Source organism: Nycticebus coucang, chromosome 2, assembly GCF_027406575.1.
Source record: "Nycticebus coucang isolate mNycCou1 chromosome 2, mNycCou1.pri, whole genome shotgun sequence".
Lineage (NCBI taxonomy): Eukaryota > Metazoa > Chordata > Mammalia > Primates > Lorisidae > Nycticebus > Nycticebus coucang.
Genome location: NC_069781.1, coordinates 118,446,868 through 118,585,947, shown reverse-complemented (window position 1 = coordinate 118,585,947; position 139,080 = coordinate 118,446,868). Strand labels below are relative to the sequence as shown.

The window sequence follows — 139,080 nt, the reverse complement described above, 5'->3', positions numbered from 1 at the left end:
CAAAAGTGCCCCTTTCCTGGGAGGATGCCATGTCCCTGTCCCAGAAGCATGTGGTACTCCTATCTCGAGAGGCTGTGGATTTCCCTGCTCTAAGAAGGATGCAGTGTCCCTACCCCAGAAGGATGTGGTGCCCCTGCCCTGGGAGGACATGATGCCCCTGCCCTCAGAGGCCAAGGGTGACGTTACTGGAGAGCGGCCGGGCCCCAGGGTGGGGCAGGCTGCACCTACCAGGTATAGTGATGGCCAGCGTGGTGTCCTTGAGGAATCGCTCTGTCCAGTACACGGAGGGCCTGGAACAAGTGGTGGCTCAGGGCAAGAGAGAACAGGGGCCCTGTGCCCTGCCTGAATCAGGAGGAGACTCTCCCAGAGCAAGTGCGACAGGACGGCCAGGAAGGACAGTGTGGGAGGCCTGTCTGGGCATCTCTGGGAAGTGGAGACTGTTTTGAGCAAGGTTGCTGTACAGAGAAGGGGGTGGCTGGAAGACAGGCATAACTAAGGAGAGGGCCTAGTGCCCTCTTCCCAGAGCAGGCCCATTTCACAGCTGCTGGGACTGGCATCCATAGGACATGGGTGGTGTTAGGAATGGTCCTTGGGTGGGAGAGCCCCTGTCTGAGAGCCCTTCCCCCATCCTTGCCCTGGACAGAAGAGGGTGGCTCCAGTGAAGGGGTCCCCCTGGAACCTCAGCAGATGGAGGTGACCCCCGGACTTACCAACAGAGATAGAACTGCAAGCTCATCTTGCAAGGGGAAATCCAGGCATAGCCCTTACAACGGCATCCTATCCTGTGATGAGACAGGGTCCCAGCCCGCACTGCCTTTGGCTCTTGGGCATTTACTCCCAAACTCCTCACTCTCCTTTGGCTACCACCCAGAGGGCCACCAATAGCCACATTTCCCCAGTGAGTCCCCACCTCTGGCATCCTGACTTCTCACCTCCCTCCAAAGGTGGGAGCCCCACCTGCCCTAAGTTTATGAATGTGGTGTCCACTGGGAGAGGGGAGTCCCAGGAAGAACATGGAGGGAACCACCAGGAGCTCTTCTCCTCCTGGACCCCCAGCCCACAACAAAGCCCTGGTCTGGCCCTCACCTGTCCTTCAAAACTTGCCAGCTGGCCTTGGGTTTTGCCAGCTCAAGGAGCCTTCTCCTCCTCCTCCCTTTGGCAGAGATGCTGGGGAGCTTCTGAGTGATGGACAGCCGGCTTCAGGAGAATTGGGTGTTGAGGTTGGAACTGCCTTTCCACCCCACGTGCTTGGGAGCCCAGAGAAACATCAGGCTTGCCCTGCTCTAACCCTGCCATGTGAATCTCCTCCCCTCTCAGGTATCTCTGGGGGAGAGTTTTGGCAACACGAAGGCCTGCACGGAAACCCCAGCTCCATGGTTTGCTAGATTTCAGACCCGGGCCAGGGTGTCTGACTTCCTAAGCCTCGGGGCCCTCCTCTATAAAATGGAGATGAGATTAGCCCCCACCTCGGGGGATGGTTGTCTCAATTAAATAACGTTTACTCATCTCACAAACATTTATCAAGTATCTACCGTATGCCAGGCCCCAGAGGGAAACTAGGCTATAAAGAAAGCACTCTTGTCTCCCAGAAAGGTAATAGACTATGAGGGAAAAGGGACAGCTGACAAAAACAAGAACAGGATATTAAATGCCAAAACATTTGCCTGTCTCCTCACTTAACTTGGCTCTTGGCTCAAATGTCCTTCCTGAAGCCCCCTCATATTCCTGCTCTGTTTTTTCCACAGGTTAGGGTTAGGGCTGGGGTTAGGGTTAGGGTTAGCAGAGCCAGTGAGAGCAGGGACATCGTTTTGTTCATGGTGGTACACATCCTTTTGCAGCATGAGAGACGACACTGAAAAGGGGCAGGGAACAAGCCCACAGGCCCACACCTGCCTCACTGCCTTAGCTCCAGCAGGCAGGGTGGGTGCCCTGCACTGCAACTGGAAAGCTGACCAGGCAGGAAGGAGGGAACAGCCCAGGCACAGTCCCAGAGGTGTCCCCTCTGATCACCCTAGACTAACCCTACAGGGATCTTAGGGAGCAGCCAGCCCAGGCCAGCAGGTCAACGGACCAGTCAATATCCCTTTTCATGGCCTAGGGACCTGCACAAGTAAACAGGCCGGGTATGGAAACTGCTGTCTCCCCTTTGTCATGGTCTGAGCTCCCACCTCGCCCCTGCTGGCCAGGCCCCACTCCCTCAACTGTGCTATGGTCCAGACCCCTCACCCACCCCTCCTGGGAAGGCCCCAGTCTCCTCTGCCTACCTCATTTCAGAAACATTCTCCTCTAAGTCTTGGTGCAGAACTCTCTGCAGCTCGGAAAGTGCCTCTCCTGGATTCTGGGTCTCCAGGAACTCTTCCCCAGCCACCTCCTCAGAGGGAATCTCCTCCTGTGGCTCATAAAGTCCCAATCCCGTTTCGTCTGAGTCCTGATATTTGGGATTCTTGAATGGCTGGCTCTCATACACAGCGCTTTGTGGGTCAAGGGGGTCATCATCCTGCTCCCTTTCTGACCCATACCCAGCCTCGGGGATAAGGTGGTTGTTGAGGGAATTTCGCCAGCTGTCCCCCATGTGTGGGATCCCCTCTACAGACTCTGTAACCTCACTCTCTCAACATCCAAGTGTATCTGTGGTCACCATGGCAACAGAAGAATGTCCTGCTCATGTGCTCTGCCATCCACATTCTAATCCCAGCACCATCTACAAGTGCCCACCACCCCAGACAGCATGGGGGTGGGCACGGTGCTGGCAGCATACCTGACTCCAGCTTCCATTTCTTCTTAGTAAAAGGACCCCTTGTGCTGGGATCAGGAGTGAATCTAAGTAGTCAACAGTTCACCAGGAGTCCCGCCCCCTTCCAGGATTACTCTGGGAATGAGCCCTGAAGGGAAACTGCAGGAGCACCTAGGTGTGACTTCTCCTTTCTTACAAGGAGGCACAAGAGACCACACATCTTCTTCCTGGTTACTGTTGGGCCTGTCATAATGTCAGGAGCCCAGCAGCCATCTTGTGAGCATGAGGCCTGCTGATAAGAGGACAGGTGGGCTGGAAGATAGGTCTTTGACGGCATTGTTGGGCCTCTGAACTTAGCATCCCAGAGTCTGCTCTGTGTCTGGTACTTGAAACAATTAACTTCCTTAGTGCTAAGTCTTTTTGACTGGATCGTCAGTCCCTTGCTTCCAATTTCGTCTGGCCATAACCTCTGTCAGGAAAGAAGGTCTCTTGGAGAATTCCAGGCAGAGAAGGTCCTTCATGAGTATCTGGTCAATCCAGGAGACCCTTGGAAAAGCCTCTCTTTTGGCCCAAAGTCTTCTGAATCCTCACCTTTCACTCAATGCTTTATTTTTTCTTTTTCCCTCAAGTTAAATCCAACCAAGGCATGCAGGTGCTTTTCACAAGGAGACAAATTACATGTTATTGCAACCAGAAGGAACTTTCACTATTGTAATGTTTCAATAAGAAATTTATGTTTAAAACAAAGGCATTGTGCTCATTAAACCTACCTCAAATGAGGCAAAGTTAGTATCTGGTGATGTCTAGCACACACCATGTGCTGAGCACACAAGAAGTGACAGGCATCACTCTGAGCTATTTGGTCCGCATGAAAGTTCATTACAGAGATAGAATTGCTGAGCTCTGCCTTGGAGAAACCCCCCGGATCCCCAAGGGATCCCCCCTGGATCCCTTGGAGAAACTCCTCCCCGGGTGGAGGACTCTACCCTGCACCTTTGCACCACACAGAGTGATGGTTAGGTGTCCTCACAGTAGGATTCAGAGGTGACCAAGGAAAAAGCACCAAGAGCAGAGCTCTGCTAACCCTTGGAGGGAGAGTTGGGGGGTCACCTTCTGCTCAGACATGTGGAAAAGCAAAAACTTCACAGGCAAGGGGCCAAAGCCTGTATGATGGTCGGTGAGTATTATATGAGTTATTTGGAGTAGAAAATAAAGGGGAACCAGGGCTGTGGAGAGTGTGGAGCTCTGACAGCCAATTACATGGTGCTGGGGCACGGGCATCAATGGGGTCAGGAAACAGAATCAGGTACCCACTTTCTGTTGCTGTCATAACACATTAACACAAACTAAGAGGCTTAAGAGACCCTAATTTATTATCTGACAGCGCTGGGGTCAGAAGCCCAAAGTGGATCTCACTGGGCTCGAACAAAGGTGTGGATAGAACTGGTTCCTCTACATCCCCCCAACCCACCCAATGCAAGGCTGTGTTCTTGTTGAGGCCTGTCCCACCCCCCACAGGCCTCTATCTTTATAGCCAGCAGCAGCCAGTCCAGTCCCTCTCACACTTTTTTTTGAGACAGGGTCTTTCTCTGTCACCAGTGCTAGAGTACAGTGGCATCATCATACCTCACATCAATCCTTCAAACTGCTGGATTCAAGTAATCCTTCTCCCTCAGCCTCCTGAGTAGCTGGGACTGTAGGAACTCTCTATAATACCTGATTAACTTTTCTAGACAAGGTCTGGCTCTTGCTTAGGCTGGTCTTAAATTCCTGGCCTCATGTAATCCTCCTGCCTCAGCCTCCCAGAGTGCTGGGATTGCAGGTATAAGCCACTGACCCCAGCTTCTGTATTGCATTTTTAACAGATTTGTTGTCTTTTGGCTCAGCACCTATAGCTCAAGCGACTAGGGCACCAGCCACATACACTGGAGCGTGAGAGTTCGAACCCAGCCCAGGCCTGCCAAACAACAGTGACAACTGCAAAAAAAAAAAAAAAAGCCAAGCATTGTGGCAGGCACCTGTAGTCCCAGCTACTTGGGAGGCTGAGGCAAGAGAATCACTTGAGCCCAAGAGTTTGAGGTTGCTGTGAGCTGTGATGCCACAGCACTCTACTGAGGGTGACAGTGAGATTCTGTCTCAAAAAAACCCAGATTTGTTGTCTTTTTGTCTCATTAAAATATAGGCTTATTTTTATATATAGTGCACAGTGGCTTATGCCTGTAATCCTAGCACTCTGGGAGGCCAAAGTGAAAAGATCACTTGCGCCCAGAAATTTGATGCTACAATGAAGTATGATGAAACCACCACACTCCATCCTGGATGACCGAGTGTGGCCCTACTTCAGTTTAAAAAAAAAAAAGGAATATGGGCTCCAATAAGGTAGAGACTCTGCCTATCTTGTTTATGCTGGGACCTGGCACCCAGAACCAAATTTTGATAAACACCTTGACTGAATGTGTGGAGAAAAACCGCAATACCAAAATATGACCACAAGATGCTGCCCCACTCCAGTTGGTGCTACATTTGCAAAAATCCGTGGCGCAGACAGACTTTGGTCATTGCTAAGAAAGCAGTCTGGACGGGAAATGCATTGAACGCAGATCACGAATGAGGCAGGGCCTTCCGTGAGGAAAGTCCAGGCACAAATATGCCCTCCCTTTACTCAATAACGTTCTGTGGCTCCCACCTTCTACAGAATGTTTCCCAAAGGAGGGAAACAAATTGGTGCATTCAGAGTGATTTCAAGTGGACTACCAGGCCCACAGTTAAATTAAAAACTGGAATATAATGCCCAGAGTTAAATATCATCAAATAATGTTGTGAGAAATTACTTCTCTTTTCTCTCTTTTTCTTTCTTTCTTTTCTGTTTTTGTTTTTTTTTTTTTAGATAGGGTCTCCCTGTGTGTCCCAGGTTAGTAGAGTGCAGAGCTCAAGCAATCCTCCCGTCTTGGCCTCTCAGAGCTTTAGGATTACAGGAGTGAGTCGCCATACCCGAGCCCTGTTCTTTTAATTCCAATCCTTCTGTGTACCTCAAGGAGAAAGTCTCACTCAGTGCTAACAAAAATTTAACTTTCCACAGAATTATTAATTCTTTTTTTCTTTTTCTTTTTTTTTTTTTAACAGAGTCTCACTATATCACCCTCAGTAGAGTGCAGTGGTGTCACAGCTCACAGCAACCTCAAACTCTTGTGCTCAAGTGATTCTCTTGCCTCAGCCTCCCAAGTAGCTGGGACTACAGGCACCGGGCACAACGCCTGGCTATTTTTTGTTTGTTTGTTTCACAGGTCCAGGCCAGGTTCAAACCCACCAGCCCAGGAGCATGTGGCCGGCACCCTAACCACTGAGCTACAGGCACCACCCTGTTAATTCTTTTTAACAAAGAAAGAGCAGGTTCAAGCCTGAGGTAGGTCAGAGAGCTAGAATTTAAATAATGTTGTTAAAACTTCACTGGTGCTTGTTTGGCCATTTTACTAACTTTGTTGTGTTGTTGTTGTTGTTTTGAAATAATTATAAATTTTCCAGAAAAGTTGTGAGTGTACACTAAGAACTCCCATATGCCCTTCACCTAGAGTCACCGGCTAACATCTGCTACCTTGCTTTATCATTCTGTCTCTGTTTTCCTCCTGAACATCTGAAGTTAAGTTGCAGGCATTGTGCCCCTCTACCCCCGTACTTCACTGAACAAGAATGTTTTCTTTCACAGCCACAACATGATCCACATGATTATCAAAACCAGGAAAAAAATGGCACAATTAAATACTATTATCTAATCAAGAATTCTTAAATAAATTTCACTAATGGACTCAATAACGTCCTTTACAACTATTTTTTTTCTGGTTCAGGAGCTAATTCACATTAATTTTTTATCTTTATGTGTCTGTTTGATCTCTTTAATCTAGAACAACTCTTCACTCTGTTTTTCATTGCTCAAAGAATTTTCAAGAGTACTAACCACTTATTTCATGGACGATCCTTCCATTTGGGTTTCTTCTTCTTCTTTCTTCTTTCTTCTTCTCCTTTTTTTTTGAGACAGAGTTTCACTCTGTTGTCTAGGCTAGAGTGTTGTGGCTTCAGCCTAGCTCACAGCAACCTCGAACTCCTGGGCTCAAGTGATCCTCCTGCCTCAGCCTCCCAAGTAGCTGGGACTTCAGGTGCCTGCTACAATGCCTGGCTAATTTTTCTATTTTTAGTAGAGACTGGGGTCTCGCTCTTTTTCAGGCTGGTCTCGAATCTAGCTTTAAGCGATCCTCTCACCTTGAACCACTGTGCCCAGTCTCATTTGGGTTTTCTGATATTGTCTCATGGTTACTTTGAACTTGTGCAGCTAGCAGGACTGACTTCTGCACATGTGTCACATTGTGTGTGTCTGACCTATCTCATTGCTAGTAATGTTCGATCTCCACCCTTTGATTCAAGTGGTCTCTCCAGATTTCCCCACAGCAAAGTACCATGCTTCCCTTTGAAATTAATAACTAATTTGTGGATACTTTGAGACTATGCAAATGCCTTGTTTTCCCTCATCAAACTTCTGCCCACTAATTTTATACTTTTCTTTTTATGGCAAGTTGAGCTGGTTCTCATATACAGGGTCCATTCACCCCATTTTTTTTTTGAGACAGAGTCTCAAACTGTTGCCCTGAGTAGAGTGCCATGGCTCACAGCAACCTCAAACTCTTGGGCTTAAGTGATTCTCTTGCCTCATCCTCCCAAGCAGCTGGGACTACAGGCGCCCACCAGAATGCTCGGCTATTTTTTTGTTGCAGCTGTCATTGTTGATTTTTTAGCTGGCCCAGGCCTGGTTCAAACCCACCAGCCTCGGGGTACATGGCCAGAACCCTACCCACTGAGCTACGGGTGCTGCAATACACCCCTTTTTGTGCAAGTTTATGTTGATAAAAGTAATGGACTGACATAATGAAATATATTAGGCTATAAGAATACAGATGAATCTGCCAAAATCATGACAGCCTAATAAGAACAAAGGAAGCTGGGGGTACATTGCTACATGTGCTTCCCTGACAGGGATTTCCGGGCACCTGCTCCCATACTCCTCCTGCTCACATGGCATTGTCATTCCCCAAGCCATGGGCTTCCCAATGGCAATTTAAAGTTACATGCTGGCTCTGGAAACTCATGGATCTCCTGAGTCTGAGCTCCACAAGGTGTGACATTGCTGGACTGGGCCTGGCTTCCCCTACACAGCCTGGCACCTGACAGGTACCTGTGCTGGCTTCCTCCTGCTGCTACAACAAGTCACCACCAAGGTGGGGCTTAAGACGACATCATTCATCCCCTCACAGTTCTGATGTCAGAGTCCAGAGTCAGTCTTGCTGGGCTAAGGTCAAGGTGTGGGTACAAGGCCAGTTCCCAGGAGGCTCCAGGGGAGAGTCTGTTGCCATGGGTTGGAGTAGCTACGCTATTTTTTTTCTTTTTTTTTTGGAGACAGAGTCTCACTAAGTCACCCTTGGTAGAGTGCTATGGCATCACAGCTCACAGCAACTTCAGACCGTTGGGCTTAAGAGATTCTTTTGCCTCAGCCTCCCAGGTAGCTGGGACTATAAGGCACCCACCACGATGCCTGGCTATTTTTGTTGTTGTTGCAGCTGTCATTGTTGTTTAGCAGACCAGGGCCGAGTTCAAACCCACAAGCCTCCGTGTGTGTGGCCAGCACCCTACCCACTGAGCTACGGACACTGAGCCTGTTTTTTTTTTTTCCTTATGAGATAGAGTCTCACTTTGTTGCCCCTTGGTAGAGTGCCGTGGATAAGATGAAAAACAGCTTGGAGATTAGCAACAAGGGGCCACTGCCAGCCTGAGCGGTGGTAGGAGAGGTTTGTGCAGAGGCCACTTAAAGAAGGCAGCCCATGGGCAATTCAGGCAGAAGAAAAGGGAGGACCCAGAGAAGAGCTGGCGCTTCCACCAGAGAGCCAGGGCTTCAGGAAGCGGAGTTTCCACAATGTGGACAGGATGGGGCCTAATGGGGCTGGGCCCAAAGAGGTAGCAATCAACACACCTGCCAGAAGTTTCAGTTTTGTCCCCTGAAGGGACATCTGAGCACAATTTTACATCCTGAATCCTTTTGTGTAGCAAGATTGTATTTAGTTATAATAATTAATGTGCCCCCATCATGCCATATTTTCCAAAACTGTGACCAAGAGAGACTGCAAGATGGATCCATTTCTTCACTCCTCCTTGGGTCTACAACTTTTGCTCTAAGACTATAGAGTTCATTCCCTGAAGCATCCACCCCTAGGCCCTTGCTTTCACAAACAGTGAGGAGGGAGAGATGGCTGTGCCCCTGTCAGCTCTTAGGCTTCCGCTGGGCCCTGATGCCTCTGGCCTCTCAAGAGAAAGGCCAGCCTGCCAAAGGAAAGTCATCTGATGTGCCAGCCCCAGATGGAGAGTGAGCCCAGCCTAGATAACAGTGTCTCACAAGGAGTGGGCACCAAGCTGTCCTGCCCTGGGCAGCACCCGTCATCTTGGGGAAGCAGAAAGAAGCCTTCTGAGTAACAAAATCCCCCACTTCTGAGTTTCAAAATCACAGTCCAGTTCCTATGGAGATGCAAGGAGTGAAAATTATATGATGAATAAAGCTTCCCTACTATACCCTCATCTTGAGTTCTCCTCAGTGGGAGAAGGTGGCAGGAGCGAGTCAGGAAACACACTGGGGTCCCTGAGAAAGGCTGACCACAGCCCATCCCACTGAGGTCTGAGTTCAGCTGGTGAAATCGAGGGCCTGGATACTTGGAGACTCAGAGGGCAGGATTGATGGCACCTCAGTTCTTAGAAGAGCCCTGGGAGAGGTAACATGGGGCACTGTCTGTCTGCTGTGTCTTTTGTTGTATTGTATAGCAGGGTTTCTGAACGCTAGCACTATTGTTATTTAGCTCATTCTCTGGGTGGGACCACCCTGGGCACTACAGGGTTTTGAGCAGCATCCTGGCCCCATCCACTCCATGCCAGGAGCATGCACAGATGTTCCCAGACATTACCCACTGTTTCCTGTGAGCAGGATCACCCCTAAGTGCAAAAGACTGATGTGCAGCTGAGGCCTGGTGTGGAACGTCCAGCTAGCTGGACTGCAGGATGAAATACATGCCATCTGCTCTTTTCTAAAATAGCAAAACACACTTTACTAACATTCAAGATACTTTGAAAAGGCCAAACCCTGGATCTGAGTTCTCTGGCCCTAATGAGTCTATTTCTCTCCCATTGTGGCAAGACCCCCAAAGTGAGGAATGGCTGAGGGTCCAGGCACAAAGATTTCCTGTGCACCAGCAGGAAAGGTGAGGTGACTATTTCCTCCTGCGTGGGGGAAAAGGGCCCTGGTGTTGGCAAAGAGATCCAGACCTCAACAGCCTAGAGCACTTGAGATTTTGGTTTCACAGCTACAGCAAAACCCCAGAAGAGGTCTGCTTACTAAAACAGAAGTATATTTCTTTCTCGAAGAAGTCTGGGTGTGTGCAGTCCACACCCGGAGGAACTTAGAAGCAGGAGTGGGGCGAGGCTGTGCCCCCGCTCCTTAGAGGCCTTTTTTAACTTTAAAGCATCAAATTGCACCTGCTCAGTGTGCAGCTTAATGGGTTTTTACAGCAGACCCCCTTCCTGTACTTCCAGCCCCACCCTTCGTGAGAATAACCCCTATCTGACTGCTGACAGCATAGATTAGTCTTGCCTGGGTTTGAACTTTATATAAATGGATTTTTTTGATATTTATATTGTTTTCTATCTACTTTCTTCAGCTCAAAATTAAACTTTTGGGATCCATCCATGTTTACTCTCACTGCTAGGTAGTATTCTACGGATGTTGTGCCATGACTGGTTTGTCTGACCAACTGTTCATAGGAGTGTGGTAGGGTCCAGGTGACCAGCTGCTCACAGGAGTGTGGTAGTGTCCAGGTCTTGTACTGCCTCACTTTCAAAATTGTACTCTGGAAGTGGCATAAAACACTGTTCACCTTCCTTGGCTGAAGGGAGGCATAGAAAAGTTGTCTTTGTAAAATGTGGACTCAGGGTAGCTGCAGAGACAACTTCTGAGCTGAGGGTCTGTTTTCTGCCTAAAGAGAGGGTATATTGGAAACAGCCCAAGGTGAGCTTGGAGAAGAGGCTGGGATGAGCCCCGGCACCCCCAGATACAGCACCCTAGTAGGGGGTCTCCCAACTCCAGGAACACACCCTGACCCTGGGATCCCAGTAGGGAGGACACCTGGGCAGAGTGAGACAGGGCCTGGTGAGGTGTCAGGGAGGGTCCCTGCCATGGGCTGGTCCTGCGTTGTGTCTCACTGGACTTCTGTGATCATATCACATCTGCATATCTCTGGGCTCTGTGCTCCTTCAACCTGTGTCTTCTCTGTCTCCCCCTATCTTAGCGGTTCTCAACCCGTGGGTCACGACCCCTTTGTAACAATGAAAATACATCCTGCATATCAGATATTTACATTATGATTCATAACAGTAGCAAAATTATAGTCATGAAATAGCAACAAAAATAATTTTATGGTTGGGGGTCACTGCAACGTGAGGAACTATATTAAAGGGTTGAAGCATTCGGAGGCATTAGGAAGGATGAGAACCACTGCTATCTCTATGTCTCTCTCTGTGTCCCTCTATCTCTGTCTCTTTTTGTCTCCACCTCTCTCCCTCTCTGTCTCTCTTTGTCTCTCCCTTTCTCTTTCTGTCTTTTTTTTTTTTTTTTGTAGAGACAGAGTCTCACTGTACCGTCCTCGGGTAGAGTGCCATGACTTCACACTGCTCGCAGCAACTGCTAACTCTTGAGCTTACGTAATTCTCCTGCCTCAGCCTCCCAAGCAGCTGGGACTACAGTCGCCCGCCACAACACCCGGCTATTTTTTTGTTGCAGTTTGGCCAGGGCTGGGTTTGAACCCGCCACCCTCGGCATATGGGGCTGGCACCCTACTCACTGAGCCACAGGCACCGCCCTCTCTTTCTGTCTTTCTCTGTCTCTCCCTGTCTTTTCTCTGCCTCTTTCTGTGTCTTTTCTCTGTGTATCTTCATCTCCCATCTGTCTATCCACTTGACCTCTTTGGACATTTGCCTGGCTGGTGGCTCCCGCTTTCCCCAGCAAGCTAGTTTCTGGAGGCCACGATCTGGCTTAGGCAAGCCCGTCCATCTCTCTCCTGAGTCCTGGGCTGGGCTGAGGTTCCAGAGAGGTCTAGGACAAGACCCCACAAAGAAAGGGAGACAGAAGTAGGTAAAGCATAGCCCGAGAGGCATAATTCTTAATAATAAGTACTAAAGGCTCTGATGGCCACAACCCACATAGCCCAGAAACAGGATCACTGTAAAGCCGAAGATCAGCAACAGCGAAACTGCTGGAAGAAACACCCTCTCATTGCTCCCATTTCACAGGTAGAAGACAGAGGTACAGTGGCATAGGCTTACTTTCCAGGGCAACACAGCTTCCAGGGGCACAGTCAGGCTGTGGCAGGAGCCTGGCAGGGCAGTCCCTTTTCCACAGTCACCTCTGGGCAGGTTGAGCGCTGGACCCAGAGCCAGCTCTCACCAACGCCATCTGTGGGAGGAGGGCTGCGCAGCAAATATGCAGCTCGGTGTAAGCCATCCAGGCCAGCCTGGGCAGGCACTGACTGTCAATGGACACACACTCCCTCTGAGCCTTGACAAGGGCTCAGAATCCTCCCCACCCTTTTCTGAGGTCCAGCAAGCTGAGCATTCCTGAAGAACTTCACTCTGGGAGGTCCCCATGGGTGTCTTTAAGGCCTGCCCAAGGCAGCACCATCTCCAAGCCTAGTGGAGGCTCCTCGTGCCCTTCCCACTCCCCCAGAACCCCTTACCCTAGATTGGATACTCAGGCCACCAGCATCTGTTCCCATGGTACCTGCTAAGGTGCCAAGGCCCCTGCCAGTGGGAGACATTGGAGGAGCTGGTGAGATTTAAATACAGACAGTGAATTTGGTCTGAGTGTTGACATGAAATTTTCCTATCTTGATAGCAGCACCAGGGTTATAAAAGAGAATCCTGGGTTTTAGAAAACATATGGTGATGTGTTTAGTAGTGACTTGACATCACACATGCAACGTGGTCTTGAACATAAACACACGGGCAGCATACATGTCAGAGATAGCTGCAGATATAGGGTTAGGTACAGACAGCAAATGTGACAGAATAAAAGCAGCAAAACCTAACCCATTGGTGGATCTGGGTAGAGACTGTGGAAGTTGCTGGTACTGATCTTGCCATCTTTCTATAAGGTGGAAATTGTGTCAATACTAGAGGCTTTGTGACAAGCTAAAAGTATAGGCCTAGGCCAGCCCTGCCTCCCCACCCCAAAGAGACTTCAACTCTGCAGGTGTAGACAGCCCAGAATTCACTTTAACCAGTGTCCATGGGCAGCTGGAGGGCGCAGTGGGTTGAATCATGTTCCTCCCTTAACATGTTTAAATCCCAAGCCCTGGTGTCTATGAATGGGAACTTCTTTGGGAATAGGGTCTTTGTGGATGTCATTAGTTAAGATTGAGGTCACAATGGAGTAGGGTGGGCATTAATGGAATGACTGGTGTCCTCATAAGAAGAGGAGAGACACAGATGCATAAGAGACATGGACCCAAGCAGAGACCAAGGCAACAATGCCGCCACAAGCCAAGGGGCTTGAGGGTTGTCTGCAACCACCAGCAACCAGGGGAAGGGCACAGAATGGAGTCTCCCTCACCTCTGGAAGGAGCCAGCCCTGCCATACATTTCTGTTGTTTAGCCCAGGTTTATGGTCATATGGAGACTCCTACCCAGATACCTGGATAGGGTGAAGGGGAGGTTCTTACGCAGCCTCTGGGTGGTGGCTGTGGGCCCACACACCCATCCACTCATTCTGCAGATCAGCAGACGCTGAGCACCACTGTGTGCTGTGCACTGGTAAAGGCCCTGGGTGCCCACCTGCGAAGAAAATTAACACAAATCTCTGCCCTCCAGGAGCCAGCATTATCATGGGGCAGATGAGAGGATCACAGAGCATGTTAGCGGGGAGGACACAGTGGAGAAAAGATGAGAGATGGTCAGGGGCAGTTAAATAAGGGAGGCTTCCCAAGAAAGGGTTTTTGAGCAAAAACAGATGTGAGGGAAAGGACTGTATGGTGATGGGAACTGTGAAAACCTGGGGGTGGGGTGGGCCAGAACGTGGAGGGCAGTGGGGAGGCCCTGAGCCTGGGATGCTAAGGATAGGGCCTGGGGGGGCGGGAGGAGATTAGCAGTGTCAACCCCAACTGTGGGGCCTGAAGCTCTGCAGGACCACTTGCCACCTGGTGTTTGAGTGGCCACATGAGGCTTTGGCGCACACGGGCTCTGGGCTTGGAGCACCCCCCTACCAGCTCTTCAGTACCCCCGCATGGTGAAGGTCCTCCTAGGCCTGCAGGGGTGTGTAGTGTTGGACATGTGAAGGGCCACGTGGTTCCCTGTTGCGTGTGCCATGTAATTTGACATTTGCTCACCCATCAGCCTGCCCTTATTACTGCACAATTAAAACACTAGAGGTGGAGGATGACTCAGTTAAAAATAGCCTTTCCTGTCAGCAGGAGAGAGCCTGTGAGAGTGAGTGGGTGTGAGGGCCCAGGATGGGGGTCTGTAGTTACCTCTGAAGGTGGGAAGCCTACCTCTAGCCCTCACCTTGTGACTTCTCACAAAAATGCAGCATCTTAGCTTCTAGATCATCATTCACTGAGTAATTTATTAAGCAAAAGCTTGTTGAATGACTGCTGTGGGCCAAGCATTGTTCTAGGCGTGGGAAGACAGAAGAAGGCAGAGTGGCCCCAGCAGTGCTGGGAAGGAACAGGGAAGGGGGAAAGAGCGAGTCATTCTGGATGGAGGCCAGGAGAGGGCTTCCTCAGGTGAGGGCCCCAGGTATGTCGAGGACATCTGCACACCAACTGCAGTACCTGCAAAGGCCTGGTGAGCAGGAGCAGCAGGAGGCTCATCTGGCTCAAGCACAGTGAGGAGCGGAGGGCAGGGAGGGGATGAGGCAGGGTCTGCAGGGCCTGTGTGAACAGAGACAATTACGGTTTTCACAAGGGGAATGGGAGCCACGAAGGACTGTAGGCAGAGCAGCACTGCACCTGATTTGGAGCTGACAAGCACCCACTAGTGGCTACAGGCAATGGGCAGCACCAGGGGACTGGATGGGGGCAAGGGGTGTGTGCAACAGGGCTGGTCTGGGACAGATGATGGAGGGGGCTGATGCGGATGATGGGAGGATGGGGGGAAGATGGTGGGAAGGGTGACAGGATGGGTGAAGGGAAAGGTGATGGAATGGGTGACGGGGAGAGTGATTTGTCTCACCCAGGTGGGAGCTGCCAATGTGGCGAGAAGTTTATGGATTCTAGGACATTTTTTTCATATTTTTCATTGAAGTGTAATTTTTTTTTTTTTTTTTGAGGCAGAGTCTCACTCTGTTGCTCCAGGCTAGAGTGCCTTTGTGTCAGCCTAGTTCACAGCAACCTCAAACTCCTGGGCTCAAGCGATCCTCCTGCTTCAGCCTCCCAAGTAGCTGGGACTATAGGCGCTCACCACTAGGCCAGGCTAATTTTTTCCTATTTTTAGTAGAGATGGGGTCTTGCACTTATTCAGACTGGTCTTAAACTGCTGAACTCAAGGGATCTTCCTGCCCTGCTCTCCCCATGTGCCAAGATTACAGGTGTGAGCCACCGTGCCCGTCCTGAAGTACAGTTTTTATACATAAAGTTCACAAATCATTAAATGTATGGAGATCGGTGATCGTTTTTCATTGTGTAAGTCACATAAAGTTATATTAATCATTTAAATGATCCGTGTTATTTAATACCTTCACAATGTTTAAAACTACTACTTTTTTCTACTTCCAAAATATTCTTATCACTCCAAAAGAAACCAGCCCCTGGCCACCACGAATTCACTTCCTATCCCTGAGGATCTGCCTGCTCTGGACATTTCTTATAAATTGAGTCTCACACTGTGTGTCCTTCTATGTCTGGCTTCTCTCACTGGCTCGATGTCCTCAAGGTCCATCCATGTTGTAGCCTGTGTCAGAGCCTAGTTCTTTTTCGTGGCTAAGTGATATTCCAGGTTATGAATATGCCACATTATGGTTTATGTAGCCATCCGTTGATGAACATTTGGACTGTTAATACCTTTTGGCTATTGTGAATAGTGCTGCTGTGAACATTAATACACAAGTGTTCATTTGAATAATGGTTTTCAACTGTCTTGGGTATATATGTGTAGAATTTCAGGGTCATATGACAATTCTGAGTTTAACTTTTATTTTTTTGAGACAGGGTCTTGCTGTGGCCATGTTGTGTGGCCCAGGCTGGAGTGCAGCACAACTCACTTCAGCCCCACATTTCTGGGCTCAAGCAATCTTGCTGCCTCAGTCTCCCAAGTAGCTGGTACTATCGGCACACTCCACCACACCTCTAATTTTTCTGTTTTGTTAGAAATATGTCCTTTGGCTTGGTGCCTGTGGCTCAAGCGGCTAAGGAACCAGCCACATACACCCGAGCTGGCAGGTTCGAATCCAGCCCAGGCTCACCAAACAACAATGATGGCTGCAACCAAAAAATAGCTGGGCGCGGGTGCCTGTAGTCCCAGCTACTTGGGAGGCAGAGGCAAGAGAATCGCTTGAGCCTAGGAGCTGGAGGTTGCTGTGAGCTGTGATGTCACAGCACTCTATCCAGGGTGACAGCATGAGGCTCTGTCTCAAAAAAATAAAAAATAAAAGAAAGAGATGTGTCCTTCATGTTGCTCAGGCTGTCTCAAGCTCCTGGCCTCCAGCTATCTTCCCACCTTGGCCTCCCCAAAAATGCTGAGATTACAGTCATGGGCCACCCTGCCTAGCCCGCGTTAACATTTTGAGAGCTGGCAGATTGTTTGCCACAGTGGCCATACCATGCCGTAGTCCCACCTGCAGGAAGCTGGACACAAAAGAACATACTTTTCTTTCTCCACAGCTTCACCAACATTCGTTCTTTTCCATGTTCTTTGTTATAGCTACCCTTGTGAGTGTGAAGGGGTATTTCATTGTAGTTTTGATCTGCATTTCCCTAATAAGTGGTGTCAAGCATGTTTTCATGCTTTTTTTTGCCATTTCTTTGTTTTCTGTGGAGAAAAGTCTGTTGCTCAGGTTTTTTTTTTTTCTTTCACTTGTTTTTTAATTGGGTTGTTTGTCATTTTGTTGCTAAATTGTAAGAACTTTTATGCATTCTGGATACTTGACCCTTATGAGTTCAACTAACATTTGTAAATAAACTCACCACAGCACCTACCACCCAGATGACAGTGTCGGCCTTGAAAGCACCAGCGGCCCTCTGTCACTGCCCGGGTGTCCACCGTCCCGACTTCATTGCTGTAGATTAATGTTGCCTGTTCTTGAACTTCTTATGAATGGGATTGTATTCATCAGCAAAAAATACGTTCTTTTGTGTCCACCTTCCTTGCTCAGCACTAAGAGGAGGTCTCTCGCATGGCCTCCTGCTGCATTTCCATCTCTTTCTTGGAAAGGTTCTGGGCATGTTTGGAAGGCAGAGACTTCTGGGTTTGCTGGAGACTGAGTGGGGCTGACAGAGGAGTCAGCAGGTTTCCCACCTCTCATCCCCACCCCCAATCCCAGCACACCCTAGAGGTGTTCCAGCTTCCAGTCTCTTCCTGACATGTCTCCCTTATCTCTGCCCACCCGGTGGGAGGCACCCCCCTCACTCACTGGACATAGCACCGGTCTCCTGCCAGCCTCCGTGCTGCCAAACAGTCCTGTCCTCCCAGACACTAGAGGGTCTTTCTAAAACTTTTATCAAAGCTCTTCATCCCCTAGTATAAAGTCTACACTCCTCACAGGGTCCCCCTCTGACCCACAGGCCTTCCTCATGTTCCCAGGGTAAGCTCTTCCCACCCTTTTCTGTCCTTTGCATCTTCCAGGAGCTCTCCAAGGGGAGGGCTTCCAGGACCCCTAGTAATGAGAAACAGCCATCTGTGTTCATGGGTTTGGTCGGTCTAGAATGTGAGCACAGGATGGCCATTCCCTGCTCCACGCTATCTGGGTGTCTACTGGAAGACAGGAAGGCCAGGGCTCCCTGGCCTACCTGGGGTCCCTGCCCCTCTGGGCCTGTGTTCTTTCCATGCCCTGGTCTTTTAAGTCGCACAGCACCAGCCTGCCCTTCTGCTGGGAACAAGCTCAAGCCTCAAGTGTCCACCTCTTTCTGGGGGAGAGTCAGGGCCCTGGAGAGAAAGAGACCAAGGAATATCATCTCAGGGACACCCATGGGGTCTTGGGACCAACTTGTAGCACAAGACTCAGAATATATCTGCCAAATGAAAGAGGAACAGCCAACATGTTGAGCACTGTGTGCTTCCAAAAGGTATTGAACGCTTACTGTGTACAGCCACTTTGCTAGGTACTTTATATGCCCTCCCTCATTTCACACCCAGCTATTGTAGAGACAGGTCTCAAGCTTGCTCAGGATTACAGGTGTGAGCCACAGCGTGCTACCTCATTGCACGCCCTTTCAGTATCTTAGACCATGGTCCCCTGAGGGCAGAATTGCTCAGAAGAGAACTTCTGTCCTGGAAGGCACATTGCGGACCTGCTGCTTATCTTGCCCTGCTCTGAGGGGGAGATGGTGACCTAGTGGGCTCTCTCCCAAGGCCGCAGCAGCTGGTCTTGCGCACCCGCACTTAGTATCTTCACTCAGCTCTCCTCTTCTCGCTGACTGTCAAGTCTGGTCATATCGCTCCTCGGCAAACACTTAGATAAATTTGTGCAGTGTGGCAATTTGATGTTTAAATGAGGCACATGTTGTGAATGTTTTGAAAACTCTATTTTACCATCACCCAAAGCTCAGAGAAGAGTACACACTTAGCACCTCATCTTATACATGAGGGAAACTGAGGCTGATGGGGGCCTGCCTAGGGTTCTTGGTGGGGAGTGTGAGGAGCCAGGACTGCAACCCTTGAGCCGAGTTATCTCTCTGACTTTGAGAAATGAAGAGGGAACTCTGTGGCTCAGCTGGGAGCCAGGCAGGAGGGAAAGTGGAGATAGAGAAGACTTCAGGGGCTGGGCCTCTGGCCACCCAGGCCACAGGCTAAGGATGACCCTATCAGGGGCTTTAGTGTGAGGGAGGCAAGAGAGAGTGGAACCTGGGGTGGGGAGGGGGGTTCCCACTGCAGCCTTGGGGGTGTGGAGTGAGCCACCCTGAAAGAAGCAGAGAACGCAGTTTCCACACAAAGTGTCCTCACTTCCGATGCCCACTGCAACATAGGGGTACCCAAGACCATTTTATGTTCTGATAATCTGCTAGGACTCACAGAACCCATTATGGTTTATTATAGCAAAAGGGTACAGATTTGCATTGGCCAGGAGTAGAAGCCCCAGGGAGTCAGAGACTGCACAACTTGCAGGGAGCACTTACAGCTGCTCTGATGGCCAGAGCTTGGGGTTCCCTCACACAGGCATGGTCAGTAAATAGATTTCTGCAGGCTTACTCTCAGTCAGGTTGGCTGACATCATGTGACCCGAGGCCTCCCCCAAATCACACATTGGTATTGCCAGGGTGGCTGATCCTCCCTAGACCAGGGTTCTCCTCCCAGGCACTAGAGAGTTGACTACCCAGAAGCCAGGGTCTGGTCAGACCTCTCTCTATGCAGGGTGGGATCCTTCACCCTGAACTCACATGCAGCCCTCCAGTCAGGCTCTCCCAGTGACCAGGAGGATGCAGGGTACTAGAGAGGAAACTCAGTCACAGAGAAGGCTGTGACCTATCAGGATCTGTACCCAGGGGTGGCAGAGTACAACACCACCCACACACAGAGACACAGGTGGCCCTGTGGCCCAAGGCCCTGCCTGGGCACCTAGGAGGTGGGTGTGGGTACCCACCCTCTAGGAAGGGCAGCACAGGTCCAGGCCTGCTTCCATTCCTGCCCTGACACTTGATGGCTAGGAAGTTTGGGACAGTTTTCTCATCTCTGAATGGAGTTTGGCAGAGCCTTGGTGAGAACTGAATACGTCATCCACACACCCACCCTGCAGGCTTAGCAAACAGGCCCACACCGCATGTGCGCTGTCATCCGTGACCCTCAGAGGACAACTTGCAACACCCCACTGCACAGTACGGTAAGCTGAGGCCCAGGGAGCCAGTTGGCAGCTTGTGAGCCTCTGAGCCCCTCCTAAGTAGGAGTGGAGGGATCCCCACCCTCTGGGGAGGGGACATGCATAGGTCTGCTCCCTCCTGCTCCTTTTATTGAAGTCATTTTTCTCCTCCTGTCAGAGGAACTGGCTGTGGGCAGCCCCTCCCTCCACTGCAAAGGAGCTGAGGAGAAAACAAAAGCTTAATTGAATCCCACATGGCGGGGGAATGGCTCAGAGAAGACTTTGTTCTAACTGGAAAGAAGGGGGTTGTAGGTGAGGGGAAGCAGGACAGGAGGTGGTGTGGGGCTGGGGAGCCCCACTCAGGGGTCTGAGGGCAATGTGATCGCAGCGCTTCTCCTCGCCACTCTGTCCATGCCTGTGGGTTCAGCTCTTCCACAAATGAGCCTTCCAAGCTTCATCACAGATGGAGTCTGACACCCAGAGAAGCCACACACCTTCCCTCGTGTGTGGAAGTTAGGATTTCAAGGCCCCCAGAATGGAGATGACAAAAGACAGGCACTGCACAAGCAAAGGGGTTGAGGTGGGGAGTCATGGGAAGGGTGGGTGGGCTGCAGTGTGGGCATCCTAGGGAGCCATGGAAGGTTTCAGAGCAAGGCAGCTAGTGAGTGCAGGGAACCTGGGTTTGGATAGGCAGGTATGCTGAGGCTATGGCAAAATGAGATGGTCAGGGCTAGACTCCAGAACCCCTTCCCTTCACTCTTGGAATATTCCTGCTGCCCCAATGCCCCATCCCTCCCTTCCTCATTTTAGACTGTGCTTCTGCCATAAAGCTCTCCTTGGTTAACTCCCTGATGGGTGGTTCACTCCCTTAGTCTGGCCACCTTCCCATCTCTGTGAGATGGACAAAGCCCAGGCCTCTGGGCTTCTTTCTCTGCTTCTCTTTCCCACAATAAACTGGGGCACCTAGACAGAGTTACTTTTCCTCCCTCAGACTGGGGTACACTGGGCAGAGCTATGCCTTCTCCCTCAGACTGAGGTACACTGGGCAGAGCTATTCCTCTTCCCTCAGATTGGGGCACATGGGCAGAGTTGTTCCTCCTCCCTCAGACAGGGGCCCCATGAGCAGAGCTATGCATCCTCCCTTAGACTAGGGTGCCCTGGAGCAGAGCTATTCCTCCTCCCTCTGACTGGAGACTCACTGCATGAGGGTTCTTTGGCTGCTGCTGTATATATTTTACAAAATCTAACAGACTTGAGCCAAAAAGGATCTTATTGGCCCACCCTCTGAACTAAAGTGCTGAGTGGCTATGGACTTCAAGCACAGCTGGATACAAGGGCCCTCAATGTCACCAGACATCTGACTCCTCATCTTTTGGCTCTGTTGTTTCCTGTGTTGGCTCCATTCTGAAGAGGCATTATTTTATAATTTTCACCAAGTCAGTGGCTTCTGCCTGTGGTGACCCCAGTACCCACGGTGCTCCTGAGGGTGGGGGACTCAGGATGGCAGCCAGGCTGGAAGGAGAGAATGCTGGCATGTGCCTGTGCCTCCTTCATCACACAAGAGCTACTGGGGCTGAGCACTCTGTGGCACCAGGGATACTGTGGGTGCAAATGACATAACGATCTCCTCAGAAGGGACAGCAGAGATAGCATATAATAGCAAGGAATGCAGAGAGTGTCTGGCTTGGTCTCGCTGAGGGCTGCCCTGAAGACAGGGCCAAGACCTGATGTGGACTGACACTGGCGAGGCATTCCCAGACAAGAAAGGGCTTGGAGGGTGGAGGGAAGAGGGAAAGTGGCCTTCGGGCATTCCAAAGACATGGGGCAGCCCAGCTGAACACGGGCACATGCATAGACAGTTATACATGTATGCACATCTCGTGTGGTTACATATGTACACATGTACTCATGTCCACAAGGACACACAGATACATATAAGTACATATACCTGGTAACACATTTGGCTACACTTGTGTACATTCAAGTGATCGCCTGGTTACACATGCACCATTACACACACATCACACTAACATGCACACAGACACTGCAAACTCATGCAGAGGCACATGGTTACATGTGCATACCTATATGGCACATGCATGCACACAGACACAAGCAAACATACATGCGGGCACACACCGGTGACCCAGTGATGAGTGGCTGGTGGGGAGAAGTGAGAAGGCACCCGGTTGCCTTGGCAACGCATCCTAGGACCCAACCAGGCCTTGTTAGTGTGGCTCATCTGGCAGGCTGTCAGCGGGCAGGGGGTTACTCAGACCCTAACTCTGCACAAAAGCTCCTGGAACCTTCATGACAGTCCTGACAGGCTGGACCCCATGGGGGACACAAGAAGAGAAAACAGCCCAGCCTGGGGTCACAGCAGGGGAAAGGCCCTGTCCTGGGGGCCCAAGGGAAAGATGGAGCCCTGGCTGTGGAAGTTCATGTGGATGGAAGTTAGGACAGCACTCCACACGCAGACCTGTGAATAAATGTGAGCCATCCTCACTATAGGGGTCTGGGTTCTTGCCTACTGCCCTGCCTCCATCCCAAGCAAGAGAGTCTGAAAGGGGTGAGAAAGGACTTTGCTGACCTTGAAGGCTCTGCATCATCCTCCCCAGAATTTACGGCAAAACTGCTCTTGTTATTAAACAGCCAAGCAAGCAGACCTCCACCCCCGTGTTCCTGAAACACCTTTAATGCACTAAAAACAGCATTTATAAACAAACACATGGGGAGATGTCTTAAAGATTTATCCACAGTCAACTTCAAACACAAAGATATCAAGCACTGCAGGGGCATATGAAATGTGGGACCCTGGGAGAACAGGGGCTGGGAGAGATGGGACTGTGGTGCCAAGTTCTAAGCATCTAACTTCATGCAGGGCCCGGCTGTCCCTGCCCCAGGCTTGACATACCATAGCCCTGGGTGCTCCTACGGTTCAGAGAAAAGGGAGAGCCTCTACAGCATCAGGCACAGACAGGGGAAGCCCTAAGAGCCCCTCATTCTACATGCAGGGTGTACAGGTGTGTCTTCAGTCCTCAGGGGACCGGCTCCTTCTCTCTTCCTGGTGGGAGGTGGATATCTACTCAGGAGGGACACAGCATGGCAAAGGGGGTGATGCTGCACAGGGAGGGATGTCCCAGGATGCCACAATGTGCCTGGTGCAACGGGCCTAGCAGGCAGCCAGGGAGAGGCACAGGCTCTGGTCTGGCTGAGCCCCTGCTTTGAATTGTGCCATTTCTGATTCATTCTGAGCCAGAAAACCCCCACAAAAATCATTCAAGGACCCACATAACAACACAATGGAGCCCACGCAGCTGCCCAGCAGCATGAAAAGCCACAACCAGGGTCTCCTCAGCTGTCCTTTTGTGATCCCACCTGCCAGTACCCAAACCTAGTTACACATGTGGGAGTCAGTGATGGGGGCACTCACAGCTACCAAGGGCTCTGAGCCGTAGGGTGGATGGGAGCAATGGGGAATTTAGGCTGGTCTCTGAGGACCTCAGAGCAAGACCTTCAGGCAAGGGTGGCTCCAGATGCTGCAGTGAGAGTAGCCAGGCAGGCCTGCATCCGAAATCAAGCAGAGACAGTGCTGGAGGAAAACAGTGGTAGGAGAGCTGCCTGGCTCCCCAGTGAGCCAGAGCAAGTTGCCCTCATTTTCTCTTCCAAGACTTCCTCTGCTGGGAGCCTGGGGGCAGCTCTCTTTCACCTTTGTCTGGGCAGGTATTCAGCCCTCCAGTTTGGGTGGACACCCTCATCTGATGCCTCTCAGCCAGACCCCAGGGCAGGAACCCCTCTCCCAGCCCTGGGACCCCTTAGGCAGAGCCTGGGCCTGGACTTGCTCTCTCCAAGCACCTGGCTGGAATAGAGCAGCAGCAAGGCCATGGAGAGAATAGCATTCACAACAAAGGGGAAGGAAGCCACAGCTCAGTTCCCCAACCTGCAGCCTCTCCATCCCTACCCTGCCTCAGGCACTTGCCCAGATTCCCAGATCCCTGAGAACCTCTCTCCAGAACTCTGAGTCAAGGGGTAAGACAGTGTCTAGGGACAAAGGTGGGTGTTCAGACCTGCAAACTGGCCTTTTTTCTGCCCCAGAAGCCCTTCTCCTCCTCTTCCTCTGAAAAATTCAATTCAGAAAAATTCATATTCCAATGACCCAGGAAACCCATGTTAGCTGCAGCATCAGGGCTCAGCCCAGCCCAGCCTGAGTTTGGACCCACCTCCCCAGTGGCTGACCAAGCCTACGGGACCTGCCCACCAGGAAGCAGTGTGGAGGGGCAGTAGTGGGAGGCCCTACAGGAATGGCAACAGGGAGGTCAGAGGCAGCTCCTCCTCCCCAAGCAGCGTGTCCCTTTTGAGGCTGCTGCCTTTGTTGACGACCTTGATCCTCAGGGCCAGTTTTCGGACACTGGCCGGCCCCAGGCCATCGAAGAAGAAGTCCTCGTTGAAGATGGGATGGCGGCTATTCTTGATGATGGTGCTGCGCTGCTTCTGCAGCTTGCCAGGGACCAGGCACAGGCCCACGCAGCAGTTAATGCTGCGGGCATCACAGAGACGGTCGTACAGGCCCTCAGCAGCCAGCAGGCGCACCCGTAGGCGGGCCTGGGCCGCCTCATACTCAGCCAGCAGCCGCAGGCTGCCCCTTGGGCCCATCCGAATGGTGTGCTCCCCACGAGGCACCTGACTAGACTCAGGGCCTGGTTCTGGGGTGGCCCGGCGGGTCAGGCGGCGCCGGATACCAGGGCTGGTGTCTGGCGTGCTATCATCAGCGGACAGGGAGCCATGGCGGCCAACAGAATGCTTGAGCTGGCTCACCTTGGCCTGGCTGTCCTGGGCAAAGCCTTTGAGCAGCGACACAGACCGGGAAAGCAAAGGGGACCCAAAGGGGGAGGACTCGGCGGAGGACCCGGTGTCACTCTCTCCCCCACTGAAGTAGCGGCTGGGGTTCATGAGGGCTCCACCAGCCTCCTTGGACCCCCCATCAGCCCCATTGGCCTTGGCCCCTGCCCCACGGCGCCCAGTGCCTGGGGAGCCCACCTGGGCCAGTGCCCCATGCTCACTGTGAAACAGAGACTCCTTGCGACGTGTGTGAGGGCTCTCAGCCAGCGTGGTGAAGCCATAGGATGTCTGGGCCTTGGGCACTGAGGGCAGGGACATGGCACCCTGGGCCTGTGGGTCAGCATTGGTGGCCTCCTCAGACGGCCAGTCCTCAGCACTCTCGATCTGAATCACATGCCGGGTAGCTGCCTTCAGCAGGCTCTTGCTCTCGGCTGCCAGCTTGGCAGGCAACCGAGGGCTCCGGGGAGCACGGCGGGGAACAGCTGAGGCCAGGTTCTGTTCCGATGTGGACGGGCCAAGTGTGGCCTGTCCCTCGGCCTCGGGGGGGCCTGAGGGTAGCTTGGGGGGGATGAAGAAATCAGGGATTTTGTCAGGTGTCAGCACGTTGCTGTACAGGGGCCCCTTGGAGGCCTTGTCCCCTGACTCACCCCCCACACCCCGAGCGGCTCCATTTTCCCCAGTCCCCCGAAGCCGCTCCAAGAACCACATGTTGGTTTTTCTCATGGGGGTGGCAAGCAAGAGGCCAGGAAGGGCTGCAGCGTCTGAGAAGAAAAGCAAGAGACGGGCGCTGGGGCCTGGCTGCTAGGTGGGTAGGGGAGGCTAGACAGTGCACTGGCTAGCAGGGGCCAGAAGGGTCCCTCTGGTCACCCAGCTGGGCTCAGGACAGGGGCGGGGCAGGTTCGTCTCTCCCCTTCCCAGAGAGATGGCACTTAACTTTTCAGCACCTAGGATAGGGAGGCGGGGGTGGTGCTCTGACTCCTAGGGGAGCTCCCAGGAAAAAGAAGCCCCACTCCCACCCCCGCCCCCGTTTTGAGGATCTCAATGTGCTTTTCAAAGGGTTCCATGCTCAGTCACAAAAGGGGACACCCCAGGGTGTGGGTGGACCCCCCAGGGCTTCCAGCTCCGCCCCCCAAGCTCCCACCCACCTGTGGCTTCTCCCTGGACTGGGGGACCAGGACTTCGGGTGGGGAATGAAGGGATGGTGAGTATGGGAGCTGGCAGCGCAGCGAGCTGACCCTCCACTCCCCCCCACACACACGGACTCGGTTTGGGATGGGGGTGGGGTCCCGCAGCCCCCGCAGCCCCCGCAGCCCCGGCGGAACGGGGCAGGTCCCCGAACTCACCCGCCCGGGCAATGGCCCGAGGCTGGGGGTGCTTCCGCGGGCGCAGGGGTCTGGACGCGCGGCTTGCCGGGCTGGCGCGGGGTGGCTGGGGCTCTGATGCGGGCGGCGGCAGCGCAGTCCGACTCATTCACCCGCCGCCGCGGGAAGCCGCCCAACACCACCACCGCCGCCGCCGTATTCCTCCTAGTACTGCCGCCTGCGCCCGCGCTCCGCCCCCCAGGCCCAGGCGGGGCGTCACCGAAAGGGCCCTTTCCAGGGCCAAGTCAAGGGGACAGAGGAGGGAAGCAGTGGTTGCGGTTTGTGTTGGCCATATCTGCCACTCGGCCCCCCGCAACCCAAGCCCCTACCTCAGTACATCTCAAGAGGGCCGCCGCCCCCCCGTTTGCATCTGGCCACTTTTCTGGCCAGCAGCTTTCCTGACCAATGATGGAAAAATAAAACAATCGCAGTAATAGTAAGCGCAGCTATGTTTGTTGTGAGCGCTTTCTCACTGTGGGTCTCCCCAGAGCTCCGGTCTCTGACCCTCATGACAAAGTAGACAAGACCCACTGACACCCCCAATTGTAGATAAGGAAGGTGAGGCCTTCCTTCTAGAAATGAGGACCAAACCGCTTGGACACTGCTGAATGCACATCCTCTCAACGGAGTCCTCAGGAGGTGGTAGGGGGTGCTCCTTCATTTCAAGGGCCAATATTTACAGAGCATCCACTGGATGCTGGGCAGCAACCTGGAGCTGAGGCCCCACAGAGAGGGAGGGACACAGCCCCCATCCCCGGTGATGCCTGCATAGAACACAGGTACATCATATAATTGTAATTTGGGGACTCTTGGGACAGAAATACAACAGGATGTGAGTGTGACAGCAGAGACAAAGGCAGAAGGCCGGACATGCAATCCACAGATGGGGAACCAAGAGGGCCCAGGACTGCTGCAGCTCCTTAGACCAAGTAAGCTCTCTCCTACCAGCTGTTGGTGGATCTGCAGCCCAACTCTCACCGAGTCCTGGATGTTAGCTTCCCTCTAGTCTCAGTCCTCTCTCCTGGAACCCAAGGCAGACCAGTTCCCAACCAGCCTTGGCTTGTGAGGGGCCAGCAAGATGACATATCACCAGAACAAACCCGGGGCTGACAGGCGCCTGGTGCTTTATTAAATTATCAATTGTCCAGGAGCCTCCCTCATTCCCGGAATGTCCCCAGGTCACTGAGATGGGGGCTGGGATGAGTGACAGCTGGTGTAGCTGCTAAGGAGGTAGGGGGCAAGGGAGAACCCAGCCATCCTTGGAGTAGGGTGTTAGGGTCCTATCATCCAGAAAGGAGTGAGTGTGGGTCAGAGGAGCTGTGTCTCCCCAAGGGGCCTGTCTCAGTTTTGTCCACCCAGCAAACTCCATGAGCCCTGGAGTGCTGGGCAACCACGATGCAGCTCCACAGTCCCAGAGGGGAGGCAGACACCAAGAAATCCATCACTTGACTGCCACCTTCAGGACGCCTGGGCAGGCGGCAGAACAGCCGAAAGGACCCTAAGCCCCAACTTGAGCTGTGTGAAGAATGCCCTCAGGAACCTGGTTGGCTGGGCTCCAAGCCATGAAGAGGAAGGGTTGTGGCAGTCTTGTCCCTGTGGTGTTCTGAAGGCCCAAGCCAGGCATACTGGGGGCGCCAGGAAACATTTACCAAATGGACAGAGAGCACCGAAGTAGGAATGGTGACTCCTAGAACAGTGCTCTTTCCTGCAGCAAGCAACATGAGGGCTGAGATGGAGGGAGGGCTTTGGACCACTGAGCCACGTTCCACCACTGCACAATCCAGGGATGGTGAGGCCCAGGAATGGAAAGGCGGCTCCAGCCTGTGGAGAGGAACTATGCCAGACCTACTGTCACTGAGGTGTTAAGATTCACTCCTCACCACCCTTGCCCTGGGCCAGCATTCTTGCTGTGTGACTGCAGGCAAGCATCCAAATCTTTCTGTGCCTCCATCTCCAGGCACATAGACAGTTCCTACATCACAGCACCAGTGTGAGGATTTAACATGTAAGTGTTGGTGAGGGGAGGGTCTCAGCAGGGGTAGGCACTTGCCAGGCCTTGAAGTAAATCCAGGAGCCTTGACTTACCACAGCCCCACCCCTGCCCCTACATTCAGGGGCTAGGGAAACTGAGACCCAGAGGATGGTCCCCACCAAGGCTGGGAGATAGGAGTACTTCTCACTCTGCAGCAGCCCTCACAGCAGGCCCCAGGACCACCCTTATACCCTGACCTGCAACCCCCCTAGAATCAGAGACTGGGGAGGCTGCAGCTTCAAGCTCAAGCTGGAGAGGCCAGTGGTATCGGTCACAGCCCCTCCCAGCCAAGTTGTGCAGCTTCATGCTGGCGGTCTCATTCTCTGTGCCCCAGGTGGGGTGTAGCAGGGTGTGCTTCCCAGGAGCCAGGCCTAGATTGTAGGTGGCCTCCAGGGTAACAGGCTTGCAGGAAGTGATTTCTGCTTCCAGGGAGAACACTGGGTGCCTGAGCAGCCTGGGGCATGTGCCTTAATCTGGGAACCCAGAAAAAGGAGGGAAAGTCAGTAGAACCATCCGAAGCGCGGGCCTGTCAGCAAGCTCCCAGAAGAACCTAGGCCGGTCTTGTGTCACAGGTTAACCAATGCAAGGGTGCTGGAGGAAACTGAGGCACAGGGAGTGGCTGATTTCTGGGGGAGCTCAAATATGTCACTCACATCCAGGTCTGCAGTAGGGTGGGTACCAGTGCCCAAACCCCAGTATCCTGACTTCTTGTCCAAATCCAGGGAGGTGCACAGGATGTGACTCGTGCAGCTTCCATAGCAAATTCCAAAATCATGCCTCCCACCTCAAGGCTCCCCAGGCAAGAAGTAATAATTGATAGAGTGATGAAAGAAAGTTAGGAAGGTAGGAAGGTACAGAAAACAGGCGTGAGGGACCCAGCTAGAGCCAGGCATGCCCTGCTCCCTGGCACCAATCATCACCAGGACACTCCAGCCTTTCCTGCTCAAGGAGCAGGATGAGAGGATGACGGGCTCCGATCACACCTCCACCTTAGGTGGAAGTGCTCTTGGACAGCACGTCCTTCATCCTCACCTGCACAACCAAGACATCAGCATCACCAGCTTATTCAAGAGGCAAATTTTCAAACCCACCCCAGACCTGCTGACTCAGAAATGTGGGGTTTTTTGCTTTTTCTTTTCTTTTTTTTTTTTAGAAATGTGTTTTAACAAGCTTTCCAGGTACTTCTGACAGACACCCAAGTCTGAGAACCACTGGATCACTGAATTCCAGAAGCATGGATGGACACAGGCTCAAAACTATTAAGATGGTTTTTTTTGTTTTTGTTTTTTTTTTTTTTGTAGAGACAGAGTCTCACTTTATGGCCCTCGGTAGAGTGCCGTGGCATCACACAGCTCACAGCAACCTCCAACTCCTGGGCTTAAGCTATTCTCTTGCCTCAGCCTCCCGAGTAGCTGGGACTACAGGCACCTGCCACAATGCCCGGCTATTTTTTGGTTGCAATTTGGCCGGGGCCGGGTTTGAACCCGCCACCCTCGGTATATGGGGCTGGCGCCTTACCGACTGAGCCACAGGCACCACCCAAGATGGTTTTTTGATAGTGGCAGTGGCAGTCTGTATGGTGGCCTCCAAAAAGATATGTCTAGGTCTTAATCCCCAGCACCTGTGAATGTGGTCTTATTTAGAATAGATGTCTTTGAATATGAGCTTCGGTTTTCTCGTCTGTAACATGGAGAGACTCTGTGCACCCTGAGTTCATGTGCTTCTCAGCACATATCCCAGCAGAGTGCCAGATAAATAGGGCTTCACAGAGGACAAGGGATTGGGAAGAGCCTAGGTCCTGGAGGACCCAGAGCTCTTGGGCCCACGAACAAATGAAGGGCATCAAGACATCTCTCTAGCCCAACTTCTCTGGAATAAGACTCTTTCTTCTTTCTCCACACTCCCCAGTCTAGGAGGTCCTCTCTGCCCACCCCCATTCCTGTCCTGTCCCCAGCAGCATTCTTCACACTGGAAAATCTTGTCTCATTGTGAACACATGCACATTACCCCTGTGGCCCTGGCAGCTCTCCCTGGCACCAAGCCTCACCCCCACTCTGCTCTGATCTCACCTGACCACACTTTAGGCCATTTATACTCCCTGAGTGTGCTGGCACCACATACCACAGGGCCTTTGCACATGCCATTTCCTCTACCCAGAACTCTCCCTTCTTCCCAGGGGCCCATTCTCTAATTATAGCCCCTGTGTTTCCTCTCCTGGGTTTCCTGGGATCTCAAAGCTCCAAGACTGGACTTTTCACAGTTGTCATACATTTAGTGGTGATTTGCTGATTCATGTCACTTGATTGTTAACTCCACAAGCGCAGATCTGTTATGATCACTATTGCATCTTGGCTGCCCACCAGAGGACAATGTAGGCATTTTAAAGGGTGTTGTGGGGGTGAGGGGTAGAGGGACAGATGGATGGAAGATGGATGGGTGGATAGATGGACGGATGGATGAGAAGGGTAATGATGGATGGATCAGTGAATGGAATGATGGATGGTTAGTCACGTGGATGGATGAATGGATGGATAGATGGGTGGATGGGCAGGTGAGAGGGTGGGTGAATGGGTAGACTAGTGAATGGAATGAAGTGAATGGATGGATGGATAGATGGACAGACTAGTGAATGGAATGAAGTGGATGGATGGATGTATGGGTGGGTGTGTTGACCATTAAGTAGGATGAATGATGGATAGTTAGTTGGTTGGATGGATATGTGGGTGCACAGATGGGAAATGAATGGATAGAATGATTGATAATTAGACAGAGGGATGGGTGGGCAGGTGGATAGATTGATGGATGGATGGGTGGTGGGTTAATGATAGTGGTAGATAGAGGGTTAATGATGAATGATAGATGGTTGGATGGATAGATGGCTCTCAGTCTCTATGTTACTGAAATGAGACGTGCCATCAAAGTCCCCTTCTGGCCCTGCCTTTTGAAGGCTCTGTCCTAGGTAAGGGCAGATGGGAGGAGTTTTATTCCCCACATCCTTCCCATACATGTTCTCCGGGGCATGGGTAGGGCCTCTCCAGAGAGCCAGACCCCAGGCCCCTCTGCCCTCAGCCCTTTGCAGGATGTGGCAGGCTTGGGCTGCCATGTTTGTGGGAGGAGTCAGGGGAGGTTCCTGGGGAGAACTGGAAGTCTGGGGGGGGCGGGTGCGGAGGCTCAGAAGTAACATGAGGGCAGTTCTAAGGATTAGGAGTTAGGGTGTTTGAGAGTGAAGTGGGCATGGGAGAGAAGTAGGGGTGTTGAGCAGATATCCAAAGAAATGGTATGAGACGCTGGGAGACTGAGGAGACAGAATGCACTCAAGGGCCAGTTAGAGGCATCTTGGGAAAGAAAAACAAGCTTTTGTCAGATACAGCTCTGGAAAAAGAGAGATTTATGCACTCAAGAGATAAACTAGGGTGTCTCCAAAATAAAAGCAGGGTGTGTTTTAGTAGAGAGCTTGACATGTGCTTTAGCTTGGGACCAAATGGAGGTATCTAAAGGAGATGCAGGGCTTCTGGGCAGAGGGTAACCATACCTGCACATGCATAGCCCCATCTTCTTCTCTCCATGTCCAGGCCCCTGGGGCAGCCAAATCAGGGTCCCACAAGCACCTCAAGGGAGTCTTATCCCAGCCCCAGCCCTGCAAGGGCCTCTAAGTGTACAAGTGGGCTCATGCTCCTGTGGTTATTCTCAGTTTTAATTACAAACAGATTTCAATGTCCAGTCCAGGTTGACAGCTATGGGATGGGGGACTGGTGGGCACAGCCCCAATTGGGCAGCTACATGCTTCTTCCTCCTGCTTATAATTGCCCCCATGTCAGCTGTCCTCAGCAGCCTGGCTGCCCCATTGTCCCGAGCTAGCCCAGAGCTGCCCCCAACCCCAGAACCGGCATCAGCACATACCTGGTCTGACAGCCCCAAAGCACCTTAATTCTCCCCCCAGAAAGACAACCATGCACCCAGTTTCTCGGGTGGGAAAAGTAAGCCCAGCTGGGATAGGAATTGGTTTCCACAGCAGGGATCTGGGAACCCTCAGGTTCCACAAGTGTAGACTGGGTCCAGCCTGAGGCAGACAGGGCCCAGAGGCCAGGGCTTCAGCCCGGTGGCTGCTCTCTGCTCTGAGCTCTGTGGCGGTGAGAGAAGGCTCTGTCTTTGGTATGTGCACCCAGGCAGAGGGTAGGCATCCTGGGCTCCGCTGGTGGAGGGCTCCTAGGTCCCAACCTCCCAGCCTGGTGCCCTGCCCAGCCCAAGGTCGGCTGGAGGAAGGAAGATTCCAGAGGCTCATGTGTAGGAAGGAGAGACAGCGGCAGTTCTGGCCTGAGCAGGGTCTGAGAGAAAGGCTGAGAGCTGTAAGGCCACGGGGCAGTAGGAGCCCGGATCAGAACCATCACCTGCAGGCAGAAAGGGGTGTGAGGTCAGAGCTGAGACAACAGCCAGGGTCCTGGGCTTGGGACCCACTCTTCTGCCTGCTTAGAACCACAGGCCTATAATCTCCAGGAGCTCCAAACCTCAGCTTTGGGCAGCACAGACTCAGGGCAGAGCAGTCAGGCCCCAGTCCAAGCCTCACTGTTCTTGCTGTGTGATCCTGGCAATATCCCAACCTCCCTGTACTATCTCCTCTTCTGCAAAGCCAGCATGCTAATCCCAGCACCTGTCTCAGAACCAACAGCAGGTGTCATTACTGCCTTCTGTGTTATTCTGAGGTCACAGAAACACAGACTCACCATGTTGCAAACCATTTTGGATAGCTCACAGGACCACAGCCTGTGGCCTGATTGTGGGCAGGAAGAGGCCACAGCTGGGTGGGGGAGATAGGAAGGAGACTGTTGCCACGGGGACCCAAGAGCATCCCCAACCTGCCCAGAAGCTCAGCCCTGGAAAGATTCCATGTCAACTCCCCCAATGGCTGCACCCTCTCCTGCCTGGACTTCCTGCTCCCACCTTGCCCCGGAACCCCACAGAGATCCTGAAGTCACTCAGACCTGCCTATCCCTCCCCAGCACCAAAAGTGTCTCTTCTGCCTCAGCTCACACTCCAGTCCTGCCTGCCCCAGGCCCACCTGCCCTCCTCCAGGCTCACCATGGAGCTGCTTCCTCTGGAAAGGAAGACTGGCCACCCAGCATATAGCAGCAGCCATAAAGATCAGGTGATTTTCATCTCCAGTTAATCAGTTACCCTCAGGGCCCAGCAGTTTCACTCTAGGTATGTGCCCCCAGAGCAGTAAGAACACATCCACATCAACATCTGCACGTGCACATCCACACAGCATTGTTCAAAATAGCCAGAAAGTGGACACAACCCTGTCCATTGACACATGAATGGACAAACACAATGTGGCTGAATATCACTCAGCCATGAAAAGGAAGGAGGCTCTGACACAGGCTACAACGTGGATGGCTCTTAAGGGCATCGTGTTCAGTGAGGGACGCAGACACAGAAGGACACACAGTGTGAGACTCCATTTATATGAAATGTCCAGAACAGACAGGTCCACAGAGACAGGAAGTGGATTTGGGGGTGCCAGGGGCTGGGGTTGGGATAAGGAGTGACTGCTGATGGGGACTGGACTTCCTTTTGGGGTGATGAGAATATTCCAGAATTAGAGGTGGTGATTGCATATTGTGAAGGTGCTAAATGCCACTGAATTGTGCACACTAAAAGAATGTACTTTATGGTATGTGAATTATATCTCAGTTTTTAAAATGAGGAAAGAACCTGACAAATGAGTGAAAGCCACCAGCCACACACCTTGCTCAGGGCTCCCGAGTGACCACGCCACGCAGGTGCAGCTCACTCTCGGCAGCCACAATGGGCTGCCCGTTCTGCAGGTGGTAGTCAATCAGGTGGCTGATGCTCTCGAACAGCACGTCCTTCGTCCTCACCTGCACAACCAAGACAGCAGCATCACCAGCTTGTCTAAGAGGCAAATTCTCAAACCTGCCTAAGACCTACTGACTCATAAATGTGGTTTGTTTTGTTTTGAGACAGAGTCTTACTCTGTTGCCTAGGCTAGAGTGCTATGGCCTCAGCTTAACTCACAGCAACCTCAAATTCCTAGGTTCAAGTGATCCTCCTGCCTCAGTCTCCTGAGTAGCTGGGACTACAGGCACCTACCACCATGCCCAGATAATTTTTTTCTAATTTTACTCTCACTCAGGCTGGTCTCAAACTCCTGAGCTCAAGAGATCATCCCACCTCAGCCTCCGAGAGTGCTAGGATTATAGGAGTGAGCCACTGAGCCCGGCCCAGAAATGTGTTTTTAACAAGCTCTCTGGGTGCTTCTGACAGATGCCCAAGTCCAAGAGCCACTAGATCAGAGAATTCCAGAAACATGGATGGACACAGGCTCCAAAACCACCAGAATAGAGTCAGACTTCCTGTGGCAGGTTGTATGGTGTCCTCCAAAAAGATATATCTAGGTCTTAACCCCCAGAAACTATGAATGTGATCTTATTTAGAATAAATGTCTTTGGGCGGCGCCTGTGGCTCAGTGAGTTGGGCACCGGCCCCATATGCCAAGGGTGGCGGGTTCAAACCCAGCCCTGGCCAAACTGCAACAAAAAAATAGCCGGGCGTTGTGGTGGGCGCCTGTAGTCCCAGCTACTCGGGAGGCTGAGGCAGGAGAATCACCTAAGCCCAGGAGTTGGAGGTTGCCGTGAGCTGTGTTAGGCCACGGCACTCTACCAAGGGTGGTACAGTGAGACTCTGTCTCTACAAAAAAAAATAAATAAATAAATGTCTTTGAAGGTGTAAGCAAGTTAAGGATCTCATGATGAGAGCGTCTTGGATTATCCAGGTGAGACCTAAGTCTGGTATCTTTATAAGAAGAGAAAAACTTAAACATGGAGACACATAGAGAGAAGGCTATGTGAAGATGGAGGCAGAGATTGGAGCAATGTAGTCACAAGCCAAAAAACACCAAGGACTACAGTCATCCACCAGAGCTGGAGAGAGGCCTGGGACAGACTCTCCCTCTTGGCCTTCAGAAGGAACCAGCCTTGCCAATGCCTTGATTTGGACTTCTCACCTCCAGAACTGTGGGAGAATAAATCTCTGCTGTTTTATGCCTCCTATTTTGTGGTCATTTGGTAGGGCAGCCCTGGGAAACAAATACACGCCTGAAATCTTGGAGATATATACCCCAAATCAGAATCACCAAATCCAAAAGTCATTGCATCTTGGAATAAAAACACCTTTGCATCTCTGAGTGCCAGAAATAGATGCAAAACAGAGAGACACCGTGTCCCACAGCTGCTGAGAATATCATGGACAGTGCTGGACCTGCTGGGCACGTAACACTTGGGGAACATATGAAAATGCACATTTCTGAGCCCTGAGGCAAAATCCTCTGTTTCTGTGACCCCAGAGGACCTGGGAATCTACATTTTTTTTTTTGGTTTTTGGCCGGGGCTAGGTTTGAACCTGCCGCCTCCAACATATGGGACTGGCGCCCTACTCCAATATTTTAGAGGAAGTTCTAAAGTTTCTCCAAGTGTAGGAGCCACTGATCTAATCCCAGGGATCCAGGCCAGGCCAGAGGTTAGGTGGGGAGCAGGGAGACCTGAAACAGGGCAGAGGATGGTGGCAACAGGGAGAACAGGCAGCTGGAGCCAGGACCTACCCCTCCCCATAGTGTCACCTAGGCCAGGGAGGGCCCCCGTGTGCTTCATACAGAGACAATACACAGGCACCTGAAAGTTGTCCTACAGATCCAGTTGTTCTCAGGCAAAAAACACTTTGTAAACTCTGAGAAAACTGCAGCCCCCAAGCACCTTCTTTCCTGGGAAATAACTCAGGAAGCCTAAGGCCCTTGAATGCTTGAAAATGTTTCATAAACCCTGGAACTCCTTCTAAATTGGAAAATGCTTCATAAACTAGTGATGACTAAATTTCATTGGCTCAAAGCAATGCCAAGATACATCACTGTTGTATGTACCAGGAGGAGAGAAGGGAGAAAAACCTCCTTACTAAATAATGATGTAGTTCAAAGATGCAATTGATGGTTAAAAAGAAATCCAGATTTCAGAGAGGAAGGCATATGTCTTAGAATTGAAGCAATTCAGTAATTTGAAGACCCTGAAATTCCTTTAAATTGAAACATGCTTTGTAAACCCTAAAAACTCAGAAACTGAAAACACTGTATTTATCACTCAAATACAAACACTGTTTGCAAGATGCATTAGTGATGATAAATGTGAGAAAGTGCATCTTATAATGGATGAAACATGGAATTTTGTAAACCCCGAAAGGCCTTGAAATTGGAAAAGGTTTTATAAACCTCAAAATGCTATAGGGCTCAGCGCCTGTAGCTCAGCGGCTAGGGTGCCAGCCACATACACCGGGGCTTGCGGGTTCGAACCCAGACCAGGCCTGCCAAACAACAATGACAACTACAACAAAAAAATAGCTGGGCATTGTGGCAGGTGCCTGTAGTCCCAGATACTTGGGAGGCTGAGGCAAGAGAATCTCTTAATCCCAAGAGTTTGAGGTTGTTGTGAGCTGTGATGCCACGGTACTCTACCAAGGGTGACATAATGAGACTCTGTCTCCAAAAAAAAAAAAATGCTGAATAGACTAGGAAATCCTTTGTAAACCTTAAAATTATTTTTAAACTGGAAAATACTTTATAATTCTATAGTAGCTGATCAAGGAGAACAGAATCTGTAAAAGTGCTTCGTAACCGTAAAGGTTTCCCCCACACCCCACCCTGCAACCTGTGCCCACCTTACCACGCCCTCAGGGTCCACAAGCAGCAGGTGCTTGGGCTGCCCAGCATGCATGCCCGTGAGGACATACTGCCCAGGGTTGGTGATGCTGTCACGTACAAGGAAGTCCCCGTCAGCTCGAAGCAGCCTCTCTGCCGCCCGACGGCTCATTCGGCCATGATACCAGGGTTCCTGCCGAAGCTGCTCCTCTGTGGGGGCAACAGGGGCCCGGCGGGTGGGGGGGCTAGGCCACTGGTCCTCCAATGGAAGGGGGGCTGCCATTGTGCCTGCTGCCACTGAGCATTCATGCAACTTTAGGGCGTCCTCAAAAGGTCCTACAGGCAAAGACAGGAGTGCTGGGAACAGGGGTTGGGACAAGAGCCTGGTGGGAAGGGAGGAGTAGGTGGGAAGAATGGACAATCCAGCCTATATTGAATGAGCACCTACTGTGCATCAGGCCTCACGATAAACTCAGCCATGGGACATGCTGAGCTCATGGTGCTCTCAACCTGGTACCTGACTTGCTTCATGGCCTTTTGGTTCATTAATTATTCAAGACAGTCTTGGATTTTATAAGTACATCCAAAGGATGACAGTGTTTCTTTCTTCCCAGTGATTACACATCTTTTTCTTGTCTTGCTACATTGGCTTCTTGTGCCCTTATCTTGCCTTATTGCATTGGCCAAGACCTCCAAGATAGCCTTAAATAACCATGGTGATGGCAGACATCCCTTTCGTGTCCTAACTTTAGAAGAGATGCAGTTAATGTTCTGCTATGGGCTTTCTAAGGTACCCAGAGTGCCTCTGTGACACTGGACAGGCCACCTCCCCTCTGAGCCTCAGTGGCCTCATTGTAAAATAGGGCGGGGAGTTTCTGGAGGCAGGAAGCAGCACAATTCAAACACTCTGGAGTGCCAGAGCCCTGGCCCTGGCCCCTTGATCTGTCCATGGTTTGGGTGCCTCCTTGCAATTCTGGGCCCTTTGGACCCTCACTCCCTGACACAGGCTGAACCCAGGCAATCAAGCCTGGCCAAGGAGCACACCCATCTCTCCCTCCTGAGCAGTGACTGCTTTAGGGATGACCACACGGCCCCAGTGGGTGAATCAGACCAAGAATTTTTAATGGACAGGTAAGAAGTAACTCTTCCTCCTCTGGGTTTGCCACTGGGGCTGCTGGGCCATTTTGCCATCTTGAGGGGGATAGCCTGCCACAGAAGTACACTCATACCCCTGAGGCCCACCTTTTCCATCTGAGGACCAATGTGAGGTATCAAGAGAGCCAAGCTCTTAGCCCAGTGCCTGGTACACAGTAGGCACTCAATAGGTACTAGCTCCTGTCGTTATGGCAATATGGAGAAGTTGCATTATCAGGTGTGAAGGAGAGGGAGCTTTGAAACTTAGTGAAGGAAACCGTTTGGGAGGCCCTTGGGGATCTCCACCAACGGAAGTGTCCTGAGGGAGGGCCTGTACCTGCAACACTCCAGAAAGCAGCAGAACTGGCCTGGTGTAGGCAATCAGGAAAGTATTGTAGACACTTCTGGGAGGAAGGACAGGCCAAGCCCTCCCTCAGATGGGAGCAACCCATGGAGACCCAAGAAATGACTTTACCAAGTTGTGGACTAAGCCTCCCTCATCCAGCTAGGGGCGGGGCCTCAGAGAATAAACTGTCTCCCCACCCACCTCCCCCACCCCCCCAGGTCAAGCCAGGATTCCCACAGGCCTGACTCCTGTCAGACCACAGGGTCACACAAGGAGGAAACTTAAATCCCCCCAGCAGACCAGGCGGTCTTTCAAGGCAGGCTTCAGCCACTCCAGCAGATGGAGAAGTCCCATAGGGAGTGGGTTTGGCTTCCCTGAGGGCTGAAGGGTACCACAGGGGAGGGGCCTCAGCCTCTCCATCAGTAAATACTCTTTCAAGGGATGGACAAGACCTCCCCAAGACTGAAGGCTCAAGTGGGCCACACAGATCAGACTCGGGAGCTCGGCAGGAAGGCCCCTTAGGAGGCTGGAGTCCCATACAAAGGAGCAGGGCTGGGCCTCCTGGATCAGACTGCATAAACACATTCACTGCAGGAGAAGGGGCCACCCCCATCAGACAAGGCCTCCCACCAGATTAGGCTGGGCTCCCCCCACCCGCACAGCATGGGATGTTTCAAGGAGAGAAGGGTATGCCTCTGCCCTCAGACTGGGATCCCACAGGGAGACCACAGGGTTGCATGGTGAGGTCCCCCACTGGTCTGCCCCACGTACTCATGTCGAACAGGTCCTTCTTGGGGCTGTCCTCAGGCTCCGGGGCGTCTAGACCCTGAGTGTTGACATACAGATGTCCCTCGTAGACCCGGGGACCCCTTGTATCTGCCTGCACGTAGCCATCCCCTGGTGTGGCTGCAAAGGATAAGGAGAGGTGTGGGGTCTATGAGGGACTGTGCTGGCTTTGTGGCAGCAGGGCCCCCTGCATACTGCATGTCTTATACCAGGTGGGAGGTGCCTCACGAATGCCCTAGCTAGGGACATAGTGTACAGTACATGCAATTAGGGGCCATAGCACCAGACCCCCACACACAGGCAGGAAGATGGCCCAGGGGCCAGAGCTTCCCACTGTTTATGTTAAATTTCCACATTTAAAAAATAATAATAGCTCTTCTCTATATATAATTATGTGATCAACATGATACATGATTGGGTCATTTGTTCCATCTCAGTTCTATTTTAGGATTTTTCTTTTTTTCTTTTTTAAATTTATTTTGGAATATGTAAAACATTTACATGGTTCAAAAGCCACAGCTGCATTAAAAGGTACCCTTGGAGGAGTCTTACTTGGGTCTACCCAGCACCCCATCTATATTCTGCTGGGTCCTAACCAAATAGCCTCTGCCCTTAAGAGCAATACCTGGCAAAGACTAGGATACCATATGAATGCCAAGGTTGCACCAGCCCTGGACGACTGACATGGGCCAGGGGTTTCAGTCCAGCCTTCCCAGTCTGCCAAAAAGGGGGGCACAGATTCGCTCAGCCTCTTTGTGGTCAGGACTATGTGAGAGGGAAGAAGCTGCAGGAGGCCTGTGTAGGCAAGAAGACACTTAATGGGGCAGATGGTTGGAGAGATTCTCGGACATCAGAGCTGGGGCATTGACATGTCCGTAGGAGTTCTTGGCCAGAGAATCAGGAAAGGCATGACAGTAAGTGGTAACAGCATGTGTAAAGGCACAGGAGTGGGAAATGTGGGTGTGAGCCCTGGAGTTGTGGAGAGCAGCTACTATCTCAGAACAGAAGCAGACTAGGACCAGACTGCAGCCTGGCACTGGCGGGCACTCAATGGTGTGGGCTTTCTTTAACCACTGAAAGCCAATGAAGGCTCTGAGGCTTGGCAGTGAGATGCCCAGAATATTTGGGCAGATCTAAAAAAAGCTCAACACAGATGTTGGTAAGGCTGTTAAGAAACAGGCAGCCGCAGGCGGAACTGGTGGGAGAATCAGCCAGCACACCACCTCAGAAAGCAAATTAGCAGCTTCTGCTCATGTGATCAAGGTTGGCTATGGGACCCAGCAGCTCCACTGCTGAGGGGTCTGCTGCTCTGTTGTACAGCAGCTGCCCTATATAGCGGGAAGCTGGAAGGACCCTAAATGCTCACTAAGAGGGGACCATGGAGATAAGTAAACTCCAGGGAGGGCGAACAGCACCCAATTGTTCAAAAGAAAGCACTGACACAGCTGAGAACTCCAAAGTGATCAGGGGAACAATACCCACTGCATGGTGCCTCATGTGTAAAATTCCTCTGGGCTCCTATTTGAAAAACATCTGAAAAGAGACACCAAAAGAGACCAGGAGTTCAAGATCAGCCTAAGAAAGAAAGAAAGAAGCCCCCATCTCTCAAAAAATAGAAAAATTATCCAGGCATGGTTGCGGGCACCTATAGTCTCACTGCCTGGGAGGCTGAAGCAGGAGGATCGCTTCAGCTTGGGAGTTTGAGGTTGCAGTGAGCTATGCTGATGCTACTGCACTCTAGCTTGGGATATAGAGACTCTGTCTCAAACATAAAATAATATAAAATGAGTACCTGGTGGGAAAGTCACTTGAGGATGCCACTACATGACAGCTATCAAAATGGGATGAGTGGCTACCTCCCTGTAGAGGTGCTCAATGAGGCCTTGCACGCAAGCTGAATGTTGACTTTCAAGCTTACTCACTGCACTGTTGTTTGCCATAGCAAATGCCTTGAATCTGCACAAATGTTCAGGATTAAGAGGTGAGTGAAATAAACTATGGTCCTTTACATAGTAGAGAACTACACAGTAGAGAAAAAGAATGAGGAAGACTGACATGCACAAATGGGGAAGGACATGGACACAGCAGGACGGAAGATATGTGTGCAATATGCTCCCATCTGTAAAAACAGGGAGAGTAACACACATTTGGACTGGTTGAATAGCTGAGGGAAATTCTGGGAAAATAACTGAGAAACCACTGGCTATAAACAGTAGTTCCCTGATTAGGGAGGTGAAGAAGGCAGATACAGGCAGGGAATACACTCACCCACTGAGTGGCTTTCTACACTCCTTGGTGTTTTGAACCATGTGAATTAATGCAGTGTCTACTCCCCCGGAAGGCAATGAAACTAGTATGTACAGGGAAACAACAAACTAATGATCAAAATTTTAGCAGAGTGTGGGGAGCACACACAACCTCTTAGATGGGTATGAAAGAAGTCAGAGAGGAAAGAGAGAGGGGAGGGCGCAGCAGATGAAGCAGAGGGTCCCCAAACCCATCTTACCTGTGCCTGAGGACCCCAGGTCCCACGGCAGGCTGTGGGCATCTCTTCGAGCAGGGGACATGCCCTGGAAAAACAGCAGTGTTATGAGGCCCCCTCAGTATATGCAAGCCTCTCTTCCTGGCCTGTTACCCCCCATTTCTGCAGCCCAGCCCTCCGGGAGACTTAAGACAGATGGGGGACTCAGCTCTAACCCTTCCCAGCTCTCAGCTATCTGGCTCTCAACCTGCCTGTGATTCCTATCAGGGACCTCCCTGGGCAGCCTCCTCTGCCTCCTGCTTTCTTCCACATGATGTTCCCTCTGTCCATATGCCCTTCCCTGCACTTCTCTCCTGGGAAACTCCTTCACCTGTCAGGCCCAGTCCCCCTGAGCACCCCACAGAGTCAGCCTCCCTGTTGACATTCTCATTACTTCCATGGTAGTCCCTCTCACGGCCATGATTAAAGCGCTGCAGTATTTATTCAATGTCTGAGGGTGGGAATCGTGTCTGAAATGCTGCGGCTGTCAAATGTGTCCAGAATAGGCCCAGCAGACAGATGGAGTGCCATCTGTGAGTTTTGGTGAGAAGTGAGGGTCAGAAGTAGAGACCCTGCACAAGGATAAGGGAGAACGGGAGCAGAAGGGAAACTGGGGGTAAGGTCCCAGAAACCAGCAGTTAGACACCCCCCACAAAGGGGGGCAAAGCTGACCTGTCCAAGAGCCCCGAGGGCCCCGAGGGTGCAGGGCTGTGACAGGGCCAGCCTGGAGTCCACCAGCCCGCCCAGGGGAGGCTCCTTCCCAGGGATGCTGTTGTAGTAATTGTGTTCTGACGCTTCATCCTCATCCCCCCAGGCGGACTCCTCTTGCCCGGTCAGCCTGGAGGACAGAGAGTAATGCTGGTAGCACAGGGAGAGGCCCTGGCAGGGAGAGGATAGAAAGAACAGCAGGGCTCTTAGAGCACAGGAGGCACTGAGGCCTTGCATGAGCTTCTGGGAGGAGAAGACTTGATTCAAATCTCGAACCCCCACCAGTCAGCTAAGTGTTCCCACCAGGAAGTGCTTCTTAAGTAACTGAGTCCTCTATTTCCTCGTCTATAAAATGGGACATTGCACACTTTTCAGAGCTTTGCACAAAACAGTAGGTTCTCAATTAAGCTAGTGTGCACTCCTTTCTGCCCACCTCTGCCCCAAGAGGCAGCCAAGGGCATGACATCTGGTTTACTCCCAGAACCAAGATGTCATGGGGTTGGTTGGGGGAACAACCTCCCCCTCTGGCCCTGCGATTGCACTTGCAGAAATTTATCCTACGGGTGCTCATTCAGGCAAATGTGGATCCTAAGAGCAAAACAGGGGAAGTATAAATCTGAAGTTTTTTTTTAAGATTAAAAAGAAAAAAACAGGGGAAGCAACCTGTCCACCCCTCAGGTGGGGATAGAACAGATAAATTATGCTGCACCCACACAGAGAATTCTGCAGCTGATAAAAGGCATAGGCAGGGGTGGCGCCTGTGACTCAGTCAGTAAGACGCCGGCCCCATATACCGAGGGTGGCGGGTTCAAGCCCGGCCCTGGCTGAACTGCAACCAAAAAATAGCTGGGCGTTGTGGCGGGCGCCTGTAGTCCCAGCTACTCGGGAGGCTGAGGCAGGAGAATCGCTTAAGCCCAGGAGTTGGAGGTTGCTGTGAGCTGTGTGACGCCACGGCACTCTACCAAGGGCCATAAAGTGAGACTCTGTCTCTACGAAAAAAAAAAAAGGCATAAGCAGTTCCAGAGACTGATGAAGAAAAGCGTCCCAGCTGTAGCAGGTGGACAGCACTGTGCACAAGGCAAGTGTGTGCCTGTGTAAGGGGCAGATGTATGCTTGTGTGCAGAGCACTGCTTGGCCTGGTGGGAAACAGAAACAAGGCTCGTGCTGCCCACACATGTTCTTACTGCTTCAATTTCTGATCAAGTGTATAACTTGGATTTCTAATACTTAACAGATAGGTAAATAGCATTTTCCCTACAGCAAAGGGGCCAAGTCCAGCCATGAGCTAAGAATGAGTCTTACAGTCTTTGTTGTTGTGGTGGTTTGAGTCTCACTCTATCGTCTTAGATAGAGTGCTGTAGTGTCATAGCTCACAGCAACTTCAAACTCTCGAGCTCAAGAGATCCTCTTACCTCAGCCTCCTGAATAGCTGGGACCACAGGTGCCCATCAGGCTAGTTCTTCTATTTTTTTAAGTAGAGACAGAGTCTCACTCTTGCTGAGGCTGGTGTTGAACTCCCGAGCTCAGGTGATTCACCTGCCTCAGCCTCCCAGAGTGCTAGGATTATAGGCATGAGCCACCACACCTAGTTGGTTCTTACAGTTTTAGATTGTAAATCCCAACTGGTTGAGAAAACATTCAAAGAATTATATTTTTTGTGACTTGTGAAAGTTACATGAAGTTCAAATTTCTGTGTTTATAAATAAAGTTTTATTGTCACCTAGCCACGTCGATCATTTACCTATCTTCTGTGGCCAGATGAAGATGTCTGCAACACAGTAGCAGCTGACAGCCTCAGACTCCAGAGGGGTCAGCTCACTCAGCTCTCCCCTAATCCTGAGAGGTGAGGGTCATATTTATCCCAGTTTCACAGATGAGGAAACAGATCCTCTGGTTGAGTGATGTTCTCAGGGACTCAGAGGGAGCAAGGGACTTTGAGACTTAAGACCCAGGCCTGGAGAAGCCAGCAGTGGGCTCTGCCCCAGGGGCCCAGGGGCCCAGGTCTCTCTCCAGGACACAGGGAGGGGCAGGACTGGTTACCTGTCCAGGGGCATGACCACTGTGGGGGGGCTGTGCAGGTACTGTTTGAAGCGCAGCTCAAAGGCTTGGCCCACGGTGCTGATGACGTTCTGGGCGAGGCCCTCGCAGCACTCCAAGATGTGGCAAGCTGGGGGTGGTCAAGCACCATTGTGTGGCTTGCTCCCCCCAGTCACAGGCCCCCACCCCAGCCTGCCCAAGTGGCCTCACCTCTTTGGTTGACAGGGTCCTTCGCAACGTAGGCCACGTAATCTGTCATGTCCTGAAGGGAGAAGGGCGGGGGCCAGCTGGACCCGCCTGGGCCACCCTGTTTGGGATGCCCAGCCACCCCCACCAGCAATGCAGAGGGATGGGGATCTTGGGTGTGGGGTCTAGGGGAGGTGAAGCTGGAGGGGGTAAGAGGCTGCAAATCTACCCATCCCGTCCCTGGCCTTACCGTGTCACCACCTGATGCAAAGGAGATGGATGGCATGTGATGGCTGGCGATGACCTATGCCAGGGGATGCACACTTGATCAAGGCCTGCCTTGAGGGCTGGGTCCCAGCGGTGGACCAGGGCCACAGGGAGGGGATGAGAGGGTGCAGGGATGTAGGGAGGAGACATCCCCTGAACGGTGCCCATGGCAGTGGGTCCTGTCAGCCCAGACAGCCAGGAGTCTGGCTGGACATGGAGGCTCCAGCAGGACAGGATAGGGGTCTGAGAAGTATGCAGACTCCATCTAAGGTCACACGGCCATGTGAGAGAGGAGAAACCACCCCAACTGTAGATACCCTCAATAGACAGACACCCAAACACTCACCCAGGGACACACAGCCTGCACCCTTGATCATGTACACAGACAGTCTTAGAGAGGGCACAGTCATGGGGGGGCCCACCACCCACCCCACACTCCTTACTCCCTTGTCCATCAGCCAGTGGCACCCATAAGCTGATCTGCATGCACATTGCCTACTTTTGCATGGTCTCCCACCTCATTTACTACCCCTCACTCAAGTCTCTCCAGGACCTGGTGCACTGTGGAGCCATGCACCAGGCACTCCAGCCGAGCCCCCATCCTTTCCACAGAATGTCCACTTCCCAGTCCCTTCTCTCCCTTTGTCTGACTCTTGTCCAGGGAGGAAAATCCTCTTGGAGCCTAAGTGTCCAGTCTGCAGGATGGTTGGCATGACCAGTCTATACCTAGCAGGCATGATGCAGAGACAGGAACCGCATGGACATGGCCCACAGCTGCTCATTGCCAACTCCATAAGTTTCCAGCTTCCTCTCTGGATCCCTGGCTTTCCCTTGCCACCTGTGTACCCCCACACCAGCCTCAGGGTGCTGCCTAGCATGCCCCAGACATGTGGCTTCCAGTCTCTGCCACAGAAGAATAGAGCACACTTCCAAAAGGATTAGATGGAGGAGTAGGTGCCTGGTACAGTTGGGCCTCAAGACACCTCTCGGAGTACTACCTTTGCCTTAAAGGAAGATGCTGGAGCTGGTGCTGCCCAGAAGAAGCATCAGGCACATGAGCAGAACAGTGCCACTTGCCAATTCCTACCTGGATCTGCTGACTCCAACCTACCCACAGACGCACAAGTAAATACTGATGAGGCGCTGCTGCAGATTTGGGATTGTTTTGTTACACAGTGTATGCCTTGCTAGTCAATAGAACCCCAGCCCAGGCCTCTGTTGAGTCCCAGACCAGAAAGCCAACTGCCTATGGATTGAAATGAGAAGTTTCAGTGTCCCATGGTCACCGGGGGCACTGACAGGTCCAGAGCATGTGGATGACCCTCCCACAACCTGGGCTCCTTCTGACCCTACCCTGGGTTCACACTACTCAGCCAGAAGCTTCCAACAGGAACCTGGCAGCATCCAGCACTCTCTCTTGCCCTCACAGAGAACATATCAGCAGAGTCTGACAGTTCCACCTCTTAAATTTATCAGGAGTCCAGCCATTTTTCCCTGCACCCCAGAACCACCATGGGTTCCTGGACACAGATACCACCCACCCAGACCACTGCTCCATTGACCCCTGTCAGTGTCAAGCACAGATCAGTGACATCACTTTACAGCCTAAAACTTTCTGGAATGACTGTGCCTGCTGGATAAACCCCAAATTCCTCACCATGGTCTATGCTAACTTCTCTCCCTGAAAGACACCTCCTCTGCCTCAGATTCCCTTACCACCTCCCAAAAGTCCATCTAGAACATGGTGCCCTACATGTGCTCAGAACAACCCTCACTGGGCCTCACAATGCTTCTTGGAATTTGTAATTATTGTCTCATCTCTGTAAGTACAGTTTTGTCATTTACTTCCACTTGAAGATTGGAAGCCAGTGTCTCTCCCTCTGGGCACTATGGATATCTGTGGCCAGGCCATTCTCTGGGGAGGGGTCATCCCTGGCACTGCAGGTGCTGAGCAGAATCAGTGCCTTCACCTACCCTATGCCAAGAGCACCCCAGCTATGACAACAGCAGTTGTGCTCTCTACTCCTGGCTCTCAGTGGGGCCTCAGCACACATTTCCAGATAAACCATTCACAATGATGCCACATGCTACACACTGCCCTGCGCCCCACCATCACTCTCCCAGCTTCACCTTGGAGTGACTCCAAAGATTCCTGGACCATCCTAGGAGGGGCTGGGGTCCTGTGGGCCTGGGGGAGCTGAGGGAGGAGCTGGGGGGCAGCACCCACCTGGCGTGTGGCAGGCACAGAGAGGTTGAGGCCGTCGATGGAGATGTTGATGGAGATGCTCATGCCTGCGAAGCGCAGGTTGCTCTTGCCCAGAATGGATGCCAGGGCCTTGTTGGGGGCCTGGAGTGAGGGGGAGCACAGAGAGGGCCAGCCACGTGGGGCGTGACCACAGAAGGCTCCCAGAATGGCCAAGGCACCCCCACAGCCTCTGACTGCACCCACCGGCCCCACTGGGGAACCACAGCAGCCCTTCACTCACCTTCTTCTTCCAGGAGCCCCGGACACCAGGCACAGCTTCATGGAGTCGGTTGATGGCTTCCCTGGAGTTGGAAGGTGCTGCACTTAGGAGCTTAGTAGGGAGTGGTCAGCGAGGGACTTGGGGAGAGGAGGAGCCTGAGACAGCAGGGGACTTGGGGGATTGGAACTGAGAGAGGAAGAGGATTCAGAGAGGCTTTGAGTGGACGTTAAGGAAGGGGGAGGAGGGAAAAGGCTGAGGAGGGAGCTGGGGTACCTAGAGAGGAGGAAGAGAACTAGGCACCAGCCCACTGCTTACATCCGCAGAGAGCCCTACCCTAGGCCCTGCCCCTGCACCCTGCAGCTAAGAGATGGACCCACGCCCTGCCCACTTTGCCCTAAGGAGATTCCCTTGTCCCCTACCACTATCTTGCTGATAGCCCCACACTCAGACTGTCTACTTAACCAAGTAAATAGATAGCTGACCCCGGTCCCACACCCTCTTTCTTTCCCAGTGACTAGGGTGTCCCTGGGCCTCACCCAGCATCAAAGACGCAGGGTCAGATCCAGGGATTGGACACAGTGAGCAGGAGGCCCGCGGCCTGACCCCTGTCCTGTGTTAGCCCTCCTGCAGTTCGGAAAGAATGAGATCTGAGGGCCTGAGTGGTGACAGGTACTGGACCCCAAACAGTGTAGGGGAGAATCTGAGAAACTGCTGGTCCCGAGAAGAGCATGAGTCATAATAAGCCCCCCAAAGTAGAAGCAACCCAAGTGTCCATCAATGGTTGGTTAATAGACACACATAATGTGGTCTATCCATGCACTAGAATATCACTCAGCCATGAACTAGAATATCACTCAGAGCTATGTTGTAGCTCTGACAGGCTACAACATAGATGGACCTTGAGGACATCGTGCTCAGTGAGAGAAGCAGACACAGAAAAACACACAGTGTGAGACCCCATTTATGTGAAATGTCTAGAACAGGCAGATCCACAGAGACAGGAAGTGGATTTATATTCACCAAGGGAAGACAGGACGGCTGCTAATGAGGACAGAATATCCTTTTAGGGGTGAGTGAATATTCTGGAACTAGATAGAGGTAGTGGTTGCACAACTTTGTGAAGATACTAAAAATGTATTGAATTATACACTTCGAATGGGTGAATTGTTTGATAGGTGAATTTATCTCACATATTCATATACAAACTGATTTTTAAACCTATAGTGAATGGAATAAACTAGTTTTTACATGAAAAAAAGATGCTAGTCTCCTCCCTGCTTAAGCCCTTGTCATATCCAGTATGCTTCACGACTGTTCTGGACAGCTCAGAGCACTGGGAGGTCACTGTCCTTTTTGCTGCTCTTCCCTGGTTCCAGAGGAACCTGCCAGTACTGGGGCCTTCCCAACAGCCCTGGAGAAACCAGCACATGTCTGAGAAAGACCTAGGTCTGGAGTGCACTGGTGATTGCGATACATGTAGCAGAGCCAAGGTGAAACCAAGGGCAGTGCTTGCCAGCCCCTCCTAACCCTCCAGCACTGCTCCCTAACCCCACAAGTGGGAAGTCCAAGTGTCCCCACACCAACTTCTGCTGCCCTTCATGGCATTGCATGAACATAGCCTCACCTGGTCACCTGGGTGCGGGTGTTAAAATCTAGGGAGCGCATGGAGCGAAGGACCTCGATGCAGCCCATGTACTAAAGGGAAAGAGAAAACAAACTGTCAGAGGCAGATCCAAAGTGCCACCCAGAAAAACCCAGCTGCAGCTAATGGCTGAGCCTAAGCCCCGTGCTGAGCCCAATCCCCGCCTTCCATGAGCCCTTCACCTCCCAGCCCAACCTGAGGCTGAGCCTTTCCTCTGTCCCCTGACAACTCCAGACAGCTGCCTTGGGGGCCTTTGCACCTGCCTCCTACCTTCCCACACCTATTCCTACTACTAGCTCCTCCTCCACCTCAAGGCTCAACTTCAACATTACCCTCCTCTGACTCTAAGTAAGTTTTTTCTCTTATGATTTCTCCAGAGCCTGGTTCTTTCCTCCTGAGGCTCTATTGTATGTGTTCATTGAACCATCTGGCCCTCTTTGACAGTCTCTTTCTATTCACTGCAACCTAAACCAAGGCACAAAGGAATGGTGGAAATTTTGTTCACTCCCATAACATCCATGCCCAGCTCAAGATCTGGCCCACAGGGACAGGCCATTGTCTACCTGGCCCTCTACAGGGAGTTTGCTGACTCCTGGCCCACAGGCCCATTTCCATGGAAAGGTGACTCACAGTCTCAAAGAGGCAGTACTGGGGACACAAGACATAGGGAATCAGCAAGGACCAGGAGGTAGCAGCCACGGTGTCCTTCCAACCCTAGCACCCTTCTGGGGGAAGGGAAGGGAATAAGCAGTGACTGTCCATGGGAATAGTTTTCCCGAGGTCATGAAAAAGCTCTGGAACTAGAAAGAGGTGGTGGTTGCATGATATTATGAATGTACTGAATGCCACTGAATTGTACACTACAAAATGATTAATAGTTAATTTTCTAACATGAATTTTATATCATATTTTTAAAAAATAATAAACACAAATATTTTTACTGTCCAACTCCATCTTTAGGACTTTATCTCACAGATATACCAGCCTGTGGGCTACAAGTGTGTGTACAAGTGACTGTGAATAGAATGAGTAAGGAGCCAAGAGAGATGCAAGAATATAGGCAAGGAGGCAAAAGCCATAGGACCCAAGGTCTGTCTGTGATAAGGGCTAGGGGTTCATCCTGAGCAAGTTGGGGAGCCATGAGAGAGTTTTAAGCAGGAGAATGAATTAAGCTTCCTCATCCTTTGTTGGATGGATGGATGGATGGAAGATGGATAAGTGGATGGATGGATGGATGGGTGGATGAAGGATGGATGGATGGAGGGGGGATAGAGGATGGAAGGGAGGGAAGATGGATGGGTGGATGGATGGATGGGAGGATGAATGTATAGATGTGGGAGGTGAAGGATGAATGGAGGGTGGATGGATGGATGGAAGATGAATGAAGGACAGATGATTGGGTAAATAGAGGATGGATAGAGGATGAATGGATGAAGGCTAGAAGATCATAAGGTAGAGAATGAATGGATGAGGAATGGAGAATGATAGGATGATGGGTGGATAGATGGAGGCTGGAAAATGGATGGAAGATGAAGGATGCATGGAGGATGAATGGGTGGAAGATAAGTGGATGGGGGATGAACAGGTGGAGGATGGATGAATAAAAAGATGAAAGGATCAGCATGTACTATATGTCAGGCATGCATCAGACATGTAGGACTGCAGAGGGAATTAGCCATGGTTGCTATCCAGCACTAGTTCTTCCACTGAGTAGCCAGCTTTGGAGGGACACCCGTTGCCCAGTGGCTGTTTTCCTTCATACAGAACATGTATCTCTAACATGAATATCTGAGCCAGTGTCTGGTGCTCTATGACCATAGAGTAGGGGTTCCTAATTCATGTTCCTGCCCCAGACTCCCCCCTAATTAATATCCACCCTCTTGGTGCAGACAGAATCCACCTGCAAGCCTTAGCCCTTCCCTGGATGAACTGTGAGGTGTGAGGGCCCCCTTTAAGGGGGCACAACCTAAGTGCCCAGGAGAGATAGGGAGTCTAATCCTCTCTGGCCCACAGCAGCTCATGAGAGTTGTGAGAACAGGAATTGCAAACTCAGTCTCTGCAGGATCAGGCAGGTAAGGTGGGGTCCAATGTGATGATGACTCTTTTTTTTTTTTTTAAAGAGACAGAGTCTCACTTTGTCACCCTCGGTAGAGTGCTGTGGCATCACAGCTCACAACAACCTCAAATTCTTGGCTCTTGCCCAAGCCCCCTAATCATCTGGGACTATAGGAGCCACCACAATGCCCAGCTATTTTTTTTGTTGTAGTTGTCATTGTTGTTTAGCAGGCCTGGGCCAAGTTCGAACCTTTCAGCCCCAGTGTATGTGGCCAGTGCCCTAACCACTGAGCTTTTCATATACCAGCTCACTTTTCATATACCAGCTCTGCTGTAAGTACACTGTGTACATCACCCTTTAATCCACTCCACCCAGTTCCACATACTACAGGCCAGTAATTGCCCCTCAGGAAGCAAACACCCAGGAGATTAAGTAACCTGCTAGAAGTCACACAGCTTATAGCCCAGAGCTAGGACTTGAGCCTCCATCCTTGGGCGCTGGAATCTGCCCTGCTCTCCATGGCACTACAGGAAGTGGCAGGACCTCAGCAAACCCCATGTCCCATGCCCTAGAAGGGTTCAGTTTTGCCAGACCATCTGATTGTTTTGTAGAGACCAGAAATTCAGAGATTTGTGTGGAAACTCCCCAACTTGTAAATGTTAGTGTTACAGTCTCAATGTTTGTGTCCCCCCAAAATTCTTCCTAATCCCTAATGTGAGGGTATTTAGAGATAGGGCCTTTGGGAGCTGAGGAGGTCATGAGGGCTCCACCCTCATGAACGTGATTAGTGCCCTCATAAAGTAGGATCAGGACCCAAAAGAGGGCCCTCAGTCTTCCACCATCCAAGGACACAGTGAGAAGTCAGCCCTCTGTAAGGAAGGCCCTCACCAGACATCACATCTCCCAGTATCTTGGACTTCCAGCCTCCAAAACTGTGAGAAATAAATTTCTATTGTTTATTAGCCACCCAGTCTATGATACTTTGTCATAGCAACCTAAATAGACTAAGACTGTTGGCAACAAAATGAGTTCTTACTTTTAAATAGAAAGTGGGGGACAAAAGGTCAAAAGTCAAATTCAGCCTTGGGCCTGCCAATGAATCTGACCTCTAACCTAGAATCACAAACTCTCTGAACACCAGCCATTGTGGTTTGAATAGTGTCCTTAAAAAAGAAATGTCCACATCTTGATGCCCAGAACCTGTGAATGAGACCTTCTTTAGAAAAAAGATCTTTCAGATCTCATTAAGTTAAGGATATTGAAATGAGGTCATCCTGGATTTGGGGTGAGCCTTAACCCAATAACTGCGGTCCTTATAAGACAAAGACAGAAGGATACTTAGGCATGGCGTGTGAATTATATCTCAATATTTAAAAATATATGAGAAAAAGAGGAAACCACATATTATTATTACAACCCCCTGGTTTGGTGCCTAACAGTGTTTTCCCAGTATCCATTAAAATAAATTATTAAAATGAAAGGTGTCCATTCACACAAAAATCTTAAGCTCTTGGCGGGTGAGGTGGCTCACGCCTGTAATCCCAGCACTCTGGGAGGCAGAGGCGGGTGGATTGCCTGAGCTCACAGGTTCGAGACCAGCCTGAGCCAGAGCAAGACCCCACCTCTAAAAATAGCCAGGCATTGTGGTGGGCACCTGTAGTCCCAGCTACTTGGGAGGCTGAGGCAAGAGAATCGCTTGAGTCCAAGAGTTAGAGGTTGCTGTGAACTATGACGCCATGGCACTCTACTGAGGGTGACGAAGTAAGACTCTATCTCAAAAAAAAAAACAAAAAAAAACTTAAGCTTTTGCCTAAAGCAAATGAGTGAAAGTTTATTGGAAACCAAGAAACCTGCACCATCTCAAAATCTCTCTGTCCTGACAGCATCCAAGAATAGACAAAACCAAACTATGGTGATAGGGACTGGGGTAGTGGTAACCTCTGCTGACCAGGAGTGCCATGGGGAGCCTTGGGCTGGAAACCAGCAGAGCTTGGCCTGGATATGGTCCACAGAGTGATAAAGCAAACCTTTGAGCTGCATACTTGCTTGAGATTGCTTTAGGCACTTCACTGCATGTGGGAGGTCTAACAATTAAGTTCTGAATTCATCCTAGAAAAAATGCCTTGAAGGGTGAACTAGGCACTGGGTCGGTGCATTGCTTCTCAAGGGGAGTACCTTGAAGGTGACAATAGTGATATTCAACAATGAGGTATGTAGCACTTTCCCTAGGATGAGTTCATGAACTTAACTGTCAAACCTCGTGTTATCTCAGTTTGTCAAGTCCCCACAGACGCTTTCTAATTTTAAAGGAAATAAATGATATCTCTACCAAGGAGAAATGTCACCTTAACCGAGTTAATTTGTTTCCTAGGGCTGCTGTAACAAATGACCACAATCCAGGGAGATGGGGCTTATAACAATGGGAATCTGTTCTCCACAGTTGCTCTGTTGCTCCACAGTCCTGGAGCCCAGAAGTCTGAAATCAGGTGTGGGTAGGGCTGTACTCCCAACCACCTCCAGGGTAGGATCCTCCTTCCTCCCCCAGCTCCTGGGGACTCCCAGGCATCCCTTGGCTTGTGGCCACATTGTTCCTGTCTCTGCCTCCATCTCCATACAGCCATGTCCTCTGTGTCTGTGTCCAAATTTCTCTCTTCCTGTAAGGACAGCAGCCATTGGATAAGGGCCCACCCTACTCTAGCACTTCTTTTTAACTAATTCTATCAGCAAAGGTAATTTTTCCAAATAAGGTCAAATTCTGAGGTTTAGGTAGACATGAGTTTTGGGGGATACTGTTCACCCCCAGGACACAAAGTGATCAAAGTTTCCAGCACCAGATACCCTCAGCCTCCTGACATGATGGCCAGGAAAGACACATCACCCTCTGTACCTCTTGCCAAAAATAGCCTCCTCCACACAGCTGTAAGTAAACACCAAACAGACACAGCTCAGGGGTTGGCCTGCCAATCAACTGGTGTGCACTCCTCACAAATATCAGCCTCACTACATCCACAGAAAGACTGAGCAATTGTCCAGTGTGAGACAATTAAAGAGCTTGGACAACCAAATGCAACACAGGATGGGAAAACAAAAGTTGCCCTGAAGAACATTATTGGTTATAGTTGCACATGGACTAAAAATTTGGTAGTAATATTATAATGCTAAATTTCATGATTTTGTTAACTACACTGTGGTTACATAGACGGGAATCTTTATCCTTAGAACATATATTCTGATATGTTTGAGGGTAAAGGGGGCTCATGGCTGCAACTTTTTCCTTTCTTTCTTTCTTTTTTTTTTGAGACAGAGTCTCACTCTGTTACCCTGTCTCACTCTGTTACCCTGGGTAGAGTGCTATGGTATCATACCCTGTTTCCCCGAAAATAAGACAGTGTGTTATTTTAAGGTGTGCTCCCAAAGATGCGTTAGGTCTTATTTTCAGGGGATGTCTTATCTTTCCTGTAAGTAGGTCTTATTTTCGGAGGATGTCTTATTTTCAGGAAAACAGGGTAGTTCACAGGAACCTCAAAGTATTGGCCTTGAGCAATCCTCTTGCCTCAGCCTCCTGAGTAGCTGAGACTACAGGCACTCACCACAACACCTGGCTAGTTTTTCTATTTTTAGTAAAGACAGAGTCTCACTCTTAGTCACACTGATCTCGAATTCTTGAGCTCAAGCAATCCACCTGCCTAGGCTTCCCAGAGTGCTAGGATTACAGGCCTGGCCTCAGCTGCAACTTACTTTTCAACTGTTCATTAAGAATAATAAAAATTTACACAGGGAGAGAATGACAGTAAATGTGGCACGATATCAGTAATGGTGATCTAGGTCACCAATACCTAGGAATTCTGTGTTCTAGTGGGTTTTCTGCTAACTTTTCATCTTTTTTTTTTCTTGAGATAAAGTCTCACTATGTTACCCTAGGTGGAGTGTTGCAACATCACAGCTCACAGCAACCTCAAACTCTTAGGCTTAAGCAATTCTCTTGCCTCGGCCTCCCGAGTAGCTGGGACTACAGGCTCCCGCCACAATACCTGGCTATTTTCTTATAGTTGTCATTGTTGTTTGGCAGGCCCGGGCCAGGTTCAAACCCACCAGCCCTGGTGTATGTGGCTGGCACCCTAGCCGCTGAGCTACAGGAGCCGAGCCTAACTTTTCATCTTGATAAAATTCCAAACTTACAAAAACACTACTTAGTCTACTGGGCTTTTGTTGTTTTTTTTCTGCCTAAGTTTGGAATCATTTTAAGACAATTTTTTTTGAAGTTCACTCAAGTTACAACATCACAGATACCCTCAATTGACATGCTGAGCTGACACCACCACCCCTCTCTGCCTCTCTGGAGGGATGTCTTCCCAATCACCAGCTGCAACTCCAGGGTGGGTTAATACTTTTCCTCAAAGTGCTGCCCTGGGGGGACCTGAAAAAACATGGAGCATGGTCATCACAAAGCTGAACACCCAGGCTGGGTGCAGTGGCTCACGCCTATAATCCTAGCACTTGGGAGGCCGAGGCGGGTAGATTGCCTGAGCTTCCCAGTTTGAGACCAGCCTGAGCCAGAGCGAGACCTTGTCTCTAAAAATAGCCAAGTGTTGTGGTAGGCGCCTGTAGTCCCAGCTACTCAGGAGGCAGAGGCAAGAGAATCACTTGAGCCTAAGAGTTTGAGGTTGCTGTGAGCTATGACACCACGGCACTTTACCAGGAGCGACAAAGTGAGACTCTGTCTCCAAAGAAAAAAGCAAAGCTGAACACCCTTGCCTCTAAATAGAGGGGAGCCTCACATTCCTTTCATGAATATCACACCTGGTATTTAACTCCATTTTTCCCCAACACAAGGTATTATGGCATATTTTGTTTACTTTTTTATTGTGGTAAAACACACATAACATAAAATTTACCATTTCACTATTGTTCAGTGCACAGCTCAGTGGCATTAAGTACATTCATATTGCTATGCAACCATCACCACCCTCCATCTCCACGGCTTTCTCTTCTTCTCCCACCAAAACTCTGTCCTCATGAAACACTAACTCCCTATCCCCCTCCCCAGCCCCTGGCATCCACTATTCTAATTCCTGACTCTGTGAATCTGACAATTCTAGGGACCTCCTATGAGTGGAATCACATGGTATTTGTCATCCTGTGTCTGGCTTCTCTCACTGAGCACGATGTCTTCAAGGTCCATCCACATGGTAGCGTGTGTCAGAGGCTCCTTCCTTTTCGTGGCTGATTGATATTCCAGCATATGGATAAACTGTGTTGTGTCGATCCATTCATCCATCGTGGACGCTTGCGTTGTTTGCACCTTTCGGCTGTTGTGAATAGTGCTGCTATGAACATGGGGGTGTAGGTATCTCTTTGAGTCTCTGCTTTCAATTCTTCGGGATATATACACAGAAGTTGCTGGCTTCCATGGTAATTCTATGTTTAACTTTTGGCATGGTTTTAATATACAGGAATTTAATAAAACTATTATATAAATCGACAGAAGACTTCATTTTGCTTACTATTTTCAGAAATCACTTCATATGCACTGACTCAGGTCATTGCTAGAATAACACCCTGACCTGCTCCATTTGCGGCTGTCATATGAACCAAAGCTTCATGAAGGTGCAAGCCTCTGTCTGTCTTTCTAGGAGAGCAAAGCCTGTACACTGACACATTGAAATAAGCTATCACTGTGCTTTGCTAATATGAATTGCTATCATTGCATTTCTCCTTTTTATTACAGCTGGGACATCATACTGATTTGGGGGGAATAAATGTGCAGGTAGCTTTTACAGACATATTTGGGCTTTATTTCAGGCATGGAGGGTTACAAAATGCTTGTTATAAATAAGTAGTAGTTAATCCAACAGGACTGCAAACGGTCTGCTTTGGCTGGAGGTTCTCAGCCCCCAGCATGTGTCAGAATCACCTGGTTGGCACGGATTTCTGGACCAAGAATCTGCATTTGTAAGAAGTTCCCAGATGTCACTGATGCTGCTGGTCTGGGAACCACACTCTGCTCATCACTGGTTTAAGCCAGTTTGGTTGCCCATCATGAGTAGAGTTTGCCATGTCTAGCTAATGAGGTGTGGGAATGAGGTAGAGAATACTTGTTTCCTATGGCTATTTAAACTTAATTTAAAATTAAATAATATTAAGAATTTATGTCTTCAGTTGCATAAGCCACATTTCAAGGCCCAGAACCCACAAGTGACTGGCAGCTACTCTGCTCAACAGTCTGATAGAGAAAGTTCTATGGGGCAGTTATGGCCAGTGAGACCTGAGGGAAGCCTGCTGGGCTTACTGGGAAAGGTGTCCTTACTCATTAAAGGAGATACATAAAAAGAGAGGGCTCTTTTCTGCAGGACCACAATCTTTTGGCCAGGAGAGAAGCTGATGCAACACAGAACAGAGGCATCAAGGATGGTGCGTGAGTCTACAGTGTGGCCCTAGCAAATTACCACAAACTGGGTGGCTTAAAATGGCAGTAATGTGCTCTCCCACAGGTCTGGTGGCCACAAGTCCAAGAACAAAGTATGCACAGGAACACGCTCTTTCTAGGAGCCTCTCCCAGGTACTGGTGGTGGCTGGCAGTCTTCTGCATCCCTTGGCATATGGCTGCACCGATCTCATCTCTGCCTGCATTGTCATTCAGCCGTGTCCTTGTGTGTCTTCACTCAGCCGCCTTCTTCTTGTTTTTCTTTTTTTTCACTCAGCCTTCTTATGAGGAGACTAGTCACTGGATCAGAGCCCACTTTATTCTGGAATGACCTCATCTCAACCAATGACATCTGCAGAGACACTATTTCTAAATAAGGTCTCATCCTGAGGTTCTGGGTAGGTATGAACATGGGGACACTGCTTACCCCAGGACAGATGGCAACAACCTATATCCATTAAGAAGTCACTGAGCTGCTGATCTGGGGGCTTTTGCCAAGAGACAATCAATATCCCTTCAGCTCTGAGCTGCTCTGAGCCAAGTTTGTGGTAACCTACAGCCAACGGCACTGCGAGGGCCATAACTGTCCCAGGAGAGGGTTCCTGGGCAAGTTCTCTAAATGCCTCAGCTTCCTCATCTACAGAATGGTTGGAAAACCTCAGGTAGATGAGGAGAATTTAGCCCAGATCCCCAGTCCCCTTCTACCATGTGGAGGCACATATCTCCAGCTTCTAGAGGATAGGACAGGGACATTTTGGGGTCATTATTCTGCTGGCCACACTGGTATGTAATTAGTGCTCCCAGGGGAAGAGTCTTAGTTCTGAGTTCTGGTCCTAGATTTTCACTGAGCAACCTCAGACACAACTCTGCCTCTCTGTGCCTCAGTTTCCCCACCTGCAAGCAAGGATGGCATGTTGGTTCTAGGGAGGAAGAGCCCCACTCAGACCTGGTAATCCACACATAACATTCTCTGTGTGACTGAGGTCCTACTGATCTTTGTAAACCAGGAGAGAATTCTGGCTCTCACTGTGCCTGCGATGAGTAGATGCCAGGAGACAGATGCTCCCAGGTGGAACCCAAGGCTGGTTCAGACTCCAGGGGCCCTTCCTTTCTGGCCAGCCAGGGCCAGAGTCCCTGGTCTATCAATCAGAAACTCCTCTGGGCTCCCTCTCCACACAGACACCACTGTTCTCTCCATCCCTAAGTCTCCCTGGACCAGGCCACAATCATCTCTCCTTTGCTCTTTGCTGCCCTTCCAGATCCCTCCCCTCTCTTGCTGCTGTTTTCACATGGGCCACTAGAAAGATCTTTCAAAACTCCAAACTCCAGCCAGCCACAGTGGCTAATGCCTATAATTCTAGCATAGCGCTTCAGGAGGCCCAGGCAGGTAGATTGCTTGAACTCAGGAGTTTGAGATCAGCCTGAGCAAGAGTAAGACCCCGTCTGCACTAAAAATAGAAAAAATTAAGCTCGGTGCCTGTAGCTCAGCGACTAGGGTGCCAGCCACATACACTGGGGCTGGCAGGTTCGAACCTGGCCAGCCAGGGCCTGCCAAACAACAGTGACAACTTCAACAAAAAAATAGCCAGAGGTGTTGTAGCGGACACCTGTAGTCCCAGCTACTTGGGAAGATGAGGCAAGAGAATCCCTTAAGTCCAAGAGTTTGAGGTTGTTGTGGGCTGTGATGCCACGGCACTCTACCCAGAGTGACATAGTGAGACTCTATCTCAAAAAAAAAAAAAAAAAAAAAATAGAGCGGCGCCCATGGCTCAGGGAGTAGGGCCCCAACCCCATATACTGAGGGTGGCAGGTTCAAAACCGGCCCCGGCCAAACTGCAACAACAACAACAAAAATAGCGGGGCATTGTGGCAAGCACCTGTAGTCCCAGGTACTCGGGAGGCTGAGGCAAGAGAATTGCCTAAGCCTAAGAGCTGGAGGTTGCTGTGAGCAGTGACACCATGGCACTCTACCGACAGCGACAAAATAAGACTGTCTCCAAAAAAAAAAAAGAAAGAAAGAAAAGAAAAAACTAGCTGGGCATCATGGCACATGCCTGTAGTCCCAGTTACTCAGGAGGCTGAGGCAAAAGGATTGCTTCAATCCAGGAGTTTGAGATTGCTGTGGGCTACAATGATGCCATGGCACTCTATTCAGGGTGACAGAATGAGACTCGGTCTCAAAAAAACAAACAAAAAAAGCCTCCAAACTCTGCCCCATCACCCCTGCTTAAAGCCATCCAAACCGAAGATTCTCACCACAGCCCACAAATCTCTCCTGCTTCTCTCTCATAACCTCCAGTCACACACACCTCCTCACTGTTATACAAACATGCCAAGTTCATTCCCTGCCAAGGACCCTTTGCACTTGCTGGTCCCTTACCTAGAATGCTTTCCCTAATCATTTCATGTCTGAGGATTCCATAGCTTCAGGGCTCAGCTCAAATATCACCTCCTGAGAGATGCCTACCCTGACCACTGCAGCTAAAGTAGCCACCCAGTCTCCTGCTCTGACATCACACCCTAATCCATACATAACATTCTCTCACCTTAGCCAAGCCCCTATTATCACCTGCTATCTCCCCGTTTATTCTCTTACTTATTTATTGCCTTTCTCTCCCACTAGAATTCAAGCTCCTTAAAAGTAGGGACCAAATCTTTCTCATTTTCTACTCCTCATCTGTACCCGCATGGGCATACATCAAATATTTGCTGCATTAATGAAAAAAATCACAATTATTGGCTCAGTGCCTGTGGCTCAAGTGGCTAAGGCGCCAGCCACATACACCTGAGCTGGCGGATTCGAATCTAGCTCAGGCCTGCCAAACAACAATGACGGCTGCAACCATCAATAGCCAGGCATTGTGGCAGGTGCCTGAAGTCCCAGCTGCTTGGGAGGGTGAGGCAAGAGAATCGCTTGAGCCCAGGAGTTGGAGGTTGCTGTAAGCTGTGATGCCACGGCACTCTACCCAGAGTGACAGCTTGAGCTCTGTCTCAAAAAAAAAGAAAGAAAAGAAAAAATCACAATTATTATAACCCACTATCCTGAACCCTAACAACTATAATATCTGAATTCTCAACCTTCCAAATCCTATAGCCATAGCTGATGGACAGACGTGACTTTTCCTGATGGGATGTGGTATGAAGGACGCCCACAGCATCCTCCGTGAAACATTCTTTCCAACTGTTCTCCAGTCAATCACACTCTAATCCATACATAACAAACTAAAGAACAAACTGCCAGAACACAGGGAAGAGGGAAGGACAGAAGAGCAAGCTAGATGACACTATAAGAAACAGCCAGACCCAGCATGAGGGCCATCTGCAATGGGAACACCCAGCCCTTAAAACCTACATAGACCCCCAGGAAATCAAGGCAGGTTCCATTTCCACAGGTCTGGAGTAGGGCCTGAGGTTTTGCATTCCTAACAGTATCCCAGACAATTTGATGCTGCCAGTCTGGACCACAAAGACAGGAGTGAGTGTCTGCAATCAGCTTCTTAGGTGTCCCTTGGCTTGTGGCTACACCACTTGAGTCTCTGCCTCTGCCTTCCTAGGCTTTCTCCTCTACATGTCTGTGTCCAAATTTCCCTCTTTTTTTTTTTGTAGAGACAGAGTCACACTTTATTGCCCTTGGTAGAGTGCTGTGGCATCACAGCTCATGGCAATCTCCAACTCCTGGGCTTAGGCAATTCTCTTGCCTCAGCCTCCCGAGTAGCTGGGACTACTGGCACCCACTACAACACCTGGCTATTTTTTTGTTGCAATTTGGCCAGGGCCAGGTTTGAACCCGCCACCCTTGGTATATGGGGCTGGCGCCCTACCCACTGAGCCATAGGCATGGCCCCAAATTTCCCTCTTCTTACAAGATCAATAGATTAGGACTCACGCAATCCAGCAAGACCTCACCATGACTTGATTATATCTAGTGATGCTATTTCCAAACAAGGTCACATCCATGGATTCCTAAAGTCCATGAATTTTGGAGGGACACTATTCAAACCAGGATAGAAGGAGGGGAACAAGCAGTGGGGAGAGGGGGTGGCCTTCAAGAAAATGCAAAGACCCATAACAACCAAATGCAAAAACGTGCACTTTCATGACTCTGGTCCTAGAGAGCCATCTGGGGAGATGGGAATACTGCCCAATGTCCAACAGGCATTTTGAAATCACTAATCATTTTCCTAGGTGCAATAATCAACTGTAATTGTGGGAAAACAGCTCAGAAGACCAGAGGTAGTACTCAGTAGTGAGTATCATACACCTGTAGTCTTCTTTCAAATGGTTTATCACAAACTATATATAGTGATAGATAATATTGAGTAGAGGTAAATATTAGCTGTCCTTGGTGGAGGTACACGGGCAACCCACTCACCTAACTTTTCAGTATGTTTGAAAAGGTTCATATAATACACGTATTATAAAAATCCGAGATAAATAAACAAAGGTCAGTTTCTTCAACCACATTCGAAGTCCCTGTAGCCTGACATGCAGAATCCTGGGGAATCCTGGGGTCTGTCCAAGTGCAGCCCCTTAAAATACCCCTTCCCATTCCCCCCATCTCAGGTCAAGATCTCTGCAGGGCCCCATTCCGTTGTCTGTGATGGAGCATTTCATGGGGGACGAAGGTAGCACAATGCCCCCACCACATCCTCACTCTACTCTCCCACCCTAGTGGATTGGGAAGCGTGTTCGACCTGCGCATGCGTATGCCTGTCCCACCTGCCGCCCACTCCCCGCCCCTCCCCACGTGATTCCGTGGGAACCTGGACCCCAGAGCCTCCCAGGTGGGGGCAGCAGCGAAGCGCAGGCTGGAGATGGGGTCCGGGGTGGTGGAGAGACAAGGAAAGATGGAGAGGGGACATCTGGTTCTCGGGATCCCCGGAATCCCAGATAAAAATTGGGGGAGGGGAGCCCCAGTGCCCGAGAGTTTGGAGAACGCGATACGCGGATCCCTGCCAGTGCACTCACCCGCACGATGTAGGAGACCCCAGGCCCCAAAACCCTAGCGTCGGGATGCAGCCAGCCGTGTGCCGGCTTGTGGATGAAGCTGCCCTTGCGAATCCACTCTGCGGCGGCTGCGTCTGGGGGCCCCGCCGGCCCCCGCGCGCCCCTTGGCCCCCGCCCTGCGGCGCGACAGCGGCTAAGAGCCGGTAGGGGACAGGGCACCGCGCAGCGTGTCTCACAAGCACCCAGGACCGCGGCCGCGAGCGCTGGGACGCTGGCAGCGCCTGCGGACTCCGGCTGGGGGTCGACGACCTCCGCAGCTTCAGCCGCCCGCGCCGCCGCCGGGCCGCGGCCCAGGAAGCCGCCCGGAGCCGCGAATTTCCACTGCGGCATGCGCGGCAGCAGTGCACAGAAGGTGGTGGGCGCCTCGGGCTCTGGGGGCGCTGGGGGCGCGCGCCCGCCCGGACCCTGCGTCATGGCCGCGGCCGCCGGACCGAGCCCAACCGGGCGCTGCGCCTGGAGCGGAGGAGGCCCTCCGGTTCCCTTTCTCTCCCTCCCCGCCCCCGGTCCGGTGATGTCATCCGCCCGACCCAGCGCGCAGCCGCGGGGGGCTGCGCCCCTGGGACCCCGACCCTCGGTATCTTGGCGTCTGAGCCGGAGGCTGTAGAAACTGAGGCCTTCCAACTGCATCGGGTGGTGGCCCAAAACCAGTAGCCAAGGAGAGAGGGAGGTTTCGAACTAGGACCTCGTCAGCGACCCTCCGCACTTCGCGCCCCTCCACACCCTCCCGCCACCCAAGTTCCTAGAAGGGCCGAACTGGGCAAAGCTTGGAAATCACCTCCTTTCCTTCCGTTTGACTGATGGGGAAACCTAAGGCCTGGCGGAGGCGCGGCCAGGGAAGGAGAGAACCCCAAACCCTAAGCTCAGCCCCCTTTCTCTCCACCGATCCAGCCAGGAAGTTCCTCAAGATCATGTCCTACTCTATTTCCAAATGAAACTGAGGCCTGGGAGGGGAAGGGGCTTGCCGACGGTGCACAGCGGAGACTCAGAGGCTGGAGTACCTCTGGGAGGGGGATTCAGAGCAGAGCCGGTTCCCTCCTGCTACTTGCTCCTGGTCTCAGCTTCTCAGGCTGTAGCCCAGTGCAGCGAGATGAATGAAATCCCCTAAATTTCTGGGGATCCCTTTCCGTCATTAGCTCGTCTGAGCACTTGGGCCTGAGCCACTCAGGCCAGTTGTTTCATCAATCTCTGACATGGGCCTAACCCGACCCGGGCCTCAAGGGTTGATTCCTTCTGCGCAGGGAAACGGGGAGTCACGCTCACCCCAGGACCTGCCTCCTGACTTTGGTCTTAGCCGGATACCCCCCTTCCCCTGCTCCGCCCCATCCCAAATGAGGCTGATTGCCGGGAAACAAAGGGAGGGGGCCGAGAGGCTCTGGCAGGTGGGGAAGAAGGGGTGAGGCTGCCTGGAGCCGATCGATAAATCAGAGAAATGAGATCACAGCCTAGAGCCGCCGGAGGAGTTGGGGAGGGGTGGGGGAGGGGATGCATGCACGGCGGCGATTGGCCCGCTGGGGGATGCAGCCAGCTAGTGTCTGGCAGTGATCCCTATTGTGTCCTCTTGAGAGAAGTGGGTGGAGGGCCATGGCCCTCTGGCCCTGGTATCTGAGCGAGGGTGTGACGTTTGCAGGGTCAGTAGCCCGCATGTGGATTTGTGTGCTGTCTTCATTTCAGTCTGTGCTCCTGTGGGTTGTGTGAAGTTTGGGTCTTGTGTGCAGGTGTGAAGAATGCGTGGAGAAGGTGTAGGTGTGGGCCCAGGTATGAGAGGGGGCATCCAGGTGCCTGTCCAGGTGTGTGTCCACCTGGCTGAGGAAAGGGGAGTGTATCATAGATATGGCAGCCTCAGGCTGAGGCAATGGGGTGAGGAAACAGCTGAGCCCACCACCAACCCCTGTGGCCCAGCAGTGCCCCCTCTATGGAGGTGCTATGGCAGCCTCTGTCCTCCCAAGTTTCTGGATTAAGGTCTCTCTAGATATGGGGTTGGTAAGGAGTGGGCCTAAGTGCCATACACTGCCTGGAATAAAGAGGGCTTGGTCACATGGTGCCATAAGTATGTTTCTTTCCTGTCCCAGGGAAAGAGTGGCAGGGACAGAGCCCAATGGCTAGGGGTCAAATCCTAGCACCAGATTGGCATGGGGACATGCCCTGTGACAAATGTCCAGTCTCCCTGAAGCTCCATTTCATCTTGGTAAACATCACCTGCCCCCTTAGTTGCTATGAAGCTTAGATGATCTTTATCAATATCTGGAACATAATATCAATATGAGGAACCTACTGATAACAGATATTAGAGTACATCAAACTCCTATATATCCTTCAAAACAGATATTAGAGTACATCAAACTCCTATATATCCTTCAAAACCTAGCTTCAATGTTTCCTCTTCCAGGAATTTTATCTGGCTACCCCCACTCAAAACCCTGGTTCCGTCTCTGGCCTGCCCCAGCCCTAGGTCTCTCCTCTGGTCCTGTCCAGACCCCCTAGGGGGTAGAGAGCTATAGGTCTGGCTTTGGGAGACAGTGTTCACGTCTCCTTTCTGTACCGTTAATAGACACATTAAGTGAACCAGCATGTGTGATGTTGACATGGGCTGAGGAGAGATTTATTGGCAAGCAACTCTAGGGTGTGGAGTTTGGAGGGCAAGGCCTCAGGGCTGCTTCCAGCCTGACTGCTTCCAGCTGGGATCAGTCCGGGCAGCCACACTTCCAGAGAAGCAGAGAAGAGGCCAAGTTTGGTAGAAACCTGAACAGTGATGAGGACCCAGGCCCTAATGGGGCTGGACGCCGAGTTCTAGAACACAGGAAGCTCCATCTCCAGGCAGCTACTGGGGAAGGCTGAAGAGTGTCCCTTTCCCTGACTGGCTTGGCCTGGTGTGACCGGGAGAAAAGAAACTGGGGCACTGGAAGGAGACTCGCCCTGCACCCTGCCCAGGGCCACAGGGTCACAGCCCCCGGGAATAGAAGAATCAGGTGACCCAGAAGGACCTCAGACCATTCAGAAAGCGTGCCCTGCTAACTTCTCTGAGGCCCTCCAGCCAAAGTCAGGACCCAGGAGAGGCCTGTCCCATACCCCCTTCACAGCACAGGAAATTGAGGCCTAGCCCAGGAGGGGCAGCTGGGCAGCCTGCACCCCACAGGCCATCAGGGTGTGGTGGCAGCAGCCATGGTAGAGGCCCGTTTCCAGTGGCGGATGCCCATGGTGTACGCTGGCGCCCTGGCTTTGTTCACTGTGACCTGCTCAGGGCTGTGGGTACCAGGGCCAGGTGTCTCCTGCAGGGGCCGTGGGGCACGTGGCCGCCCCAGCATGGTGAAGGCAGGCTGGCGCTGACGGTAGGTATCGGGGTCTGGGCTGTTGTACTGGCCTGGCCCGGGTATCTTAGCAGGATCCTGCGGGGGACGGGCAGGGGGCGTGCGGCCCACCACTGTGTAGCTGGGGCTGCTGGGCTTGGTGAAGATCTGAGAGCCCCAGAGAGGGGGCATGGTGTAGGCATTGGGGGCAGGGACTGAGGTGTCCAGGGGCTTCGGGCGGAGGCGGGAGCCCAGGGTGAAAGCTGGAGCAGTCCGATGATGCACAGGGGGCACCTTCTCTGGGCTGTAGGCCCCAGGGCCTGGTGTCACCTCCAGACCTAAGAGAGTAGGGAAGGAAGGTTGGTACTGAAGAGTCCTCACTTATTTACTGAGCCACAGGCTCCACCCAAGTCACTTATTTAAAGGCCTTGCATGGCTCCTGCTTACCCACAGGCATCCTGGAGCCCATGAGTCTTCTCAAGCAGCTCTGAGGCATTTCTCTCCCTTCCTCACCCTCCATAGACACAGATGGATTTCCAAGCCTCCAGCACTTTGCCCAAGCTCAACCCTCAGCCTTCCATTTCTTATTCAATGCCTTCCCCATGTTGTCCTTCTAGGCAGGGCCTCAAAGCCCTTCCTGGGATACCCTTGACCTAGGTCTTCCTCTCTCTCCAGACCTGATCCCACTAAGGTGGGAGGATCCACACCTAGGTCTGACTCCATCACTAGATCTCATAAAAAACAAGGAATGTTAAATTTATTCCCACTCCCCAGCAGGTGACTTAATACATATTTGTCTGAGTGGATGGGTGAGTGAATGGTTGGGTGAGGGAGTAGATGGAAAGATCCATGAATATATAGATAGTTGGGGTGATGGAAGGATCAGTTGGTAGGTGGAAGGAAGGATTCATGATTGGATGGACGGACGGATGGATAGATGAATGAATTGATGGATGGATGAGTGATGGGGTGGTTGGGCAGGTGGAGGATGGACGGATGGAGGGTGTATGGGTGGATTAGGATAGATGGATGAATAGATGAGTGGGTCAGTGGATGGATAACTGGATGGATGAGTAGATGGAGGATGGATAGATGGGAAGGTGGGCTAATGGGTGGATGAAACATTTATAGATGATTCATGAATGGACTATTGATGACAGGATGATATTAATAGATGAGCTGAAAGATGAATAAGTGGATGGATAAGTAAATAATAAATGGGCAACAGGTCAAAAGGTGAGGAAGAGATGGATGGGGGAATGAAATCAGTAGTGGAGTCATTGGGAGCCTGGAAGGGGATTGCTGCAATATGACATAGTCCCCACCACACATTCTTATCTCCTTATGCCAATGCCAGCTGCCCCTGTGGCACCACATGTACAGAGTCATTGTGATACTGGCTCACTTCACTTCTCCAGGTTCTCCCAGGGCCCCCGTGGGCACTGGAGTTGTGGCTGCTTATCTGAGTCCCGGGATTTTATTATTCCAAAGACTCCAGAGTTCTAAGAACTCCAAAGACAGAAAGGAATGGGATGACAGGGCAGAAGATCTGCTGAGACCCTGAAAGGCTGGTCCTCTTAGCTCAAATACTCACCCCGACTCTTGCCCCGGCCCTGCATGGAGTAGGCAGGGGTGCAGCTGCGGCCAAAGCGGGTAACCTTTGGGTCCAGGAAGTAGACCGGCCCCGGGCTGGCATCCTGCGGAGGGGCTGGGAGAGGAGAAGTCCTGAGAGCACTTCTGAAGATGGAGCCTGCCCTACCACTCAGCACCCCTTTTAGCCCTGAGACACTTCCCCAGGTCTAAATGTCATCCCAGCCCCCTCGGAAGGCAGTGACTCAGAAGCACTGAGGCATGAGTACCCTGGGTTTCTGTGATTCCTTTGCACTACTGCTCTGCTGAGGGCCACAGAACCAGCTCCTGGTTTGTTAGGAGTGCTTATAAAGCAAGAGCAATTAGGCTCTGAGTCAAGTCTGAGGAAAAGCTTCAGCTAGCATGTAACATGCTTACAAGAGAGACTCTAAATCCCAGCAGGGCCTCTTAAGAGCTTGTGTCCTTGGGCAAGTTATTTAACCTGTCTAAGCCTCTTTCTTCTCCTCAACAGTGGATTGAGAAAACTAGAAGGGAAGATGATCCATGAAAGAGGGTGGCCCCCGTGCCTGGCAATTAATAATCAGGACCAATCACCATAATAGTTGTTATTACTACGTTCAAGAACACTAGGATACATATGTATACATCTATGTACAGTAGGTTTGACAAATATTGATTCGTTTACATACAAATACTATGTGCACACACAATAAATACATACATGAGCAAGTAGCTGGTGACGGATAAGACATCACCCAATCTTGATCCTGGCCTTGCAGCATACTTACCACAATGAATACTGCACTCATGACATGGGCTCCTAATTGGCTTCCCCCAACAGTGGTCAACTTATTGGCATGGGGAAGGAGGTCTATTTTTAGCCCCTCCCCAAGTCCCAAGCAGCATTGGAAGTAGCTGGGGGAAGTCTTCATCAGAGTCTCATGGCAGCTTTACACACACCTGGGCCATAGTTAGGCAGACTGACTCACTTCTCTTTCGAAGCGAGAAGGGAGGCACTGTTTTTGCCCAGGTGGAAACAGTTTCAATGAGCTCACCCAGCAAGGACATGGCAATCGGGACTCAGTGTGCTGGAGTCTGATTCTTAATCTCTGCCCTGCACCATTGAATGTTCCAGCCTTTTCTTCAGCCTCCCCCACCCCTGCACCCCTAGTCCATACCCAATGAGAAATGAGCACATTCCAGCTCATGATGACATTTCCCACCTTGAGGCTAAGGCCGTAGCCTCAAGTTTTCTTCTCGTCCGGGCTTCGCCAAACTCTTACTCATCCCACAAAACCCAGATCCCATACTCCACTTTCAAGAAGTCTACCGTGGACTTTCACTAAGGTTTGCCCTCTCCCCTCTGCATCTGACTGCCCAGGCTGTCTCTGTCCCCCTGTCCCAGGAAGTGTCCCTGAGACTGAGATTTGAACCTGGATAGGCAGGTCTGTCTGGGCCACAGGCTAAGTTCTTAATCCATTCCCAGCAACAAAAGTGATGCCAATGCATTCATTTGCTTTCTAAGGCCTCTTGAGGTCTCCCGAGTCTTATTTCAGTCTGGTCTGGGATTTTTGCTGATTCTGAAGGCTGAGAAAAGGTTGCTGGCCCTACCTCTCCCCAGCCACCCTCTCCTAACAGGCTTATATCCATATGAAGGAAACTCCCTACACAGAACCCTTCTAGCCACATGCCCGAAACCACTCCAGACCTTGGAGTAGCTTGAGAAAATGAAACCATGGAATTTTCAATCATTGAGATGAAAGGCATTTGCCTTTTAGTGGAGGCTTAGGGAAGCCCCCCGCCACCACCCATTTGCCCACCCACCCTCAGCCTTACCCTCATTGGGCCTCCGAACAAGCGAGTAGGCAGGACTGGCCACCCTGGTGTAGTCGTGGTTGACATAACCCACAGTGGACGGCAGGATGTACAAGCCTGGCCCGGAGCCTGCAACCCCAAGCCTTTGGGTCACGGCCAGGGACCTGGCACCCTGAAGGGTTGAGAGAAGGAGCCCTAGGCCGAAATCCTGAGCCTGGGCCTAGGCTCCCACTCTCCATCCGTGGTGGGGGAGGGGGTAGCAAGAGGCTGCACCCTCAGAGGACAAAGTGTGACTCCTGCATTGTGAGTCAAACTTGAATCACAAGAGTGGGAGGAGGCTGGGCTATCTCCTGCTTTGGGGCACAGATGGAAAAAAGGCTAGGCATAGATCTGTGTCACAGATGAGGAAATTGAGGCCCTGGCACACAATTACATCTCACAGATGGGGAAACTGAGGCCTGAATCTCATAGAGATAGCTGTTACTGTTGCAGTGTTTGGTGGCTTCCATAAGAATGTCATTGCTGGCTCGGCCCCTGTAGCACAGTGGTTATGGCACCAGCTACAAACACCGAAGTTGGCGGGTTCAAACCTGGCCCGGGCCAGCTAACCAACAATGACAAAAAAATAGCTGGGTGTTGTAGCAGGCACCTGCAGTCCCAGCTACTTGAGAGGCTAAGGCAAGAGAATTGCTTAAGCCCAAGAGTTTGAGGTTGTTGTGAGCTGTGATACCACAGCACTCTACCCAGGGTGACAGTGAAACTCTGTCTCAAGAAAAAAAAAAAAAAAAGAATGTCATTGCCACAGGGCCAGGAGAGGTCACAAAACCAGCCACAAAATCTGGCCATAAAACCTTACTCCCACTGTTTTCTATAGATGGGGAAACTGAAGCACAGAGCAACACCCTGAGGCCTCATAGTTAATATATCTCCCTGGCAAAGTGCACACTCCCAGCCTCTCTGCTGCTTTTCATTTTTCATTATCACCAATTATTACACCATAAACATTGTTATTTGTTTTACTCCTCTGTCTCCCTGACAGGAACTTTCCTGCTTTGCCCAGGTCTGAAGGTAAATTACCCTCAGCACCTAGAAAGGGGCCTGGCCCTCAGAACACTCAGTTCGTGTTGAATGAATCCATCCATGGGGCCAATGAAAACCCTGTGTTCATATCCATTGTACCATACAGAAAACTGACGTTTGGGGAAAGGCAAGGACTTCTCTGAAACTCCTGCCTCCTGCTAGGCTCCCAGAAGGGCCAGAAGGGGGAAAGGGGACAGGACAGGGTCCCACAACCCATTGGCACCCACCCCCCAGCAAGCGCGCACCATTCTCCAGTGTAGATGTCCTGCAGGACTTCCTCAGGTCGGTCTCCAGAATCTGGCCCTCTGTCACTCGCCGGCCCAGAGGCACTGTGGTCAGCCGTGGAACAGGGTTGCAGCCAAGGGTCCCCATGGAGAGCACATACAGGACCACAGGTAGAGCCCAGGGCCCTGGTGCTGTCTCCTCAGCCACTGCAACTCTGGCAGCCACAGGCCCAGGCAGAGTCACCAACCTTCACAGCCTCTGCCTGTGATGGCAGAGCCCTGGCTTCACCACACCCTCCCACAGCCACAACCACACAGACGGCCTCTTGTCCGTCACCAGGAGTCTTGGGGCCCTGGCCTGAGCCAGGCAGGTTGGCCGGACACTGGCCTGGAAGTGGGGCCAGGATCAAGTGTCGGCCAGGTGGCTGGATGATCCAGGAAAGAATTCAGTGTCAGCAGAGCAGGTCCCCTAGGAGCCAGAACTGCAAACACAACACCCACAGCCTCACAGCAGGAGGGCCAGGAGGGGTCATAGGTACATGGCCCCATTTCTATATCTGGGGAAACTGAGGCACAGCCCATGGTCTCACAGCAAGTTGGCAATTCTGGGAGTTACACCCCTGGGCCAAGAGGCATTCATTCATTCATTCTATTATTAATTCATCTAAAAAGCACATATCGAGGACCCACTGTGTACCAGGCTCTGCTTGGGGTGGTGATGTTCTCACAAGGGGAGAGAGAAAATAAACAACAAATGTGATAAATTAACATTGTAGTGATTAGAAGGTGTTAAATGTGATGGAAAATATAGAGCAGGTTTGGGGCCCAGGATGGCAATGTGAGTGAGAAGGGAAGACTTGAGCAAAGTTCTGAAGGAAATGAATGAGGGAGCCATGACAACATCAGAAAGGAGAGCATTTTAGGACAAAAGAATGGCCTGTGCAAAGACCCTGGAGTAGTGGCAGGGATAGAGAGAAGGCAAAGATGGTCCTCCAGGACATCCCAGAAGCCTATGGAGATTTAAGCCATAAAGGAATTATTGCTTCTAACTTCACTGAAGATTACCATTGTATCAGGCTCCAAGAAGGGGGTCAGGGGCAATTTTGTTGAATGAAATTCAAATGCCATTCTCCTTCAGTGTTCTTGTTTGTTTTTATGCAAAAAGGCCCTTTGCAATATAACTTTTAACATGTTTATTGAGAAGTAATTTATATGCTAAACAACTTACCCTACAATGTAATTTTGACAAAATTGTTATAATCAGAATGTTATAGTCTATGTGAAAGGTCATAAAACAAAATTGTTATAATCAGAATGTTATAGTCTATGTGAAAGGTCATAAAACAAGTCCCAACAGCTATTGAAAATTTGAACCTTATAAAGTATATTATCTGATGACAAAGGAATAAAGTGAGAAATCAATAATAGTAAGATATCCTGTAATCCTAGGACTTTGGGAGGCTGAGGTGGGCAGATTGCTTGAGATCAAGAGTTTGAGACCAGCCTGAGCAAGAGCAAGACTCTGTCTCTACTAAAAATAGAAAAACTAGCCGGGTGTGATGGTGAGCACCTATAGTCCCAGCTTCTTGGGAGGCTGAGGGTAGAGGACCACTGGAACCCGGGAGTTTGAGGTTTCTGTGAGCTATGATGCCATGGCACTCTACCCAGGGTGACAGAGTGAAACTCTATCTCAAAAAAAAAAAAAAAAAAATCCAGAATCCTCCCAAAATATTTAAAAATTAAACAACACAATTCTGAATTAACTCATGCATCAAAGTAGTAATTACAAAGGAAATTGAAATCTTTCAAGCCAAATGATTATGAAAACTCAACCTATCAGCTAGGTGCCTGCGGCTCAAGCGGCTAAGGTGCTGGCCACATATACCTGAGCTGGCAGGTTTGAATCCAGCCTGGGCCCACTGAACAAAGATGGCTGCAACCAAAAAATAGCCAGGCATTGTGGCAGGCGCCTGTAATCCCAGCTACTTGGGAGGCAGAGGCAGGAGAGTCCCTTGAGTCCAGGAGTTGGAGGTTGCTGTGAGCTGTGATGTCACAGCACTCTACCCAGGGTGACAGCTTGAGGCTCTGTCTAAAAAAAAAAAATTCAACATATCAAAACGTATGTATCTAATATAGCTAAAGCAATGTTTAGAGGAGAAATGATAGCTTTAGGTGCTATATTAGAAAATAAAAAAGATCTTAACATCAATGACCTAAGTAAGGTTCCTAAGAAGCTAGAAAAACAAGAGTAAGTAAAAAGAAGTCATATAGGGCGGCGCCTGTGGCTCAAGGAGTAGGGCGCTGGTCCCATATGCCAGAGGTGGCGGGTTCAAACCCAGCCCCGGCCAAAAACCACACACAAAAAAAAAAAAAGAAGTCATATAGATAAAAAAAATCCACAGGCAGCGCCTGTGGCTCAAGTGGGTAGGGCGCCGGCCCCATATACCAAGCGTGGCGGGTTCAAACCCAGCACCAGCCAGCTACAACAGCAGTGACAACTGCAACAAAAAGTAGCCAGGCATTGTGGCAGGCGCCTGTAGTCCCAGCTACTCGAGAGGCTGAGGCAAGAGAATCGCTTAAGCCCAAGAGTTGGAGGTTGCTGTGAGCTGTGACGCCATAGTACTCTACCAAAGGCAACCAAGTGAAACTCTGTCTCAAAAAAAAATCCACAAAACAAAACTATAGAAATAATGATAACAAAGGTTTCCCCCCCTCCACCCAAGAAAAGCTGCTTCCTTAAGAGGTTGAACAAGGGCAGTGCCTGTGGCTCAGTGGGTAGGGCGCCAGCGGGTTCAAACCCAGTCCCGGCCAAATTGCACCAAAAAATATATATAGCCGGGCATTGTGGCAGGCACCTGTAGACCCAGCTTCAGGAGGCTGAAGCAAGAGAATTGCCTTAAGCCCAGGAGTTGGAGGTTGCTGTGAGCTGTGTGATGCCACAGCACTCTACCAGGGGCGATAAAGCGAGACTCTGTCTCTATAAAAAAAAAAAAAAAAAAAAAGGGTGGCGCCTGTGGCTCAAGGAGTAGGGCACCGGTCCCATATGCCAGAGGTGGTGGGTTCAAACCCAGCCCCGGCCAAAAACCAAAAAAAAAAAAAAAGAGGTTGAACAAATTTAGTAAATCTTTAGCTAAACTAATCAAGAAAAAACTGAGGAAGAACACTATCACCAGTATCAGGAATGAAAGAGAGAAATCACTACAGATCCCACACACATTAAAGGAATAATGGGGTCTATGTGAAGCTACAAAAAGAAAAATTCCCGGGGGCGGCACCTGTGGCACACAGGGTAGGGCGCCGGCCCCATATGCTTGGAGGTGGCGTGTTCAAACCCAGCCCTGGCCAAAGACTGCAAAAAAAAAAAAAATTCCCATTTCCCTTATGCAAATGAGATATCTTTTTCTGAGCACTTACTCTGTCCCATATACTGTATTTCAGTGCTCAAGCACTCATGTGCATCATTTTGTTTAATTATCACAGCATCTCATTGAGGAATATGTAACTGGAAATTCTCATCTGTTGTTACAGATGGGGAAACAAGAGTCGCAAAAAGGGAAGTGACATGGGATCCCTCAGTAACTTACCAACAGAGCCAGGACTCCAACCCAAGACTCTCTGGCTCAGATTTTAGAACAAAGCTTAGAGTTAAGCGCTTCTTGGTTCTAATCCCAGCTCAGCTTTATGGGAAGGCTTAAAATCCTCTTGCAGATGCCTGTAGCCCCTGGTATAAAATCCAAGTGCTCACCTCACTTCCTCTCTGCCTTCACCTCTACTCCTTACCCCTTGCTAACTCCCCTCAGGCCACATCGCTGACCTGCTTGCTATTCCTGAAAGCCCCTTACAGAGGTGCTCAACCTGTGGGTCATGACCCATTAGGAACTATATTAAAGGGTCATGGCATTAGAAAGGTTGAGAACTATTGCCCTAAGATATTTCCCACCTCAGGGCCTCCACCTGGGATGCCTTTGCCAGCAATCAACCCACGGCTGGCACCCTTCTTTGTTGGGGGATGGGGCGGACAACACTGGACAAGCCATTTGATTGTTTCCAGAAGCAGAACAAATTCCAAAGCTACAACAGAGATGTTGCCCCTGAAGAGGGAGGAAGAGAGATTAAATACCCCTTCCTTTCTTTCTCCCTTTGCAAATCAGTGCCACCTATTGGCCAAAACCTGCCAGAAGTCAGAAGCCCAGAGATACTGCTGAAGTCAGCCTTGGACACACAGGACCAGACTGGCAGAGAGGACAAGTGCCTAGAAGTCATTCCCTGAACCACACCCTACCCTTGCCCAGGTCACTAGGGCCAGCCCACAGACAATAACGAAGTGCAGACAGCCAGAGACACTAGTTCTAGCCAGGACTCAGCCCCAATTGATTTAGTTTCTCATCTATAATGTGGGCTACAACACCAGCCTCTCTCACAGGGACAGAAACTGACATCCAGGTTCTAGCCAGGAATTGCTGCCACCTGCCTCGGTTTTCCCATTGAGATGTGGGAAGGAAACAAAATCTAACACAAAGAAAGAAGACAGGACAGAATGGCCTCCCCCTCTGGCAGAGCACAGCTTTGGGGACATTAAGGACCAGCAACTTCACTGGACTGTTTGGCCCACTCCAGCCCACTAGTTCCCTTGCTAATTACACCAGATTCTATGGATTCTTTCAATTTTCAGCTCAGAGTTTTCCACCTTCTGCTAAGTAAAAGGCTTGTAAATTAGATGCAAATTAATTCAAGACACATGCAAATGAGCCATGTTTTCAATCCAGTCTGATTCATTGACAAAAAAGAGCAAATCAGATAAATGGAGAAAGGAAGCTGGGACCACAATGAGAGGCCAAAATCTCCATCCCCACTCTGCCTGTCCAGCTGCAGGACCTGGCCAGGGACATCCCCATCCAGGCCTCAGTATACTTGGAGGAAGCCGCAGACCTTGAGTGTGAAAACTTGATGTCGTCAGTGCTCCTGACATGATAGTTCTTATCATATTTATAATAAGAAATTCAACCTTGGCGGCGCCTGTGGCTCAGCGGGTAGGGAGCCGGTCCCATATGCTGGAGGTGGTGGGTTCAAACCCAGCCCCAGCCAAATTAAAAAAAAAAAAAAAAAAAAAAGAAATTCAACCAGAGCTCAGTGTCTGTAGCTCAGTAATTAGAGCGCCAGCCACATGCACGGGGGCTAAAGGGCTCGAACCCAGCCAGGGCCTGTTAAACAACGACAACTACAACAAAAAAAAATAGCAGGTGTTGTGGCAGGCACATGTAATCCCAGCTACTTGGGAGGCTGAGGCAAGAGAATCTCTCTCTCTTTTTTTTTAATAATGTGCTGTTTTAATAGTTTGACCAATTCTTTATTTTTTTATTTTATTTTTATTTTTTGCAGTTTTGGCTGGGGTCAGGCTTGAACCCGCCATCCCTGGTATATGAGGCTGGTGCCCTACCCATTGAACCATAGGCACCACCAAGAGAATCTCCTAAGCCCAAGACAAGAGTTTGGGGTTGGTGGGAGCTGTGACACCACAGCACCCTACCGAAGAACATAGTGAGACTCTGTCTCAAACAGAAAAAGAAAAAGAAATTCCTCCAGTGTTTATTTGGTGCCAAACACTCTTCAGGTGTTAGAAAAATAGGAGAGAGTGAACAAAACACATAAACTCCCTGTCCTCACTTTTTTCTCAAGACAAGTAGTCAAATAAGTGAACTGAAGAAAAAAAACAGAGCAGTTGGTCATGTGAGAGTCTGGATTTTGAAATAGGGCAGTTAGGGGAAGGCTCACTGAAAAGGTCACATTCCTGCAGAGACCTGAACAAGGTGAAGAAGGTGCTCTGGGAGATGGAGGGAGGATGCTCCAAATGTAAGTACAGAAAGCCCTGGGGTAGGACCATGCCTGGTGTGTGAAAGGAACAGTAAGGAGGTCTGCAACTGGAGTAGCATGGGCAAGGGGGAGAGAGAGAGGAGGGGCAGGTCATGCAGGGCCTAGTAGGCATCGGGGAGGACTCAAGCTTTTCCTCCAGGGAGGTAGAAGCCATGGAGGGCTATGGGCAGGATATGGATACATCTGACTAAGTGTTCACAGATGTCCTGTGGCAGCCACAGAGAGAACAGATCGAAGATGGCTGGGAAGGACAATGGGAACAGAGGCCAGGATAGATATTGGAAACGATGACAGGATGGATAATGACAAGAATGAAGAGATGGGTGATGGGATGGTTCATGGATAGAAGATGAGAAAGATGGGATGGGCAATGGGATGGATGTTGAGATGGATGATGGGGCCCGTCCTGACTGGTAGCATGGAATTGTGAGCAGTGGATGTTATGCTGGGTATGTTATTTGATACCAAGCTAGAATAGACAGGGTTTGCCAGCAGATCTGATGTGACACATGAGGGAGCTAGAGGAGTTGAGTTTGTGGGCAGGATTTTTAGACTGACAATCTGAAAAAATTGAGCTGGCCTTAACTGAGACGTTCAAGATATGTGAAGGGTAGGTTTTAGGGAAAGATCTACAAAAGTGTGGATTTGAGCCTCCCATGGGTGATGTACATGGAGACATCTAGTGGGCACTTGGATGTACAGGTCTGGGGGTGTTAGTTATCTACCTATGCTGCATAATGAATTCCCATACACTTAGTGGCTTAAACCAACACAATTTTTTTTTTTTTTTTTTTTTTTTGTAGAGACAGAGTCTCACTGTACCACCCTCGCGTAGAGTGCCGTGGCGTCACACAGCTCACAGCAACCTCTAACTCTTGGGCTTATGCGATTCTCCTGCCTCTGCCTCCCCAGCAGCTGGGACCACAGGCGCTCGCCACAACACCCGGCTATTTTTGTTGTTGTTGCAGTTTGGCCGGGACTGGGTTTGAACCCGCCACCCTTGGCATATGGGGCCGGCGCCCTACTCACTGAGCCACAGGGGCTGCCCAAACCAACACAATTTATTATCTCACAGCTTCTGTGGGTTTGTGCACAGCATATCTGTGTCCCCAATTGGCTGCAATGATGGTTTTAGTCAGGGCCAGGATCTCACCTGGAGGCTCAACTGGAGAACAATCTACTACCCAGATCTCTCAGTTTATTTCCTTATGGCCATGTACCTGGGTTCCTTCTGGGTGGGTGTTGGCTAGAAGCCACCCTTAGCTTCTTGCTACATGGGACTCCTAACATGAATGCTTCTCCCTTCAAAGCCAGCAAAAGAGAAAGTCTCTAGAGCAGTGATTTTCAACGGGTATGCTTTGGCACACTGGTGCACCATGAAAGGATCTTAGGTGTACTGTGAAAATTTTTAAAGATCACTAATTAAATTCTTTCCAAAAAAGTTCAAAGTACAGTAGGTATATTCTTTTTTTACTGTTTTTTATCAACATAATTTAAGTGTGCCACAGAAATTTAACTATAGGTTCAGTATGCTATGAGATGAGAAAAGGTTGAGAAACACTATTCTAGAGCAATGCACGAATCTAGCCCCGATCTTATTTATAAATAAGTATTATGATGGACAAGTGGTCCCACTTAAAGAGTCCCCAGACCCTGGGCGGCGCCTGTGGCTCAGTCAGTAAGGCGCCGGCCCCATATACCGAGGGTGGCGGGTTCAAACCCGGCCCTGGCCAAACTGCAACCAAAAAATAGCCGGGCGTTGTGGCGGGCGCCTGTAGTCCCAGCTACTCGGGAGGCTGAGGGAAGAGAATCGCTTAAGCCCAGGAGTTGGAGGTTGCTATGAGCTGTGTGAGGCCACGGCACTCTACCAAGGGCCATAAAGTGAGACTCTGTCTCTACAAAAAAAAAAAAAAAGAGTCCCAGACCCTTCTTCCTTGTCCCAGCTCACTTTGTCTTTCCCTGGATCCTTGTTTCCCCTTTCAGTCCATGGAAAGAGTATTATCATGCAGAGATCTCAGAAAAGGGCATGCCAGGCACATGGGGCATGAGGCACAGCCTCGCAAAGGCCTTGAGGAGGCCCATGTGGCTGGAGTTGCACAAGTGAAGGGAGGATTGGGGAATCATGGGGCAGGTAGTTCAGTGCCCCGTGGACACAGAGAAGACACTGGATTTTACTCTGAGCAAGGCAGGAGCCACAGGAGGGTATGGAACAAAGAAAGGAGCAATCTGGCTCAGGGTACTATAAGGAAAGGACCAAAGGTGGGAAGGGAAGGTGAAAGTTGCGATGCCCTCAGGGAGGCGACTTTCCTGGCCCAGGTGAGCACCCTAGGGCACAAGCTAAGGTGGTGCCCTGTGCTACTCAAAGGTGGGTAGATTCTAGACCTGTTTTGGATGCAAAAGTCACAAGACTTTCTCTGAGGGTGAGGGGGTGTTATGGAGAGAGGGGTCCAGAAGGGCACCAAGGTTTGACCTGAAACTCTGGAAGGACTAAATCAATCAACCTTCATTCAGGAGAGGAACACCTGCTGACCTACTTTACTGACCATCATGCTATGCCTCTCACACAACAGGTGCATACACATGTGCACACACATAGGCACACAGGTGCACACACCTGCCCCAAGGACAAGACATCTCAAAGCAGGGACTTACAGGATATAGGTGAGTTTTTCTTCCTATAGATACAGAAATGCACACATGCTCGCACATGCACATAGACAGAGGCAGGCACCATGCTTGCCCTATCCCTGTAGAATCCTGGGCGTCCAGAATATCAACTGCTCAGGAGAGGAACACAATGAGTATCTGCTAAAGAAATGAACAACATGGATGTCAGCGATAATTGGCATGACAATTGTCATTCCTGATGCGGTTGATCCAATTATTTCCTAAGTGCTCCAGTTGCACAATCGGTCAGCGCATGGTACTAATGACCAATTATTTCCTAAAACACAGCCTGGGCTGCAGGTGGGGACGCGGTGGCTTGGAGGCACCTCCCAGGAGGCTAGGTTTTTCGGATGACCTGTTGTTTTCTGTGTCCCTGGCACATAGAGGCACGAGGACCAGTGGAGGCCAGGTGTTCTTGATGATGCCTGCCCATCCAGTGTTGTTTCATGCTCTGCCCTCTGGCCAGCCTCCAAGATCTCTCACTTCCCACCTCCCTGAGGCACTTGGCTTTGTCCTTTGTGCAGTGGCCAGCCCCCTGACTCAGACTCACGTGCCTCTGCAGCCTGCCTGCCCCTTTGTTCTACCCAGCTCCAACAAGGAAACTTTGTTCTTCCTCTGAGGACGCAGAGAACCTGCCAGGCTCCCCTCCTTCCTCCATCCCAGAAAGAACCATTGTCCCCAAGGGACAGTGAGGACAGGATGAGCTCTCATGCTCTGCTGGGCACCTAGCCCATGCTTGGCAAGTCCCCATTTTACAGACGAGGACACTGAGACTCAGAAGAAGGAAGAGCTTGTACTCCAAGGTTTGGGGCTCTGGAGAAGGGTCCCAGCAGGCTCTGCTACAGTCCACAAAGTCCTATACAATCAAATCCTTTCTCCCTTCTCTGGCTTTATTGGTTTCTCTGGTGCAGACCCTCCCAACCTCATGCCTTTACACTCACTGTGCCTTCTACCTGGGACACCATTTCCCTTCCCTTCCTACAAATCTCTCCATCTTAATGCTCTACCACTGATTTAATTCTACAACTTCTTTAGCCCAATACCTCCAATCCTCCTCCCCAGTATTTTTCTTTTTCTCACAGTATTTTTCTCCGCTTACCTGTTACATGGTACTAGGTTGGAGCTGATTTGCACCAGCTTATGAGAGCTAACTGTGAAATTTTGGGGAATTTTGTGAGCTAACAATAGAAGAGAACCCAAACTCTAAAATAATTTAAAGAGGTTTATCTTGAGCCAAATATGTGCAGCCATGGTCCAGAAAGCCACACCCAAGAAGCCTTGAGCAAGCAGTCCCACTGTAGCTGGGTTACAGATTGGATTTATACATTTTAGGGAGAAAGGAATTTCACATAAAATTATAAACAATACATGAAAGGCGTACCATTGATTTGGCCCCAAGGGCAAGACATCTCAAAGCAGGGGCTTACAAGATATAAGTAAGTTTAAAGATTCTCTGATTTTTCATTTTTAAAGAAATGAACCTTTGTCTAGAGGCTTGGAAAGTTTTAAAGTAAAGATGTCTGTTGACTCAAGTGATATGTTAAGTAAATTCATAACTGGAGAGAGTGATTTAACCTTTGACTTGCATGACCTTAGGAAAGCTAATGATTTTGTATCTTGTTGCTACAAAGAATAACACCAAAAGACACTTTGGGATGCTGAAATGGGTTAATTGCTTGAGCTCAGAAGTTCATGAGCAGCCTGAGCAAGAGCAGACAGACTTATACTAAAAACAGAAAAACCAGGTGAGCATTGTGGTAGGTGCCTTTAGTGCCAGCTACTTGGGAGGCTGAGGCAAGAGGATCCCTTGAGTCCAAGAGTTTGAGGTTGCTGTGAGCCAAGACACCACAGCACTCTACTCTAGGGCTCCAAACTGAGACCCTGTCTTTAACAACATAAATAACTCGGGTGGTGCCTGTGGCTCAAGGAGTAAGGTGCTGGCCCCATATACCAGAGGTGGTGGGTTCAAACCCAGCCCTGGACAAAAACTGGAAAAAAAAAAAAAAGCCATAAATAACTCCAAAAGGAACAGGGCATAATGAGGCATGTCTGACCTCCCTTCTCAAGGCTGGCATCTCAACTTCAAGGTTTTTTGAGGGGTCTCCTTTGCCAAGAAAGGGTCCATTCAGTCAGCTGCGGGGCTAAATATTTGGTTTCTGTTTACGCGAATGATGTTATGATGGTAGTTTGAAATTGGCCATGATGGGGTGGCACCTGTGGCTCAAGGAGTAGGGTGCCGGTCCCATATGCCGGAGGTGGCAGGTTCAAACCTAGCCCCGGCCAAAAACCAAAAAAAAAAAAAAAGAAATTGGCCATGATGGGAGTATTTACACTACAGGAAACAGCATTTAGTACAAATCAGGGCCAGTCGTTCAACACTTATCAGTGCACCACTGCTTTTGTATTATACTTAGTATTTACCACCTCTCTTCTTCCCCTCTCCGTTAGAATATAAGCTCTTTGGGGAAAGGGCCTTCCACCTTGCACTCTGTTGTCTCCTTGGCACCTAGAACAATGCTTTGCAATACAGTAGGGTCTCGATAAATGTTCGTTGAACTAAGAATGACCTTCGTCTTCAGCAACTGCTCTCACACCCTATGACACCTGGGCACACCCCACAAAATACACCCCAGGACCCTGATTCCTGGCACCTTCCTGCCAGTCTCCGGAATGTCCTCCAAGCCCTTAAATAAAGCTTTCCGGTCCCCTACACCTGAATCCTGAGCCCAAGCTCCCGACCCCGCACGTCTTCATGCTTGTGACAAGACTTGGTCACCGTCTTCCCGGCTCTTGGGCAACCGGACACGACTCCCTAGCAACGCGGCTCCAGCCTTAGCAACGCCATGGCGGCTGCCGTGGCAACACTACGCAAGATCAGGTGGGTGAGATCACAGCTCCTACCCCAGTCTCCCTCAGCATCTTTGGAGATTTCCCAGAGATTATCTACGGAGCTGCTGTCCCCCGGACCGCGGCCGCGGGGCACTGGCCGAGAGACGCCCACTATGACGGCACCAGACCTGGCCCCACACGCAACGACAGCCAGAACTCCACGAGTGAGAAGAGGGAGGCCGCGGGGCATGAGATCCGCCGTGGACCCCCACCGCCCCCCAGAGCACTGCCACACTCCGCCACCTGCAGCGGCAGCGAGCTCGGCGGACTCGCCGCTGGAGAGGTCTCGCCCCCTGCGCACCGCGGCTCGGTGGGCGCGGGGCTCACAGGGAGATGTGGGTGGGGTGAATGTACGCGCAGCGAGGGTGTTGAGGGGCTGGCGCCCAATGGGTGAAGGAAACGAGGCCTGCACACAAAGACCTGAGGAAAGAAAAGGAAGCAGCTGAATCACACCCACTGCCATCCTAGAAAATCGTCACCAAGGAGTGCAGCGCCGCCGTGACTGCCCAGCGCAGCCCAACGGGGACCCCAGTCCAGGAGTCAACGCCGCGGTGCTCCTGCGCTGGCCGGCACACCAGGGCTCTGCCTCCCTGTAGAACCACGCACCGTGGCCCTCCCACCCTAAATCTACCATGGCTAGGCTCTGAAATTGGGCCCCTCATCTTCAGACTGGCTCCAGGCTCTGATCCTGCCCAAGCCCTGGGGCCCTACTATGCCCTAAACAAGCTTCTCCGGCAGAGAATTCCCCCGAAGCGGTCTAGTTTGGTCGCGGGGTGCCGGTGACCCCAAACCCCTTCCCTTGCCCCTTATAATCTGGCTGACTGACATGTCTCATTCCCTCCACCAACAGCATCCCGCAGTTTCCCAACGACTAGATTCCCAACACTTCAGATGATTATGGGTGTGGATGGGGGGGGGGGGTCGGAGCATTCAAAAACAAACCGTCCCTGAATTCCCCTTATTGGTATGCGACCCTTAAGAACAGCAACGATTGGGAGAATAAGCCATTGGGATTACAGAGTCATCTTTAGAGAGGTAAGAAACCTCCCATCCAAGATGTTGCCAGTGACTACTTGAACCCCAGGTTCCGGATGCTCCCTGCCTAACCAGAAAGAACATCTCTACTTTGTGATCAAAATGTATCTCAAACACTGTCCCATACAGGGTGCTGTTGAGAGGCCAGAGTCACTGTCCACTAGAAATAGACTATGAACCTCGTATCTAGTGGCCAAGTTACAAAAAGGAAAAGAAGTGGGTGATATAAATTAAATAAAATAAATCTTATATAAAACAAAGTGTATCATAGTCCAAAATGTTATAGTTTCAACACATAATATTGGATACATACTAATATTGTTTATATTCCTTCTTTACACTGTGTTCAAAACCCAATGAGTGTTTGATCCTTACATGTCCATTGGGATGCTTAATTTTCCCTGGAAATATTTCATCTGCACTTAAGGATTTCCTAAAATTCTAGTTGAAAAAGTAGTTTCACAAATCCAAGTTTTTCCTCACATTTTCCAATAACTGAGATGGGTTCCAGCAGGCTCATGGGTGCCAGCTGCCTCATCACCCCCATAAGATGGATACCACCTGCCACGGAGGTGCACCAGGGGGCTGTGTAGGATAAAAGATGAGACTACCATAACTCTGAATGATGACAGGCACCATTACCCATAGATTGGTCCGGATCCGTGGAACAGGACAAGATAAGAACGGATGGGCCAAGTACTGTCATGATAAGAGTTAATGAGCTAAGTGCTGTGACAAATTGTTTTACTTATCCATTAGTTGCTAGATCTGCATTATGTTACCTTATTGTTACCTAACTGCCCTTTATGTTACCTATTGACTAAACTGCTAAACTGCAAGGTTCGCTTCTGTAAAAGGGGTTATCGTGACCCCATGCTTGCTTTTTGCTTCTTTTGCCAACGTTCTTTTTGCTTCTAATTGCTAACTTTTGGCCCACCTGTTTGGCCTTTTGCCAACTTTCAGACTAGAAAAACCCCAGCTTTAGACCCCTCAATGCTCTCTCACTTAGTCTGCATCAGACTTTGCTGAGACAGCCCTGCAGTTAATAAAAGACTCCTTTTTGGGGCAGTGCCTGTGGCTCAAAGGGGTAGGGTGCTGGCCCCATATGTCAGAGGTGGCGGGTTCAAACCCAGCCCTGGCCAAAAACTGCAAAAAAAAAAAAAAGACTCCTTTTTGAAATTCTAATTTGAGTCAGTGGTCCTTATCTCACCCCATAACATAACAGAGTCAAGAATTCCATTCTGGCTTGGTGTGGTGACTCACCCCTGTAATCCTAGCAGTCTGGGAAGCCAAGGCAGGTGGATTGCCTGAGCTCAGAAATTCAAGACCAGCCTGAGCAAAAGCAAGACCTGGTCTCTAAAAATAGCCAGGCATTGTGTCTGGAGCTTGAGATCCAGCTACTTGGGAGGCTGAGGAAATCAGATGGCTTGAACCCAAGAGTTTGAGGTTGCTGTGAGCTATGACGCCAGGGCACTCTACCCACGGCAACAAAGTGAGACTCTGTCTCAAAAAAAAGAGTTCCATTCTGTTAAAATTTACAATAGGAATTACATTTCAGGCTTGGCACCTATAGCTCAGCAGCTAGGGCGCCTGCCACGTACAGTGGAGCTGGCAGGTTCGAATCCAGCCCAGGCCTGCCAAACAACAATGACAACTACAACCAAAAATAGCCGGACATTGTGGCATCCCAGCTACTTGGGAGGATGAGGCAAGAGAATCACTTAAACCCAAGAGTTTGAAGTTGCTGTGAGCTGTGACGCCACGGCATTCTACCAAGGGTGACAAAGTGAGACTCTGTCTCAAAAAAGAAAGAAAGAAAAGAAATTACATTTCAGGTGGTCAGTGGCCTTGTGTGGCTGGCAGCTCTGCCCCAGAGAGTGTGGGATAAATAAAGTGCACACTATTTCCTACTGAATCCCCTCTTGGTGGTTTACTTTGAAGGTCTAATCCCAGGAGGCCTGCTGCTGGGAATGGATAATGTTGTGATTACCAGGAGTGGATAGGCAGGGCCAGGCACTTGGCCCTCCCAGCCCTTGCTGTGTCATTTCACTCCAGAGTTCTTATTTAATGAAATGAAGCATTACCTCTGGGAAGTGGAGGCCCCTCTGGTGCCCCACCCTGGTGCCCTCCCTCTGCTGACTCAAAGTTGGGGTGCTTCTTCCTATTTTGTTTTTACATTTTAACTTGTGGAATATGACTTAGACCTCTACCCATAATTACTTTAGAGCAAAGGGACCCTGGTGGGGACAAATTATTTTTTAAGGGGACAATTCAGTGCTATTTAGCTTATTCACAATGCTGTGCAACCACCAGCTCTAGGTTCAGACCCAGAGGATTATCCATGGACAGTATTAGTGTCACACAATACACTCTGCGCTCAGAGCTGAGATGCAGCTACAGTGGTTTGTGCCTTGAGACCCCAGCATCTTGTGGCATCCCCTTGTGAGAGGCTTGTGAGGTTCTTAGCTGGGCCCCTCTTCATTGAAGCAGCTCTTAAGTAGCTCTTTGACCTGTGAGATAGGGCCCCTCAAAGTCAGGGTGAGCCTGGAGATGCCCTGGGAACATCAAGGAGTCAGAGTGGCCAGTCTAGGTTCCTGGCTTCAAGTCTTAGCCTGCCAGAACATGAAGAACCCTGAAAGAGGAAACACCCCCTGGCCAGAGGACACTGCATGCTGGAGCCCTGGCTGGTGCCCGGTCTGACATCAAAAAGAAGGGCCTTGTGAGAGAAGCCTCTCCAGGTTCTGGGTCTGACAGTGAGGTGCAAGGGATGCTTCAGAAGGGAGCCCCATGTGCCCTTGCAGGGAGCTTTGCTGCCCCAGGCTGGTCTTCGGACCTCGGGACTTGACCACAGGGACACACTCGGCTAGGCAAATGTGAGAGTACCTCTGAGGATGCCCCATTCTGTAGTTAAAGCCTGCCATGCCCAGCATGGCACAGAGGGGTCATCGTGACACAGAGACCCAAGGTCAAGTGCCTCCCACCTTGCCTCACTCTCCTGCTTGGGACACAGGGAGCCCCTATACATTGCCGGTAGGGGGTCAACACACCTCCCTGTCCTCTTGAGGCCCTGGGTACTGGAGCACAGCCCAGAATAAGAGGCAAGCAGGCTGGGTGGGAAGGTGCCCAGACTAATCCCTGACACAGAGGTGGGGAATCCTGCAGGGGCAGGTCAGAGCCTGCAAAGACAGGTCTGGGAGGGCATCAGAAGAGCTGAGAGCCTCCTGAAGGAAAGACCCCAGCTCAGGTCACAGTGGTTGCAGGGACATTGCTGCTTTTCCGGGTTTAAGGGAACCGTCTGGCTGCCCTGGGGACAGCAAGATATTGGTGCTGGAACAGAGCAGGAAGACTCTCAGGCAGCTTAGGCAAGATGATGGCAGCGCAGAGTAGGGTCCAACGCCCGGTAGAGAGGTCCCTCTGCGTCCGCAGCCTCAGCACAGAGCCCATTCCCCGTCGGAGACCAACGGTAAAACCTTTCCAAACTCTGAATCCGTTGCCACCGTGTCTACATCGTCTGCCCAGCTCTTTAGGAAAAACCAAAAGACTCATTCATGCACCCTGTGTCTGCATTCTGGGGGCACAGAGAGGTGACACCTTGCTCAGATATAGCGTGGGCCTGGCACCACGAACTCGGGAGAGGAAGCCGAGCCGCGCGGGCTGCTCAACTAGAGGGCGGGTGGACGCTGGCTAGACCGGCGAGCCCGGAAGCCCACGGCCCTGCATACACACCTCCCAGGTCAACCTGAGCAGTTGCGCCAAACAGGGGGTCACCGCGGGGCTCCCGAGGTGCTGACGCAGCGGTCCTCAGACAGCGCAGGCCTGACCATGGTTCGGTCTTCTAACTGTCCACGTGGAGCTGAGCTGGGTGGTGGCCGCGGGCCGCTGGACGCAGCCTCCAGGACCAAAAAAAGCCAGCGAATGGGACTAAGCACGCCCACCCGCAGCCCCGCCCCTCCTCCCTATCTGCCACGCCCTCGGCCCCACTCCCTTCCCCCACCGGCACAGGTCCTGCTCTGTCCCAGAAGAGCCTGGCAGTCATCCTTCCTCTTCCTGGTCTGTGCCATGCTTCTCTATCTCCTGGTTGCCTTTCCATCCTCGAGCACAATCGCCTGCTCTGCGCCACGGTGCCTACAATACATCCAGAGTCCCAGAGGTCCCCAAGCCGCCCACACAGGGCCCCCTATGTCCAGAGCCACTGCAGGAGGACAGCCACCGCTGACAAGAGGAGCTGGTCTCCTGGGGGCCTGAGGTCAGGGGTCGAGGCCACTCTTTAGTGGACAGGGCAGGCCTTCTGGGAGACCAAGGCCACCCATCCCACCAGGCCCAGTTCAGGTGCCCCCAGCCAGATGGTGACTCTACAGGTGACCCTGTACGCCTTTTCTCTCCCCTGAGAAAAGCTGGCACCCCAAAATCAGCTGTCACCACAACATGCCTGCCTGCTCCCCACAGTGGGATGAGGCTGCCTCCTGCTCTGCAGACCCAGGACTGAAGCCCCACAACCTCTCTCAATCAGCTCATGTGGGGCCACTGCAAGACCAGCCTGCCCAGTGACTGCTGCTGGGACCAGATATCCAGTTTTCCAGGCTGCCAGGCCTGAGCCCTCTGCCCTCAGCCCCCATGCTGTCTACAAAGAGGTGGTTTACCTTGAGGAGCGACAGCCTGACCAGCCCCATCCCAGGCCCTGTGGGTGTGGGCAGCTGAGCCAGCCTGCCCAAAGATCCCACTGAGACCAAGGCCTCCTTCAGGAGGTTCCCTCCTGGACCCTGTGCCCTTCTGGCTGGCTTCCAATTCGGCCTCTGGGAGGCCATTTGAAACCCAGACATCAGCCCTCCAAACCTGCCCTTGACACTGCTAATGTCTATGATTTCAGGCCATTCTGAGTCCCTGGTGGACAGAGACAGACCAGATCACCCATCTAGACAGCCTCCTCTGCCTCACTGTCTTCCCCTCCAACCCAGCCAAGGCCAGGCCATGGCTTTGCTGGCTCCAAGAAGACCATATGGCCACCCCCCCATTTTTCTAAACTATTAATATATTCAGGTTCTTGAAGAAATAAATACACAAGCCCTCCCCATTTTCATAGGACATTCCATGTGACTAACTTACTTTGGGCCTTGGCTCCTCCCCATTGGGGTCACCCCTCTCCCCATGGCCCCCGCCTCACACAACTGTTATTTCAGGGACCAGAATAGACAGAAAGGGCCAATGACTGGAAGGGTAGTGTTCTGGGCTGATGGGCCCCTGCAATCCCTGGTCCTCCTGCTTTAGGATATTCTATGCAAGGGGTTGGGGTCCTGTCAGGTGTTCTAGATGGTGGCCCCACACACGCAAATTTTTTTTGTTAAGACAGTCTCACTTTGTTTTTTGTTTTTATTAAATCATAGCTGTGTACATTAATGCAATCATGAGGCACCATACACTGGTTTTATAGACCATTTGGCATATTTTCATCACAAGACAGTCTCACTTTGTCACCCTCAGTAATACCTTGCCATAGCATCATAGCTCACAGCAACCTCAAACTCTTGGGCTCAAGAGATCCTCTTGCCTCAGCCTTCCAAGTAACTGGGATTATAGGTACCCGCTATAATGCCTGGCTAGTTTTTTTAGAGATGAGGTCTTGCTCTTGCTCAGACTGGTCTTGAACTCCTGGAGCTCAGGCAATCTAATTGCCTTGGCCTCCCAGAATGCTAGGATTACAGGCATGAGCCACTATACCTGGCTGCACACACACATTTTTTTTTTTTTTGTAGAGACAGAGTCTCACTTTATCGCCCCCAGTAGAGTGCTGTGGCATCACACAGCTCACAGCAACCTCCAACTCCTGGGCTTAGGCGATTCTCTTGCCTCAGCCTCCAGAGTAGCTGGGACTACAGGCCTCCCCACCCCCCTACCATTCCCCACCCCACAATGACCGGCTATTTTTTTGTTACAGTTTAGCCGGGGCCAGGTTTGAATCCGCCATCCTCAGTATATGGGGCCGGCACCCTACTCACTGAGCCACAGACACCACCCTGCACACACACATTTATTACAAGACCACTTCTTGCAGCTGCCATCTTAATCTTATTCCTCTTCCACCCTCCTTGGGACCCACTGGGAAGGAGCTAATGGACATCCAGGTGTGGAGTTCTTAATCCGGCTTTGCCAGGCTGCCCAAACAGGTCTTACCAGACACTGCCTCACAGGGCTCCTGGCCCACTCCAAAGAAAGCCATGAGAACTGAAAGCTGACCAGTGGGTGAAAGTGAGGGGTGTGCCAGGGGCCCTGAGCAGCACCCACTTCTCCTTTCCCTCTTAGAGCAGCACAATGATCTGGAACATTCCTCTACTATGATGGGGAGACCAGGATGTGGGGTCGGGCTGGGGGAAGGATGGGACCCTCCAAGGGAAGAAGGCTTCCTGTTGAGGACTTCCTCTGGGGCGGGACCATGCCGGGAAGGGACTGATGCCCTGGGGAGGGGGTGCTGTAGGAAACTGGGCTCAGGGCTCATTTTGCCAAGGACAAAAGTGATGTCCCTGGTGCTGGGGAAAGATGCAGTTCAGTCCCTGCTGGTGTTCAGCCTTGCTGTATGACAAAGACTCAGAAGCTCTTCTGAAGTCCTCCCAGACCCTCTGTCTCTGTCTCTGTCTATCTCTGTTTCTTTCTGTCTTTGTCTCTGCCTCCCATTCCCCACCCCTGGCCCTTTGCACCTGCTGCCACTCTGCCCAGAACCTCTTTCATGTGTTCAGCCCACCTGTCCTTCCCTTGATGTGGCTGCCCTAACACCCCATTTGCCATGCCTCCCATACCCCCACATCTCTTAATGTGCAGACTCCGAGTCACCTATATAGAGTGTTCAAATGATGCCATGAATGACCTAGAGGGTGGGGACAGAGTCTGGAAGAGATGGGGACACAGCCCAGCAAGGGCCTTCAGCCTGCCTGGCGCCCAGTGACCACTCCTCACCTGCCTGTGCAGGCTGTGAGGTCAAGAGGAAGCAGGGTCAGAGGCTGGGAAGTGGCCCATTCACCAGGCTCACTGGCCCCCACCCGGGTTAAGAGCCCAGCTTCCCAGGAAAGGCCTGCACCTCCGGCCTGGGGAGGGCCACACCTTGGAGTCTGCCTTCCTGAGAGGCCTTCCCGGCAACCGGGTGGGAGGGAAGATAGGATCAAGGGAGACACTGCCAAAAGTTCATGCACCTCAGTCCTTACCTCATCAGAGCCTCAGTTTCCCCCTTTTGCTCTGAGCCCTTCTGGGCCTCAGTTTCTCTCCTGTGGTCCTAGCCCCTCCTCTGGATCTGTTTCTGTCTCTGACAGAAAAGGGGCTGAGAAGACACAGGCTGGCAATGCCTAAAACTTCTATCACCTGGTTGCCCCATCTTATTCCACAGTTCAGGAAACTGAGGCAAAAACAGGCACACCCTGAGGTCAGCAGAGGCCAGACAAGAACTGCTCTATTTCTTTTTTTTTTCGAGACAGAGTCTCAAGCTGTCACCCTGGATAGAGTGCTGTGGTGTCACAGCTCACGGCCACCTCCACCTCTTGGGCTTAAGCAATTCTCTTGCCTCAGCCTCCCAAGTAGCTGGAACTATAGGCACCCACCACAATGCCCAGCTATTTTTTTGTTGTAGTTGTCATTGTTGTTTGACAGGCCCAGGTTGATTGGAACCCGCCAGCTCCGGTGTACATGGCTGGTGCCCTAGCCACTTGAGCTATATGCACCGAGCCAAGAACTGCTCTATTCTTTTCTTCCTGGGTGCCTACTGTGAAGGGGGTCTGGGGTCAGGGCAGGGGCCACAGCAGATAAGGTTCCCCCCACAGTGACCTGAAGACCTCAAATGCACTTGGAGAAACTAGTGAAGGAGAGGAAGGTGTGAAGTGGCCTGAGAGAACATTTGGACAGACACTGAGCAGGGAGAGGGAACAGTCAGTGCAAAGGCCCTGGGGTCCTGGGAAGGGAACAGATTGTGCAGGAGAGCCCTGCACAATCTGCAGTTATAGGAACCTGGATTTTTCTCCTTTGCATTCCAGGCAGCCTTTGGAGTGTCAGAGGGGTGTTTCCAAGGTCCCTCTTGGTGCCTAGTGGTGGGGAAACAGGGACCTATGTAAGGGCTGGGAAGAGAGTGCGGGTGGATTCAGGAGTGTTTAGAAGGTGAGATTCCCAAGACTTCCTAATGGCAGCTGAGTTGGGCCCAGCCAGGGCCCCTTCCAGATCTCTCTTGCAGACCCCAGACCCACGTTTCTGTGTGGGACTAGAAATGAGGCAGCCTCCCACCCTGGGCTTCAGGCTCCAGCCAGAGCTGCAAGGTGTGATGAGGTGAGGAGACAGGTGCAGTGATAGGAGATGTCTTGTCCCAGGCCCTGGGGGGCCTCACAGCTCCATGTGGGCCAGGAGACCCCACCTCACAGGATACTCAGCCCTGCAGCTCCAGAGCAGGACATGGCTGCCCTGGAAAGTGAAGGCTCTGCTGATGGGGCAGCCAGCCAGATGGCCCATCGTTTTCCTTTCCCTGGACCTCGACCCTCACCCCTGCAGCCTCCGGCTTCCGATCTCAAAATGAGGCCTGGAACAAGTCCAGACCTGTGAGCCGCCCTGTCCTGACCTCAGCCCGGGGTCCCTCCTCATCTTTGGCCCCCAGGCCTTGCCTCTGCTGCCTACAGGGTTGGGGGTCAGGCTGGGAAAGGCCCCCGGGAATGCCCTGGGGAGAAACTAGAGGAGGGGGGTGGAGAAGCAGAGCAGATGGTGGGAAGGAATGAGCGCCAATATTTAAGCCGCTGGCCCTTGTGCCTGGGAAGGACAGCATGGAGTGGGGCCTAGCAATTCTCCTGGCCCTGGGCTTGGGCCTCCTGCGGCCAGGCAGAGGTGAGTGGGACAGGCTGTCGGGGAAGGTCGGAAGTGGGGAGCTCTGACAGCAGAAAGACTTTAGAAAAGAGAAAACGGGGCAGCGCCTGCAGCTCAGTGAGTAGGGCCCCCGGCCCCATATACCAAGAGTGGTGGTTTGAACTCGCCCCGGGCCAAACTGCAACAAAAAAATAGCTGGGCATTGTGGAGGGTGGCTGTAGTCCCAGCTACTAGGGAAGTTGAGGCAAGAGAATCGCCTAAGCCCAAGAGCTGGAGGTTGCTATGAGCTGTGACGCCAGGGTACTCTACCTAGATGGACAAAGTGAAAACTCTGTCTCTAAAAAAAATAATAATAAAGAAAAGAGAAACTGGGGCGGCGCCTGTGGCTCAGTAAGTAGGGCACCAGCCCCATATACTGAGGGTGGCGGGTTCAAACCCAGCCCTTGCCAAACTGCAACAAAAAAATAGCCGGCAAACGATCTATGAACCAAGTGTATGGTGCCCCACGATCATACTAATGTACACAGCTATGGTTTAATAAAAATAAATAAATAAATAAATAGCCGGGTGTTGTGGCAGGCACCTGTAGTCCCAGCTGCTCGGGAGGCTGAGGCAAGAGAATCACGTAAGCCCAAGAGCTGTGACGCCATGGCACTCTACCGAGGACAGTAAAGTGAGACTCTGTCTCTACAAAAAAAAAACAAGAAAAGGAAAGAGAAAGTGACAAGAAGGCAAGGGGGTCCGAGAGCGGAGGGGGCTTAGAAGAGACGAGTGAGCTTGCAGAGAGTTTGCGGCTTAGAGAAAAGGGATGACTGAGGATCCTGCTAGAGTAGGGGGCTCGAAGGAGGCACAGGCTGAGAGAGAGGCTTGGGGACTCTGTGTCGCCCTTTGACCCTCTGACCGACAGTGAAATGGGTTCCAGGCACCTGGAGGTGGGTAGGGCTGCAACAGAGGCTGGGACCGGGCGGCCGTCCGCCAGTCTGGGCGGGACTCAGGGCAAGGGTGGGGCGGAGGACCGTAAGTCCCGGTGGGGTGGGGGCGTAAATCTACGTGTTGGCAAGGGGCTCAGTGCAGGGCTTGGGGATGAGGGTCTCTCGACAGGGCAAAGCGGGCTCAAGGAGTGAGAGCCACCTCGGCCTCAGGCCAGCCCCTGCAGGTGGAGCCTCCGGAACCAGAAGTGGCCGTGGCTCTGGGCGCGTCTCGTCAGTTCACCTGCCGCCTGACCTGTGCTGGCCGCGGGGCCGCTGTGGTGCAGTGGCGCGGCCTAGACACCAGCCTGGGTGCGGTGCATTCAGGCGTCGGCCACAGCGTACTCACGGTGCACAACGCCTCGCTGTCTGCAGCGGGCACCCGCGTGTGCGTGGGCTCCTGCGGGGACCTAACCTTCCAACGGACTGTGAAGCTCATGGTGTACGGTGAGGCACATCTCTCCTAGCTGCCTTACCTCAACCCAAGGCCCTTTCTGTATGCTTCCTCTTCCTGAGAACTGTCCAGACTTCGGTCCCCACCTCTGCTCCAACCCTGGGTCCCAGCTCCAACCCCACCAGTTCCTGCCAAAGTACCAGTACCCTTCCCCTGCTCCTCACATTTTGGCCAAGAGTTGCTGACCACTGAGTCTGCACAAGATGTTCCCTCTTCCTGTTCACTGGCAGTCCTCACCCGTCCTTGGCCCAGCTCTATCCTGGCTAGCCCTGACTGTGGGCTCAGCCCTCACCTCTGACGGTGGTCACTCAATCCACAGCCTTCCCAGACAAGCTGACGGTCTCCCCAGCAACCCTGGTGCCTGGAGTAGCCCAGGAGGTGGCTTGTACCGCCCACAAGGTTACACCTGTGGGCTCTGATACCCTTTCCTTCTCCCTGATCCTGGGGGACGGAGAACTGGAAGGAGTCCAGGCCCTGGGCTCCCATGAGGTAGAGGAGGAGCCCCAGGAGGATGAAGACCTGTTCCACGTGACAGAGCGCTGGCTGCTGCCCCCACTGGGAACCCGCATTCTGCCTGCCCTCTACTGCCAAGCCACCATGAAGCTGCCTGGCTTGGAGCTCAGTCATCGCCAGGCCATTCCAAGTGAGTATTTCCAGGAAGTAGGTATAGGCAGAGTCACCCAAGCCTTGACAATCACATAGGGATCATCACAGGACCTGAGCTGTGAGGCATGAGGAAGACTGGATTCAACCTTTAGTCCAGTGGTTCTCAACCTTCCTAATGCCACAGCCCTTTAATATAGTTCTTGTGGGTCACAACCCACAGGTTGAGAAGGCTGCTTTAGTCTGTTCCCCTGTATTTATCCCTAGGGCAATATAAATTCAACAGATATTTACTGAGCACCTATCCTGTGCCAGGCTTCATGGTACCATCCCTCCTCTGTTCATAGCCTTCCAAGGCTCCCAAAAAGTCCTCCCTGAGGCCCACCAGGCACTGTATAACCTGCCTCCTCACCTCCTCCCTTTCTCCCTCACTCACTCAATCCAACCACACAGGCCTCCTATGCACCGGGCCTGCCTCAGGGCCTTTGCATGTGCTGTGCCCTCTGCCTGGAATGATCTCCCCTCAGGTCTTTTCACGGATTTTTCCTCACCTCAGCTCTCTGCTTCAATGTTACTCTCTCAGTGAAGCTTCCCCTGACCTCCCTGTTTAAACGAGGGTCAACCCCCCCATCCCTAATATATGTACATACACATGCACACACATGTTCATACTCCCTTTCCTTTCTGTTTTTGTTGCTTGACACTTTTTATCAACATCTAACATCCTAAATGTTCTTTTTTCCACTGTTTCTCCACTGTTGGTTTCACTGAGGTAGGAACCTTTGTGTTATACACAGCTATGTCTTCAGAAGCTAAAATAGGCTTGGTGCATAGTAGATGCTCAGTAAGTACCTACTGAATGAATAGATGGATGGAAACATTTAACATGGGTCTGGCACACAGTGGGCACTCATTCATGCCAAATGTTACTAATTCCACTGACATGTGCCTACTAAGGGCTAGGCTCTGCCCATGTCATAAAACCCCCAGTCATTTCTCTCACTGAAGAGAGTAGGATTCATTCACTGATTGGGCACTCCTGTACTCCTATGAGTATGTTTGCTGTCATGGGTTCTCCAACAAAGAGCTCCTGGGAGAATACAGCAGAAGCTGGAAGACCAGGGAGTTGCGGTGAAGGGCTGGGAAAGAAGACCAGTTAGATTTGAGGGATATTTCACAGCAGAACGTGCAAATCCCCTTCAAGGCAGCAGAAAACCTCCAAGCACCACTTCAGTCCATGTCAGGGAGCCACCTCCTCCAGGATCTCTGCCTTCCACATCCCACGATAACAAAAGTGGGAGCTTACTGGTCCCATGCTCTAGGCACATGCGTGCCAGGGTTGGCTCTCTAAGGAAGCACAAGAAAGTGGACTTTCACAGTTGAGGAAACTGAGGCACATAGACATTAACAAGCCTGCTCAAAATGCTGCTGCCAGTAATTGTGGCACCAAGCCTCCTATCCCCTGTGATGTGCTTTGATTCACTGCAGTGGTCCAGGAAAGGGGCTTGGAGAGGTTCTAGTCCAACCCCATGTTTCAGATGAGGAGACTGAGACAGGAGAGGCAGGCCCCAGGCATCAGGGGAAAAATAACAGCTGCACTGTTTTTAGTTCTGCACAGCCTGACCTCCCCGGACCCATTCAACACGACCACTCTGGAGCCCCCCAACATGACCTCACCGGAACCCCCTGATATGACCTCTCTGGAGCCCCCTAACACAATCTCATTGCAGCCCCCCAACATCATTTCACCAGAACCCCCTCACATGACTTCCCCAAAGGCCCCCCCCAAGCAGGACTCCATGTGGACTTGCTGCTCTGAAATCAACCAGGCTGTGCCCACAGAGGGAGGAATGGCCCCCAAAAGCTGTGAGTTTTGCTGCCTGGGAAGGGCTGAGAGGGAGGGACTCCTTGGATCAAAACTTTAGATAAGAAATAGCTCAGTCTCAGTTTTGGCATTTGTCCAGTGGGCTTCCCAGACTCTGGGTCAATTTCAGGGACTGTGGAGATTTCAAAGCACTTTGTAAATGTTTTGTTTTGTTTTGTTTTGTTTTGTTTTTGAGACAGAATCTCACTATGTTGCCCTGTGTAGAGTGCGGTGAAGTCACAGCTCACAGCAATCTCAAACTCTTGGGCTTAAGTGATTCTCTTGCCTGAGCCTCCCAAGTAGCTGGGACTACAGGAGCCCACCACAATGCTTGGCTATTTTTTTGTTCCAGTTGTCATTTGTTGTTTAGCTGGCCCAGGCTAGGCTTGAACCCACCAGCCTCCGTGTGTGTGGCTCCGTAACCACTATGCTACTGGCACCCAGCCAGCATTTGTGAATTTTAAGCTTTATAGACTAAAACAGACTGTGGAATAAAAGTCAAAATAGAACACAGCCACATCAGTAATTTCAAATGTAAAATAACTGTGATAATATATTTTATCTAACCAAATATATTCCAAGCAATATTTCAGTATGTAATCCATACAGAAAAGTGTGAAGAACATATTTACATTAGGTTATTTTTTCCAAACTAAGTCCTCAAAGTAAAGTAATTGCACGCTGACAGCACTTTCTGTTCAAAGGCAGGTGGTGGCGAGTAGTCACCTCGCTGGACTGCCCTACTTTTGAACTATAAAGTCCTATGTAAATTTCAAAAGCTCCGCTGTAAAGTCCTTTGTAAAATTTCAAGGAACACGGTAAATTGGAAATACTTTGTAAACTCTACCGGACTCTGACCGCTGCTCTCTTCTGCGCCTCCCAGCGCCCAGTCCGGAGCCTGGCCAGCCGTCCGCAGCCTTGTGGACTGGCAGCCTGGTGCTAGCGCTGCTGCTACTGGCCTTCCTCGCCTATCGCCTGCGGAAACGCTGCGGCTGCCCAAGCCCTGGCTAAGGACTACGCTCACCCGCCAGCTTCTCTGCCGCGCCCCCTCCGGGAGTCAGCCTGGGCCGGATTAAGGGAGACCCACCGAACCAAGCAGCCCATCTTGAGTCGCTGGCCTTTCTCTCCACTCAGAAGATGTTTGAGCGATCTGGACAGCATGAGGGCTGGCCATGGGCGCCCTGCCCTGGTGGCCAGCACTTACTGGCTGAGTGCCTCCCGTAGAGCCCCTGGGGAATCCACCCCGCCAACTGTCCAGGAATGGAGAATAAACCGCATTTGATCTGACCTTTGATGATTCCAGTTGTAGTCCAGAAATACTGGAACTTTCTGCACAGCTCTAACTGCCGCCTGCACAAGGCGACTCCCTGGAGAATCAGGGACGTACACCACACCTCCACCCGGGACCAAGCCCCTTCTGACAGGGCAGGAGAGAGCTCGGCCTGAGATGGGAAAACACCAGGGCTTCGTGCATTTCTCTGGGTCAGTAGCTTAACAAATAACTAAGAGTCCACCAAGAAAGTGGGAGTAGTCTTTGGTGGGAGGATAGCCAGGGCAAAGCCATAGAGGCGGCTTAGCAAGGGAAACTGCAGGTTTTCTGGAGTGACCAGGGCTAAGGGGGTGGGGAGGGAGCGAAGAACAGCTGAAATGAGGCCAGCTGATAAAAAGCTGTAAATGCGGGGCGGCGCCTGTGGCTCAGCGAGTAACGCGCCGGCCCCACATACCGAGATTGGCAAATTCGAACCCGGCTCCAGCCAAACTGCAACAAAATATAGCCGCGCATTGTGGCGAGTGCCTGTAGTCCCAGCTACTCCGGAGGTTGAGGCAAGAGAATCGCCTAAGCCCAAGAGCTGGAGGTTGCTGTGAGCTGTGACGCCACAGCACTCTACCAAGGGCGACAAAGTGAGGCAGTATCTCAAAAATAAATAAATAAATAAAAAAGCTGTAGATGCCTGGAGAGTAGAGACGTCGGCCTGAGGACACTGGGAAGCTATGGGAGACTTTAGAATTGTAGAGGATGTGATGTCAGAAAGAGCCCTCTGGCGGTCAGGAAGGGTAACAGCCTGGGACGGACCTGCAGACTACGGGGTCCCAGAGCAGAACATCACGACGCAACTGGAGGGAGCTGGGCAGAAGGGATCCCTCAGAGGTAAACTATATAGACGCAGAACGAGTTAGGCTGAAGGCATGGCTGAATTCGAACCGATTTAAAGGCTCAAGAGGTGAACAACTGGGGGCGCAGGCGGTGCTTTGTCCTGAAAAGCAGGGAGGGTCGATGCTCGCGCACGCTCAGTCGGGCTTCTCTGGTAACCAGGGAGAGTGGTTGCTAGGAGACCATGCAACTAAAAGACTCGCCCAACTACCGAGACGGCAAATGACCCGGCTTCATGCCAGAAACCGACCTTCCTAGGTAGCCATCTTGAAATCTGGCATAATTCACGTTCTGGGCCGAAGCCAGGAGTGACAACCAGTAATGATAAAGAAGAAAGACAAAATGCCAACAGGAATCTGGGGGAAAGGGTAATGAGTTCTTGTCATTTCCCAGAGTATCCAAGAGGAAGGTTGGTTGCCTCTGCCCTTAACAAAAATGGCCGCCCAGTACTTGGGCGTTATGTGAAATATGGCAGTACTTCCGGTCCAGCTGCCCACAGCGAAGATGGCGGCAATGGAGAAGCGGCGGCCTGCGGCTGCCCCAGCGGCCAGTTTCACGGACAACAGCCGGGCGTCAGTGTCTCGGGCGGCGGCGGCGGCGGCTGAGAGCGAGGAAGACTTCTTGCGGCAGGTCGGCGTGACAGAGATGCTGCGCGCAGCCCTGCTAAAGGTGCTGGAGGCGCGGCCCGAGGAGCCGATCGCCTTCCTGGCGCACTACTTCGAGAACATGGGCCTGCGCTCGCCCGCGAATGGCGGTGCCGGGGAGCCCCCGGGCCAGCTACTGCTGCAGCAGCAGCGCCTAGGCCGCGCGCTTTGGTATCTCCGTCTGGCCCACCACTCCCAGAGGTGCGCGTCTGGCTGCCGGCTGTGGGTGGGGGCGGGAGCCGGGCGGGGGCGGGGCGGTGGACTTCAACTCCCGTCGTGCCTAGCGCAGCTGCCTCCCCACAGCGCCTGCTTTTGGGGCGCGGGGACTGCTGGAAGTTGTAGTTCCTGGGATCAGGGGCTCGGAGTCCTGAACTAGTTGGAGGTGCCACGTTGGGCGTGGGTGATTCCCTCCAGCTAGGCTTTTTGTGATGCCTTTTGGCAGGTTTTTTGTTTCCCGCGTGCAGGCGGTGATTGTGAAAATAATGCAGCCCGGGGAAGGCCTGGCCTGAGGTTGGAGAGCAAGCCCTGTGAGCCGGGCCCCAAGCTTTGGGCAGGGTGTGGATGTTCCCAGGGCTGGCAGGCTCATCGCAAGCAGGAGGGCAGGCGGGAAGAGGCCTGCAAGGTGCGAGAAAGGGGTGTGGGGGTTGAGGGCAGGATGCCCAGCTAGTATCTCGCCAGGAGGGAGATAAAGGGTGTGGAAGCTGGGAGGTAGACTGAAACGTGCGGGATGAGGGACGTGCCTGCCACCCGTGTACCTGGGGCAAGACGGCTCTGAGTGCGTGGAAGATGCTAGAAGCACGTGTGGAATGCACATCGGCGTCAAGGTGGATGGGCAGAAGCTGTTTGACCTGCAGCCCCAACCCGGGGTGGTGACTGACTGGATGTGGCCTGGTGTCCTTGGCACCAAGGCTGAGTGAGGCAAGCATTTGCGTGAGGGTGATTTTTATAAGAGGGTGCACCCAGGAAGAGGGTGGGAGGAGCAAGGTGGGGAAGAATGCCAAGCAAAGGTCCCCTTTTAGCCTGATCTCTACAGGAACTGAGGCTATCCAAAGGGCTGTAAACACTAAGGCAGACCTCATCAAAGACTCCCAGACAAGCTAGGACAGAGGAAGAAAGGTTGGGGAGGGCAGGGCATCAGAGCAGAACACCACCCCTAGGGTGGCAGGGACAAAAAGCCACCCCAAGTCAGGGGCCTGGGCAGAGGAGCTCTGAAGAGCTGGCTTGGAGTGGTAGAGAAGTGTACAAAGACAGACACAGAGATGCGAGGCCACTGGCTTGAAGGTGCCAGAATGGCTTACGAATGGTTAAGTCAGGGGGGCTAGAAGGAGCCTCACAGCAGAAAAGGTAAACAGAAGGGTCAGCAACTGAGACAAGGGACTGCACAGGAGATTGTAAATTGGGAGGTGTCATGAAGGCTATAGGAGGGAAGAGCAAGCTCAGAACCATGCTCTGACGGACTTACAAAAAAGGATGGAAGGCAAGACCAGAGACAGAGGAATGAACCAGCAGTCAGCATCCTGGCACATCCAGAAGAGCATCTTTCAAAGAGTTAAAATGGTCAGTGGCAAGTCCACCATGTATAGTTGTTCAGGTCAACCACGCATAAACCACTCACCCCAAAAAACATCGTAGATGAAGATGTTTATATAAATTTCCAAGGGCTGCTGTAACAAATTACAAACTTAGTGGCTTAAAACAACAGAAATTTATTCTTACAGTTCTGGAGATCAGAAGTCTGAAGTCAAGGTATCGGAGGGCCACATTCTCTCTGGAGACCCCAAGAGAGGGTCCTTCCCGCCTCTTCCAGTTCCTGGTGGTTGCCAGCAGTCTTTGGCAGTCATGATATCTGCAAAGGCCCTATTTCCAAATAAAGTCCCACTTGAGGTTCTGGGTGGGCATGAATTTGGGAGTACTTGTCACCTGAGGACAGGGTATTGGGCTGTTGGCTAGAGGAGGTGCACAATATCCAGGAATATGGGAGGAGTAGCAGGGCAAACAGCAGTGCAACAGATGCTTCCAGGCCCCTGGGCCCATGGGTCACCCCAAAGATGAAGCCAGTGGTTAACAGGCTCACCAAACCTCAGTGGCATCTGATTTTGTGTTCACAGGAGCCAGGCCTGATCTTGTCCTTCCAGTGGGTGGCCCAGGCCACCACTTCCCTTTGCAGGCATTCAGAAGCTCCTGAACATCACCTGTCAGGTTGGCAGCAGAGGCCAAGAACTGGGCATCTTCATCCCCACTCTGCCTAGCATGTGCATCCCAGTGCTAAGGGTTTAGCTAGGCCATCCTGGAGCTGCTCTCAATCATTAGATTTGGGGAGAAGTTACCCCCTCTTTGCCAGTGTCTCTCATAAAATAGCCTCCAATGCCCTGCAGAACACAAACACAGACCTCAAGTGGTGTGCTAGAGTCAGGCCCAGAGAGGGCAGCCCCTGAGACCTCCTTATAACAACCATGTTACTAGCAGCAGCAGCAACAGCAACCCATTCCCGTGCACAGAGCACCAGCTGGCCTAGGCCAGGGAGTCTTAGCCTCAGCTATTGGGCACCCCCCAAACCAGTCATAAACACCACAGATGTTCCCAGATGTCACCCAGGCTGCCCTCCTTGAGAACTACTCATCAAAAGTTAAAAGTCTTTCATGTCTCTTTCTGGAATCTTTCCATAAATACAATTTTTTTATTAAATCCTCACATTTTACAAACTGCTGTGTAGGTACTGACACAGATAGAACCCTCCTGAGTACAGACAGAAACCCAGGCCCAGAGCCCATACAGCAGACCTGAGATCCAGGCCCAGGCTTGCCTGAGTACAGAGCTTGCCACCTACACCTGGGGAGCCCCCAGGAGGCACACATCTGAACAGCTTAAAAGTCCTGTCTCATACAACCCCTATGGCTCTGACCTTACAAGCTGATTCCTTTGTGTGTCCATCTTCCTGCCCCATGAGGCCAGGAGCAGATATGACAAACAGTATTTAGATAGTGTGGCTATCTACAGGTGACAGTCACAGTGAGCACAGGCACTATTGGGAACCACCTAGCACAAACTCCAATCTTCCATCTTCAAGGTGCAGGTTTGGGGCCCTCGCTTCCTAGGTGCAGAAAGCCAGGCTCATAGGAAGGTTGTTAGACCTTGTACACAGGTGCTAAAGAGCTGGAGAGTGGCCAGGTCTTGGCAGAGAGGCCCAGGTACAGAGGTGACTTACTCTTGGGCCTCACATATGTCCTTATCCGTGAGGAGGAGCTGTGTCACATGACAGCAACAAGCAATACTGGAGCCTTAGCAGCTTTATCACAGCCAGGGTTCTCTTGCTTACACCACAAGGTCAGTGGGGGGCTCCACTTGTGCAATTCCAACTGGAGCTTACACAGTCATAGCAATGAGGAGTAATGCAATGGTTCTTGAAATTCCCATTGAAAGTGGACCACATGGGACAGCGCCTGTGGCTCAGTAGGTAGAGTGCCAGCCCCTTGTACCAAGGGTGGTAGGTTCAAACCCAGCCCCAGCCAAACTGCGACAAAAAAATAGCTGGGCATTGTGGCGGGCACCTGTAGTCCCAGCTACTTGGGAGGCTGAAGCAAAAGAATCACCTAAGCCCAGTAGTTGGAGGTTGCTGTGAGCTGTGATGCAATGGCACTCTACCAAGGGTGACATAATGAAACTTAATCTAAAAAAATAAATAATTTTAAAAAAATAGAAAAACCAGCTAGGTGTGGTGGCAGGCACCTATGGTCCCAGCTGCTCAGGAGACTGAGGCAAGAGGATTGCTTGAGCCCAGGAGTTTGAGGTTGCTGTGAGCTATGATGACACCATGGCACTCTAGCCTGTGCAACAGAGTAAGTCTCTGCAACAACAACAAAAAACAGAAGAAGAAAGTGGACCACATTTTGCTTACCCTCACATTTCAGCAGCGAAAGCAAGTCCCATGGTTTAGCCAACTTTCAAGGGGTGGAGAAGTTTGTGGAAAGACTTTGCTGGGCACAGCTGTGGCTACCAGCCCTAGGAGTCTTACCTTCTGGAGTTCACGTATACTCCCCTCCACGTTGAAGAGAGCCACCTGCACAGCCAGCAGGACATCACAGAAGCAACATATTGCAACTTATGAAGACAGGTCAGGACAGACAACATGACATCGGCCTTGCTCCAGGCCAACCAGCCACCATGTTGTGAGGAAGCTCACTTGGCTGGAGGAGACATCTATGGGTAAGAACTGAAGCTTCTGCTGAGAGTGGCCCCAGTATACTCTGCGTGTGAGTGTGCCACCCCAGAAGTCAGACTGCAGGGCCACAGTTGATGACTGCAATTTATGACAGAGATCCTGAGCCAGTGCCTCCCAGTAGCTGTGTGACATGTTTGTTGTGGATTTTAGGCCACTAGGTTTGGAGTCTAATCTGTTACACAATAAATAACTGATTTACAGCAGACATCCCAAACCATCCTCTTCCTGATGGGATGGGTTAACAGTCCCAGCTCCTGCAGGGCTTGTGGAGAGGCATCCATGGGCTGCTGTGGGTAACAGTAATGGTCTGGAAAGCACCTCCCTCTGTGAGCACCTAGCACAACAGGAGGGCCAGTCCTGGCTGGGAGACAGCCAGGACCCTGTCCCCACCTTATCCAGCTGGGAGTATCCACCCAGCACTTACGTTGGGCCAGCCTGTGGAAGAGTGGCACCTCATTGTAAACGTGTCCTCCTTGCTGTGGAGCTGAGCATCCAGAAAGAATGAATGTCAGCCCTGAGGTTGGCCACTTCCTCTTTGGGACCCTTGGCCAGACCACTAGCTCGCCGAGCCTCAGTTTCCCTATATATCATAGTGGAAATTACAGCAGGGCACTGCGCAGTTAATGTAATGAAGGGAGTGAGGCCCAGGGATGAAGTAGCTCACCCAGGGTCACGCTGCAGCCAGCACACTAACCACTGTACTCCCCTACCACCCTCGTGCCCTCCATGGGACACTCACAGCACAGGTGTGGCCCACAGTAGAGGCTCAGAGCCTCAGGTTCCTGTTGAGAGAAGGGATCATGCTGCCCTTGGAGCTGTCAGCAGGACTAACAGGCTTTTTCAGTAAAGGGCCAGGGAGTAAACATTTTCAGCTCTGCAGGCAGTCTCCCTCATGACTATGCAGCTCTGCTGTAGTGTGAAGCAGCCACAGGTGTCAGGTCAGTGGGCTAGTGTGGCTGTATTCCAATAAAACTTTGTTTACAAAGCAGGCAGGGGGCTGGGTCTGAGCCTTGGATTCTTGCCTGTGTGTTGACCTGCGATAAAAACCTAAACATGGCATTTGGCCAGGGGCAGCCATTCTCTGAGTGCAGGCATCATTGATGCTACAGGTAGGGCAGCCAGAGGGTCCTGGGGGCAGATGCCCCAAACAGACTGTTGGTGGATTCAGCAGACACTGGGCCCCTGCTGTGTACCAAACAGCATCCTAGGTAGGAGGACTGTAAGAGTGACTGACAGATGAGTGCCCTGCCTTTGTAGGGTTGACTACGCTAATGAGGATGGGACAGAAGGTTAGATGTTGAGGACTGCTAGAAACAGCTAGGCCAGCTAGGCCAGGCGCAATGGTTCACACCTGTAGTCCAAAGCACTTTGGGAGGCCAAAACAGGAGGATCACTTGAGACCAGCCTAAGCAAGAGTGAGACCCTGTCTCTACAAAAAAATAGAAAAATTAGCTAGGCATGGTGGCATCTGTAGTCCCAGCTACATGGGAGGCTGAGGCAGGAGGATTGCTTAAGCCCAGGAGTTTGAGGCTGCAATGAGCTGTGATGATGCTACTATAATTCAGCCTGTATGACAGAGTGAAACTCTGTCTCTATAAAAACAAAAAGGCAAAGGAGAAAGGAGGCTCGGTGCCTGTGGCTCAAGTGGCTAAGGCGCCAGCTACATACACCTGAGCTGGCGGGTTTGAATCCAGCCTGGGCCCGCTGAACAATGATGGCTGCAACCAAAAAATAGCCAGGAGTTGTGGCAGGTCCCTGTAATCCCAGCTACTTGGGAGGTGGAGGCAAGAGAATCTCTTGAGCCCAGGAGTTGGAGGTTGCTGTGAGCTGTGATGCCACTGCACTCTACCCAGGGTGACAGCTTGAGGCTCTGTCTCAAAAAAAAAAAAAAGGCAAGGGAGAGAAGGTATCTTGGGAAGACAGCAGGCCAAGGGCTGGGAGGCTATGCAAAGGCCCCGAGGCTGGAGCACAGAGGTGGGTGGGAGGGGAGAGAGGGTTGGCACTAGCCCCGTGGCTCCCCAACACGCCCTCCCCTGCAGGACGGCCTTCAACAACAATGTCAGCATGGCCTATGAGTGCCTGAGCGCCAGCGGGCGCAAGAAGAAGCCGGGGCTGGATGGACGCACCTACAGCGAGCTGCTCAAGCGCATCTGCAGGGATGGCGAGGCCCCTGAGGCGGTCGTGGAACCCTTGCTGCGCAAGATCCAGTGCCGCGACCATGAGGCAGTGCCACTGGACATCTTCCGCACTGGCATGCTCACCTGCTTCGTGCTGCTGGAGTTTGTGGCACGGGCCAGTACCCTCTTCCAGCTGCTGGAAGGCCCTGCCATGGCTGTGGCTGACCGCCGTGTGGGCCAGGCTGTGCTGGACACCCTGGAGGGCGCTCTGCAGGCCAGTGACAATGCCACAGCACCTGCCTGCTACCTGGAGGCTGGCTCACGCCTGGGGCCAGACAGCCTGGCACTGGCCATGGATCGAGCCATGTCAGGGCGGCGGCCCAGCTGCCCCATGACCCGTGAGGAGTTCCTGGAGAAGGCAGCTACCCTGTTCATTGCCAAGGTCAAGCCAGTGGGCTGAGCCCTGCCCAGGCTTACTCAGCGCCCCCCTGGTAGAACAGATTTGGGACCCAGGTTTGGGTGTCCCTGTGTGCAGGAGGGTGCAGCACCTTGTCTACACCTGGTCAGGACCTGGGCCAATGCCCCAGTCCTGGGGAGGTTAGACTCCCAGGACATGGACTCCCCCTTCCCCACAACTGCCTGCTTCCCTGTGGCCCCTCCGCTCCCTCAGGACCTCGGCCGGGCAGAATAAAACCTGCTGCTGAGGCAAATCCATGTGTGCTCTAACCTCCCAACCCACTTGCCCTGTGGGTCCGACAGCTGAGTGGCACTGCCAGCTCCTCCATAATGCTGGCCTCTCTGTAATACAGGACCCTGGGCAGGTTTCCCCAGCTGTCAAAGAGGTTGGCTGGGCAGATGACAGCAATACTGATGATAGTAACAGCTTACACACCTTCAAACAACTATAGCATCTTACATAATTCTCTCCACTGCTCCGTGGGGAAGGTAGATTGTTGCTGACACCTGGCAGATGGAGAGACTGAGACCCAGATGGGTGGAGGGTCACACCCCAGTAAGGGGCCAAACAGGGATTTGGGCCCATGCTCAGAACACACACCCCACGCTACCCACCAAGGTCCATTCAAAATCACATGCACCTGTAGGAGTCAGCCATTGAGCACTCAGCAGGCACCCTGGGTACACCCACACACACTGAATCACTTCCTGGATGGAGAATTCTGTGGGGAGCAGGAAGAGCCAGTTTGGAATCAGATTCCCAGCTCAGAACAGTTCCTGGCAAACGACTTCACATTGTTGGCCTCAGTCTGCCCCTCTGTTAAATGGGCTCATGACAGCCCCTATTCTGACTGGGGGAAATTTCCACAAGCTCCACAATGGCAGGGACCACCCCTGTACCCGTTTCCTAACACTGGGCAAAGTCAGCAAAGAGTAGGCAGTGAGCGAAACAAAGGACCAATGAATCTCGGAAGATCACCTGTTTCCCAGAAATAGGTACAATATTTCCATTCCCACTCTTCCATGATCCAGAGGTAGAACCTACATCCCTTCTCCTTGACCTCCAGTGGCTTCTCCTAGCTCTCCCCTGGGACTTGTGTGGTGAGGAGGCTCCAGTGCAGGTGCATGTACCACTTGGCAGCTCCTGCTTTGCAGATTTTGTGAGCTAAATAAATGACTGTTGTAACCTCCTGAGTTTCGGAGTGCTTTGCTACACAGCAGTAGGGAACCACTGTTAGCAAAGAGCACCCACTTCACTGGTGTCAGTTTTAGGACTGTGACAGGCCAAGCACCTGCACACAGCAAAAGCATCTGTGTCAGGAAGAGCTGGCACTTGCTGAGGGCTATGTATGCCTGCGGTCCCTCCCCTCCTGGCCCACAGCCAGGCCAACTGTGGTCAGCTTTCAGTGCTCTACTGTCCTAGAGACCAGAAGTCTCCATTTACCTCCTGGGGTAGACAGTGGCCAAGAATGACTGGGAAGGGGATACACAAGCTGGCCCTCTGCCCCATGGTGCAGCCGCCTTCCTAGTCAAAGCTCACCACCTCTGCCCTGCTTAGCTTCCCTATACCACCTCTGGTGCCAGGACTCAGGGCCAGAAGTCCCCATTTGTGGTGATCCTGGCCTAGCTCTGTCTGAGCTCAGCACTGGACTCTGCAACCCTCTCTGGCAAAAGCACATTCCCAGACCCCCCCAAGCCGCCCTTGGAAGGTTCCTCTCTCTTCCCAGCTTCTCCAGTGGAAGGTACCCTCCTGGGTCTTTTCCAGAGATATCTCCATGCCTCACTCTGCATTCACTAGCCCACAGCTTCAGTTACCACCTGTTGGCCAAAGGCTCTCAAATTCACACCTTGGACACCACCACCATCTGCTCTAGCCCTTGAGAGCCTCCTCCACGGGAATGCCCCAGCCCAGCACATTCAAGATGAAGCTTCTGGCCCTCTCTAGCCCCAAGGCTCCTCTGGAGCCTCTAGTCTCTATGGAAGCCCTCCTCAAGTCCACCACACATGGCACATCACAACTTCCTCCCCTTCCCCAGCCTGGAGGGTCTGGCCAGCACCCTCACCCATCAGCCCCATTCCATGCTCCCAGCCTCAGTGGTTGGGACACCGCTGGCCAAGCTCATGCATCCCTGGGGCTCTTTCTGGGAACACAGTGCTGGGGGCTGATCCAGGAAGACCTGGGCCTGGACTTTCAGGGCCATCCTGTCACCCTGAGGACTGTGAGCTAGTCAATACCCCAGAAAGCTGGCTCGACACCCATAGCTCACTGGTTAAGGCTCCAGCCACATGCACTGGGGCTGGCAGGTTTGAGCCCAACCTGGGCCTGCTGAACAACAATGACAACTACAACAAAAAATAGCCAGGCTGGGCGGCGCCTGTGGCTCAAGTCGGTAGGGCACCGGCCCCATGTACCGAGGGTGGCGGGTTCAAACCTGGCCCCGGCCAAACTGCAACCAAAAAATAGCAGGGCGTTGTGGCAGGCGCCTGTAGTCCCAGCTTCTCGGGAGGCTGAGGTAAGAAAATCGCTTAAGTCCAGGAGTTGGAGGTTGCTGTGAGCTGTGTGAGGCCACGGCACTCTACCGAGGGCCATAAAATGAGACTCTGTCTCTACAAAAAAAAAAAAAAAATAGCCAGGCTGGCTCAGCGCCCATAGCACAGTGGTTATAGCATCAGCCACATCCACTGAGGCTGGCGGGTTTGAACCCAGCCTGGGCCTGCTAAACAACAACTGCCACAAAAGATAGCCGGGTGTTGTGGTGGGTGCCTGTAGTCCCAGGTACTTGGGAAGCTGAGGCAAGAGAATCGCTTAAGCCCAAGAGTTTGAGGTTGCTGTGAGCTGTGATGCCATGACACTCTACCAAGGGCGACATGATGAGATTCTTTCAACAACAACAAAAAAATAGCTGGGCATTGTGGTGTGCGCCTGTGGTCCCAGCTACTTGGGAGACTGAGGCAAGAGAATCACTTAGGCCCAAGAGTTTGAGGTTGCTCTGAGCTATGACACCATGGCACTCTACCACGGGCGACATAGTGAGACTGTCTCTCTCGCCCTATATATATATATGTATATATACCCCAGAAAGCTTGAGCTGTTTGTGCCTCTGTCCCTCACTCACTGCCCAGGCACACCAGCCTCCATCCAGTCCAGCTCATCTTCAGCATATGGCCTTTGTATATGCTGTGCCTGCTCCCTGTAACATTTTCTGCAGACCCACCTGGACCACTTGCTTCCACACTCCATCTGGTCTCTGCTTGGATATCACCTCCTGAAAGGTGCTTTCTTGATCCCCCATGATCCCCCTATCCAATATACTCTCCTACACCATCCTGACTGCTCTCTAAGCCCTGGAATACTTTGCCTTCACAGAAATTACTGTTACCAGACATTGTTTATGTATTTATATGCTTGTCTGTGGCCTGTGTTTTTTTTTTTGGCCGGGGCTGGGTTTGAACCTGCCACCTCCGGCATATGGGACCGGCACCCTACTCCTTGAGCCACAGGCGCCGCCCCCTCTCTGTGTTCTTGAGGACAGAGATTTCCTTGTTTAGTTCACTGCTGAATGTCCAGACCTACATTTGCACACAGAAGGCCTGGAAAGAAGGAAGGGAGGGAGGGATTTTGAGAGGAAGAATTTGAAACTCATTGAGGTGTATTCAATTCTTTTTTTTTTTTTTTTTTTTTTTTTTTATTTTTGGCCGGGGCTGGGCTTGAACCCACCACCTCCGGCATATGGGATCGGCGCCCTACCCGTTGAGCCACAGGCGCCGCCCGAGGTGTATTCAATTCTAATTGCTGCTCTACCAAATTACCACAAACTTAGTGATTTCAAATAACATAATCTCATTATCTTACAGTTTTGGTGTCAGAAGTCCTAAAATGAAGATGTGGAAGGGCTGGTCCCTCCCGGAGGATCCAGAGAAAATCTCCTGCCTTTTCCAGCATCTAGAGGCTGCCCACATCCCTTGGCTTAGAGCCCCTTCCTCCCACTTCAGAGCTAGCAGCAGAGCATCTTCTAGTTTCCCTCTGCCTCTGACCTTCCTGCCTCCTTGTATGAGGCCCCTGTGCTGACACTGGGCCCCCCAGGTGATCCAGGATGATCTCCCATCTTAAGTTTCTTATCCCATCTCCAAAGCCCTTTTTGCCACAAGGTAACATATTCACAGCTTCTGGGGATCAGGATGTTGTCATCTTTGGGGGCATTATTCTCTTCCACACTAATGGGCTCCAGATTGCACAGCAAAAAAGGGCAGAGAGGCTGGGCAAGGCAGCTCAGGCCTGTGATCCTAGAACTCAAGGAGGCAAGGCAGATGGATTGCTTAAACTCAGGAGTTGGAGACTATCCTGAGCAAGAGCAAGAGCAAGACTCCGTCTGTACTAAAAATAGAAAAACTAGCTGGGTGGGTGGTACATGTCTGTAGTCCCAGCTACTTGAGAGGCTGAGACAAGAGGAACATTTGGGCCCAGGAGTTAGAGGTTGCTGTGATCCACAGATGCTATGCACTCTAGCCTAAGACAAAGAGTGAGCCTCGGCCTCAAGTGGGGGGAGAGAGGGCAGAGCTTGCCTGTAAGCCAGTTCTGTTCAATTCAGAGTACACAGGCCCCATAGCCTTTGTCTCCTGACTCTCTCACACATCCCCTCTGTCTCCTGAGATCATGTCTTTTTCCCTAACAGGGCACCATAGAAGCAAGACTGTATTGAGTAAATTTATTTTCTTTCATTTCAGATTAATATAAGGGTACAAATGTTTAGGTTACATTGTTTTCATTTCTTTTTTTGACAAAGTCTCTCACTCCCTGCCCTGGGTAGAATGCCTTGGCATCCTAGCTCACAGCAACCTCCAAGTCTTTTTTTTTTTTTTTTGTAGAGACAGAGTCTCACTTTATCGCCCTCGGTAGAGTGCCATGGCGTCTCACAGCTCACAGCAACCTCCAACTCCTGGGCTTAGGTGGATTCTCTTGCCTCAGCCTCCCAAGTAGCTGAGACTACAGGTGCCTGCTACACGGCCCGTCTATTTTTTTTGTTGCGATTTGGCTGGGGCTGGATTTGAACCCACTGGTGCCCTACCCATGGAGCCACAGGTGCCGCCCCACCTCCAACTCCTAAGCAATCCCCTGGCCTCAGCTTCCCAAGTAGCTAGGACTACAGGTGCCTGCCATAATGCCCAGCTAGTTTGTCTATTTTTAGTAGAGATGGGGTTGGCTTTTGCTCAGGCTGATCTCAAACTCCTCAGCTCAGGCAATCCACCTGCCTTGGCCTCCCAGAATGCTAGGATTACAGGTGTGAGACACCTCACCCAGCCTGTTTTCATTTCTAAGGTAAAGTTCAAGTTGTGTATTGCATAAGTTTCTGTGATCACTTTGCATTTTATACTAAGAGCTTTTCACGTACTATCTCATCTAATTCATTCTATAGATAAAGAAGCTGAAATTTGGTTTAGCATCTGAGGAATATTTCTACAGTTACAGCAGAAACTAGATTTGAATGTAAGGCTGTTCAGTGGCACGTGATGGCATCCCCAACTCAAACTGGCTTAATAAAAAAACAAGTTAAGCAAGAGGGACTTTACCTAACAATTGCAATCAGTGTAACCTGGCTTATTGTACCCTCAATGAATCCCCAACAATAAAAAAAAAAAAAAAAAAAGTTAAAAGCTTACATCGGGCGGCGCCTGTGGCTCAGTGAGTAGGGCGCCGGCCCCATATGCTGAGGGTGGCGGGTTCAAACCCAGCCCCGGCCAACTGCAACAAAAAAATAGCCGGGCATTGTGGCGGGCGCCTGTAGTCCCAGCTGCTTGGGAGGCTGAGGCAAGAGAATCGCTTAAGCCCAAGAGTTAGAGGTTGCTGTGAGCCGTCTGACGCCACGGCACTCTACCTGAGGGCGGTACAGTGAGACTCTGTCTCTACAAAAAAAAAAACAAAAAGTTTGCATCATTGGAACCTGTGGGAAGCTCAGGTATGACTGGATCCTGGAGCACAATTATTGGCATTCTCTCTTACAAGTCGGCTCATTACAGTACTGACTTTGTTTAAGGCCTTGTGGTGAAAATATGGCCCAATAACTCCAGTCTCAGATCCTCCCCACTCAGCCACCCCAGCACTGTGATCTCAGAACATGTTCCAGGGCTACATCTCCTCAGATGGCCAGGAGTTTCATGTGTTCCTGAACCAGTTACTGCAGCCCAAGTGGGGGATGGGGGAATAGAATGCTCCATTTAAATGACCCATCTCTGTGACCAGGGCTTGGAGTCAGCCCAGTTCAAACCTTTCACACTGACTAGCGAGCCCCAAAAAGAAAATTGAGTGCTGTGCCAGAAATCAGCTGTCCACCACTGCAGGGTGTTCTAAAGCCAGAGAAGCAGGCTTTCCTGCCCATCAGAGCCTGAGCAGGACCAGTTGGAGGGGCCTGTAAAGCTGATACATCCCTCTTCCCACCCAGTACCTCCCAGGATGTAGGATGTACATAGGAAGGGAGATTTGGGGAAACTTCAGAGGAAGAATCATGAGTAATTCTAATTACTATTTATTGACAGGTGCTGCCAGCTCTATAATATTGGCACTATTGACAACCATGTGGTCCCAGAAGAGAATGAAGGTCAGAGGGCACTCAGAATACTGGGTGAAAGGTATGCAACCAGAGAGCCCACTAATTGAGACACCCTCATTTCACTCTGGGTCCAGGGTGCTGAGCAGAAGGGCCTGAGAGAAGCCCAGAGCCTCCTCACAAAGGAAAAAGCCAAGTTCCCCTGGGCAGTCATAGAAGTGGCCACTTGGACCAGGGCTTTGGACTCCTTGGTACCTCTCCACTCTTGACATTGTTTTCCTTTCTCAGGTCTACTTGCCTGTTCTAATCTGGGACACCAAACTCCATAGGCCAGGAGCCAGGTGTTGGGGCATCTGTGGTAGGCAGTCACCCTGGGCCCAGCCCGAGGTGTTGGTGCAGCTGTGGGCAGCCCAAGACATGTGCCAGAGAGGCTGCAGGCACAGGGCACCACACCTACTCTCAATGAAGAGGCGCAGCTGACCCAGTGTCCAGTCATGGGATGTGTTGGTGTCCAGGCCAGGCCTCAGCCAGGTCAGAGCCCAGGTTTAGGGCTCAGCTAAAGTCAAGACTTGGGTCGGTTCAGAAGTCAGCCTAAGTAAGGTTCAAGGCTCAACTTGGGGTGGTCCCGTCAGGATGAGGGCCCTGTCCCGGGTCAAGTGCAGAATCAATACCGTCGGATAGATGATGGATGGGAAGGTAAACTCATTTCTACCTTCAAGGAGCATCTTACCAACCTCTCATGATTCCGGTGTCCAAACTCGCACGCCCTCCCCTTCGGGTCCCTCATTGACCGCGCCCTGACCTTGACCCTGTTCTCAGCCCGGCTTCACAGGAATAATAGAATAATAATAATAGAAGCCCGGTCTGCGGACCAGCCGAACTCCTGGCCCATCTCTCCCTTTCTGCTGCGCCAGGGAGATCCCTTTTACGGGTAGGGAAGCCGAAGTTAGGGCAACAGGCTCTCGGCCGGGTATTTGCGTCGCCGTCCAAGCCCGGCCTCCAGCCTTCTGCCACCACCCCCGCCTCCGCCTCCGCCTCGCGCCCCACGCCCAGTCCCCAATTCCCCGCCCCGGGCCCCGCCTCCCGCGGGGACGTCACAAAAAGGACCCCAAAAGCACGGCAGGTGGGCCGGGGTGGCGCAGCCCAGCCCAGCCCTGCCCACCTCCCAGCACACAGGCGTCCTCGGAGCTCGTCTGCGCGGGGCGACCTGCAGGGTCAGAAGCGCCAGGCGCCCGCGCGGCCCCTCCCTCCCGGCGTGCAAGCGGGGCGGGGAGGGTGACTGCATTTCCCGGCGTGCCCCGCGGGCGGGCGCGCAGGCGCGGACGGGCAGGGCGGCGGCGCGCAGGCGCAGCGTGGGGCGGGGCGGGGCGCGGGAGCCGAGCCGAGGCTAGGGCCGGGCGGGCGGCGGCGCCAGACCTGGTGGAGCGCTCGGGGGCCCCGGGCGGCGGCGGCGGCGGCGTAGAGGAGGAGGAAGGCGGCGGCGGCCCCGGCGGCTCCCCCCCAGCCGGCGCGCGACCCGGCCCGTCTCGCGAGCTCGCGGCGGCCCCGCGTCCTAGCGCGCCCCCGACCCCGGGCCCCTCCGCCGCCGCCGCCGCCATGGCCAGGCCGCTGGTGCCCAGCTCGCAGAAGGCGCTGCTGCTCGAGCTTAAGGGGCTACAGGAGGAGCCAGTCGAGGGCTTCCGGGTGACGCTGGTGGACGAAGGCGACCTATACAACTGGGAGGTGGCCATCTTCGGGCCCCCCAATACCTACTACGAAGGTGGCTACTTCAAGGTGAGCCTGCCGAGCCCTGCTCGGCCCCCGCGCTCGGATCCAGGAACCCCAGGCGAGTTCAGGCGTCGGGGGCCGCAGTTCTGCCCACCCCCCCATTCCCTGGGCCCCTGTCCTGGGCGGGCCCCACACTCTTCTGGCTTGCCGCTCAATTTCCCTGTTGTGATCCGGTCCCCGCCCGCACCCTCGTCGGTCAAGCTGCGAGGCCCTTCGGTCGCTCCTGCAGTCTGGCCCTGGAGTCCCAGAGAACCCTCAGTTCTCTTAAGGACCAAAGGCCTATCTGTCTCCCAGCTAATCTCCTACCTCCTCTGAGCTAATCTCCTACCTTCTCTGTCTCCAAGAGGCCCGAAACGCTTTTTTGTCTGGGTGTGGAGCTCTTATTTACCTCGCCCTGGGAGGGCTCCGGCCCCCTGCCCCTCCTTCGGCCCGGCCCTGCAGGGATGGTGGAGGGAAAGCCCGGGCAGACCCCCAGCCTTTCAGCTGCCTTCCCCGCCCTCTCCCCAGAGGACACAAAGAGGCTTCCCAGAACCAGCGAGCTGCTATTGTTGGGGAACTCAGAGCCGATGGGGAAGGGTGGGAGGCCAGCCAGGGGTTCCTTGCTCGGTTCCAACAAAGGCCCGGATGAGGCTTTGGCAGCCGAGACCTGCTTGGAAAGCGGCCACCCATGCCGGTAGTAGCCGGCCAGGCACTCCGGGCTTCATCCCCAGCTTTATGTAACCTGTTCTCTAGAAAAGGGTAAGGTAGGAGCCATTCCTCCACCCCCAGGCCCTTGGCTCCTGCCAGCGTCGTGGACCCGGACCTCCAAGGCTCAGGGCTCCTCTTTCACCCTAGCTGGCCTTTCTCAGATTCCCCCAAGCAGGTGGCTTCTTGCGACCCAAATCTCTATTTCTGGGCCATATTTCTGCTCTCTGGTGACTTCGTTCCAAGCAGTGTCTTGTTTTCGTTGTTTTGGGGGCAGGGAGACTGTGTTTCTGTCTGGCATAGAAAGTACTTAGGCCAAAACCAAGGCAGTTTTCTTGATCTCACAGTCTGAGCCCTGCCATAGTGGCCTTCTCTCAGAACCCCAGGACCACCTTATTGGGGTCTCTTTGCATGTAAGATAGGGAATGAGCCCCCCTATACAGGAATATGCTGCTGTCACTACATGCCGAGAGCATAGTCTGCTTTTGCTTTGGCTAGAAGGCCAGGTGGCAGCAGAAACCACAACACAGGCAGGCTGCAGGTGTGGGGCCATAGGGGTGATGCTACCTGGACAGATGTTTCTTTGCACTCTGGGCTAATGTAATGTTTGGACTGCGCTTGCTCAGTGACTGTGAGGTCAACAGCCTGGTGGGGGCAGGGTGGGGAGCCTGATGCCTGAATTGGTTCTGGGTTACAGCCTGGATTGAGAGGGGATGAGTAGGAACAGCCTTGGGTCCTACAACTGGGACCCTGCCTCCCCAGACAGGGAGTGGGGTTCAGGCTGAGAAGCCTCCCAGGTCACCAGGTGGTTTAAGCAGTCCCCCACCAATCTCTTTTATCTGCTTGAGGGAGTAGCTGTCAGGATTGGGCTCTGCTTAGAGCAGGGGTAACTGAGCCCCACCATGAGGCCTGGCCTCTAAAAGAGGCGGCTACTCTGGAAGGAAAAAGGACAGGATTCTGGCTCATCACAAGGGATGAGGCCAGAGCTTTTTGGGCTGGCATTAGGGGGATTATCGCGTCTTCCTGGAGAACAAAATGTGGAGAATCTGCCAGACCTCAGTCACTTTTGCTGCAGGGTCTGCCTTCTCCTCTGTAGCCAGGGTGGGAACTGGGATGGCTCTGCCACCCCCTAACCAGGACTTTCCTTTGCCAAGTGTGCTTGGATTAGGGGTGTAGAAACAGAATTTGTGACGTGCCTGAGACCATTGCTGCTTCCCTGCCACTTCCTAAAGTGTCTTGCTCTGGCAGCCAGGTCTTGCCTATTTCTCCTTTGTGAGCCTTAGTGAGCTCTTGAGGAGCAGTGCTGTGAGCTGCACGTGGGGAGCAGAGACCCTCTCCACAGCTTGCTTGCTCTCTGCTCTTGAGCAAGGTGCTGTGCTGTCCTCCTCTGAGCATCAATGCATTTAGAAGTAAAAGGTGGGCGGCGCCTGTGGCTCAAGGAGTAGGGCGCCGGTCCCATATGCCGGAGGTGGCGGGTTCAAACCCAGCCCCGGCCAAAAAAAAAAAAAGAAGTAAAAGGTGTTTCTAGGAGTGCTTAAAACAAGAGTCATGGTTCTCCCTGCTCTGCTGTAAGATCTTGGCGTTGGGTACCTGGAGTCTCTGGGAACTTCCAGGCAGGGTCTGAGGCCCAAGTTCAAGGCTTGCTCTCTGGCTATATAGGCAAGTAACTTGCCTCCTGAGACCTCAGCATGTTTGCCTTCCAATGGAAGGATACCCCCTGAGTCCCCTCTATAGCTAGGAGGGGCTTCTCCAAAGATCAGACTTTAGGAGGCTGCAGCAAAGCTGGCCCCAACCTCAGCCCCTTGGAGCTTGAAGCACCACTTGGACTTGTGGCCTGGACCCCTGGTGCCTGATACTGTGGCCCAAGGAGTCTTCCTTGTTTACCTGCTGACACTCCAGGAGAGCAGTGGGCAGGTATCATAACTTAGACCACAAGCCAGCAGCTCTGTCATCTGGACAAGTGGCTCAGATTACACCTTTTGTGGCTGCCCTTGGCCTTAAGCCCTGAGCCCCCAGGGCCTGGTTAGCTGTTAGGGGAAATGCTTCTGTGACCTGTAGTTCTGCCTGCCTGACCCCCCCCCCCCCCAAAGAGCAGACACCTAAGGGCAGATGGCCTTTGCTGACTCATCTCCTAGAGCCTGGCCCAGGGCAGGTGTTCAAAGTGTTTGCTGAGTGAGCACATGTCTCTTCTAACCCTCCCACAACCTGGCTGCCACAGCCCCAGAGGTACAGTCCTGGGCTTGGGCCTCCAGCTTGAGGGTGAGGCTGGGCCTGAACTCTCTACCGGTGTGTTCAGCAGACTGCTAGGGAGTGTCTGCTGCCTGGATCTCAACTCCTGGCCTGGCCTGTCAGGGGCTCAGAGCTGCTTCAACAGTCCCCATGCTTCCCAGCAGCTGTGCTGGCCCAGGCCCTAGCCATCTGGACTGCTAGGGGCTGGGATCAGCTCAGGTGACTCAGTCAAGGGCTGAAGTGGCCTGTTGTAGACCTGACCCCAGACCCATCCCTCCTATGGCCAAGATGGCACAGCTCTCTCACTTACACACTAGCACTCAAGAGTGACCTGCCCAGGTCATCCTGTAAAATGGCCCAGGCAGTGGGGGGAGATAGGCTCTAGCTGAGGCCCTGCTTTCTGCCCAACCTCTGCAGGCACGCCTCAAGTTCCCCATTGACTACCCTTACTCCCCACCGGCCTTTCGGTTCCTGACCAAGATGTGGCACCCTAACATCTATGAGGTGAGCCAACCTCCCTTCATGGTATGGGGTCTTTGCAGGTGTGGGTGAGTGGGAGCTGGAGGAGGGGCAGTGACAGGCACCCAGAGGCCAGTGCTGACCTGTCCCCCCTCCTCACACAGACAGGGGACGTGTGCATCTCCATCCTCCACCCCCCAGTCGACGACCCCCAGAGTGGGGAACTGCCCTCGGAACGGTGGAATCCCACCCAGAATGTCAGGTAGGCTGAGCTCCCTGCCTACGGGGAAGCCTGCTGCACTGTGCTATTTACCCACCAGCCTACCTCCAGGAAGGTACTCAGGACGCCTGGGGCTGGCCCCACCATCTGGAACAAAATGGAGCTATCCCATCCACCTCTTCCTGGCCCTGTCTCCAAGGGTGGCCTCATTTCACTGTATATACCACCCATGACTAGGTCCCTATGTACTGGTACCTTGCATTGGTACCTGCCTAACCTCAAGTCCAGCCCAGACAGTACATGCAGGGGGTGAGGGCATCTCCCAGGATCTGAAGGAGGTAGTCCAGGCTTGTTACCCCACTGATCGTGGCATGGGAGCCAATGGTGGGTGGGAGGAAGACCAGTGCAGGTCTGGCTGGAGCTCAGCACCTCTTTGCTCCAACTCCTGCCGTCCTGGGGGCCTGGAACACAGCGAGAGTCTGTGAGAAGGCCAGCCGGATGTCATCTGGAGATGGCAGGGGCAATGGTGCCCCTGGCCACATCTACAAGACCACAGTGCCTTCTCAGAGTCTGAGAGAAGCGAGAGGCTCGGGTTCCCTGGGTATGCTCAGCCTCCTGGCTCCTGTTTGCAACCTGGATTCAAGCTGGGTGGTACAGCCACAGCAGAGCCCACGTAGGCTCTTCCATGCCTGACTCAGTCTCTCTCTAGGACCATCCTCCTGAGCGTGATCTCTCTCCTCAATGAGCCCAACACCTTCTCGCCAGCCAACGTGGATGCCTCGGTGATGTACAGGAAGTGGAAAGAGAGCAAAGGGAAGGACCGGGAGTACACAGACATCATCCGGTGAGGGCAGGCAGGACTTTTTGCAGAACAGACTCCTAAAACAGAGTGTCAGCTCAGCCACCTTGTCCCTACTGTGTCCCCAGCACAGCAAGGATTAGGGAAGCTTCTTGGGTGCTGGCTCTTTATGGACCACATCTGCCCGTGGAAAGCCAAGTCTGTGGCTGGAAGGGTTCCAGCACAACTTCTAGTTTTTCTTCTTTTTTAAAAGTTTTTGTTTCTTTTTATTATGAATACTACAAGCAAGTGAGCATATAGTATAAATGTAACCAGGCATGGTGGCATATGCCTGTAGTCCCAGCTACTCAGGAGACTTCACGTGGGAGGATTGCTTGAGCTCTAGGAGTTAGAGGCTACCATTAGCTCTGATCACACCACTGCATTCCAACGTGGGCGACAGAGCAAAACCCTATCTCTAAAAGATAAATAAGCAAGTAAATATACATAACTCAGGATATGTACAGCATAGTGGTAGATGTATAATGTAGGGCATATGCCTGTATATCCACACACTGGCGATAGTGTAGAATATGAGGAGCACCCCTACCTACCAGCTATCAGCAAGGCTTTACCACTGTGTTTTGTTTCCTAATTAAACTCCAGACATGCCTGGCCTTTCCTGTGTCCCGCGCCCCCTACCTACCCAGCCCCAAGGAGATCCCTGTACATGTGACAATGTCTGCAGAAATTCAGGTCAGGCTGTACATATGCCATCCTGCTACGTGATTCTGTCAGTCAGCCTTGTTTTGAGTATTACTGAGATTATGCATCATGTACTGTCTTAGTCATTTGTTGCCATGAACATAAACATATTTCAATAGTTTACTGCTTGAACATATCTTAAGTTTGTGATTTTGAAACTTAGAATCATTTTCCAAAAGAAGGTATTAATTTCCTGGTTATAAAAGCAGCACATTGTTGATCAATTTCCAGAATTGCCCCTTTCCATTGTTTTACATTGCATTGTTTCCACATTTTTTGTCCTATGAATACATAGGTAGGCGTCCTTGGAAAGGAACCTTTTTGGGGAATGGCAGAACTTGCTTCCAGTCAAGTCAAGTTTGAGGGGTCAGTGTGTATCTGCTGGCCCTTTGATCCTTCCTTGTTTTGTTGTATTGCGTTCTGTGAGCTGTTGTGTCCATTGTCCATTGTTACTTTTCAGCTGGGGCTCACTGACCCATTTTATGACCAACTTAACCCTTTACTAGGTTTTTTTCCCCAAAAATAATTTTTTAGTTTGTTGTTTACCTTTTGATTAAATAAAGAGTTAGACATGTACTTTGGCTGGGGGCCCAGCCATCTTATCGCATTCCTAAGTGTTTTACTGAGAGGGATGGAGGCACGTGTCCACACCTTTTGGCACAGAAGTGTTCACAATGGCTTTATTTTCCAAAAACAAGCAATACTCCAAATATTAGTAGGTGAAAGTTGAGCAGAATAGAGGTGTGAGCCCCACACTCACATGGAAGCCACCTGGCAGAAGGAGTGCCTGGCACTTGGTCCTGTTTACAGGGCCTGTTTACAGACAGAGAAAAATGGGATGCCCAGGGGCAGTGGGGAGCTCTTGCTGCAGTGTGGGAACTCTGCACACTATGCCTTTAAACATACAAAGCTGCAAGGACAGCACTTTGTCAAGAAATTAACATGTTCATGATAGAAAATTATTTTGAGGGCCAGGCTCAGTGCCTCCTGCCTGTGATCCTAGCATTTTGCAGACCCGGGGGATCACTAGAGCCTAGGAGTTCAAGGCTACAGTGAACTATGATAACATCACTGCACTCTAGCCTGGGCAACAGAGTGAGACTCTATCTCCAAAAGAAAAGTATTTAAATAAAAATAGAAAGTCCTGTAACCTGGTGCAGTGGCTCACGCCTGTAATCCTTACACTCTGGGAGGCTGAGGTAGGTGGATTGCTTGAGCTCAGGAGTTCGACTAGCCTGAGCAAGAGCAAGAAAGACCCTGTCTCTAAAAAAAGTAAAAAATAAAAAAGTAGCTGGGTGTTGTGGCAGGAGCCTGTAGACCCATCTACTTGGGAGGCTGAGGCAAGAGGATCACTTGAGCCTAAGAGTTGGAGGTTGCTATGAGCTATGACACCACAGCACTCTACCAGGGGCAACAAAATAAGACTGTCTCAAAAAAGAAAGAAAGTCCTTTAATCGTAATAGCTAGTGGTCAATGTTTTGGTATTCCCCTTCTAGGCTTTTTTTCAATTTATATATATTTATCAAAGAATAGGAGTGTGGGCTCCGTGCCTGTAGCACAGTGGTTAAGGTGCCAGCCGCATACACTGAGGGTGGCAGATTCGAACTCAGCCCATACCAGCTAAAAACAACAATGACAGCTGCAACAAGAAATAGCCAAGCGTTGTGGCGGGCGCCTGTGTGCCCAGCTGCTTGGGAGGCTGAGGCAAGAGAATCACTTAAGCCCGAGAGTTTGAGGTTACTGTGAGCTGTGATGCCACTGTACTCTATCAAGGGCAACATGGTGAGACTCTGTCTCAACAACAACAAAAATAGGAATGTGCCATATATGTTACCTCATAACTGACCTTTTAGTTGGAGCATTTCTGCATGAGCTGACCACGCCCTGGGGACTGCAGCCTTCTGTGGTGGCTGCTCCCACTCTATCTGGTGGCTACGTGTATGGCCCACACCTTTCCCTTAGGTGGGTTTCAATTCCCAGAGCTCCACAGTTCACCTTGTGTGATCGTTTTTATGTTTGTATATGAAATTACATGTATTATCTCCACAGAGACAGAGACAAAGTCTTTAGGAAGATTGACAGCTCCTTAGTCCTTGCCCTTTTGTTACATAGTATCCCTTTATGTTTCTATCAGTTTTCTTTTCTCTGAGTGAAATTATGCACGTAAGTTTCTTCCATTAGGTCTCACCTATTTTTGTTGGTTATTCTGTGATATTTTGTGTCAGCAGAATTTTAAAAACAACTTCTAAAATGTTACATATGTAATCCTTATGCCTCTCCCTTGCTCAGACCTGGAGGAGACCCACAAGCAGATGGAGGGGCCTTTCAGCAGTGGCACCTGGTTCTGTGGATGGCCATCCTGGGCAGCATCTTGATGCTGGGCAATCACAGGGTCTAAGCAGCCATTCTGAGAAGTGCTGTGCACAAACTTGCCAACACTCTCTACTCTTACTGTGCAGATGCCCTTACAGGTCACATTCTCCCCCTACCCCTGAAATCCTAGTTCAGAAATAAAAGCCAGACTTTTTTTTAATTTTTAATTATTGTAGGTACATAATTTATCAGGTACCTGTGATGTTTGATACAGGCATATACGATGTAACAAATCAGGATAATTGGGGTATCACCTCAAGTATTTAATTATTTCTTTGTGTTAGGAGCATTCTACTTCCATTCTTTTAGCTGTTGCCAAGCGTATACTAACTTACCATTTTGTTTTGTTTTTGTTTGTTTTCAGAGTCTCAGTCACCCTGGGTTGAATACGGTAGCATCATAGTTCATAGCATCCTCAAACTTTGGGCTCAAGCAGTCCTCTTGCCTCAGCCTCCCTAGTAGCTGGGACTACAGGCGCCCACTATAATGCCTGGCTATTTTTAGACACGTGGTTTTGCTCTTGCTTAGGCTGATCTCAAACTCATGAGCTCAAGCAATCCACCTTCCTTGGCTTCCCAGAGTGCTGGGCTTACAAGCATGAGCCATTGTGCCCAGCCTATTTTTTATATTTTTAGTAGAGGCGAGGTCTTGCTCTTGCTAAGGCTAGTCTCAAACTCCTAAGCTCAAGCAATCCACCCACCTCAACCTCCCAAGTACTAGGATTATAGGCGTGAGTTACTGTACCCAGCCAACAATAACTTTGTTGACTAGAGTCACTTTGTTGTACTAGCAGATATTGTTTATTCTATTTAACTATCTAATATATATATACACACATACATATACATATATATATATATTTTTTTTTTTTTTTTTCCTTGAGACAGAGTCTCACTTTGTCTCCCTCAGTAGAGTGCCGTGGCATTACAGCTCACAGCAACCTTAAACTCTTGGGTTCAAGCGATCTTCTTGCCTCAGCCTCCCAAGTAACTGGGACTATAGATGCCCAGGCTGGTTTTTTAGAGATGAGGTCTCACTCTGGCTCAGGCTGGTCTTGAACTCATGAGCTCAGGCAATCCACCTGCCTTGGCCTCCCAGAGTGCTTGGATTACAGGCATGAGCCACCATGCCCAGCCTCTAACTATATTTTTGCACTCATTAACCGTCCCCACTTAATCTCCCCACCCTCCCACCCCCACCTTCTCATCCTCTGGTAATTGTCATTCTCCTCTCTTGTCTTCATGAGATCAGTTGGGATTTTTTGTTTGTTTCTTTTTTTGTTTTTGTTTTTTGAGACAGATTTCTCACTGTGTCACCATTGGTAGAGTGCAATGGTGTCACAGCTCACAGCAACCTCAAACTCTTGGGCTTAAGCAATTCTCTTGCCTCAGCCTCCCAAGTAGCAAGATCAATTGTTTTTAATATTTAGCTCCCATATATAAAACTTGCACAATTTGCTTTTCTGTGCTTGGCTATTTCACTTAACATAATGTTCTTCAGTTCTATCTGTGTTGTTGCAAATGACAGGATTTTGTTGTTTTGGGGGACTATATAATATTCCATTGTGTATGTATATTCCATTGATAGGCACTTAGGTTGATTCCAGTCTTGGCTTTTGTGAATATTACTGCAGTGAATATATATGCAATTATCTTCTCAATATACTGATTTTCTTTCTTTGGGACATACACCCAGCAGTGTGATTGCTGGGTCATATGGTAGTTCTATTTTGAGCCAGACTATTTTTATCCCTTAAAACTCCCTGTGGGCCAGCTCACATGTCCCACAAGGAAGGCTGGATTCTTGCTTTCTGCCTGTTTTTGAATCTTTAAGTATGCATGTTGTAGCCTTATAGCAGCCCATGTGTCTCACTCAGTTCTGTCAGGGCCCGGGTGGGTTAGGGATCCCGAGATTGTTGAACAGCACTGCTGCAGTGACGAGAAGTCACTCGTGTTAGGGGTAGAAGGCCTAGGAAAGCCCAGAAGAATTGACTCATGCACACACTCCATGGCATGTGCTTCTCATTGCCATGGTTGAGTCCAGGAATGCCCCAGAGGCTGGAGGCAGCTCTTCTCATGAACGCCTTGTTGCTGGGCACTCCCACTTGGTTCCTCATAAGAAGCTGCTGGGGTCTTGTCTGCCCATCCCCTTCACCATACCTTGCTGTGCATGCCAAGTGGATATGCACACCAGGGAGACACCCAGCTGGGAGCCGAGCCTCTGGTCATCCCTGAGGCTGTGGCCTTGTTCTTGTTTCTGTCAAGGCAGGTGTGTTGTGCCTAGCTGGCAGCAGCAATTTGACTTGGTATGGTGCACATGTCCCTGGTAGGCCACAGTCCTGCAGCCTCACCTTGTGTGCTAGTACCAGGGACATTCCTGATATATCCAGAGGTAGAGTTGGGGGCAGCCTGTAGTCTTGCTCTGTCCCTAGGCTAGAGTGCCATGGCCTCAGCCTAGCTCATAGCAACCTCAAACTCATGGGTTCAAGTGATCCTCCTACCCAGCCTCCTGAGTAGCTGGGACTACAGGCATGTGCTACCATGCCTGGCTAATTTTTCTTTTCTTTTCCTTTTTGTTTTTATAAGTTTTTTTATTTTTTATTTTTTTGAGACAGAGCCTCAAGCCGTCGCCCTGGGTAGAGTGCTATGGCATCACAGCTCACAGCAACCTCAAACTCCTGGGCTCAAGTAATTCTCTCGTCTCAGCCTCCCAAGTGGGTGGGACTATAGGTGCCCGCCACAATGCCCAGCCATTTTTTGGTTGTAGCTGTCATTGTTCGGCAGGCCCGGGCTGAATTTGAACCTGCCAGCTCTGGTGTATGTGGCTGGCACCTTAGTCGCTTGAGCTACAGGCACCGAGCCTAATTTTTCTATATTTAGTAGAGACAGGGTCTTACTTTAAGCTGGTCTTAAACTCCTGACCTCAAGAAATCCTTTCACCTCGGCCTCCCAGAGCGCTAGGATTGCAGGCATGTGCTACCATGCCAGATCAGTCTTACTAGTAAGACTTTAAAATCCTACTTAGTGGGCAGCAGCTGTGGCCACCTCTGCTTTGGTTTTCTCCCTCACTTTCCCTTGGCTGATCCTGCCTTCCCATCGTGCTTCAGCCTTGGACTTCTTTCCTTGCTTCTAAGTTCAGGAGGCCTGTGTGTGGCACCCCTGGTGCACATTGCTGAGTTCTGTGTCTGGTGTTACGTGTTGGGCAAGGACAGGTTTGGCTTATTCTTTCCCAGCCCTACCTGCATCCAACGTCATGCTGGGCTCACCTCCTGTCCCCACCTGGGCCTCCTGGGCCTCTTGCCTCTGCTTGGTTCTCCTCTTCTCTGGCATTTCCTTCTGGGTGTCCACCTTTGCAGGGTGGCCACTGGTTACCATGTTGAGAGGGCCTTGAGCATTGGGCATGTGGCATCCTTGGGGACAGAGCAGGCCTGGGTGTGAGCAGCATTCTCACCTGCCTTATCCCCCCCAGGAAGCAGGTCCTGGGGACCAAGGTGGATGCAGAGCGTGATGGTGTGAAGGTGCCCACCACCCTGGCCGAGTACTGCGTGAAGACCAAGGCACCTGCGCCCGACGAGGGCTCGGACCTCTTATATGACTACTACTGCGAGGATGGCGACGGGGAGGAAGCTGACAGCTGCTTTGGGGACGACGAAGACGACTCTGGCAATGAGGGGTCCTGACAGCGCGTGCTCCGCCAAAATAAACTTAACAGAGTTTTACCTCACTAGGACTGGACCGAATGGGCTTCTTAGGTGGCGGACTCTACCTCATGGGAGGTTTTGTGTTGGTTCCCCATACCCTTTAATTGTTTATTTTAGGTCTTTTTTTCCTTCCCTATATTTGTTTTGGGTTTTCCTCTGCTTCAGATAAGAGGGGCTGCTCCACTGTCCACATTGATCCGGGACCTAGGGCCTGGGACAGGCTGTGGCTGCCATCTCCCCCTTGAGAAGGCAGCATGGCCCTGACTGCTGCTCGGATGCCCTGACTTTGGGTACTGGCCACATCCCAGAGGAGCCACATGAAGCTACAGATGGGACCGTATAGGGGCCAGCTCCCTGCTGCTGTCCCAAGTGTGGGGGCCTGAGGGCCTGAAGGCTGGGCAGCTCCATGGTCTGGAGCCAGAGACTTGGTGTGTTTCCCAGCTTATGAGTGGACAGATTAGCTATGGCCACCTCTTCTCTCTGCTTTGGTTTGTTTGAAATCCAAATAAAACTGCTTTATGAGAAGACAGAGAACCTCTCCTTGGGAGGGAGAGCAGCCAGGAAGTCCACTTGTGACCAAGTGTTGCCCCCCCCAAACATCCATGGTGGGTAGGGGGGCCACATCCCAGCAGATCTGTGGGGTCTGAGCAGAAGGAGGCTGGTTTACTTTGCATGTATCCCAGATCGCCACTGGCCTGTGGACTGATTCTTATGGCCCAGAATTCCCCAAAGGTGGAAATGAGCTCTGGCTGGAGCTCTCAGGTAGACAGTGATCTTGCCTGCCAAATCTGGGATGGGGATCACTGCAGCCCTTGGGTACAACTGGAAATTCCAGGAGCAGCTGGACTCAGATCAAGTGGTACCCTCAGAACCAGATCTCCTTCTAGCATTGGGCTCTCCCACCTTTGGGCTTCTGTGTCTGCCCTGGAGGCCTCCAGTTGCCCACAACACAGCCAGTCTCTCTAACCAGAAGGCCATGGGCACATTGGGTGGAGGCAGGATCCAGACAGCCTCTTGGTGGGGCCAGTGCTGAGATAGCTGCATGCCCTCTGCCAGCCCTGGCTGCACTACAGCGGATGCAGCATTGCCATCTGGCCACCCGTTATTGAACACAAATGAATTGCCTACATTTAAAACTTGGAAGATTGACCGGGCGCAGTGCCTCACATCTATAATCCTAACACTGGGATGCCAAAGTGGCTGGATTGCTTGAGCTCAGGAGTTTGAGACCAGCCTAAGCAAGAGCCAGACCCCAACTTGGCGGGGGAAAAAAGATAAAACTTGGAAGATTGTGGGCTGGGCACAGTGGCTTGTGCCTATCATCCTAGCACTCTGGGAGGCTGAGGTGGGAGAACAGCTTGAGCTCAGGAGTTCAATGCGAGCCTGTAATCCCAACTTACTTGAGAGACTGATAGGAGAGTCACTTGAGCCCTGGAGGCTGAGGCCGCAAATACTGGTGATGACGCCACTGCATTCTAGCCCAGAGACACAAGACTGTCTCAAAAAAAAACTTGTGGTGGGTGCCTGTAGTTCCAGCTACTTGGGAGGCTGAAGCAAGAGAATTGCTTAAGCCCAAGAGTTTGAAGTCCCAAGAGCTTGAATTTGCTGTGAGCTATTATAGCCATGGCACTCTACCCGGGGCAACAGCTTGAGACTCTGTCCCAAAAAAAAATAAATAAATAAAGATTATACACCCAACCACCTTAATTCCTGGCTTTGCTTACACCCAGAGGGCTGCCCCCAAGGCAACCTTGGCCTCAGTCCAGGAGGTCTAGCCTGGATAGAAGCATGCACTCCACCACCACCTCCCCCATTGCCAGCCACTGTGCATCCTTCTGAATATGGAGCTCCCCAGCCTCCCAGCCCTCATAGCCTCTGTGAGCTGCATGGGGAGCCCCTCTAAGTGCTCAGCAGGTGCCAGCTCCCTCAATCACCAAAGCAGTGACCCAGCAGCAGATCCCATGTTATGAAATTATATCAGCACAGCCACACACACTGCTTTGTGTATCATCCTAAGGGCAGAACTGAGCCGTTTCAGTGTTTGGCCCTTTACAAAAGTTTGCCAACCTACCCCTCCCTGCCACCCTCAGCTCCTTCCTGATCTGGCCCCACCTGCTCTCCCTTGGGCCACTTCTTCCTGTTCCCAGTGGCATAGGCTCCTGCTGGTCAGCTAGTCAGGCAGGGTGGGGGGCTTGTCTGCTCCACTGGGGTGACTCAGACCCTGGGAGGCTGAAGTCATAGAAGGCATTGGGCTCCTGAGCTGGGGGCATTCCCAGGCTGGCTTCACTTGCCATAACACCCAGGTATGGCCTCCATGTGTTGACTGGGCTTCTGGCAGCATGGACCAGTCAAACTCCAAGCTGAGAGGCCCAGGAGCTAGGTCATTTCTGGCCAGCCTCTAGCCCATACCATTGCCACCCATATTCAAGGGGCAGGGACGCAGGCCCCACCCCTTGAGTGGCACCTGGTACAGCCCTGCAGCCAAGATGTGAAACCACCCCTCTGGCCTCCCCCACTCCTCAGACCATCCCCCACATGACTCCCAAAGGACCTTTGGGACAGGTCTCATGCCACTATCTGGAGCCAGCCAGCCAGCTGGACTCCTGCAACTTCCTAGCTGTGGGCAAGTGGCCGCCACTCAGAAAATCAGTGCTCCAAGCTGCAAAGTGGGGGTAATTCTGAGGGTTGAGCACTAAGGGTTGAATTTCCGATATACAACAAATAATTTTTACTGTACATATATATATCGCCATATTTTCAGTACACACAAAAACAATGGCCTATCTGAAATTTAAATCTAACTGAGCACCTCCTATTTGTAGTTAATAAATCTGGCTACCCTGATCTAATGGAAATGCCTCCTGGAGTTGTTAGGATTGAATGAGGTAGAACACATGAACATTTAGTTTTACTTAATTCATCACATACCCTGTGGGGTAAAACTTCACAGTATGATTGCAGGTTGCGTGTCCTCCAATGACTGGGTGGTGGCTTTCTCCAGAGTACCCAGCATACAGCAGGTAAGTTCACCCACCTTTTGTGATCAATTTTTCCAACCTTTTGTAATTTATGTTGGACCCTTCCAACTGCAAGTGACAGAGGGCCCAACTCAAATTAACACAAGCAAAATAGAATTTTATTGGCTTTCATGACTCACAAGGCAGGGCTTTTAGGCATAGCTGGATCCAAATACTGGATCTGTCCAGATTCTGTCTCCACACAACAATGGGCGCCAGAAAAACAGCCCCTCAAAGATGTTCATACTCTACTCCCAGAATATGTGTGAACATGTTACCTTATTGTCAGAAGGAACTCTGAAAATGGAAGGTCATCCTAGATTACCCAGCAGACCCAGTGTCATCACAAGGTCCTTCATGTGAAGAGGCAGGCTCCTGCTGGTCAGCTAGTCAGGCACGGTGAGGGGCTTGTCTCTACTCCACTGGGGTGAGTCAGACCCTGGGAGGCTGAAGTCATAGAAGTTATAGAAGGCAGGTAAGAGTCAGAGACTAGAAAATGCTGACTGCTGACTCTGAAGGGGGAAAAGGGGGTCCTGAGCTGAGGGATTTGGTCAGCTTCTCAATGCTAGAAAAGGTGGGAGATGGGTCCTCCCCAGATCTCCCAGATGAACCACACCCTGATGTTAGCCCAGTGAGGCCTTTGTCAGACTCTGACCCCCAGGACCGTGAGAGAGTAAGTTTAGATCACCAAATATGTAATAATTTGTTTAAGCAGCAAGAGGAAGCCAGTATACCCCCAAGCTTCACCTGGATGGGCCTCATTCTCAAATGGGATTCTCTCTTCTTGAGAGCACGCCTTAGATTGACTTCCTTCCAGCTCCAAGTCTGGTAGAAAGGGAGGGGTTCATGAAAAGTTCTGAGCCATGTTTTTTGGGGAGCCAGCTGGGATCAGGGCTTCTTCCACCCCTAACCAGAAAGGGGGATGGAGCCTTCTGATTGGCTGGTCTAGGTTGTGTGGCATGTGGAAGGGGTGCAGCCCCAGGAAGGCTCAGTGGGGCTTCTGGACACCTGCCCAGGGCAGACATCACCAGCTGATCCCAGCCCTCCATGCACTGAGCCTGGCTGAGAGCCTCAAGTTTGCAATATCTCCTAAGTGCCCAAAGCAACAGGAGTGTCTGTAGCCTTTTTGCTCATGATAACCAAACACCAGAAACAGCCTAGTCATCATCCATCAGCTAAGAAATGGACAAACATATGGTCCATCCACACACTGGACTACCATTCAACCATGAAGAGAAAGGAGGTTCTGACACAGCTACAATGTGTATGGGCCTTGAGGACATGGTGCTCAGTGAGTGAAGTCAGACACAGAAGGATACGCAGTGTGAGATTCCACTCATAGGTTCCTAGTGTCATCAGATTCACAGAGACAGAAAGTAGAAGGGTGGATGCCAGGAGTTGGGAAGGGGGTGCGAGTTAATGTATCATGGGGACAGTTTCAGTTTCAGAAGATGAGAAAATTCTGAAGATAGAGGGTGGTCATGGTTGCACAACAGTATGAATGTGCGTAATGCCACTGAACTGTGCACTTGAAAATGGTTAAGATGGTGAATTTTATGTAATGTGTATTTTGTCACAATTAGAAAAAATGCAAATAAAAATCACATTAAAACCACACAAAGTATGTATAGAAGGATTTGATGCTGTATATTCATTGATAAATTTTTGTTACATTTTCAAGTGTGATCATGGTAACGTGGTTTTATCTTAAAAAAGTTATCTTTCAGAACCACTTTTGTGTGGTGAGAAAGGCCATGAGGCAGAGCTGCAGGCGCTGCCTCCCTTACAGAAGGAGCAGGTGAGGGTTGGCCGGTTCCCACCCTGTGCCCCAAGCAGGATGGAGGCCCACTGGTGCACACTGCAAGGGGCTATGTGGGCAGGTAAGTGGGAGCTGGACTGTGGGGAAAACTGAGGCCCAAAACCCTCAAGGGGTCCACAGATGCCAGCACCCTGGACATGAGAGCAGAAAACAGAAAACAGTGAGTTTTCCCTTCATCACTGTCAGGAGACCCTAAGACTTCTTTCCAGAATATAGGGAAGAGGCAGCTGTCAACCTGTCCACACATCCATCCTCCCAGCAAGACCCCACTGGGAGGGCAGGGCTGCGACACCCAAGATTTTAGACCAGGTGACAGCGGCTCGTGTGGGATTAGAGATCTAAGATGGGCAGATGTAGGGACCCAGCCATGCACCCCTATCCTCCTGTTCACCTGTCCCTGTTTCCCAAACCCACACTATTCTAGACCTGTTGTAAATAAGGCAAACCTGAGGCCTGCCCTGGTGTGGCAGGTAGGCTTGTGCAGAGAGCAGTCTGTGTATGGTGTGGCCTGGGGCAGGGGAGGCAATGGAAGGTTGGCAGTCAGTGCCAGAAAGAACAGAGCAGAGGGCAGGGCAGAGGCAGTGTGAGGGTGGTTGGGGCTCTATGACAAGCCTTGAGCTGGAGATTCCAAGGAGGACCTCAGGTTCAGGAATATCTGGGGAAGGACACTCCAGAAGCTGGGTAGCACAGGCCAAGGCCCTGCTGTGAAATGAGGCCACCAGGCCATGTGGGTCTGTTAGGTTGTGGGGAGTTTGGATTTTTATTTATTTATTTATTTATTTTTTGAGACAGAGTCTCAAACTGTCACCCTGGGTAGAGTGCCTTGGTGTCACAGCTCACAGCAACCTCAAACTCCTGGGCCCAAGCAATTCTCTTTTTTTTTTTTTTGTAGAGACAGAGTCTCACTTTATGGCCCTCGGTAGAGTGCCGTGGCATCACACAGCTCACAGCAACCTCCAACTCCTGGGCTTAAGCGATTCTCTTGCCTCAGCCTCCCGAGTAGCTGGGACTACAGGCGCCCGCCACAACGCCCGGCTATTTTTTGGTTGCAGTTTGGCCGGGGCTGGGTTTGAACCTGCCACCCTCGGTATATGGGGCCGGCGCCTTACCGACTGAGCCACAGGCGCCACCCAGGCCCAAGCAATTCTCTTGCCTCAGGCTCCCAAGTAGCTGGGACTACAGGCACCCACCACAACGCCCAGCTATGTTTTGGCCAGAGCTGGATTCGAATCTGCCAGCTCCAGTGTATGTGGCTGGCGCCCTAGCCATCTGGGCTATAGATGCTGAGACGAGAGTTTGGATTTTTAAACCATAATGGGAAATCAGACAGAGATTCTGAGCTGATTTACATTAAAATGTGTTTAATCCGGGCGGCGCCTGTGGCTTGGTCGGTAAGGCGCCGGCCCCATATACCGAGGGTGGCGGGTTCAAACCCGGCCCCCGCTGAACTGCAACCAAAAAAAAAAAAATAGCCGGGCGTTGTGGCGGGCGCCTGTAGTCCCAGCTACTCGGGAGGCTGAGGCAGGAGAATCGCTTAAGCCCAGGAGTTGGAGGTTGCTGTGAGCTGTGTGATGTCATGGCACTCTACTGAGGGCCATAAAGTGAGACTCTGTCTCTACAAAAAAAAAAAAGTTAGACTCTGTCTCTACAAAAAAAAAAAAAAAAAATGTGTTTAATCCTTTTAAATTCATGATTGGTTTAAAATAATTTTTATTTCAGCTTTATTGAGAAATGCTTAACATATTATACAATTTACCCATTTAAAGAGTGCAGTTGTGTGATTTGTAGTACACTCGCAGAGATGCGTAACCATTCCCCATCTAATTTCAGAACATTCTCACCAGCCAAAGGAACCCCTGTTCCCTCCCCAGCTCCTGGCAGCCGTGAATCCACTGACTGTCTCTGTGGATCTGCCTGTTCTGGACATTTTGAATAAATGGAGTCACACACTGGCGTGTCCTTCTGTGTCTGGTTTCTCTCACCGAGGACGATGTCTTCAAGGTCCATGCACATCGTAAGCCTGAGTCAGAGCCTCTGTTTCTTTTCATGGCGGAGTGATATTCCTGTGCGGATGGACCACGCTTTGTTTATCCACTCATCTGTGGATAGACTTCCGGGTTGCTTCCACTCCCTGGTAGTTATAAATCGTGCTGCTGTGGACCTTTGTGTACAAGTTTCTGTGTAGATGTGTGTTTTTATTTTTATTTTATTTTTTTTAGAGACAGAGTCTCACTTTGTCGCCCTCGATAGAGTGCCCTGGCGTCACACAGCTCGCAGCAACCACTGGTTTCTGGGCTTAGGCCATTCTCTTGCCTCAGCCTCCGAGTAGCTGGGACTACAGGCGCCCGGCTATTTTTTTGTTGCAGTTTGGCCAGGGCCGGGTTTGAACCCGCCACTCTCCGTGTATGGGGCCGGTGCCCTACTCACTGAGCCACAGGCGCCGCCCAGATGTGTGTTTTTATTACTCTTGGGTGTGTACCTAGAGTGGAATTGCTGGGTCATCTGCGGACCATTGACTACATTTAACATTTGAGGAACCTCCAAGTGTCTGCCTAGCCCTAATCTTTTTTTTTTTTTTTTTTAGAGACACTTTACTGCCCTCGGTAGAGTGCCGTGACGTCACACGGCTCACAGCAAACTCCAGCTCTTGGGCTTATGTGATTCTCTTGCCTCAGCCTCCCGAGCAGCTGGGACTACAGGCGCCCGCCACAACGCCCAGCTATTTTTTTGTTGTTGCAGTTTGGCCGGGGCTGGGTTTGAACCCACCACCCTCGGCATATGAGGCTGGGGCCCTACTCACTCAGCCACAGGCGCAGCCTCTGCCTAGCCCTAATCTTAACATCTCCCTCTTACATCCACCCACAGAGTGTGAATAGCTGGTTTCTTGCTGATTTGCATTTTAAACAACTCTTGTGGCTGCTGAGTAGTCTGGGTTGTGGTGACCGGGTGGGCCTTAGGGTGGGGATAGAGGAGAGAGAAGGGATGGTCACTTGCTAGGACCCAGGGATAAGGGATGGGAGGGATCCCAGGAGGCTACTGCATGCCAACTTAAAGTTTCAGGGACTTCATTAGGATGGCAAATTGGAGTCTGGGGCCCCTAAGCTGGGGAAGGAAGACCATGGTGAGGATGAGAGACATTCTGCTTTAACCTAGCTCTCCATCCTCCTCCCCAGTAAGCATTGCTTTTGGGGCCCAAGTCACTGGGTTAGGGAGGCTGCCCCCACTCTCACCTATACATGGCCTCACTGCAGAAAGATGGCTCCCACCTGCGTGGGGGCATCCTCATGCACCCATGATGGGTGTTAACAACTGTCCACTGCCTGGCCCAGCCATGAGTAATCCTGCCCTGACTATCCCTTTGTCACCTCAGGTGTCTCTAGCACCTATCCTATGGTTCCCATTCTCACCAGGAGATGGGTTATAAGGGATTTAAGCCAGTCATGGGGGCCCCTTGCTCTTCAGCAATAGCTGCAGGGATCCCTAGGAAATGTTTACTCCCTGCAAAAGGGACAGGAAGGGCTGGCTCTTTCATTTTTTTTCTTTTTTTCTTTTTCTTTTTTTGAGACAGAGCCTCAAGCTGTTGCCCTAGGTAGAGTGCCATGGCATCACAGCTCACAGCAATCTCCAACTCCTGGGCTCAAGTGATTCTCTTGCCTTCACCTCCCAAGTAGCTGGGACTACAGGCATCCCCCACAACGTCCGTCTATTTTTTTGGTTGCAGCCATCATTGTTGTTTGGCTGCCAGGCTGGATTTGAACTTGCCCGCTCAGGTGTACGTGGCTGGCGCCTTAGTCGCTTGAGCCACAGGCGCGGAGCCAAGGCTGGCTCTTTCCAAGTGGACCAAGTTGGGCTGCTGTGACATTTAGGAATGTGTTGGCCACCTGTGGCCACAAGAATAAATCTAGCCTGCCAGGGTAGCAAAGCCAACACTGGAAACAAACCTGGTCCCATCAAGAAGCCACTAAAGAAGCCCATGTTGGAGCTGCTCTACTTTTGGACTGGCCAGCAATAAAGACTCCAAATCAAACTGGTTGAAGGAGTAATCCAAGTGCTCACATGAGGCGCTCAGGAGCCCATCTGTCTCTGAGCTCTGCTACATTATGGCATTATTCAGGAAGACTTTGGCCCATTGTCAGGAAGGCTCTCTCACATAGTGGCAAGGATGGACCCCTAACTCCTGCAGAAAGAGAGCCTGGTTCTTTACAGTTTGGGCAAAGTTATGAGGAATGGCATGTGCCAACTTCTGAACAAATTGCTATGGTTGAGGGAAGCTCCCAGGGCTGATCTTCTGGAAGCCCTAGTCTGGGGTCAGCACTTTGGGGCACAAAGCCCTGGAGCAAGAGTCTGGAGCTGGGGTACAGGGTGGTGGGGGGGAGAGAGAAGGAAAAGTGGGGGAGGTAGGTTAAGAAGACACTAGGGAAGGATGGACCATGCCTGACTCCTGCTGCCTACAGAACAGAGCAGCTGAAGCTGGTGCTGGGGCTCCATGCCCTCAGTGGCCCTGGGTACATCTGTATCCAGGCAGCTGTCCAGCACACTGACTACAGGCCAAAGCCAGGTCTGTAGAACAACCTCATGCTGCTTCACTAGTGCTGGGGAGAGGGTGATAAGGGACTAAGAACCCCACTCCCCGCCCCTCACTGCCCTGCCCCCACTTCATTCACCTCTCCCACCCCCTTTCACCAGTCCTGTGTCCTGCAGCTGGACCTGAAAGTTAAACTCAGTATGAACATTCAACCCCTGTGCTTGCCCACTGGTGACAGAGAAGCTTGATGCCACTTGGCTAGCTGGGGACAGACCCAGCAGGGGGAGCAAATGGCACAGGCGCTGCAGGAACTGGACCTCAAATGTGCAACAGTAGTTGCAGTTGCTTCTGGCATGGCAACATCACCTCTAACATGGTCTGCCTGGCAGCCAATGCCATGAACCAAGCCCCATGCAAGGTGAAGGGGCTGGGGAGGAGCAGAGCCTGGTGGGAGGGCCTGGCAGGGCTCTGTTGTCCACCTCCATCAGCAGGAGGAGGCATGGTGGCAACATGGGCCAACCCCCAAGGAGTCCCGGGGGGCAGGTACTAGCATTAGCCCCATTTCTCAGATACAGACACTGAGGCACAGAGAAGTTAAGCAACTTGCCCAAGGCCACACATCTTCTCTACCAGAGATGATGACGTAGAGTAAGGCATGTGCAAAGAGCCCCTGGGGTGGGGAAAAGGAGCAGAAAGTGTTAGAAGAACTGGAAGGGAGCAGGAGTAGGGAGTGTGGCTCGGAGAGCCTCATTGTCTCACCAAGCCCCAGGGATGACAGGCTGGGCAGGGGGCCACCCTTCCAGTGAGTGCAGAGGCCGACTTGCAGGTTGCCCCACATGATTCTGGTGAGCTCCTGGTGCATAGCAAAGGCCAGGTGGCTGGAGCCTGTCCTTCAGCTCCTAGGTCTGCACTGGTGTCTTCAAGCTCACTGTGGCCACCACTGTGGTGTCCTATGTCCTGTGTCAGGAAGGTCATCAGATGGCAGTCCCTGCCTCCAGCCTGATAATAGGGTGCCTGGGACCTGCCCCTCAACACAAATATAGCTGGGCAAGACCTGCCCTCCAGGATTACTGGGAGAGCCAGGGGAGGGTCCAGGCAGGGACTGGGCGTGTCTTGGAGGACTAATAAATCCTGATGAAGAAACTGCTGAGCTGCCTGGACTCTGACCCTACCTCTCCCTACAATGACCATGCAGCTTCAGAAAGCCTCGGTTTCGCCCCTTACAAAATAGGAGTTGTATACCTTCTAAGGCTTTTTGCAGGAGGAACTTCAGGGCTGGAGAGCAGGATGTCAGCAGGGTAGCACTGGCAGCCAGGAGGGGGCCTCCAGGGTCTCCTCATGCGCAGTGAGCACCAGTGGGTGACAGGACACGGTGCACTGCCCAAGCGGGGGAGACACGGAGCCATGCATCCAGAATCTTCTTTATTGGTAACACTTAGTGAGAGATAATTCACACTCCATGCAATTCACCTATTTAAAGTGTGCAATTCAGACCAGGGGCAGGAGGATCTTTGAGCCCAGGAGTTGGAGTCTACCGTGAGCTATGATCCTGACACTGCACTCCAGCCTGGGTGACAGAGGGAGATCCTGTCTCAAAAGAAATAAATAGACCAGGTGGTGTGGCTCATACCCGCAATCCTGGCACTCTGGGAGGCCAAGACAGGTGGATTACTTGAGATTAGGAGTTTGAGACCAGCCTGAGCAAGAGTGAGAACATGTCTCTACTAAAAAGAAAAAAAAATGGCTTGGCGCCCGTAGCACCTTGGCAGTGGTTACGGTGCCGGCCACATACTCCGAGGCTGGTGGGTTCGAACCCAGCTCGGGCCAGCTAAACAACAATGACAACTGTAACAAAAAAATAGCTGGGTGTTGTGACGGCCACCTGTAGTCCCAGCTCCTTGGGAGGCTGAGGCAAGAGCATCACTTAAATTGGGGAGTTTGAGGTTGCTGTGAGCTGTGACACCACAGCACTCTACCAAGGGTGACATAGTGAGACTCTCTCTCAAAAAATAAAAAAAAGAGAGGCGGCGCCTGTGGCTCAGTAGTGGGGCGCCAGCCCCATATACCAAGGGTGGCGGTTTGAACCCAGCCCCGGCCAAACTGCAACAAAAAATAGCTGGGTGTTGTGGTGTACGCCTGTAGTCCCAGCTACTCAGGAGACTGAGGCAAGAAAATTGCCTAAGCCCAGGAGTTAGAGGTTGCTGTGAGCTGTGATGCCATAGCACTCTACTGAGGGCAATAAAGTAAGACTCTGTCTCTACAAAAAAAAGAAAAAGAAAAAAAATAGAAAAATTAGCCAGCTGTTGGGGTGGACACCTGTAGTCCCAGCTACTTGGGAGGCTGAGGCAAGGGAATCGCTTGAGCCCAAGAGTTTGAGGTTGCTATGAGCTATGATGATGCCACAGCCCTCTACCCAGGGTGACAGAGTGAGACTCTTTATCTCTCAAAAAAAAAAAACATAAATAAAAAAGTGTCCAATTCACTGGGCTTTAGTGCTTTCAGAGTTGTGCACTCTGGTTATTACTGTAGTCAATTTGAGAACATTTTATTACCCTAAGAGAAAGCTCCATCCTCATCAGCAGTCACTCCCCACCTCGTCCCCCAGGGGGTGGATCTGCTTTCCCATCTCTGTGGATCTGCCTATTCTAGACATTTCACATAAGTGGAGTCTCACACTGTGTGTCCTTCTGTGTCTGGCTTCTCTCACTAAGCACGATGTCCTACAAGGGCTGTAGCTTGTATCAGAGCCTCGTCCCTTTTCATGAATAAGTAATATTCCAAAGTGTTGGTGGCCTGTCCTGTGTTTGTCCCTCACTCACCTGTGGATGGATTGTTGGCCTGTCTACATATGTCTGACTTGTGCTGCTGTGAACATTCTTGCGCAGGTTTTTGTGTGGACATGTACTTTCCTTCCACTTGGTTGCACACCTGTGAGTGGAGTTGTTGGGTTGCATGGTAATTCAGTTTTTTGGTTTTAATTTTTTTATAAAGATAGAATTTGCTATGTTGTCCAGGCTGGTCTTGAACTCCTGGCATCCAATGATTTTCCTCTCTCAGTTTCACAAAGTGCTGAGTTTACAGACAAGAGCCACCAAGACTGGCTGGTAACTCTATTTAACTGGTTGAGGAACTGACAGACTATTTCTATTTCCAGTAGAATCCTTTGCTTTTATGAAAATTCTCAGACAGGCAATGAAGTTGAAAGCACTGCACAGAGCACATCTATGTGCCCACCCCCTGGCTCTGCCACACCAAATGGGTGTACCAGCTCCATCTCAAGTTTAACCAATGGTTTACCATTCCTGCTTTAGGCATTGCCCAGGAAGTTGCAGACTCAGGAAGAATCCCTTGGACACTGGGGCATGATGCCATTGGCTTTGGATTTGTTTAACGTTCCCATTCTTTCTCTCTCTTTTGGACACACAGCAAAACGTACAAATCCAAGTGCATGCTTTGCTGTGTTCCAACAAGTGCAGACGTGTGTAACCTAAACCTTTCCCAAGCTCTAAAGCATGACGTTGACACCCCAGGAGGTTCCCTCAAGCCCCTTCACCATTATGTCCAAGATCAGTTTTTTTCATAATTATTTCTGCACACAATAAATAAGTTAAAAAGGACAAAAGGTCACCCAAGGGGAAGAGAGTTCCCTGCTTCACCTAGGAGGCAATCCTCCTGCCTCAGCCTCGCAAAGTGCTGGGATTGCAGGCATGAGCCACCACACCCAGCCGTAGTCAGATTATTGTAGGACACCCCTCAACTGGGCTCTGTCCAGTGTTTTTCTCACAATTGGACTGGAGTGACAAGTTTTGGGGAGGAGCAGGTGCATTTTTAATCTTTAACTTTTTATGGAGCCATCAGCTAGAGACCGAACATTCCCAGGTCACCAGGGAAGCCTGATGACTTTTCACAGAGTTAACCCCTGTAGCCAGCATCAGGATAGGTGCTGTCTGAGGCCCCCTGTGCAGATGACCACCCCCCTCATCCTAGCCCCAGAGATAGGCCCTGTGTGTTATGACCTCCCAGTAAAGGGAGCTCTGCCCAGTGCCCTGCAGTGCCCAGGACAACCCCAATTATTACAGTACCCAGGGGGAGGCCCTGTGGTGGACATTCTACTTGTTTCTGAAGCTTTGGGCTCTTACAAAGGCCTAAGCTAGACCATCAGAGCTGACCTACATTTCCTGAGTGCATTCCCACTGGCGGAGGACTGGAGAGCTGCGCACCATAGGCACAGACACCTGTACTGCCCCCCAAATTTTCTAGCACAGAAAAAAAATGAAAGATTATACAAAGAGCAACTGTGCATCCTTCCTCTGGGTTCAACAGTGGTTAACACTGTGTAACTTTTGCCAAATCTGTCATGTATGTCTATAATTTTGAGGCTGAAACATTCAAAAATAAGTTGCAGATCCTTCATCATCACATTATTTGTGGAGCTTCCCAGGAATGAGGTCACCCTCCATCTCCCATGGTGGCTTCCCTATGACCAGCCTGATTTCCATATAACTTTTTTGTTTTCAGTCTTTCAAAAACTGTAGTGAATGGCTCCGCATCTGTAGCTCAGCAGCTAGGGCCCCAGCCACATCCACTGGAGCTGGTGGGTTCAAATCTAGCCCGGGCTTGCCAAACAACAATGACAACTACAATCAAAAAATAGCCAGGCGTTGTGGGGACATATAGTCCCAGCTACTTGGGAGGCTGAGGCAAGAGAATTGCTTAAACCCAAGAGTTTGAGGTTGCTGTGAGCTGTGATGCCACAGCATTCTACCCAGGGTGACATAGTGAGACTGTCTCAAAAAAAAAAAAATTGTAGTGAAATTCACATACCATGCACTTTGCCCATTTAAAGTGAACAATTCAGGCCAGGCATGATAGCTCACAATCTAGTACTCTGGTAGGCTGATGTGGGAGGATGGCTTCAGCTCAGAAGTTCAAGACCAGCCTGAGCAAGAGCAGGACCCCATTTCTACTAAAAATAGAAAAACTAGCCAGGCACAGTGAAGGGTGCCTGTAGTCCCAGCTTTTCAGTAGGCTGAGGCAGGAGGATCACTTGGGCCCAGGAGTTTGAGTTTGCAGTGATCTGTGATTTTGCCACTGCACTCTAGCAAGTTAGACAGAGCTGAACGGAAG

The 139,080-nt window shown here is 51.4% G+C and overlaps 7 protein-coding genes across 13 annotated transcripts in view; 3 read left to right on the top strand and 4 right to left on the bottom strand.

Annotated features, from left to right (window-relative positions):
* THEG (theg spermatid protein) overlaps positions 1–2,572 on the bottom strand; it is a 9,082-nt gene extending 6,510 nt beyond the window's left edge. The window contains exons 1-4 of one of the 2 annotated variants that reach the window (XM_053581729.1): positions 2,265–2,572; positions 1,087–1,197; positions 711–782; positions 229–290 (exon numbers count right to left, since the gene is read on the bottom strand). In XM_053581729.1, the coding sequence (XP_053437704.1) occupies positions 229–290; positions 711–782; positions 1,087–1,197; positions 2,265–2,572 (553 nt within the window). The remainder of the gene's footprint in view (positions 1–228; positions 291–710; positions 783–1,086; positions 1,198–2,264) is intronic. The other variant, XM_053581730.1, reaches the window with a different exon arrangement.
* Positions 2,573–22,499: 19,927 nt separating this feature from the next.
* C2CD4C (C2 calcium dependent domain containing 4C) lies at positions 22,500–26,109 on the bottom strand. 2 transcript variants are annotated; one of them, XM_053581649.1, is made up of 3 exons: positions 25,994–26,109; positions 25,298–25,411; positions 22,500–25,208 (listed from the first exon to the last, which is right to left on the bottom strand). In XM_053581649.1, exons 2-3 carry the CDS (start codon positions 25,319–25,321, stop codon positions 24,105–24,107), a joined length of 1,128 nt encoding a protein of 375 aa, XP_053437624.1. In that variant the 5' UTR covers positions 25,322–25,411; positions 25,994–26,109; the 3' UTR covers positions 22,500–24,104. The 2 variants fall into 2 exon arrangements, with proteins under 2 accessions (XP_053437624.1, XP_053437623.1); XM_053581648.1 differs by having other exon boundaries at positions 22,500–25,411; positions 25,994–26,103.
* A 5,141-nt stretch (positions 26,110–31,250) lies between these two features.
* SHC2 (SHC adaptor protein 2) lies at positions 31,251–63,294 on the bottom strand. Of its 3 annotated transcripts, XM_053581642.1 has the most exons (13): positions 62,285–63,290; positions 48,819–48,889; positions 47,216–47,276; positions 46,957–47,076; positions 44,713–44,766; positions 44,487–44,538; positions 44,280–44,406; positions 42,204–42,369; positions 41,517–41,580; positions 38,996–39,130; positions 36,770–37,080; positions 33,789–33,922; positions 31,251–32,431 (listed from the first exon to the last, which is right to left on the bottom strand). In XM_053581642.1, the coding sequence occupies exons 1-12, from the start codon at positions 62,948–62,950 to the stop codon at positions 33,794–33,796; spliced, it is 1,956 nt and encodes a 651-aa protein (XP_053437617.1). In that variant the 5' UTR covers positions 62,951–63,290; the 3' UTR covers positions 31,251–32,431; positions 33,789–33,793. The 3 variants fall into 3 exon arrangements, with proteins under 3 accessions (XP_053437617.1, XP_053437615.1, XP_053437616.1); XM_053581640.1 differs by having other exon boundaries at positions 31,252–32,431; positions 44,487–44,766; positions 62,285–63,291; XM_053581641.1 differs by lacking the exon at positions 31,251–32,431 and having other exon boundaries at positions 36,765–37,080; positions 44,487–44,766; positions 62,285–63,294.
* A 1,621-nt stretch (positions 63,295–64,915) lies between these two features.
* On the bottom strand, positions 64,916–73,147 carry ODF3L2 (outer dense fiber of sperm tails 3 like 2). Of its 2 annotated transcripts, none has more exons than XM_053581645.1 (4): positions 70,338–73,147; positions 69,034–69,141; positions 67,202–67,315; positions 64,916–65,945 (listed from the first exon to the last, which is right to left on the bottom strand). In XM_053581645.1, the coding sequence occupies exons 1-4, from the start codon at positions 70,462–70,464 to the stop codon at positions 65,461–65,463; spliced, it is 834 nt and encodes a 277-aa protein (XP_053437620.1). In that variant the 5' UTR covers positions 70,465–73,147; the 3' UTR covers positions 64,916–65,460. The 2 variants fall into 2 exon arrangements, with proteins under 2 accessions (XP_053437620.1, XP_053437621.1); XM_053581646.1 differs by having other exon boundaries at positions 69,034–69,184; positions 70,338–70,460.
* Positions 73,148–91,471: 18,324 nt separating this feature from the next.
* Positions 91,472–96,546, top strand: MADCAM1 (mucosal vascular addressin cell adhesion molecule 1). Its single transcript, XM_053581643.1, has 5 exons — positions 91,472–91,619; positions 92,741–93,013; positions 93,340–93,663; positions 95,232–95,489; positions 96,371–96,546. The coding sequence occupies exons 1-5, from the start codon at positions 91,559–91,561 to the stop codon at positions 96,496–96,498; spliced, it is 1,044 nt and encodes a 347-aa protein (XP_053437618.1). The 5' UTR covers positions 91,472–91,558; the 3' UTR covers positions 96,499–96,546.
* A 1,093-nt stretch (positions 96,547–97,639) lies between these two features.
* On the top strand, positions 97,640–106,269 carry TPGS1 (tubulin polyglutamylase complex subunit 1). The gene is made up of 2 exons (XM_053581644.1): positions 97,640–98,484; positions 104,542–106,269. The coding sequence occupies exons 1-2, from the start codon at positions 98,108–98,110 to the stop codon at positions 105,077–105,079; spliced, it is 915 nt and encodes a 304-aa protein (XP_053437619.1). The 5' UTR covers positions 97,640–98,107; the 3' UTR covers positions 105,080–106,269.
* A 6,719-nt stretch (positions 106,270–112,988) lies between these two features.
* On the top strand, positions 112,989–126,268 carry CDC34 (cell division cycle 34, ubiqiutin conjugating enzyme). 2 transcript variants are annotated; one of them, XM_053581637.1, is made up of 6 exons: positions 113,025–113,390; positions 116,715–116,801; positions 116,921–117,018; positions 117,686–117,820; positions 118,421–118,510; positions 124,361–124,488. In XM_053581637.1, the coding sequence occupies exons 1-5, from the start codon at positions 113,214–113,216 to the stop codon at positions 118,488–118,490; spliced, it is 567 nt and encodes a 188-aa protein (XP_053437612.1). In that variant the 5' UTR covers positions 113,025–113,213; the 3' UTR covers positions 118,491–118,510; positions 124,361–124,488. The 2 variants fall into 2 exon arrangements, with proteins under 2 accessions (XP_053437614.1, XP_053437612.1); XM_053581639.1 differs by lacking the exon at positions 118,421–118,510 and having other exon boundaries at positions 112,989–113,390; positions 124,361–126,268.
* Positions 126,269–139,080: the final 12,812 nt, after the last annotated feature.

Bases quoted from the DNA above. Each gene is read 5' to 3' on its own strand.
- TPGS1 (XM_053581644.1), top strand. From the start codon at position 98,108: ATGGCAGTACTTCCGGTCCAGCTGCCCACAGCGAAGATGGCGGCAATG. The intron at 98,485-104,541 runs GTGCGCGTCTGG...CCTCCCCTGCAG, and splicing joins CTGGCCCACCACTCCCAGAG to GACGGCCTTCAACAACAATG.
- MADCAM1 (XM_053581643.1), top strand. From the start codon at position 91,559: ATGGAGTGGGGCCTAGCAATTCTCCTGGCCCTGGGCTTGGGCCTCCTG. The intron at 93,014-93,339 runs GTGAGGCACATC...CTCAATCCACAG, and splicing joins TGTGAAGCTCATGGTGTACG to CCTTCCCAGACAAGCTGACG. The intron at 95,490-96,370 runs GTGAGTTTTGCT...TGCGCCTCCCAG, and splicing joins AGGAATGGCCCCCAAAAGCT to CGCCCAGTCCGGAGCCTGGC.
- CDC34 (XM_053581639.1), top strand. From the start codon at position 113,214: ATGGCCAGGCCGCTGGTGCCCAGCTCGCAGAAGGCGCTGCTGCTCGAG. The intron at 113,391-116,714 runs GTGAGCCTGCCG...CAACCTCTGCAG, and splicing joins ACGAAGGTGGCTACTTCAAG to GCACGCCTCAAGTTCCCCAT. The intron at 116,802-116,920 runs GTGAGCCAACCT...CTCCTCACACAG, and splicing joins GGCACCCTAACATCTATGAG to ACAGGGGACGTGTGCATCTC.
- ODF3L2 (XM_053581645.1), bottom strand. From the start codon at position 70,464: ATGGGGACCCTTGGCTGCAACCCTGTTCCACGGCTGACCACAGTGCCT. The intron at 69,142-70,337 runs GTGCGCGCTTGC...TTGGGGTTGCAG, and splicing joins GACATCTACACTGGAGAATG to GCTCCGGGCCAGGCTTGTAC. The intron at 65,946-67,201 runs GTGAGTATTTGA...CTACTCTCTTAG, and splicing joins GGGCCGGGGCAAGAGTCGGG to GTCTGGAGGTGACACCAGGC.
- C2CD4C (XM_053581648.1), bottom strand. From the start codon at position 25,373: ATGAGAAAAACCAACATGTGGTTCTTGGAGCGGCTTCGGGGGACTGGG.
- SHC2 (XM_053581640.1), bottom strand. From the start codon at position 62,950: ATGCAGTTGGAAGGCCTCAGTTTCTACAGCCTCCGGCTCAGACGCCAA. The intron at 44,407-44,486 runs GTGAGGCCACTT...GACCACCCCCAG, and splicing joins GGACCCTGTCAACCAAAGAG to CTTGCCACATCTTGGAGTGC. The intron at 42,370-44,279 runs GTAACCAGTCCT...TCTGTCCTCCAG, and splicing joins GTGGTCATGCCCCTGGACAG to GCTGACCGGGCAAGAGGAGT.